Raw genomic sequence first — 142,313 nt, 5'->3', positions numbered from 1 at the left:
AGAAATCATTAGGAACAGACTGCACAGGACCTTTGGGCACTGTGAGAATGAACTCGTAGGAGGTGATATGGCTTGACACAAAGTGAAGTCAGCCGTCATTCTGTACTGTAAATGTCAGTATGGATGTGGCGGACGGTACTGTACTATTTAAAACTGAATGTCTTTTATTAGATTAGATACAATACAGAAAACCTATAATACCTTTTTTAGTTGGAGGTAAAGATTATAGCTAAAAGAAAAGACATTGTTCATGTCATCTGCAATATTAACTGAGTAATGGATTGTAATAAAATATCTAATAAAAGCAGGCAGTAGAAAAACATTTACCACAGAAGGATATAATATGGCTGCTGTCTGCATGCACAAATTTCCTCGTTACTGCCTCCTCCATAATTTGTTTCACCTAAAGGAGAGAAGTTCACCGTCAGATACGTCTTAATCAGTCTGACACAGTTACATAAGGTGATAAAGACAAAACAAGAAGCACAGAAGCGAGTGATGTTAGAAAAAGTAATGATGAAGCAGCAGTATGGCAACATAAGACATTTCCTACAAGCAGGTTATAGCATCCTGCTGATGTACGCTGCCAAAACTACCAAAACTATAGCCTCATCTTCTGCAGTTTACAAAGCCATTGCAAGTGCTGTACTACATCCAACGTGCACTTCACACTTCAAATGATTTTGCATGTAAAGCACATGCAATTTCTGATCTCCTCAATTTGTCTGATTTATTGTAAGCAGTAAAAGCAAACCTTCAAGTTTTTGTTTACATTTTCTAGTGATTCCAAAAGGAATTGTTTCTTGAGGTTTTCTACTTGCATTCCTAAACACATTCATCCATCCATCTACTTTTTTTTTTAGCTTATCCAATTAAGGGTTGCAAGTAGCCTGTCTCATGTGTTGTAGGTTGAGAGGCTCTGTGCACCCTGTACACCCTGGACAGGTCGCCAATCGGTCTAAATAATCTAAATATATCTAAATAATACGTAAATATGTAAATAAATTCACTAACAATTTATTAACACACTATACCAAACTGCAAAGTTTGCAATAAGCACACTTTTACAATATAGCTACAATCAAAGCAGCAGATAAAAAAATTTACATTTTTACCCCATTGTATGAGTCAATTTCCAACTTCCCTGTATTATATGTTTCCAATAATCAACCTAGTAATAGCACTGTATAAAGTAAACACCCACACCTTAAAGCTATGTTTGTGTCATAAACAGTGATCTACAAGCAAAATGAGAGAAAAGCTTCAGTGACATCATCTGGGGTTATTCGGTCAAGCTCGACAAAGCCACAGACATTACTGTAAAACTGTGTTTTCAGTTCAAATAACACTTATATACTGTCCTTGAAAAAAAAAATCAATGTTGCTCTCCATTTCACTTTAATAAATGTCATATTTTTGAACAAGCTTGTTGTCATAGCTGCAATTATGATCAGGTTAAAAAAAAAGAAGAAAGAAACTGAGATGAGCATGATCATGACTACACTTTTTGAGCGCGGCATTTTCTCTGAATGTTTATTGTTTGGTCGTGATCCACAAAGTAGTCACGTCTGCTGCTAAGAAACGTATCATTAAGCAATAAAATGCACTAAATTTAAACTGATGCTCAGTGCCCTAGACACATTCTCCCATGAAATTAGATGAAAATCACTTCCATGCTTAAATATGATTGTGCTGGAATTCTGCTGAATGTTCACAATTCAGGGGTTATTTATTGCTGCTGCAACCAGACCTCACGACTGTCCAGTCCTTCTCCTTCACATGAGTAAACAACATGAAAGGCACGCTTTGTATTAATTACCCATCTATATAAAGCAAAGTGAAACATTAAAATGCAGTTTTGCTTTTGTTTTTCTTAGATTTATATATCACAGCTAAGCCACTCCTTACTGCAGGATCCTGTATCAGTGCCTTAGGTTTTTGAGAGGCAATGAGTCACAGGTGAGGGGGAGAACACACACAGAGTGGGTCTAGAAGTACCCTGCTTGAGTAAAAGCTTCATATTTCTTTGCCTGCATGAGGAATCGTGGAGTCACTGTCCAGTTTATAAGGGTGGTGCATTGTGCCGCTTTCTCTGACTGATTTGCAAATACATTTAAACATATTTATGCTGTCATAACCTATATTATGGCAGCAAGAGAAGCTACTGCAAAAGCACCTATTAAAAACGCCAAATTAAGCAGATGGTTGGGTCACACCTTTAAATTCTGACTAACAGGGCGGTGGGTTGAAAAGAATATGCCAGAAAACAGGCTTAAACAATCTCTGCGTGGCTTCCTGATTGTGGTGGGTTTCTTCCACAATATAAAACCATCAACATCATCAGTATTATCGTCATCATTACCATCACCACCGTCGTCATCACCATCTTACGCCAGTCCACCAGCAGACCGGTATCCTGCACAGCCCCACCGGCAGCCTAATTGCGTCTAATCACATTATGTAAAATAAACCGTCAGTTTTATCATAAACAGGCCTACGGTGGAGTCAGCCCTGATGAACGATAACCACACACACACACTCACTCACACACACACACACACACACACACACACACACACACACACACACACACACACACACACACACACACACACACACACACTGAGCATATAGCGCCCGTAAACATAAAATGTGATGCGCGCAAATGAAATAAAATGCACCAACCTCCTTCTTCACATTGCGCAGCAGTTTCTGGCGCGTCTCGGCCTCTGCCACGGGAGAAAACATAATGAGTTATGCTGATCAGATGCTGTTTAGGAAATTGATGGTGATGCGCTCACGAAAGAGGGAAATAGCGGCGTCGGTACCTCCCATCGCTCCTGACAGGGTGCAGCGGCTGACACGCACAGCTTTCTGGACGGTCTTGACGGTGATTTAGGCAAGGCTGCTTTACAGGGAGAGTCAGTCCGGGATGTACGAGGTGTTCTTAACGACTACATCAAACCTATCTGCTACCTCACGGTGAACCACCACCCCTTTAAAGTCACAGTACCCTGTGCGTTCAATGTACACAACGACAGTCTCCTCCCCCCCCCCCCCCCCCCCGAGGGAAAAAAAATGCAAGGTGCACTCACAGTCAAAAATGTATCTGTAAAAAAATACAATAACAAACTTTTCCTAGAATGTTCATTGGCCGATTATTATTCATTCAGGTAATGAATGGGTTGTGGGGAAATGTATCTTTTCAATCTTTTCTTTCCCCTTGCATTGTACATAATGATCAAGGAAATGATCAATAAGAATGTGCCATCCCATGATATGCAATACCGTGTTTCCAGTGTTAATTATATTTACTTGCTAAACGTTATTTGTTCTTACATATCATTTCTTGATGACGTTTGATTTGTGATTTGTACTGCCTAGGTTTGCAGTACAAATCACACCTCCCAGAGTTGTTAACATTTTCTAGAGAATAATATAGACATACAGAAATGTAAATACAGAATACATATATGGCACAAAAAGTACGGAAATTAAGGAAATTTGTGTTTGTTTGTTTTTTTTTATTTCTTGGATGGAAAGCCTGACTTTGTCCGCTTAAATGGTGCCATAACTGTAAAGGTAAATGCATTTTTGGGTTGAGCACCAGAGTTATGTATGTATGTATGTATGTATGTATGTATGTATGGATAGATAGATAGATAGATAGATAGATAGATAGATAGATAGATAGATAGATAGATAGATAGATAGATAGATAGATAGATAGATAGATAGATAGATAGATAGATAGATAGATAGATAGATAGATAGATAGATAGATAGATAGATAGATAGATAGATAGATAGATAGATAGATAGATAGATAGATAGATAGATAGATGAAAAGGCCAAGTATGCTGCTTGTGGATGGCCACTTTTGGATCTTGGTGCTTGTACCTTTTGCTTTGATAACAGCTGTGCACACTGTTGGCATTCGTCCACTGGCCTGTCAGGTGGAGTTTTCCCAGCAGTTTTGGGAGTTCTCACATATGTTGAGTTCCAGCTGACTTCTTTTTTTTTCACTCTGTAGTCTAGCTCATCCTATCTCAAAGGGGCTTAAGTCATGTGATTGTTCACACCACCAACACCATGATCTCACTAAACACAAACCAAGCATGCTGCCGTAGGCCCTGGTCTGGATGGGCCTGGGCTCCCTTGCCTTGGTGGGTACCAGAGGACGGGGGTGCCTACTGGGGTCAGTGGGGGAGCTGACCCCAGTAGGCACCCCCATCCCCAGCTACCTCCAGCACCCTGGTGACACACACCTGGGTGCAGGGGAGACATCCCCCCCCCCGTCCCCCCCCCGTCGTGTCCCCCCCCCCCCCCCCCGTCCCCCCCCGTCCCCTTCTGGCCACCTGTGCCTCAATTTTATCTCACAACTTAGACATCCACATTACTTACACTCTCATAACACACACATATATATAGGGCCTTGAGGGTGGGCACGGTCTGTGTATTCAAACCTACCTCTGGCGCCGGTGCCCACCTCTCAATTTTAAATCCATGTAGACATTGAGGGTTCTCGGGAGGGGCCGTGCTAACACCTGCTGCTCTCTGGCAGCAGCACCATGCTCTCCCTTGTTTTAAATGCACTTTAGAGCAACACGCAGCAACACTACACATGAGCGGGAGGAGGGAGGTATGGGGTCTTCACACACCCCCGTTCTCTACTAGCCATCGGGGCGGGGGGGCTAGGAGGAGATGTTGGCTGTCCGATTGGCCTCCCTGCTGCTGCGGAGCCTGGGACGGTGTGCTTGCCTCCACCCCGGGGGAAGGGTAACATCTCTTGGGTCTGAGTGCCGTTTCCCCCTCTGGGGGCGAGGGTACCTGGACCCGGGGTATAGAGTATGTTTGGGGAGTGTGATTATGTGTACATGTCCATTTATGTCAATCCTTACGTTGGGTGAGTGCTGAGTGTTTGTATATGTGTGCATGAGGGTGGGAATGCATGTTTGTGTCTGTGTGTGCCTGTTTGTCTGTGTCTATATGTCAGGTCGGGTCTTAGACTCCACCTCTCTGGGAACTCCCAGGCCCTCCAAAGTGTGGAGGCCTATCTCCCCTCACCACACTCCCTGCCGGTGACTGATGCCCTCAGGGGTCGGTGCATTGGTGGTTCTTGGTGTCCGGGGCTGGGCACTCAGGTATGTACCAGCTCACTCCCGGTGGCTAATTGGCGGGGCCTGGTGCCTGTTGCTCGGTCAGGCCTCTTCCGGGGCGCGGGGGGCCCTTGGGCCTCCGGCCTCTGGGCCTGCGGCTCGGCTCACTCTGGCACAGCTGGCTGCCGGCAGAGCCGGCGGGCACGCCGGTGCAGCCCCCTCTAGCTTCTGCTCGGTGGCTACTGGGTGACCCCTCGTCTGGGGATCCTCAGCCCTTCCCATGAGGGTGGCACGGATGCCCCTCCGGTGGTCCTCCTTGGGCTCTCGCACTCTGGAGCTTCTGGATGTCTGGGGCCTGGATCTCCTCCATGCCTGCTTCATGCCCTGGGGGACAGGGCTATGGCTCTCTACATCCTCTTGCAGACCATTACATGGGGAAACCATTTGAATACAAGTGCGCTGATCCACACAGGTGTGCACACGGGTGTTCACTGTTCGTAGATCGTAAATTACACCTTTCTTGGCTGCTACTTCAAAGCACATTGTGCGCAATTCTGACGGCTAAAGAACCAAATGGGACAGGCAAAAAAAAAAAAAAAAAAAAAAACACAAACCAAGCAGCCATGTACTGCTTCTGATTTGGAAACATCTTAGGCAGCACAAGAACAGAACAGCACAGTATACATACAATGTCACATTTGGACTCATCAGGACAAAGCACAGATTCTAGCTGGTCTGATGTCCATTCCTTGTGTCAGGTTGAAGAAGATAAGATAAGAGATAAGATAAGATAAAACTTTGTTAATCCCTCGGGTGGGTTCCTCTGGGAAATTCGGTTTCCAAAAGCACAGCACCGACAGAAGTTACAGTTACAGAATATTATATATATATATATACACACACACACACACACACACATATATAAATACAGAGACATATATAAATAAAATATACGATGGGGATAAATAGAATAAATAGGAATAAAATAAAAATACAAGTGAATTGCACATTTCAAGTATTGAGGTCTATTGTACCATTGACTATTAACAAAAGTATTGCACAAACGGTATTGCACAGCGAGGTGAAGAGGTGAAGAACTCTCAATAGTGATTTCTTTAGCATTCAACCAAGCCCTATACTTCCTCAAAATGATGTTGAGATGTGCCTATTGTGGCTATTTGAAATAAAGTGGGCTGTGGGCTCTGAGCAGAGGAAAGCCATTTCTCTTCTGTTTACTGTGCTCTAATGTAATCCTCTGCAACAGATGTTTTAGTTTGAAGTTTTAGAGAATGAATGCATTTTATTCTATAATCTTTTTTGATGATATGCAAAATGTAGTGGCTTTGAGGGTGCCAGATCTATGTACTGGAGTAAAAAAAAAGTTTAATCTAAAAGGAGATGCCAGAAGTAAACAAACAATTAAAAGTGACATAAAGTTCTCTCAATAAATACAGTATAAAATCCAATTTTCAAATGCTTATTTCATTTATTAAGGGAAAAGGGTTTTCAAAACAACCCGACCCTATGTGTAAAAGCAGTTGCCACCAAACCTAATAACTAGCAGTCAAACATGTGCAAAGGTAATTAGACTTTCACATCACTGAGGAGGAATTGTGTCTCACTCTTCTTTGCAGAATTGCTTTAATGGAGCCACACTGAAGATTTTTCTAGGATAAATGGCCTGTTTGGTGTTATGCCAAAGCATCTCAATTTGTTACTTTTGAGATCTTTTAGCCTACTTTGCCAGACAGTTTCTAATTAATTGAGTTCTTGATTCAGCAGGTCTGGCAGTAATCAGACCTGGGTGCCTGATTGATTTCTTAAAAAAAAAAAAGAAGAAGAAAAAAGTCCACCTATATTTGGATATTTTTTTCCTCTTAAATAAAACCACCACCACCAAAAGTGGATTTTGTGTCTTGATGATCTGAAAGATGTATACGTGACAAGAATGCAAGTAAATAAATAAATACAATTAATCAATTAAACAAATCTGCACTGTACATTGTATTTATTTTATTCATACCGAACAGTGAATTTCCACTTTTGTTAATTTCAGTGGCAGGCCAGGGTGGCTTTTATTGTGTCCAGTGTGACAATTTTCCTTTATCGCGTTAGTCTCCTGATGGTGGTGCTTTCTGCACTCTGTAGGGCCTTTAGAAGCCACTGAAGGAAACAAGGAAGGAAGCAGCCTATGAGGCGCGGAGGAGGCTGTGTGAGTGTTGGAATGGGTCACGGCTTTGTTCAACAGTAGGAGGGGAGGGCTGACGGCTACAGTCGCTAAAAGTGTAAAATACAATCAGCCGGGCGAACTATCCTGTCATATCTCTGTGTAGCTGTGTTGCAACGTAACTTCCAGATATTTGTTTCTCCTGGACTCGAAGGATTTCGTCTAAGGGATGTCAAAGCGAGTGCGAAGCAGAGAGGTCTGCGCTGATTGCAGTGCTCCGGGTACGATGCCAGACAAGCTAGCTGTAACGTTAGCTATCCAGCTAACCAGCTAGCCCCCACTATAAGTTATCGGAGCGTCTTGTTAGCTTGGCTAGTTACTGCGACTGTACTAACAATTAGCAATTAGCTGAATTACTAATTGTAGCGGTTGTATTTTTTCTTGTGGAAACGTTAGGTGTTTTTTTTCTTCCTCTTTTTTCCCCCTTTTTTTGAAGGCGTGCCTGTGTAATCACATTAACCTGTCTTATTCTGAACTAGTTGCTTGACTGTATTGGTTGTCGGGTTACAGTAAGGTTAGTGGTGCGTTAAAGGCAGTATTATTTAATTTCTTAAATAAGACTGCTCAGAAGACAGCGCTAACTTGCTGATAATCAGTAATGCCGCACAGTGGGTGTTAATGCTTGTGAAAACGTTTCTTGATTATGTCAAAGATTTGAGGGTGGGATACACCTTACCTAAAGCAGTCATGTCTTACTGCAAGTCAGCGAATATCTTCGTCTGGTTAGAGGGAGTTGCTGCTCTGGGTTAAGGCTGTCTGTTACGTTGTTCATCAAATATTAGACTCATGGGATAAAAAGCACTGTATCTGTATCGTAGAACCTCGCTGGGCCTCTGTTAACAGGGGTGTGCTGATCTGCGATGAGTGCTGCAGCATCCATCGAGGTCTTGGGAGACACAGCTCTCAAGTCCGACATCTGACTCATTCTCCGTGGCCACACTCACAGCTGCAGGTGGGGAAGCGGGGACACGATCTCCATAAATCAAACGCAAAGATGCAAATGAGTACAGTCTGTTCTCCATAATGCAATATGTAAATATATAAGAGGACCATGTATGACTAGGAATCCCCAAAGTATTTTCTGCCTGTTCTAAAAATGTTAATGTGCTTTCTTGTTTCAGATGGTTCAAACACTGTATGGCAATGGAGCTAATTCCATATGGGAGCACAGTCTTCTGGATCCTTCCTCTTCAGTGAGTGGGAAACGCAAAGCCAACCCACAGGACAGAGTGCAGTAAGTTTTATTTTTAAAAATATGTCATTGCTGGTTTTTGGTACACTTGATTGCACTTTGATATTAAATTGTATTGACAAAATTGATTTTCTTTGCTAAGGTCAGTAAACATGCCTAATCAGCCCGCTCTACCATGAACGTCACTCACAGATAGTCAGTCTTAACTTACTTGGAGAACTTGCTTGATCAGCTGACAAGCACGTTTGAAAATAAATATATCTGCAGTGCGGTCTAGCTGATCAGCTACATGATCATGCAAGAAACTGAATTTTAGAAGAGTACCTCCTTTAAAGGTAATGCTTTTTGTGAGGAGTTTTTCCCATCCTTTAGAAGTCATAGTACAACAAAAACAAAATCTGCGAAGCAAAGAGATTTGATGTACTAAAGCCTGTTATAAACACCATGTCAGTCTGCTGTGTAGCTTGGGGAGTAAAGATAAACAGTCAGCCACATGTAATCACAGCAGTGCTGTGTCTGACCCGCACACTTGGAGCAAGCACTTTCATAACTTCTTCCCAAATGCAATTTCTGAGATGGACGCTATCTTATAAGGTTTCCACCACAAGCACTTTCCCCGAGAAACATTTTAAGGATCTTGGGTGCTCAGCAGTTTAAACTGGAAACAGGCTAAATTTAGTTCCTTAAGGTGTAGTTTGAAATGTTTAGTTCCAGGTGTTTTAAAACCACTGGAACTGTGGGGGAATTCTGCTGGGACCAATGCTGCTTAGTGGTTAATTACAGACAATTCAACTGCTTTAAATTCTGTTCAACTTCATTCACACCATATGGATTTATTCTGATTGCTGGACGTTGTTTTTGGGATTAATAAATTTAGGGTATTTTTACTATAACTATTCTTTTCTATTTGCGTAAATATTTTGTATTAAAACGAGCAACGACAGAGTTTGGATGTGACCTAAATTGCACCCCTAAGATTCTTGGCTTACGTGAAAGCCAGACGAATCTAGCGTTGTGGCGGTATGGTGGTTTACATGACCGATACGTTTCTCTGCCATTAATGTAATGCTGCACATACAAATCTGCAGTCCATTGTTTAATGTCCAGTTTAAGTGTTCGCTTCTCGTCAGTGTTTGTCTTAATCATAAACAAAGATAAACAGTGATGTGCTCACTTGAAAACTTGTAATTAATGTCCACATTTTGAGATTGTGAGAGTCTATTGTTGTTTCCAGTCCTAATAAGACAGAGTTCATCAAGGCAAAATATCAGATGCTGGCGTATGTACATCGGATGCCTTGTCGGGAGGATGACAGTGTGACTGCAAAAGACCTCAGCAAGGTGACAATTTACTCTGTTGTTTCATTTAAACGTTCCTCTTGTAACACTATTAGACGTTCAAAAAAAAGAGGATCTTTGAGACTTTATTGTAATACAGCAAGTGTTTGATTTTAATGTTGATATCTGACCAGTTCCTGCACAATCCAGTGATGAGTTTCCTCAAACTTAACCTGGGCTACTAATATTATGTAGCCCCTCCCCAATGTCACCAAACAGGGCATGGACATGGGGGTATCCTGTGGAGGAAGTTGTCCTCCTGTGGATTGTGAGGGATTGTCGGGTGGGGTCTGTGTAGGTCAAACCTATTCTAGTGCATCCTGTGGATGATTGATTGGATTAGGTTCTGGGGAATGGCAGGCAGAAGGCAAATGAGTGGACTATAAAGCAACATTAATGGCTTAGGGGACTATGTGATTAAAATCAGAGTTTTCTGTGTCCATGTTTTTTACCTGGATTATTAACCATGGTAACTTATGCTGAACACCTAACCTGGTCGGGAACAAGGTATGTTCTGAGTCTTAATTTAAAATCATCTGAAAGTGCCACATTTTCAGTGATTCTTTTATTTACAGTATGTTTTAAGTCTTATGTAGATTCTGTGCTGGTGGCATACTTTTTATATGTGCAGCTTGTTAAGCCATAACTTACTGAATGAAGTGCTAACTCTGACTGTGCGTCACATTGTCCTGGGAATGTGCATGTATTGATTTGTTGATGCAGAAAATGTTTTAATGTTGTTCTACTTGATTGTAATCTGCGGGAATTCAGCAACTAGAACACAGAACACACACCAAGAACACCTGTTCAGTTGATAAAATAAATTTCACTTGTCCATGTCGCCTTTACTAGGCTGTGGGATGGTAAGATTTCTTGTTAAAATGTATCCAGATTAAAGCACAGAGCGTACTCGGCAATAAAAAAACAAAACATTAAATTGAATTAAAATGTTTATATTATCACTCTGTACTAAATTGCTAGATTAATACTTTTTTTCCTGCATTAATTTGCAATAGTGTTGCATTTTACTTTTGCAGTTTTTATGTCCTTTATAGACTTTTAATTACCCTTTTTATATGACCTTTAAAAGCCACTTTTTATGTGACCGTGAACAGAACCTGAAGCAGATACTCTGCTTAAAAGAGGAAGCTGGTAACCACCACTGTGATAGCCGTTATCTTCAACTGGGGTTTGAATGGTTTTTCAGACGCTCAGCCAAAAAAAGTCTGGCTGTGTTGAACTTTCTTTGTAGAATGGCGTTCGTTAAATGTCTTGGGTTGCTGCTGTCCTTGGGCTGTTCCTGAAATTTTTTATAGTGTGCAGGGACTGTTGTGCTGTCGTGGAGGCACCTTGTATGGCAATGCGGCTGGTCGTTATGTGTATATGTATATCTCAACAGAGTACTGCATTAAAAAGAAATAACCTGTCACCAAAGTTATAAGAAGGCCTAAAGCCGACACAGTGTCTTCATAATCAGCTGTAACGGATTTTAAACAAGGTTCTTGTTAAATGTCTTTCAGCAACTTCATTCCAGTGTCCGTACTGGGAACCTGGAGACCTGCCTTAGACTCTTATCTTTAGGAGCTCAGGCTAACTTCTTTCATCCAGTAAGTTTGGGGGAATAAGCAGAAAGTTGATTTGGAAGTGGGCATGATAATACTAATGATTAACCACTGTTTTTTTTTCCCCTTCAAATTTTAGGAGAAGGGAAACACCCCACTACACATAGCAGCAAAAGCAGGTCAAATATTACAAGCGGAGCTATTGGCAGTTTATGGAGCTGATCCTGGAGCGCTGGACTCGAGTGGGAAGACCCCCATTGATTATGCAAGGTAATGTATAGCCTGTATTTTTATTTTAACATAATTAATGTTCTGATAAAAGGTTTGGGGTTTTTTTTTTTTTTGTTTTTTTAGGTGAGAGCAGTCGAAATGTTATATTGACACTTGATGATGTTAATACCACAAGATAAATTTAGAAGTTTCACTTTTAAGTGGCATTCTGCTTTCACGCATTTAAGTGGATCATATGTTGTAGTCAAGCGAATTCAGGAGCCTTGTTCATTTTCTGTATGTTGGGAAAATGACTTCAGGCATATGTCTTGTATAGAAAACGCAGCAAGCTGCGAAACAGTATTTGACGCTGTAAAGTTGGAATTCCTATGTGCAATGGTAGTGCAGCTGCAAGCATCACCTTAAGAGATGCAGTCCAGCTCATTAGTGGCTGTGATACAGGAAATGATGCACAAGATGCAGATGTAAAAATACACAGGAAAAAAAAAATAGCTGTGCTCTTGCTTTACATGTTGTATCTTGTGGAAATGTTAGCCGGATACTAAAAACAGCAAGTGACAGGAAGTAGCCAGCAATACACAGCAGAAAAGGACAAAAACAGCTAAGCTGGAAATGGAGGGGAGGGGGAAATATTGTCACCCGCTGAACTGGCTAAAATATTTAACATGCCTTTTACAATGCTAGACAAAAAGTGGCTTTATGTCCGAGTTTGACTAATTCAATGAAACGAGCAAGGCAGAAGAGAAAGGAGGAATTCAGTTGTGCAGGGAGCTGATGACTCAGCTTGGTTAGTTTATAGTAAGTTTCAATTGAGCTCAAGTAAAAAAAAAAAAAAACTTGTCCGTGTGGACCTTGATATTTGTCTTCAGTCTCATCCACTCTGTTATCATTTCCTCAGCCAGATCAAACTGGAATCTAACCAAAATCTACATTTGATTTTTAAATATAATTATTGATGTGTAAACTGAAAGCGAAGACAACAGATAAGACTATGGAAGCTTGTTTCCACCACTGGGGAAAAAAATATTTAGGATTTAAGAGATAAGATAGAACTTTATTAATCCCTCGGGTGGGTTCCTCTGGGAAATTCGATTTCCAAAAAAAGCACAGCAACGACCGAAGTTACAGTTACAGAATTGTTTTTTATATACATACATACATACATACATACATACATACATACATACATACAGAGACAAATATAAATAAAATATACAAAGGGGATAAATAGAATAAATAGGAATAAAAAATAAAATTTATTATTATTTATTAACTTGAAGCTATCAAATAATAACCTGTAATTTTGACTTTCAGACGGCAAAAAAAAAAGTGGCAGAAAGAGGCTTCCATAAAAGACAGGGTCATTTAAGTTGGGACTTAAAGGGGACTTTAGTCATTTGCAGTGCAAAAGATACTGGAAGGTTTTAGACTTCTATTTACAAATGGTCCTCAGCAAGATTAAAAGTGTCAGGGTGCATTAAAATGGAATGCAGTCAGCACATATTGAGAAAATCTCACTTTTTAAGACTCATCTTCACTCAGAAATACTCACACTAACTCCAACATAATAGTGTGGTGTGAGGCATTTTTACATTAGTTTAACAGATTACAACATGTTGTTGTTATTCCCTGATCAATGATTACTACAGTAACACTGCCTTAATAGTTCAGTGCAGACTAACTGGCAGACAATCTGATGGCTGTCAAAGAGCTTACAGGTTTTAGTTGAAGGAGATTTATCAATGACTCTACTATTACACTGATGACTGATTAGCATAACAGTTACGTTTACATAGTGTAAGAAGACAAGATAACGCATAGATGAGATGATAAGACTTAATGTGCTCTGCTGTGTGGTTTGATATTGTCTGTATGAATGAGGAAATTAAATAGTGTGTCTGACTGCTGGTTCAAGCGTGGGAGGTGAAAAGTCACAGAAAATCTCAGTTTGTTGAGGAAAGCCTGCCAATGAGCAAGTTACTTTCAGAGAGTCTGTTACTCTGGTAACTCACTCAGTTTAAGGTAACGCTCCTTATTGAGCTTTTACTGAACCCGTCCCCACAGCCTGCAGAAACCAACAAGCAGAACCTGTTATTTGTGATGGTTTTCATCAAATTGAATGTTGTAGTGCTGTAATAAATATTTTTTTGTTGTGAAACAAAATTATTTTGAAAATCACTCCAAATAGTGGAATAGTATGGGAGTACATTATTTAAAATATGATGCTGACATTGTAAGGCATTGTAAGGTACCTGAGATATTTTTAGCTGTAGTTCTTTAGCATATTTCTGAAACTTGACCTTTTTGTTCCGTACCTCTGCAGACAAGCTGGGCATCAGGAGCTGGCAGAGAGACTAGTGGAGATCCAGTATGAACTCACTGACCGGCTAACATTTTACCTTTGTGGACGAAGACCAGGTAAATGCAGTAAATCAGTCAACCACAGCTGCAGCTTTGCATTAGAGGAATGTATTCAATAGCTTTAAAATGGCTTTCAATCATTTTTATGCAAAAAAATGAGTTCAACAACACAAACTGTTAAAAAATAACTGAAAAAAAAAGTGTTTTCTGGAGTCCTATATTTAAAATATTTTGTGCAAACACAGTACTTAATATTTAAGTACTCGATACAAAATTGGAAAGATAAAACAAATGACAATAAGATTAAATCATATATGATTTAAAAAATAAAACAGATTACATACATATCACCAACTTTATAAATCACCACTTCCAACTTTGTGCTATCCTCACCACACTAGTGGGTCAGTCCCTGCCAAAAAAACCCCAAGAACTTTTGATTGTGAAAATATTTGAAACGTTATCTCTTCATTGTTGTGCTACAGATCACAGAAATGGGCAACACTTCATCATTCCTCAGATGGCAGACAGGTAAATGTTAAAGCTTTTAATTTGAAAAACTTGATCTGGTAATGAGTTAACGTATATCAACGGAAACTCACATTAACCATCTTATTTTCTTGTGCTGCATTGGATGGATAAGAAATAAGTAAGTTTCTCATTTTTGCCACGAGCCACTGTTCTTGTGAGTGTGGAGCCGTTTCCTGCAGGATAAATAAACTTTGTTAATTTCTCCATTTAAAGCAGCCTGGATTTGTCAGAGTTTGCAAAAGCTGCAAAGAAGAAGCTGCAGTCGGTAAGACGTTTTTACATGGGATTTGTTTCCTGTGACATTTACAGTGTAGCCTCTTCTTCATCTGCTGTTTATTCTTTAGGAAACAGAAGTGCTAATTCTGCTTACTTTGCCGTAGCTAAGCAACCATCAGTTTGAAGAGCTGGCCATGGATGTTTATGATGAAGTCGACAGAAGAGAAACGGATGCAGGTTGAATTACAAGAACTGTTTTAAAAAAAATAATTTTTTAAAAATCACACCGTCTATAAACCTCTTTTACATTTTATTTAAACATTATGTGCGTCTTGCTTTTTTCAGTGTGGCTGGCCACTCAGAACCACAGCACGCTGGTAACAGACACCACAGTTGTGCCTTTTCTGCCTGTCAATCCTGAGTACTCATCTACCAGAAACCAGGCAAGTGCTGTCACCTTATGTCCTCATGTTATAACTTCACTTCTTTGTGTGCGACTAGTAGATTTGGTAATTGGTTTGGTTTTAATCTATTTGCTTTCTCAGGGTCGTCAGAAATTGGCAAGGTTTAGTGCTCACGAATTTGCCACACTGGTCATCGATATTCTAACAGATGCTAAGCGACGGCAGTGGGGTAATTCCTGTGAAAGTCCCAAAGGTAGGACATGATTATTTTCCACTTGTAGCACATGTTAAATTCCCCTGCTAATCTGCTTTTGTTTTTTGGGCTATATTAAGTTTGTAAATGTCCTGCTTAGAACATTTTCAAAAACCGCAAGCAGTGGGGGGGAACCTAAATTTGTTGGCCTATAATAAGATGCAGAAAGTGTTTTCTTTGTAGTTCAATGTGGAGCGAAATATAGACAACGCTACGGTACACAGGCAACAAAGTTTCAACCATGTGTGAAAAGGGGCTTAATAATGTCCTGCATGCTGCAACTCACAGACAAGAAAAATTGTAGGAGGTCACTATAAAGAATGCTGGGTGTTGGATTCAATCAATAAAAAGGGATTGAAACAGCTGCCCGTAGCCAGCACTGCTGTTTGATCCCTAGTCCTTTGATCTTTGGCTCTGCTTTCAGATAATGTGGAGCTGATCCTTCAGGGAATAGACGGTCACCACAACAGTGAGGGCCAAGATAATGACCAGCCAGATTACGACAGTGTGGCATCAGATGAAGATCCGGTCCAAGAGGCAACATGTGGAGACAGCTGCAATGATGGAAGGACCAAGGTTAATGTCTCTTGAAGCCTGTTATTCCATTGCTTACTGTAGGCTTTACTTGTAATACAGATCAAATGAATCCCATCTTATGTCCGTATGCATGTTTCACTGCAGAGCTCAGAGTCTTCTGATCTGTCTGATGGACCAATCACAGTGCAAGAATTTATGGAGGTGAAGAGCGCCCTCACTGCATCAGAAGCCAAAATACAACAGCTTCTGAAAGTCAACTGTCACCTTAGTGAAGAGCTACGTTTGATGCAGAGCAAGGTTAGTTAAGACGCAAAAGTCGAGGTCACTTTATGTATCACATTGTCTCTGGTGTTTCTTGTTCTGGTTCTAAATTGCATAATAATGTTGCTATTTAAACATAACATCCTGAAATTGTGTTTAACATGTAATGTTAGTATAACCCAACTCAGGGTTTATAGATGAGATGTATCACTGTCTTTACCCTAAAATGCTTTCTTAACTCTACACAGTCTTAAATGGTTTGTGTGTGTGTGTGTGTGTATGTATAGATAGAATCATACATTATTCAAAATGAAAAACAAAAGAAATGCTGGGTTTTTTTGTTTTGTTTTTTTATTTTGTCTTCAAGACTGAGGTAACTGTAAATTTTGTAAATTTGAGCTTTGTGACTTGGCATGTTATCATAGCAGCCATCAGAACATGGGTACACCGTGGTCATAAAGTCATGGACATGGTTAACAACGATACTCAGGTAGCTATGGTGTTTAAATGATGGTCATTTGGTACTAAAGGGTCCGAAGTGTGCAGAGAAAATAGCTCCCACAACATTTCACCACCACCACCTGCCTGAACAGTTGTTCTTCGAATCGTTCATACCAAATTCTGACCCTATCATCCAAATGTCACAGCAGAAATTGAGACTCATCACAGGTCACAGGTCAATTTTCTCTTGTCCAGTTTAGGTGAGCCTGTGCAAGTTACCTGCTCTAAGCTCACAGGAGTTATGTATGGTGTGGTCTTCTGCTGCTGTAGCCCATCTGCTTCAAGATTCCACCTGTTGTTCTTCTTCTGCACACGCTGGTTATAATAAGTGGTTCTTTGAGTTAATGTTGACTTCCTGTTAGGCTGGCTGATTAGATATTTTGTGTTAATAAGCAGTTAGATGTAACTGAAAATCATTTAAGGAAGTCATGCTGTTGTTTTTTTGTGAACAGAGAAAATGGCTACAATGTGTCTGGATGCATTAAGATTCCTGTGACAAGGATAGCAGATTTCAAATTGCAAAGCAGTATTTTATGTTATAGATGTTTGTGATGTAAACTCAAATCCTATGTCAGATCTTAAAAGGCAACCCACAGAGGACATTTTGCTCCATAGCATAAATCTGCAATGATTATTTAGGAACCACCTAAATGCAGAAAAATAACTGGAGTTAGCTTTTTCCATTACACAAATGTCAGCAAGTTAGGTTCCTGACTTGTAGACCCACAACCCACAACTGTCTAATTTATACTATTTATTTCAGGCATGCCACATCACTCACTTCCTCATATCTTGGTATTTTGAAAGTCCCTCTTTTCCCCGGTGGTATTCAAACATGCACATTTTTACAGTTCTACGTGCTTTTGGGAAATAATCGTGTTTACTATTCCCTTCCCTTCTCTCTGGTAGAAAAGTAGCAGAGCCGAACAAAAAGCCTGTGGATGTAGAGACTGAAGTGCAACAAAATCAGTCAACAAAGGCTTTTTTTTTTTTGTTGTTGTTGTTGTTGTTGTTAGAGAAAATATATACATTCAAGTTCTTACAATACTGATGATAATAGGGAAAAACTGTTTCTCTATAACTGCATTTTCTAATGTAATTTGTGTTATATGTTACATCAGTCATTGTTGCACTCAGAAACATAAACTAAAGCAAAGGACAAAATTGTAGACAACCCAGTTTTTGTGCGGTCTGTACCCCTTGTGCTTCATCAGAATCCCAGGTTTATTTTATTGATGCCTCTCAACTTTACCTTGGGTATGTCTCATAGTTTTAAATATTGACTTGATGTGCTTACTTTTGCATAGTAATACCTACTTTTTGTTTCTTGAAGCTGTTGTTTTTTCAGAGTGTAAGCACTGTTTGTGTAAATAAGGGCAACCCCCTCTGTGGCACTTTATCAGGGGGTGTTGCACTTCAAGATCTGTGGTGTTTTTTTGTTCTTGTTTGTTTGTTTTTTCAACATACATTGTCAGCATTTCATTTGTCAAGGAAGCAAGCCTTTTGTTGTTTGAAGGACCTTGAGCAGAAACAAGAACAAAACAGAGATGAAGATAAGTTGAACCTTATCCGAATAGCTTCCCACCTGGAGGCCTAGCTGTAATCTACTCTATTATTGGTGCCGCGCCCGGCTTTTGTGTGGAGATCAGCTCACAGTTAAGAGTCAAATTGAAAGATGTTTTTGTTCTCTACAGCTGAATTCCCTGCAGACTGAAAACACAACACTGCGATGGCAAACCCCCAGCGGACAGCAACAACCCCAGGGCCTCTTTGGTCGACAGCAACCTCGCGGAGGCCGCGCCAGGTCCATGTATGAGACGGGCTCTACTCCAAGGCAGTACCCCCACCGAGTTGACACAGCTCGGCATGACGATGGAGTCATTTTACAACCCTTCCCTACCAATGTAAGCACAGGAGTACCACTGTTTTCATTCTTAATTTACCAAAGTGGTGATGCCTGGCTTGGGGCTGGTGTTGTTGTTTTTTTTTATATTCATTCATTCATTCATTCATTGCATCTCAATAGAGTATGCTCAACTTGGTTTGACCCCTTTCTAGATTGGTAGGGGTCCTTTGGGGACGGCTGCTTCCTCCCTTCCTACCTTCCCCTCTTCCCTCTCCTGGTCGTGGGATGAGAGATCTCGAAGGGTTAAGTACTGAAAATTCCCGCGGCTCAGAGGCAGCCCCAGGGGACGGTGAAAACTGTCCTCTTTGACCCCACAGTCTTCTCTCCTGACCTGTGTCTATAAACTGCCTTTTCTCAGCATCTCCTGCCTGCATGCATGCACTGCAGTGCCTCTGCTACAGTTCAGTTTCTGAGCACCCCAGCTTCTCATTGTCAAAAGTGCTGACATGTTGCATCAGAGATGGCTGCTTGAATAATCCGACAGCTGAATCCAGTATATGTGAAAGATGTATAACGGATCACCACATTGTGCTTTTTAGGGATAACTTTCTGATAAAACAGAGGACAGTTGACATCTTCGCGTCTACTAATCGCATCCTGGGCAGTGCAGCTGTGCTCCGCCACATGAACTGATTGTATCGTTTCTGCCTTTTTTTCTCTTCACAGTGAGATGTCTTAATAATAATGAGATCACAGGTTTGATTTTAGAATTGCATGTTTCTAATTTCTGTGCGGCCACATTTGCTGCTGTGATAACTTATCTAACTAATCACATACAGTATATACTGTGTTTGATTGACTGTTGTCCTCTGACATTCCTACAGGGCTGTAGTCTGGAAGGACAGAGTACAGTGCTGGAGAATGACTATGACACTACACCCAATCACTCTGAAATGGAGGAGAGTGGGTAAGATCTTCTTCTGTTAACTGTTGATTTTAAAGACTAAAACACCATTTTCTCTGTATAGGTTTAAAATGAAGGCCACTTTGATCACAAATACAGGGAGTGCAGAATTATTAGGCAAGTTGTATTTTTGAGGACTAATTTTATTATTGAACAACAACCATGTTCTCAATGAACCCAAAAAACTCATTAATATCAAAGCTAAATGTTTTTGGAAGTAGTTTTTAGTTTGTTTTTAGTTTTAGCTATTTTAGGGGGATATCTGTGTGTGCAGGTGACTATTACTGTGCATAATTATTAGGCAACTTAACAAAAAACAAATATATACCCATTTCAATTATTTATTTTTACCAGTGAAACCAATATAACATCTCCACATTCACAAATATACATTTCTGACATTCAAAAACAAAACAAAAACAAATCAGCGACCAATATAGCCACCTTTCTTTGCAAGGACACTCAAAAGCCTGCCATCCATGGATTCTGTCAGTGTTTTGATCTGTTCACCATCAACATTGCGTGCAGCAGCAACCACAGCCTCCCAGACACTGTTCAGAGAGGTGTACTGTTTTCCCTCCTTGTAAATCTCACATTTGATGATGGACCACAGGTTCTCAATGGGGTTCAGATCAGGTGAACAAGGAAGCCATGTCATTAGTTTTTCTTCTTTTATACCCTTTCTTGCCAGCCACGCTGTGGAGTACTTGGACGCGTGTGATGGAGCATAACAAGTTATGGAAAAAAAAAAGTATAAGCCTTTCCCCCTGTTTCTTGTCTCGAGACATGACAGTATTGATGGAGCCAAAGCTTACAAAGTTAAAGGTCACAGGAATGGAGAACGGGAAGCCAGATGTGGATTAGTTTTGACAGGTGTTTAGGAAAAAAAAACTGCTTTGAGCCATTCAGCCTGCCTGCACGGTTCAATGAAATAATATACAGTTCCCAAAAATATTTTGACATATAAACCAAATTCTAACATTTATGAATTTAGATAAGATTAACCTTATTTTAAAGAAAAAATAGGAGTGAATCTAATTAAGTAAGGGTATACTACTTGTTAAGAAATGTTCTAGTCTCTTGAGAGGCAGCTGAGGACCGCCACAACAGCGACCCGGTCAGCCTGCCCAATGGAAAATGGGAGATTAGGAGCAACTGAACTTTCAAAATAAGAGCAAGGGGATTTTCCACTAATAAAGCCACTGCATTATTCCCACCAATTATGAAAAAATGGCATTAAATTGCAGGATGTGTAGTACCAGTCAAAAGCTTCACCGTTCAAGCGAAGTCTGTCGGGAAACACTGCACCCACCTACTGGCTTCACTACAGATCAGTTATTTAGAATATTGTCCTCTGTAATTTATCGTCCTTTAGCTTTTAGAAGCCTGACCCTGACTTTAGCCTGAAGTCAACCAGTTTCTGTAAAAAGCTGTTTCTTTCAAAGTAGAGTTTTTCTTTTATCCAAACTCCACCCAACAGGTACTTTTGAGGTCAACTCTCTGTGTGATACTTTTTGTTTTCATCTTGATTTCATTATCCTCTTCAAAAGATCCACCTTTGTTGTATAATTCATTGTTTGGTGGGTTCTTTAAGTAACACTCTTGTAAGAAGATCAGTTGTCAGTTCTCTGTTTTTATTTGTAGCAGCCCTCTTGCTGCCTCTGAAGCAGCCCACCAGCAGGAGGAGGGCGAGGAGGATGCCACCCTGCCTTGCACAGAGGACGTCATCTGTAAGACGGAGCAGATCACTAAGAACATCCAGGAGCTTCTGAGAGCTGCCCAGGAGACCAAACATGAAAGGTATTGAGCAGTTATATGAATAACATGTAATGTGATATTTATACAAAATGAGCCAAGTTATATTTCAAAAACATCTGAAATTTCTAGCTATTCAAAATAAAATCTTTTCACCCGATGCACTGTGAACCTCAGTTTTTCCACCGTCTGGCTCAGATTCCGTGCTTGTATTTCTGTCATTCTGCCTGATATGTTTAAGAGCTGACTTTGCCCAGGTGCTTTTAGGTCAGTGGTTTTTTTTAAAGTTGTGTATAGGGCCTTGGCCTGGATGATGCCAGCTTGCATCCTAAGGAACTAAAAGTCTCCTTATTTTCACCTGAGTTGCAGAGTGAATACAGTTACTCACATATTGGTGATAACCAAGCAGCACTCTGATTTCCAGCCCTGTTTAGGATCCCTCTGTGTGAGTCTAAGGAGTGTGGGTCTTAGGTCTGTCAATGCACCTAACAGGAAACAAACAGCACATGATCTTATTTTCCCCTGTGGTTTGCCAAGTCCACAGTAGTTACTTGTTTATTAATAATTTCTTTATTATTTTTACTGTAGGTTTTTTTTTTTTTTTTTAACTGTTCCACACTGCTACCCGTTTTCCTTTTTGTAGGTTATTGCTTACATTGTCCCCCTTTTTCTTTTGTGTAAATATCTTGAGATTAACAATGTTTCCCATCTAGCTCCAGGGATATGAGCAGCTACATGGTTAAATGCTGCTGAACTTCCGTGTCGCTTCTAGAAACACTAGCTGGTACTAAAATAATAGTTCATATTTTATTAATGAACTAGAGCCATTGTCTCTCTGGGATGGGAAGTTGTAAATAAGAACGGTGGAAAGTATAACGCACAACAGCCGTGTGAACCAGCACGATTCTGCTCGACTAAACTGGCATACAACCTCTCAACTGAAGCAGTGTGTAAACAAACAAGGACAGGCTGCTGGTGCTAGCATGTTAGCACTGCCTACGTTAGTCATGTGGGTGCACAACAATCAGACTGTACATGTGTGTACACATTTGAGTGACATAAAAAAATTTGATTCGATTATTGAAAAATGTGTTTCATTCAAATGGCTTTAAAAGATAAATTACATACATCGACTGTTTCGGTCTGTTCACATTTTTAAGACGTGCTGCTGATCAAGGCAGCAGATTTTAAAATAGTGTTAAATAAATGTCCTTCGTGGTGTGGCCCTGCCCAGAAATGCCATTCACTGCTTTCATAGAACAGAAAGGTGCCAAGTATTGTTTTTAAATGATCGCTTATTCTTTATTTATTTACTGTACAACTTTGAAAACAGTTGCATGAAATCCTAAATAGCCAAACACTATTACACCCCGTTGCTCTTTTTGATCGTTTTGAGAAAGGTTTGTGGAAAAAAATTTCACCCATTCATCCTTCTTGTCTCCTCCTACTGCAGCTTTCTGCCTTGCTCTGAAAAAATCTGCATGGCTGTGACAGAGATGGCTGCCCTGTTTCCCAAGGTAAGATGAGCAGCTCAGTGTCCAATGGAACAATTTGCTTTGTCTGACAACAGCTGAAGGCAGTTGTTTCCACACATGAACTCCTGAAAATGTCAGGAGAATAAGGTTGGGACATTGTCAGAAGCGGCACTTTATCAAACGTAGCACGCAACAGGATATAATCTTTATTAAGCCAAATACTCTTTGAGGGTGTTGCTTGAGTGAAACTCGCTATATTCTCACATCAGACGGACTTTGTAATAGAGACCCAACAGAGTAAAGAGTGCTTAATGTCTGATCGAACCAGATCTGACATTTTGTTCTCATAGCTTGGCTGGATGTGTGAAAGCAGCTTAAAATTATTTGTCCAGATAGGTGGCACCTGCTTGTTACATAGCTTGTATTGGATCTTGTTTTACCATCTCAATATTTACCTTGTTGTAGTCTCATAGAAATCCAGTGCCTGCCTAGCACATAAAGTGATTACGAACGCTTTCATGTCCTCGCCTTATCAAATCTCCTTCCCTCCTCCCTTCAGAGGCCGTCCTCAGAGACAGTGCGAGGGTCTCTGTGTCTGCTGACTTCAAGCGCTAGCCGGCTCCACAGAGAGTGCCAGAAGGCTGCAGAACACAACCTCAGCCCGTCAGACATCCAGCTGGTCACTCAGCAGGTCATTCAGTGCGCCTATGACATAGCCAAAGCTGCCAAACAACTTGTTACTGTGACAACCAAAGAAAACAACAACTAATTAAACTCCAAAGACACTCCCAATGCGCCAAACATACAGCATATAAATGATGTTAATCAATGGTTTCCCTTCCCCCCCCATATTAATCAGTGTAAGCTTTTGTGTACATTCCTAGAGGTGGAGAAAAAAATATAACATGCAAAATCATAGCTCAATCAAAAGCTTTATTTATTTTGTTTTTATACCATGGTAATAAAAAGTGTGTATATATACAGGGGGGGGGGGGAAATACTTGTTCTTTACCTCACAGATTGAATCTATTCAGTTTCCAGAAGTGCAGTGTTGCCTGTGTATATAAAAGCAATTAGAACAAACAGTTTTGCATTATCCGTTTCCTTCTAGAGGACACCATCAGTCATTAGCTGTGCTCACTGAGGTCCGCTTTCTGGTACTCATAGACGATCATGTCTTACCTAGCAGCAATGATCAGAACAGATGAGCTACTCCAATCACAATGTTTGTTTTTCTTTAAGAGGCAGTTACAGTGTTCATTGTTCTTGAATCATTGTGGTGTTGCTTGCTTAAAGTTCAATTGTTTGTTCAGTAAGCCAACTGTGATTATAAAAGCAGCTTCAGTGTATCGAGCACCGTGTGAGTGTCCAGACTTTCAGCCCATCCAGCAACTCCAGCAGTTTCAGTCCATCTGCGGGTTGAAACAATGTTTATAAGTAAAGTATCAATAGTTTTTTGGGGTTTTTTCTTTTTCTTTTTTGAGTTATAATGTTACAGCCATACTTAAGATGGTGTGTGTGCGTGTGCGTGTGTGCGTGTGCGTGCGTGTGTGTGCGTGTGTGAGCGTTGGCCTCAGTGGCCTGTGTGAAATCCATTTTGAATCAATTTTACTAGCGTTATGCAAATATGTGAGATGTATGTATCCATGTAATTCTTTATCAGAATAATCCAAATGCTATTCTATTTATAAACTGTATGTCATACCTCTAAGAAAATATCAATGTTTATTTTCATAAGCTTTGGTTTAACACGATGCTCGGCGCAGGCTAACGTTTTTGTTCTGAGGTCTGGGACGTCTCAGCCGGCAGTTAGTTATAGGAAACGTGTGGTCTGTTTATTTTAGTGTGGTGTTTTAACTCCAGTATTTTAGACGCTTCATGTGGTCGAGTATGTACCGCCTACGGCTTAGAGCCAATGATAATGTAATTGTACCCTCAGTTCTAGAATAGTTGTTGTAGAACACGGGTCTAATGTGACACTCACTGTGAGCCAGATGTGTTTGAACCAGGGGTGGAAGGAAAACTGGAATACGCTGCACGACAAGTGGACGGCAGGGTTGTGCTCTTATTGCAGGGTCCTTACTGTGCAATTTAAAGTGTAATGTAATTGGTGCTAGATAAAGAAAAAAGCAGATTAATTTATCACTGCTCAATTTCCTTAAAGAGGACTACCTGTTAGAATGCGTTAAAGAAAATCTAAAGCGCCTGTTTAACTGTAACCACAGCAGTATGAACATGCACGTTCATTTCTATCTAAAACTGCTTTCTTAGGTGGCTGGGTGAGGATTAAAAAGACATTTAGAAGTATCCTTAAAACGTCTTCAGTGCACATGAGTATACTGTTCACTTCTGGTTAGTTGCTTAAGTCTTCTTAGGTGTGTTTTTGACAGAATATTAAACTATTTGTCTAAGTCTGCATACTGGTTTTTTGTTTTGTTTTTTTTGTTTTAACAGTACGTGTCCGTTTTTCTACATTATAAAGAACTGAAACCCATCAGCAAAACTGTTCTCTGGTCTTACACTTTAAGAAATAAATGCATAATTAAAGAAGCACTGACGGCTCATTATCCAGACTCATTTCCAGAAAATGTGCCAGTTTTAGTAAGGACTGTAAAAGTGGGGAATGTTATTCCATTAAACTGTTATTTAATGGGATACTAAATATTTAAAAAAAAAAGTTTTCGTATTACTTAGTGTAGCTTGGCAGGCCACGAATGATATCAGTGTTAGAAATAAAGCTTTAAAACGTATAAAAAATACTGTTAAAAGTTTGAATTTTTTTGCCTTCCTGGACTCAATTGGACCCTTTGGTGGGCTGGGCTGGCCTCTGTACCCTATGTTGTAAACCTTTGTCTTAAAGGAAGGCTAGGTTTTACTGAATAGCATGGTCTGATCTTACCTGGTCTGGTAGTAGAGCATTATGTAAAGGTGGTTACAGCAAACCTACGAAGGCTGTCTTAGAAAATAAATACCACTGCCATTCATCTCCTAAAAACCAGCCATAGTACCTCTGTGAACAAAATGTAACGCAAAGCAATTTAAGTAGCATATAAATACTTTTTAGACTGCCATTTTTTTAAAAGCACATAAACTACTGACTTTATAATGTTATAATGCACGTATTCAGTTACTTCCACCCTGGAGTCAAAACCGTCATTTAACTCCCTGTAACTTGGAGCCTGCCCTATCTGTGGTTCAAATCAATCCCTGCCTTAGGTATAATAAAGTCATTCATACCTCATCTTTTCTCCTCGTCTTATTTGTGTGTGTGTTGTGGACATACCGCGTGTTTTCACCAGGCTCGTGAATTATTTCCCACCTGTTGGTGAAGAGCGAAAGTGGCCGGTTGCGCTTCCCCACCCATCATAAGAACATAGTTCCGGGTTTTTCTCAGCCGAGAGCTGCTCGCTGCCGTTGCTCTTCTCCAAGCTCGCCAAGCTCATAAGGAAGGATCATGTCGCTTTTAATGGAAAATCAGTTCTGTGAACTGCCCCCTGACAAGGCGATCGACACGAAGACATTCCTGGACACCGTCTCTCATATCCCTGCGTTTTTTGGTGAGTGCAACTCCATCTGAAGTCATACAAAAACACGTAAGGTGACTTTGCGAGTTCCCTCGCGTCGCTACGGTGTCAGCCTTCGTACTTGGCTGAATTTTTTTTTTTTTTTTAAATTTTACGTCGTCTGACCACCTGAGCTTGGTTTTCACGTCGGGACGTGGTTATTTCACTTCAGAAATTGAGGTGTCGGGTCACGGGGACCATGTCAACCAGCTGCGGCCGTTTGGCCTATAGAGAAACTCTTTGTTGACTCTGTGAACAGAGCACACATTGCCCTCATTGTGACTTAACTGAAACTGTGCATTCACGGCATTTTTTTTTTTTTTTTTAGCTCTCTCTTTGTAAACAGCTGATTGGCATTCATCCCCTCCTCTGAGCCGGGGACATGTCAACTCATTCATATTTTATTGGCCCTGCTCTCAAATGTCTCGTTTCTTTTCCAGACTGCTTAGGATCAAAAGTGTTTTCAATCATCAAATCAGACATTAACGGCAATATAACGGTAAGATGCAGGCGGGCATATCTATTTGTGTTACTGTAAGCGATTTAAATTAGAGATAGGTTCAGCTCCGACATGCAAACTGAACTCAAATGTGCATTTTCAGAAAATTAGAGCGGTATATGTCACTAATCCCGCAAAGTACACCACCCTGGAGGACATTGTGGTGGCAGAGCGAGAGGCTCATGGAGCAGAGTGGCCTAAAATTGGAGCAACGTTAGCTCTGATGTGGCTGAAGAGGTAAGGACCTCCTGAACTCAAAGTTGTGTCATACTGTCTGTTCAACTTTCGTCTAGTGAAATGAAAGCCTTTATGTACTCCGTTTCTCCTGCAGGGGTCTCCGTTTCATCCAGATTCTGCTCCAGAGTTTGGCAGACGGGGACAGAGATGAGAACAACCCCAACCTCATTCGGGTTAATATCACAAAAGCCTATGAGCAGGCACTGAAGCGATACCACGGCTGGATTGTTCAAAAGATTTTTAATGTGAGTAACATGTGGAAGAAATTCATTGTTTCTTGTTGTGACACAACACAGACCACCCCAACCTCACCCAGACTGATAAGAATCGAGAACTGGTTTCAGATTGTGCAGTCCACTGCAATCGCCTCATGCTGGCGTGTTTTTCTCTACACTGCATAAAAATGCTTTCAGATTCATTACAACTGCGTTTCACTTTGAAGCGTTGTAACCTTAGGTGCCTCACCTTATGAGGCTGCACAGCATTTTTGTCTCTTGAGCCCATCCCTATGTTGTAGTCCCACATTTTGCAAGTGTCCCAAATCTTGTCGCCAGCATGACATCAAGAGGGAAAAATTGCAGTTAAGCTGTGGAGGTGATGGAACCTACCACAAAAAAAAGGAAATGCAGTTGGGGAAACTACGTCTAACAGAGGATGTTAGCAACTATGAGAATATGGCTGAAGTCTCATGTAACATTTTTAACTTATTGGTATAAGAAGGGATGTCAAATTCAGTCTACATTGTGGGCCACATACAGCCCTTTGTGATTTACATGCTTAATCCATGAGATGTTTTGATATGAGGGAAAAGAAGAACAATTTCAATAGGAAGTCTCAATTTTTCTACGTGATGGAGAATTGCTGCTGTAGTACATGACAGACGTCTGTCAGCATGACACCCTGGGCTCAAATTTTAATAAATAAATGTGTAGAATTACAGAAAAAGTTCAGTTAGCTCATTGCCCAGACTGCTCTGTAATTATAAACCTGAGAATCGACAGAAAATTACCTTGTTTTGTTTTTATTGTAGACCCACAGTAAAATCATACATTTCCATAGTAGATAGTGTAACCTTCTGTCATTTCATTGTATCTATTACTTAATTACTTTTGCATAACATGAATGGCCATGGTAGAGGTCTTTATCATTAGGAAAATCTGTCAAACTGAGTTAAAGTTTAAAATCCACGCCCTCATTTACATTTCCAAAGCCGTCCAATGTGCCCTTGTTCACAAGCGGTCTCTAAACTGGGTGGGATCGTACGTATGTTTTAACAAAATGCCTCAGTTTTTTAAATGATAAAGAATTGAAAAATCCATCTGCAAAGCTTTTGGGGCGTACACTGAAAGAAATAAATGCATAATTTAAAAAAAAGCACTGACAGGTGGTGAATTGGACTTTGCACTGCAATTTAAAAAAACAAAAAAAACAACTTTAGGTAATTTCTGACCTCCATGCCTTATGTTTGACACCCCTGGTATAGGTGATACAGTAGAAGTACAGGGAACACAGAAGTATACAAATATTAGATCAACTTTCCACTTCCTCTAACCTCCTTTGGCTTTTTATTGCATGTACTTTGCAAGGTAGTTAAGAAAGTGGCATTCAAATAAAATACAGCTGTTGCCAAACCCGTAACCTACAAACCTTTGAGTGTTTATTTAGTTTGGCAATGTCAAAATGCGTGTAATGTGTCCCACACAAACACTCTTTGCCCCACAAGTTGTTGTTACACTGTGGTCACCTTACTTGCAGCCCCCCCCCCCTCTATGCTGTTCTGACATTGTGTGGAGATTCAGATAAAATGGGTGCATGGGTCTATTCTTCTACACAGAAAATTGATTAGGGATCAATAAAGGATAAACAATGAGACTCATAAGCAGGCTCAATAATGGCATTTGTGCCAACATAATCTTATCAATATTGTCTCCTGAGCTGATAAGGCTTTTGGTCCTGGGTTAATAGATTACATCAAAAGACAATCCACAGCAAAGCACTTTCATTACATGCTATATAATGTTGCATACATACACCCATCTTCATAGTTTTCATTAAAATCCATTTAACCTTTCAGTAAAACCAGCTTCTCCATCTTTTTTCGTTTTTGTTTCATAGGCTGCGTTACTTGCAGCTCCCTACAGATCAAACTTTCTGAAGGCTCTGTCGAAAGGAGAGGAAGTGAAAGAGGAGGACTGTCTGGCAAACATGCGTCAGTTCCTGGTTAATTACACAGCCACTATAGATGCCATCTACGAGATGTACACAAATCTAAATGCCGAGCTGGACTACACCGTTTGATGTCCCGGCACATGGCTGGACCGGACGCGCAGGAGTATCCTGCATCACTCTCAGGTTTCACAGACGTCCAGTTGTTTTTATTAGGACTGGGTTTTTTTTTTTGTTTTTTTTTGTTTTTTTTGTGTGTCCCTTCTTGGGTGGTATTTATTACTTTGATGATGCAGTAATCATTACTAGCACTGTGAATTTGCTCTCAAGATGATGCCTTAATAAAATGCAGTTTAAAGTCTTTTTTTTGTTTGTTGTTGTTATTTTATTTCAACTTACTACTGCAGCTTTTTATTTTAATTTTTGGCTGGGTTACTCCTTTAACAGACTTCTTCACCTTTAACTTTAGTTCCCGTCCATGTCTTACATTCAAATGTTCTCCACCTCCATCCATGAGCCTGGGAAATTATGTTTTACCATCCCATATTATTAGGTTTTTAAATTTAGGGATTTCAGAGTGCCTTGGTGTCACTGAACGAATGTTTTGAAAATATTAAATATAATAGAATATTAAATATATATATTCTCATCTATAAGTTCAACTGTAAAGAAAAGCTAGTAGAAGATTTTTTTTCTTTTTAAATCCCTCTAAGGGCTTGGAGTTTGTGCTGTTATTGTTCAGCAGTAGGGTGTGACATGTGTAAGCTTTGTTTGCATTGTTGTGTTACCTGTTGTGTGAACCTGTAGTTCTAATTACGTGTCAACTGCTTTAAAACTTTTTTTTTTTGTCTGAAGCTGTTTTTCATTATGTCATACAGCCAAGTCATGTTCATGTGTTGACTCATTTATTCATCAGAGGCGTGTTTTCTAACTGAATACTTTATATGGTGTTTGTTTTAGAAGAATCATCTGTGATCATATTTCTTAAAACTGACTCAAAATTAAATTCAGTTCAAGAATCTTACACTAGGTGGCGATATCTGCTTGCTTTCCCCCATCTCCTCCTTGAGCGTGGCTGTGTACAACTACAGCAAGCAAAACTGATTAAAAAATGGTTAAATGCTGCATGTAATAAATAAAGCCGTAGTTTGGGAAAACGGCTTTGTGAAAGAGCTCTTAGTGGCTTTAAAGTTGACTTTTAGTCAGTTTATTTATTTATTTATTTTTTTATACAGAAGTAAATCAGAGAGGATTCACTTCCTCGTGCATCCTAATCCTCCAAATCAACCATCCTCTTCCTCTCCTTAGTCTAACTTATCTGAAGTGTTTCCCAGAGGCCAGAGTGGCTCTGGTTCCTCTCCCAGAGGAGCCCAGCCTGAGTTAATCGTCTCCGAGCGAGAGAAGCACGTCTGTAATCCTGTCGGTTTATCAGCAGCACTGCCTGATAGGATGGAAAAGCTCCAAGTAAAGACAGGACACAACAGACTAAAGACCGGAAATAATTTATGACAGCGATTCAATGACAAAGCCACTGACCTTTTACCGCTGACATATTTGTTATGCGCAATGAGGTCATCATTTGAATACTGCAGTTTTATTCCTAACAGGGCGCCTAATGTCATTATTCACACCATCTAGGTTATTTGTTTTATAATGGCCTGCTTAAAGTGGCTGTGCATTTCGTGTCTGGATCGCAGCTAGAAGCGTCCAATTTAGGAGGACAAATGAACCAAAATAAGGAGCGCAGGCAGGCACATCATCGGACATTAGCAATCCAATAGCTGGGGGAACGGCCAGCCTATTTCTCAATAATGTGAACAACAATATTCACGTGAATATGTCTTCAAGGAGGCATGTATTTTTCATATCAAAATGTAATATCTGCAGGAACAGGCCTGCACATTTTCACTTACGTATTTTGAAGTATTCATTGGCTTCTGCCTCAAGCATGAGCCATCCATCTGGACTAACATCATTCAGTGATAACAAAATTAGCGCTTTCGGCTTGCATCATTTATAAAGGAGCCAGTCCAATCTTTTCCAGCTAAGGATTGACTTACATCATATAATAAAACTGAAATCTTTGGGTGAAAAGATGGATCTTAATGGAACGAGGTAAAAAAAAAAAAAATAAAATAAGAAGAGAGCGACTCGCCTTGTGCTTAAGCTTTAAATCCCTTTGCAATAAAGCCAGAAAAAAAATCTTGTCTTCCTACAACTGCTTTATCATTCGTGAATATAATAAAGACTGCAAGTTTGCCAGATAATGGCTATTAATAGGTAATAAGACAGTACTCGCTGGGTTTAGAAAATTTAATTTACTTGACAATCCTTATTAAGAAGAAGCAAAAAAGGGTGAGGGATTAGGGTCGTACATTGCAAAATGTAGTTATTTCATCAACATAATTCATGGAGAGCGCTCACATATTCATATATAATAATTGCACTTTATAAGAGAGACAGTTTGCCATATAAATCAAGGGAGAGGGGGGTGGGGACATAAATAAATTGGATTACAGAACCAGTGCAGACACACAAAGAACTACTCAGTCACACATCTCAAACCATCGCAGATAATATAGCCCTACAAAGAAGACACTGTAAATGATTCAGGCGGCCTGCTCTTCTACGTAGCACTTCCGTTATACACACAGCGTCGTGAGAACAGTGTCGGGACTTTATGTCATTCAAGGAAAAATGTTCACACAAGCTTCTGAAATTCAAAAACAGTTTAAAAAAATACAACCAAGGGCATATCTTGCTTGGCCTGAATGCCACAGTGTTGATTTGGACATGCAACAGTCCTTAAAAGCCGAGCTGAGCGTGACTAGGTTAAATCAGTATAGGCGTTTAAATTACACAAGTTTCTCTGTGACTGTAACAAAAAAGTATGTTGGTTAGATGTATATATATTCACATTTGAATGGTGAAAGTATTTCCCCATGCAGCATCTAGGAGAGTTGCATCGTACTGAGAAAGCTGGGGCAGTGCGTATGTCCGATAAAGGAAAGCCAGGAGAAGGAAACCAAAACACAAATCCACAAGAAATCAACAGACAACCAAGAAGATTGGTTAAAAGTGATTTTTGAGGAGAATTCTTGCTCTCAAATAACTAATAAGAAAAAACCCCATAAAACAAATACAGTATATTCACAAAAAGGCTTACCAGAGATCATTAACCGGATTCAAGTAAAAGTTTTCAGAAGGTTACCGATGATTTTGTGATGTAAAAATGCAAATAAGTGCTCGGCATCACGTGAACGACAGTAATCATGTCCAATGGCCATTTAAAGATATAAAAATACAACGTGGAAAGTCCATAGAATAAACCTGTATTTTAAAGTCATGATTATCATTTTACCCTTTTTTCTTTTCCAGGCTTGTGAGACAAAGCCTTCTACAAATAAAGTACATGCACAAACAAAAAGGCATGTCTCTCGCTCACAGACACCTCTGCGGTCTATAAAAGATGTGTCGCTTCCCTGTCCTGCCGTCTTATCTGTAGACGGGGAGCTGGATGTGGGCTTGCTGTTGGTGCTCCATGAGCGGAGGCATCCCCATGGCTTCGTACCCACGGCCCAGCATGCGCTCTTTGATGCAGGGAGGGTGGATCTCACTGATGAGGCACTCCAGAGACTGCAGGCTGCTGCTAAGCACTGCAGCGTGGCACAGGCTAGAACTAGACAGCCCACAACAGAGGTTTTGGTCTGTGCTGTAGGCCTGGGTATGAGGAGGGGGAGGGGGAAGAGGAAGAGGAGGGTGAAGCTGTGCCTGGTGATGTTGTGGGTTGTGGTGGTTGTGAAGATGGGGATGGGGATGGGAGAGACCCACATCTCTAGGCCTGGCTGCACATGTACCCGTTGTCAGCACCTGATAGGGATAACAGTCACTGTTAGGGGTAGCCATGACGCTGTCCCACAGAGGAGCGAAGTACTGTCCGACAGACACCTCCCCCTGTACGCTGGCGCTGACTCGCTCCTGCCCGACGCCCACTCTGCCAGGATGCGGCCTATACGGCAGCTGTGAGGAGCGGGCCAAAGGGAGGCAAGTTTCAGGAGAAAGGCCAACCCCAGCTTCTGCTGCTCTGTGGCCCTGAGCACTGCTACTCACACCGTACATCCTCACTGCTCCCTGCTGATAGGGCTGCTGCTGTTGCATTTGAGCTTTGTGCTGCCACACAGTGTAGTCTCCTTTGTCCAAGTATCCAGCTTTGGCTCTGTCTGCGCTCTGTGTCGGTAGCACCGCTCCCGCGAAAGCCAGACTGCTCTGGGGAGGCACTCCCAGGACAAAGTCTGAGTCTGAATGCGCCACCGCAGCCACGGCCTGCAGCGAGGGGCTGGCTCGGGCCTCTCCCCCCAGCTGCGGCGCCTGGCTGTGAGGAACTCTGCTCATCTGCCTCATCAAGCTTTGAACCTCTGCCAGCTCAGACTGGGGGGGCAGGCTCTGATCTCCAGAGGCTATTCCAACGCTAGAACAAAGTGTCTCGATCGGTGCATCGGGCGGCTTGCATGAGTTTACGCGATAGGCTTTATGCCCATTTCTGACGGTGTAGACATTATTCAAAGGATTATTATATGGTGCCACAGAAGCCTGGCTGTTTACATGTTTAGTCCTTCTGCCCTCTGAGGTTTTCACCACACCTTTGACCACCACAGAGGCTTTGACAATGGCCAACAAGCCTTGGTAGCCTCCCGAGTACGGATGCGAATAGGGGCTGTAGCGTTGACCAGTGGTGTCCAAGCCGTTTACTGTTTTGCTGAGCTGTTTGTGTTGCGGCACCCGCACATCCGACGGGAAGATTTTGATGGACAGTGGGCTGTTGGCAGTTTTCTGCGCAAAAGCATCCAACTCTGCAGGAGAGGGGTACCGAGAAATCATGGAGGACGGCTCCCCTGAGAAGAAAGCAGAAGACAGAAACGGTGATTAGCTCAGAAAATGAGCCCCTTGTGTCTTTCTTTTTTCCTCTTTTTCCCTCTTAAAATCTCAAACCGGTTTTATTACACACCTCCAGGATTTTTTTTTAACTTAGGCTCAGTTCAACTCACAATTAGTTCATTCTGGGAAAAGAAGAAACAGGAAAAAGCAAAGGGTCTAATTTCAAAGTAGTACAAAATCTATAAAAACAGCAGCTAGCACTAAATGCAGGATGATCCTGATACAGGAAACTCTGACAAATAAGCATACCTTTTTTTAATTTTTGCTTTTTAAAAATGTGATCAAAAGGAATCTTGGTTATTGGAGCACACCTTAGCAGAAGCAGAAGCCTCATCTAATAAGGAGTACCTAAGCAATTTGCCAACATAATTACTCAAGTATCACCACGTCCTGCCTGTGCAATGCCGTTCCACTTTATGCCTTCGTAAACTTGGACCTAATCTATGCAAAAGCCTGCAGCCTAAACTGTGAAGGAAAACTTGACGCAGATGGACAAAGAAAAAAATCGTCGAGGGCACAGATGATTGAATTGTGTGCGAGAAAGCAGACGGGACAAACTAAGATTGGATTTAAACACTATTATTCAGGCAATTTCATGGCTGCTTAACTCCTAGTGACTAAGGTGGGGAAAAGGCACCCCATTTAAAAACAATAAATCACCGTGTAGAAATTACCACCACCTTTCGGAGTGACACTTTTATGGAATTTCTGACATAAAAAGAAAAGCTGCTGAAATTAACCCAGATCGCAGCGTAAGTCGGAGGAAATCACAGCAGGCAAAAGAACAAAGCTGTAATCTGCAATAAAGAGTGAAAAGGGAAAAAGCCCCCGAAAAAAACCCTCAACAAAAAAAAAACAAAAAAACAAAACACTTCATTTCATTTTCAATAACAAATCCAATTCCAGCTATGCAGGGGAGCGCTCGCTCGTCGTTCCCATTTGAAATTGATTTGGGAGTTCATTTCATTTCAGGCCTACAGTGAGCCTCCCGACTGTGAAAATGAGTCAATCTACAAGATCCATCTCATGAAAGAAATAAATTGGGTGTTTAAAATGGAGGAAAGAGGCAAGGTGGAGTGTTCAATCCATCCAACAATCTCCCAGCGGAGCAGAAGGAGCAGGCACCACAGTGCCAGGAGCATGAATGAATTCTGGGGAGAAATAAAACAAAAGCAAAAACACTGCTTATTATGTATCGCGGTGCAGCGCTGCTATAGAAAACAATGACAGCTGGGATGTTGGAGAGGTGTTTGTATTGTATACAACATCAAGATGGGAGCTATCCCTTCTCTGGTTTCCCATAATACTGCTCACGGGGGGGGAATTGGGGGGGGGGGGGGGGTATCGAGGAAAAAGCAGCTGCAATAACAATTTCTGGCAAATGTATAAAAAAAAATAAGATAAATATTCATGACTACAAAGCATAAGAAGAAGAGGATCACGTCCACCTGAAAGGAGCTTTAGATGATTAGATGCGATGACACATTTAAAAGCGTAATAACCGCTTGCATCACCACAGCACAAAAATCCCCCCCCCCCCCTCTTTTTTTTGTTCCCCGCCTTTGATAACGGCGCTCAGTTAAGCAAAGATGGATGATTTAGCAAAACAAATCAAAGACAGACATTTTAGCCGTTTCTGGTTGAGTAAAATGTCAGTGCTAAGCCCCAGCATGCTGTGATTGGCTTGCTGTTCCACAAACACTTCAAACACTCTGAATGCTAACACGTCTTCACGGGGTGTCTGATATTGTTAGTCCAGAGATTACAGCCCTGTCAGAGCTATGGAGACACAACACAGCTGCACTTCCCACTGCGGCTGCCTTAATGTTGCCACTATGGAAAGCCTCATTTGCAAATAGGCACTCTGCATTCACATATTTATCATCTGAGGACCACTACTGTGTGACACAGGCATAAAAAAGGATCAGTTTAGACTTCAAAAAACGAAACAAAAAAAACCCCAACCGCTGGATAATGTGAAGTTACAAGTGTGATCAAAAACAGCATGAGCGGCATTACATTTGCTCGAAATTGCAACCACAGGTACTTGTTTCAATCTTGAAGGCTTTACCTCCAGTCGGCAGCGTTTGATGGCAGTGAAGTGAGCGCCACGCGGGTTGGCTTCCCCCAAAGCGTGTGTTAGCTGTAATGAAAGTAACGCAGTAACTCTTTCCTTGCAAAACACATAAGCTTTCCTACGAGCACACCCCAACCAAATTAAAAAGTGCAGTTCATCAGTTGCAGTGTGAAAGCTGACGTTTTCTCTCCAGTTGCCAATTAGACAATAGCCTACTGTGCCGGCTGCCACCTTATCCAAATACTCAACATATGCATATTATTAGAGTGAAAACCGTCGGCCTGCAGAAAGCGCTGCCTCCACTGCGATCCGCAGATAGGAAAAGGTCATTTGCACACTCCGAGATTAGGTTTGAACTTTACTGTGAAAAGTTACAAGGCAAAGCAGACTGTGTACCTCGCAGTACGTGCTCCTTTCCTCCTTTAGTTTGAAAACAAGCAAACAAAAAGTAAATAAAATACAATAAAAACGAAGCCAGCTTTTAATTCCGATTCATTTGCATCCAGTGTTAAGCCACAGGGATTGTATTCAGAGCATTTCAACTGCAGCACATGAGCATACGAGGCAGGAAAACCTCATTATTTTCATTCTGCAGATAAGAATGCGCGAGATAAAACTGCTGCACACTTTTAACCCAACAATGAGTTCATCTACTCTAATCTTTCCCTGCTGCAATTATGGGATCATGCACGCTGATCTTACAGTAAGTTTGTATTAATGCAGGCTTATATTTTTAGCACATTCATTGTCAGTTTTTACGCTATAAGCAATATTATACAGGCGTGTACTGTAGGAAGACTGGAGCCATTTTCCCGCATGAACTCTGAGTGTCGCTAGGGTCAAGTCGGTACACTGTGTGCCACTGCCCTTTATCACATTTAGCACACAGCAGGGGACAGTATCCTTCAGACAGGCTCAGTACTGGAAATTCTCAGCTTGGATTAAGTGAGAGTGACACACATAATGACCGCTCTCTTGCTGTGAGTTCAGTGGACAGCTACATGCACTTTTCACAGGTTAAAGGGCGTCTAACGCTCTAAAACTCCAACAGATAATGCCATGAGTCCAGATCATGTCGATAAACAGCTTGAAAGTAAAGCGTACATTGTCGTTCACAGCTTATTTGAGTGGATCCAGTGCGGAGGGGTGGGGTTAATTTCTCAAGACGTCAATCTCATAGGTCACAAGGCTTTTAAGATAGGAAGAGATCAGATAGCACTGAAAAGGATATGAAGCAGAAGCATCTGAGAAGAAAACAGTTTTCCCTTGAAGTGGGCGCTCAGTGAGGGTGACAACCACTGCTCAGCTGTGAAGGATTATGAGCAAAAGAGGATTCAAAATGAGGCCGGGGGGGAGGGGATCGCTTGTCTATTTAATTTGAAACCAGATTTTTAAAACCATCTTTTTACCTTTTTTCTCCAAAGTGTACATTGCTTTACTGTGAAAAGGCACAGTGGTATAAAATAAAGACAGAAGTGAAGAAGTGAAAACAAATACGAGGCTGTTCGCATGACAACAAGGAAATGGCAGCTATGTGCTGTGAGGTAAGACATGGCAGAGAGATAATTAGCAGTCTGACCTTAAGCACTTAATCACCCTGAACCTGCAGACAGCACGCTGTTTCTCTCCTCAGCCCTGACAGCGAGCAGCAGCAGAAGTAGAAGCAGCTCAGAAAATACCATCAGCCACTTTTCTGCAAGCAGTCTTGACCAAAGCCATCACGCAGTGCTTAAACAAGCTTTGACCTTTTAGCATTTCCACCGCTTGCTTTTTAGACGGGACTGATTGAATCGAGCTTGTTTATGTGAGGCACGCTGGACTGTGATGTGCGGTGCTGCTAAAAACCATGATGATACATTTAGTGGCTCCTCCGGTCGGGATTTGGCGTTTTCTTTTGGTTGAAAGGGGTTCGGCACATTTAACACGCCAGTTTCAATGGGTGCTGTTATGGCACCCACTGAAACTGGCACACTTTCACAGGAAACAACTAATCCTGATTTCCTGCTTCCACGCAGGGGACATGCTTGGAAAGAAAGAGCTCAGGGTGAGGGGCAATCATAAACGCTCAATCACCACTATGCCTGATTGTGCGGGTGTGTGTGTGTGTGTGTAGCTTCAGGACAGAGATTTCATTAATATTAGCATAAAAATAATCTGGAGGGATAAACCATTTTTAATCATACAGTGTTATGTCGATGTATACATACGTATGGGTCTTTCATAACCTTTTTCCACCCACACGCAATCCCACTCGACGCTTTCTGCCACTTTAAAACAGGCTAATCTTTTTCCCGTGGTCACACTTGAAGCCATTTCCCCCAGATTAGAGCAGGGACCTCATTGTTTTGGAGCACTTTGAGTTAATCACTAATTTATGGGCAAAACAAGCCCCAGAGGCAGGGCTGAAACAGGAGTTGGACAGGCTCATTGAGTTTCCAAAACCACGGCTTCCAACCATTTCATGCCCAGAGGGAGGAACATAAGGAAACAATTACAATGGTTGCTAGATACGATTCCCAAATGAGATAAAACTAAAATAAATAAAAAAAATTCCATTTCATTGTTATTATCCATACATGTTGGCAGAACTGCCAGACCAAAAAAACTAAACAAAAAACCCCCCACAGGCCTTTGATGTTAGGCTAAAGACTTATCTTGAACACTTTTGTGTGATAACATGTTTACGAGTGTCAAATCCTCAGCAGGAACATGGCACTGAGAACTGGCAGTTAATTACAGAACAGCGCTTCTCAGCAGGCATAAATACTTGTTTACCACACCAATAATCCTGATATTTAAAATACCTTAATAACTAGGGACGAAGCTCAGAAATTCAAGAACGCTTTTAAAAGCCATCCCTCTGTTACCATGACAACCTCCTCCGTGCACTCACTTGGCCCAGTAAGTCCAGTCATTAGAACCATGTAATTAATTGCTCCTGCCTTCATTCATCTGTTTAAGACGAGCCTCTGCAATCGACTATCTGCCTGTTAGAGCAAACGGAAGATAACTTTATGGCTTTTATTTATCTTTTTGGTATTTTATTTTACATTATTTACATGATTAGAACCCAATTATATCCTGGTGTGATTGATTATTTCAGTTAATTCCCAGCTTCCAATTTTATTATAAAGCAGACCTACGCCATGCTTTTATTGTGACTCAGAGTAGCTGCGTGATTCAAAGTTCAAGAAAACTCATTTGTCTTGTAGCTCCATTCATCTTCTGTGTATAAGCAGTAATAATATCAGCAATATAGTACTGTACAGAAGTCGTGATTCATCCCTCATGTCTTTATATTTCATAAAAGTGTAATTTTTCAAGGGAAATGTGAAATAAGTGCAACAGTTTATTGAAATACATTCAAACATGCTTGACGGTCAGTAATACTCGGAATGACCACCTTTATTCTTCGGCACAGCCTGAACTCTCTTATTCGGCTTTCTTGTCATTTCTTTAAGCCGTCTTCGGGAATAGTTCTCCGGGCTCAGTTGAAGGACAATCAAAGCTTATCTTTGGATGTTAGTTTCCTTTTGTTCTGTTCTCTGTCAAGATGATCCTACACTGCTTTTTCCCCCCTATCCTGACATGCTTTTAGTAGCAAAGTGCCTTAAGATACAATTTAAAACTGGTTCTTTGCCAAGCTGGGGTTTTTTTGTACACGCAACACTGGTTTTTCCTTTGATTTAGGCTCCTTTTTATGCTTAAATGATTCATAGGTAACTGTTAAGTGGCTTAACAGCATATAAAAACTGAAAATGATCAGATACAAATACTGGACTCAAAACAACTGAGAAAGCAGCCAATGTCTAAAGTAAAAATTTTAAAAGACCTTCAGAAAGCCTGGAGAACTATTGCTGAACGCCACTTCAGGAAAATATAAAGAAATGAGAATCGGCTAAAGACTTTTAGCCGATTCTCATTTAGAGGATTAGAGGATCCTCAGGAGGTCCTTTTGTCCCTCTGTGGGGGGATACTCCCACTAGGTTTATATCTGGGACTTTCCACCATTTGACCTTAGAACTGAAGAAGCTTCTCGGATGAGAGGTGAAACGTCTTCAAGTAACTTAAAGAAGTCCAGACGCTTTTCTTTGCAAGCTCCTTTGACTACGATGACCTGGATGACTGAGAACCTTCACAGGCTAAAGACTTTTGCACACTACTGTATCTCTTTAAGGATCCCCTCTCTAAAAGCCCATTTCCTACTTATTGGCTTTTGCAAATAGAACCCTATACTTTTCAATCTCAGGCTCTTGCTGTGCTTGAGATGAGCATATAAAGACATATGTACAGAGTCGACATCAAGTCAACACAAGAATAGAAAAAAAAAACATTTGAAATTAAGCATTTAGAGCAGCCTGAAGTCTTAGCTTTAGGTTCATAGTGATTATGTGTACTTTATTTTTTGAAACTGTGAATAATCAAAGCATACATAAGGAAATGCATAACGGCTCAGCTTTACACACACTGACTGAACTCAGTTTAAAGTTGGAGTGATTAATAAAGAGGGCATTAAAAAGATTCACAATAAAGTTTTAAAGTTGTTCTAAAGTCACCGGCAGAGTTATTTCAGGTGCCCCCAGTTCAAGAAAAGACACCCCATTCATTTTCCCTACAGATAATCTTTGGGGACTCAAAGCTGGCTCACCTCTACTGTAGTTAGAGTTGATTCACTGTCTCAAAAACTAACAACAGTGCAGAGACGTTTTAACTCCAACTGCAATGGCGAAAGAGAAAACGCTGCCTGTGATTTGCTTCTTCTTCTTCACAGCGGTAGCGGCTAAAGCTTTTATTGTAGTGTTTAAAGCCACTCGCCATGCCCAACAGAGCTTCAGATTTGAGTGCTAATTCTCTGCGCTTCACATCGCAGCGAGGCACAGGAAAACACTGACACCGTATGCTCTTAAATCTCACTCACACTAACCTCTCTATTCACAGGCTTCTTTGGTAAACACAAAAATAAAAACACTCAGACACTCATTCGCCTCATTTTCACGAGCCTCGCTCTTTCCACGTCAGTGCTCCCTGGATGAAGGCTAGGTACTCAAAGAACAGAGTAACCTCAGGGTTTAACACTTGGTTATGTGTGCTCGAGGAGGCTCTGGCCAAATACTTCCTTGCACCAGTGTCATTCCTCATTTGTTTCTATGCCGCTTGGGCAAAGTTTCCCCCTCTCAAAGGCGGGCCGAGTGCAGGCCGGCAGCGTGGGAAAAAAAGCATTTCCAGCCCCGGCTTTCAAGCTGAGATAACAGCGAACATCACAGCTCTCAATTACTCTCATCACATAATTCCTAACAGTCGTTTCTCAGAAATCTTTCGCGTTGGTTTGCGTGGCCGGGAGCTCTAATGGCCCCGCACCTTCCATTTATCGATGGCTAAAAATGAAAATGGCTTTCAAAAGCACAGCAGTGGCTTAATACTGCCCCCTTTTAACTTGATCCAACGACTCATTTAAGGAAGAAGCCCAGACCACACAGACTGAGCTCCCATCAGTAGTTTATTCCCTGTGGCTGCGCTTGAAATGTCAGGCCACAGCTGGAGGGTGCTGCACCACGCACAGTGCAGTGCATAAAACTGAAGGGGGGTAGAGGGGGGTGGGTGGAGGCCCTGCAGGTAAACAGGATGAGAAAATGCATCCCTGTTTCTGCCTGAGGCAAACCAGGCCCTTCTGTTCCAACATTTAGCAGACAAGCGCTCCACTGATTCCCAATTAATATTTAATAACAGAAAAGACAAAGGGGTATTTCACCTGGGGAAATGAGGGATGAGTAGATGGAGCTTAAGAGGGAATGAATTTTTAGCATTTCAAATTTGAATATGGTTGGATACACACTGCTTGGCTACAAGTAAATAAGGAAGACATAATAATTAACTGCGCAGTCTGCGACACCACAGATTTCACTTATTTTGGCTGATTGGAGCTTGTATTGTAACTGTATACAATGCACTTAATTGACATGCCCCCCCCCCCATGCTGTTAGTCTCGTTTCACTTTTTATGGTACTTTTAACTGCCTGGAGTTTGGTGACCTCATTAGACTCACAGCATGACTCTATAGAAGGTCAACCTGAGGAAATCTAATTATCAGAAATAAATGAGAACGAGACGCACGAGAGTGCACAAGATCATGCAAACAAAGAAAACCGGGAACATAATCAGTCAGATAAGCTAAGAGACAACTGGGAAACACTCACTGGCCATTTAATTAGGTACACTTGCTAGTACTGTGTTGGACCCAGAAATGCCTTAACTCTTCAAGGCATGGGTTTAAGAAGGTGCTGGAAACATTCCCAGAGATTTTGGTCCATATTGACATGACAGCATCACACAGTTTCTGCAGAAGTGTCTGGCTGCACGTCCATGGCGCAAATCTCCCATTCAGCCACATGCAAATGTGCTCTACTGGATTCGGATCTGGTGACTGCGGAGACCATTTGAGGACTGTCAGCTTAGTGTCAGTTCAAGAAACCAGTCTGAGATGATTTGATGGGTTATCCTGCTGGAAGCAACCATCAGAAAATGGGCAAACTGTGTTATAAAGGGTTTGACGGTCAGCAACGATATTCAGCTACGGTGTGATGCTTAAACAATGCTCAGTTGGTAATCAGAGTGAAGTCCCCCCCCCCCACCTTAAATCAAACAAAAGTGGTGTCAAACAGGGAGGGGGGGCAACTTCACTCCAATCAGTGTGCCAAGAAATTACCGCCTACAACATTACAGCACCACCAGCAGCCCGAACCACTGATACAAGCCATCCATCCTTTCATGTTATTTACATTAGACTCTGACCTTACCATCTGAATGTCACAGCAAAATCAAGACTCATCAGACCAGTGCAGTTTCTGTAGCCTCAATTTCCTGTTTTTAATCAACAGAAGTGCATGAAGTGGTGTTTAGCTGCTGTAGCCCATCTGCTTCAAACTTTCATGTGTTGTGCATTCAGAGATGCTCTTCTGTAAACCTTGGCTATTTTATTTATGGTTACCCTCCTGTCAGCTCGAAGCAGCCTGGCTGTTCTCTTCTAACCTCTAAGATCAACAAAATATATTTTCACCCAGAAAACTGCAGCACACCATTTAATTTCCTCTTCTGGACCATCCTCTGTAAACCCCAGAGATGGCTGTGTGGGAAAATCCCAGCAGATCAGCAGTTTCTGAAATACATCAGACCAACAACTATATATTAAAAGTCACTTAAATCACCTTTCTACCTATTCTGATGCTCGGTTTGAACTTCAGCAGGTCATCTTGACCAAGTTGCTGCGATGCGATTACCTGATTTGATATTTGCAGTTGAACAGGTGTATCTAAGAAAGTGGGCGGGTGATGAGAAACAGACAACAGAGCAGAAGTAGGCTTTGCAGGTAGGATGAACCAGTGGAAGCGAGTTGGACAACTACACAAAGAGCATGAAAGCAGAGTAAACTACATAAAGAAAATAATAATCATCTCATTTAATCAGTTAATTGAAAGAAATCTAATCATAAATTCCACTCCCATAGATTCAACACTCAACCTTACAGCACATGCCGTGCAATCATTCAAAATGAAGGTCAAACAACACCCACACACGAAGCACCTTCTGCACAGTGTGAGCATCATTAGTAACCCTGTATGGGCGATTTGAGTCACTCTGTAATTTCACTTTGTCCACTCTGACCTGCATGCATTTGCACTGCATGAGCACGCTGATTACAAGCTTTTACAATTAGCAGACATTATCATCAAGTAGCCCATTACTTTAATTCAAAATGCTCCACAGTACCTGGAATCTCAGCGAGCGCTGCTGAAAACAACCACGTGTGATCTTTACGAGCACTTTGAGCCAACAAGGTCAAGTAGAACGTGACGTTTTTTTTTTTTTTTACTCCCAGTGTGTCGTGAAAAACAGATACTTTATGACAAAATGTCTTAAATGTGTTCGATAGGACTCACCTTTGTGGGTGCATGACTGCAGCGGTGGTACCGGCAGCAGCAATGGCGGCGGCGGAACATCGAGGCTTTTGGGTGTGCAGGCCAAATGCTGCGACGAGAAGTTTTGCCGTCTCTGGATACAGGCCAGCATGATAGTTCACTAGGGCTGCGCACAGCCTGGGTAAACCTGCTAGAACAAGACAACAACAAAAAGAAATCAGATGATTTTACACTTTGGTTAACACTTAACACCTGATAGACAAAACCACACAGACATAAGTTTTAGAGACTGTACAGTTAACTAAACGCTAACTCGCCTCTGTCCACAATGAAAATGTTAATGTGGGGATGTTTAGCAGGTATACTAACATCTGCTAATTAAGGCATCAAAGTACAGTCAAGATCAGAAGGAATGTCATTAAAATAACCATCTACCATCAATATTTCTTTGAATAACCACTGTTAACTTCACAGTCCCTTTAGACTTTACAGGAGACTGAATCAGCCAATTGGATGACTCTGGAAAATGTGAAGGGTGGCATCAATTTTTAACTTTTAACTATATTTTCATAAGTTTTACAGCTTTTCCTACTAATACAAACCTTCCCAATGGTCATTCATAAGTATTAGATTTCTGTAATTTTACACATTTATTACATACAATTTAAGACTAAAGAGTTGTGCTGACAGATATCTTTCATTTACTCCACCAGCATGCAGAAGAACTGACACGCGCTGTTGAAATTGCACTAATTTTTCTTATATTAAAATATCTCAGGGATTAAATGTCTAGTTACATTTCTGTACACCGACAGATGAGGGAGTTTCACCGGTCGGGCCAACAGAAGATCAAAGTAGTTCTATGTGGCCCGCGATGTAAAATAAGTTTGACGTCCCTGCTTTAGAGCACTGGTTCTCAAACTGTGGAGCACAGAGCCACTGCTGCCAGAGCCTTGAAGTCCAGGGGTAAATTGTAAAGACAAATAACAAAACATCTTTATTTAACTAAAATTCTACTTGGATTCTTTGCTGATTGATAAAAAGTGCGGCATGTGACCCTTTTTTTCAACATCTGAAGCAAGGCATACCAGAAAAAGTTTGAGAACCACTGCTCTAGAGGGTTAAAATCACATTCACCCAGAAGATGTTGAGAAATATCCGTAGTTACTGAAAAATCACACCTGCTCAACATAAAGATTTAGCCTCTGACCACCAACAGCTATCTGTTCCAAAATTCAAGCTAATCTTCAAAATAGATATATGTATTTTTTAAAGCAGGTGGCTGCCTTATTTGTGCCTGCGGAGCTAAATGTAATCACTGGGTTTCCTTCTCTAGGGAAGATGAACAGTTGTGTGTAGTTTTGTGGCATCCCATCTATCAAATAGATGGGCTAATTATTCCTTCGATTATCCACAGTGATTTTTTTAACTTCAAATTAAAAGCATCAGGCACTGCTGATGGAAGCAAACTGCAAAGCTTCCTCGTGGACATTAAAATCCAATAGGCGTGTTCTTTGTAAAGCGCAGATCTAAATTTCTGCAACCACTCAGATCCTTTTACCATATTAAAATTCAGCTGCCCCTCGATGAAATGCAGAGACTGTAAATTTAAGAAAGTAATATAATTTAATGATGACTCCATCTCCTTCCTCTGCTTAGTTGTTATGATGGCTCCTTCCCGTTATCAACCTTGCTTTCTGCCTGTTGTGATCACAGATCATTTACAACCCCTCCTGTAGCCTCGGGCCGCGTGTTTCAATTTCTAACCGGCTCTGAGACCTTGGTTTCTTGTTCTATAAATTTATGACCGTATTGATCAGCAGAAAAAGCCAAAAGCAGCTCGCTCCCTAAAATAGGCTGCGCTGTTTGCAGTGTTAAGTACTGTCAGAGGAAATGAGAGCCTGTGTCTGAACAAGACTCGCCAAAGCCACAGCCACAGCTGTGCTGATTGAAGCAATCACTCTAAAAAGAGCGAGCTGCGCTTTGAGGAAATATTTCAGCGATAATCGCATTTGACATTCTGTTTGATTATCTGAAAGAGTCAGCAACTCTGAATGCCAGCGTTGCAAAACTAAGAAAAAAGAAACCTCAGGCTATCGTGCTGTATTTGTATCAGGTAGCCCATCTCGAAGACAGACAACTGCTGTCAGTTCAAAATGCCGCAGAACTATTGGTATACTAGTTAATCAATCTGGTGATTACAAATTGAAACACTGTATTTTTCTTAGATGTGCAGTAGTCCCCAAAATGGCTACTTACGAGCCTGCAGCATGTAGCTTTCAGATTGCCCTTTTTTTTTTTTACTTTTAAGGTTCTTCTGGATTTTTGTTTTGATTTCTGCCTCAGGGTCTGGAGGGCAGCTAAAGCAAGTCAACCACATAACAGCATGTTCAGCAATGGGCTGCAGAAACATGATTACCTTCGCCTCAAAAGGAAGAAGACGGAGTGGATCTTGTGTTACTCAGGTGCCAAAAAGAAAAAAAGATTCCCCCACTCCCTTCCTCCACCCAACATCTGTCCCTCGGTGACAAGCTCACTTCAAACTGCTCAGCGCAACCTGCCTCATCTGAACACACACATCTGAAGAGCTAAAAGCCTCGGTATGCCTGGATTCCATTTTGAAAATAATAGCAATTTCACAACAACCCCTCCATTACTACACATTTGTCAAGAGGGAAATACTGAAAAGGCAGAAGGAACACAAGAGAGAAAATGCACGTCTGGAGAAATCCCTTCACAAGCAGAAAATGAGACATGAATTTGGAATACCTTCCATTACTCCCATAATTTGCAGCTGGAAGAAAATGCATCAAGCAGGGCGCTATATTTCAAAGAGAGGGCAGCAAGGACTTGACAAAAAAAGTCACTGAGAGCACAAACTTAAATCTTAAAAATAGTCTGATTATCCACGAAATAGAAGAGAAATGAAAGTAATGTCAGAATGCATGATATTATCTCAAGCCCTCAAGCAATTTCATCCTTTTTATACAGACACAGTTTTGCTCGATGAATCTTTTTTATGCTTTGCACTTTCTTATGATATATCCTTCCTTTGTATTTTGCTTCCAATGAGCGAGTCTGGTATTTTTTATTTAAGAAGTCTTTAGGACTTGTTCTTTGGACACTGTCTGCTTTTTAGTCTTTGCTTCTGACCATCTGCAGAGTAACATTGCTTTCTTGTTCATTAAGCCACTTCAGAATGACCTTTGAATTATTCGAGCACAAAAAAAGGCACTTAACTCAAAGGATGAACCAGTGTTGTTTTTACACTTCACAGGCAACTTAGCAAAGAACCAATTTTAAACTCTTTTGTTAGGTGCTTTCTTATTAGCAGCCTGTTAGTTGAATCTACAAAAATGATAACACATAAAATAAATAGTATTTTTGCATATCTACAGCAGATGAACAGCATCTGAAAGTCATTAAGAAATAGGTAAAAGATCCTGCAAAGACCTGACACAGGACCTGAGAGATACATCTGACCCGACAGTTGATCCAGCTACTGTTCACCAAAGCCTCATCAGAAACGTTCTCAGTGGAAGGATGGCTGTCAAGAAGCCATTCTTAAAGGGAAACAGGGAGAAACAGCTGAAGTATGCCAAATTACACAAAACGTGGAGTGAAAATCAGTGACATCAGATCTTATAGACTGATCTGTCCAAATTTTTAATTTTTAGTTCAAACTGACACTGGGGATGCCAGAAGAAATCTACAGCCCTCTGCAAAACAAGGTGGAGGCTCTATCATGGTTCAGGCTGCAATTCAGCCACTCACGGCCAGAGCTCGTGTCAAAACTGATGGAATTATGAACAAAGAAAATTACTTTCAAATATAATTCCAACATGCAGTACCATTTAGAAAGCATCTGATTGGCAGCAGCTTCATTTTTAAGCAATGACAATGATCTCAAACACTGCCACTGCATAGAAAAAAGCAGTGTGAAATCATCTTTACACTGAACGCAACAAAAGGCAGCCAACAGCCAACAAGAGATATGAATGTGCTTCAAGAAGCCTGGAGAACTATTCCTCAAAGAAATGACAAGAAAGCTTGCCTAAGAGAGTTCAGGCTGTGTGAAGAATAAAGGAGGTCGTACTATTACATACATACTATTATATTGACTTTTAAGCTGTTTTTTCCTGCACGTATTTCCCATTTTCCTAGAAAAATATAAAGAAATGAGGTGTGAATTAAGCAATATGTGCGACTGTCTGCTCCATAATCTACAGTATTTATGCATTCAGATATAAGCTACTCGAGCGTTTAGGTCTTCTGACTCTCAGGCGACATCCATGCAAGTGATAAGCAATGTCGTGTGGCCCACTGAGGACCTGACAGGGAGATAAAGGCCTTGTTTTTGCAGCCCATCTAATTGTCCCCCATGGTGCTCTGATAAGGATATGTTGGCGGACAAAGTCGTTTTTCAAGCCTTTCCCCTTTGTCCCTGTCATACTGTAAAATGCTTCATATTATAATGTGACGTCTGTCAGCACAAGGCATTTTGGGAGATGATGAGGTGAGGTGAACTTCAGTATGGTTGTTTAATTTAACAGACAGTTTGCAGATGATTCAAACTGAATTATTCAGGCATCTTGTTATTCTTGAGATGACTACACCAAAGCAGCACCATTTATATCCTGACAATTCACCGATTATAAATTCATTCCCTGAGATAATAAGGTTTCGTATGCATGATAACCTAGACAATGCTACTGCATTATAAAACACATAAAAAGGCTTGTGTTCTTGCTTTACCTGTTTGGATGTATAAAGCAGCTGCACAAGAACATCCATCAACGGAGGAAAAAGCCCTAAATTATACACAGGCTCAGACAAGAGCATCTGCCTGACCTTCTGGAGTCTTTTATGACTTTGCACAGCATTAAGGGTCAGAGCTGAGATAGAGGCAAATTGCACAAAGAGCCTCCTTCTCAACTAATGTCAAATGCACAAATACACCATGCACGCTGGCTCCACGCACACACTCACGCTGCCACATTTACACTCACACCTCCCTAACCGAACCATCTCAGCTACCGTTAGCAGTTCTCAGGATCTTCTGTAAATAATTAGATGATAATGAAAAAGACGAGCACCCTTTTCACTCTGCCAGTGGATTAGCACGGGTGCTATGCTAATACCTTTCCTTCTACTCAGAAACTGCAGGCAAGCAAAAGGCAAGCAAAAGGCAAAGAGAGAGAACAAAAACCCAGAAAAGAAGGTTAAATGAGAATCAATAAATGACTAACAAAGAGCAATTAGTTATTACAAAAGAGAAAAAGCAGTGTCTCACTTTGAATAAAAATGACAAGGTCCATGAATAACAATCCACTTATTGTATAATTAATTGTATATTATGTATGGCTTTCAGAGGCACTGCAGGAACCTGTCTAAGTAATGGAGACCAGACAAACCTCACATAGAGACAGAATTAGACAGCAGTGTTGCTGCAGCTGCTGAATTCACGCACACACGCACACACACACACGCACACACACACACGCACACACACACGCGCACACACACACACACAGATCATCCGTCCCCAATCCCTTCATACATTTTTAATAGAATCTATTACTTCTGGATTAACCGATAAGAGCTGGCCTGGTTAAATTCTATAATAGTTTACATAATTGGTATCAGAATAGCATACAAAAGAGAGCCATACTTCTCTTTTCACATTTAGTGTAGAGAAAGCAAAAAATAAATAAATAAAGGAGAAAGGAAACAAAGGTTCATGCGCGGGATAGCCAAACAACCCGAAGTCACTCTGCTTTAGTAGCAAGAACACTTTGGGCCTGCGGCTGATAACAATGAGCCTCATTAGCACCAAGATTAGTTCCTGTAAAAGGCTTTACAACAGTGTAAGAACGCATTTCCTACAACTTATTTATGCAAGCACAAACTTTATGCAATTTATCATGTATAATATTGCGGCAGATGAGCATTCGGTTGGATGTAACTTATGCAGCATTATTAGCCAGGTCAATAAGTCACTGGGAAAATATGATTAATATTAAAATGTGAGCTATAAAGATGTTTACAGCCTTTACCCATTCACGTATCTGCAGTTATTTTTCCAGTCCTGGAGGTTGCTGTGTGCCCTCTACTTTCTTATGTAAATCACTTTTTCCTTCTAAACACAGACTTTTTTTTTTGCAAATCCCACAATCATACAATTCAAATGACCAAATTTTAACCCTCCCTTTATCTAATAGCGACAACATTTTTTGAGCACAAGTTGACATTTCTAACTTCCAGAGATGTGTCTGACTGATACAAGATTTTTAAGATAGATACCAAATACTGATATGTCTCTTCTTTACTTTTAAAATATTTTATATAACAGGCATGACAATACCAATAGATTGACCAGCTAATATTAAATAGCTAACACTGGCCCACGGCCAAATTGCAGAATCCTGAATTGAAATCTATGGAAGAGTTCTGCAACAGCAAAGATGGTGGTAGAAGTATAATTTACAGGGTAAAAAAAACAAACAGTTAATTCAACTTTTTAAAACTACATTTCAGGGAAAAGCAATCAAACTTTTCAAGCTTTGTTTTTCAGATTTCACTGGGTGATTTTTATGTGTAGTTTGTATTTATGTCCTGGGACCAGTGAAACTGCTGGTCAACAAATGACCAGACCTAGTCCACGGTAGGCTCGAGGTTCTTGAAGGACTTTGATATAGAAACAGATGATCTGTGAGGGTCACCGTTTTTCTCAAACAATTAATCATTTACTTTTCTGTTAATATAGGTCATTTCTGTCTGTATTTAATCTACACGACACAACCTATACACATGTAGAATTTTGCTTTTATGCTCAGCTTTCATTTGTGCAAGCATGAAATGCTAGTATTAGGGAAAAAAGGTAAAAAGAAAAAAAAGAAGTCTAAATACTAAATTAACTATTTGGAAAACAGTAATTCTGACATTTTATACATAAAGATGTGAAGCACAAATTCAGCCACGAATCTAAACCTTTTTAAACAGCCTTTTTTTTTGAGCAGGAAGCCTTGGGCTGACCCAAAATGGTCTATGTGCATACACAGTGCCAAGGTAAAAGAAACACACTGCACACTGGGTAAAGACTGGCCAATGCCAAAGCAGCATTAGAGGCTAAACAGAGCTTTATCTTATCTTTATCCCAGTATGCACACTTGAGACACACTGTCAAAGAGCTATGGGTATGCAGCCCGGCCTTTAGAAAACCCTGACTTCAAAGATAACAGATCGTGAATGAGAGTGAGCTGTAGGTTTTGTGGAGAGATAAGCTATTTTGTCAGTAGATGAAGACTATTATTTTAACATGACATCTGTTTGCCAAACCGTGGACAGGCAGGATTGTTTTTAGTCTTCCAATTCCATGACAAAAAAGATAAAAATGAGTTTATGTTAGACAAACAATCTTCTCCCAAGTCCTGTCTCCTGGCTTCTTAGTTTACTGCTAAATTGTAAAGGGTCACTGATTCCTTCAAGCCATTAAAATTTCGGGGCAAACAAACAACTCATTAAAAACTGTGGAGAAAATGCTGCCTGTATGGTTCTTATGCGGGAGATGAACCTAATGAGAAGCTTTCTGCCATGCATCACAGAAACATTAAAATGCTCTATGAGAAAAGAGTCTTTGATCTTTGGTTCAGCTTATAAAGACATCATCTCACCGCCTTTCTTTAGCCTTTCTTTTCAGACTAAATGATGACGCATCAGTTCAAATTTGGCTTTACATTAATCAAAAATAATTACCAAGTAGCAGTATGTAGACAAAACAATAACAACCTTAGGAGGGCTGGTTCCCTCCTCCCTAACCTCAGGAGGCCCAGTCCTTAACCTTCAACCCACAGCCCACGTCTCACTAAGCCTTCATCCTGTTAGAATTAAAAGACCAATTAGACAAATTTCAAAAGATGACAGGCTGCTCATAATTACACCTGACATCTCCTAGCAGATAAAGAGCTGATTACAAAGGGTGCACAGGAGAAATTGCTAAGCAACAAAACCACTGACATTATCCCAGTGAAATGGACAAGTTGAGTGCACAGAAGACAGATGACAAACCAAATGAAAAAAAATGAAATAGCACCGAGTAAAGTGCCGGACCAGCATGTGCCACCAAACAGCCTCGGTGCACTTTGGCATTGATTCTTCCTATTCTTCCAAGTCTGATGGTTGTGCAAAGTACTTACAGTCCATAACGTCCCACAGGTATTTCAGTGCTTTGAAGTCAGGCGACTGGTAAGGCTGTAAAATAGTTTCTGGATCAGAAGCCAGTCTGGAAATTGGTTAAATCTGAACTCCTTCTAATAACCAGCAGGGGGCGACTCTTCTGATAGTAGACAGCAATTAATGTGCAGCCTACAAAAAAATCGCCCCAATTTTCACTTCATTTATGGCTTCAGTAAGCACTTTTCTTATGCGTTTATCACCCCAGCCATTACTTTAAGTCTTACTGGATACAACACAGTGTTCAATTTGTAAAGCATGGGCTTATTTTGAGTAGAAAAGACAATAAAGACAGGGCATTGTAGGGTGTGGCTACTTTTTACTGGAAACACAAAGAAGAGGACAAAAATCCCATCCACATCACAACGGGGCCACTGGATCCCTTTACTGTAGAGGAGAAGGGATCAGGTTTTGTTTGTCACCCATCCATATATTTTCCAAGTCATCTGCTTCATGTTATCATTCCACATCCATGGACTGATACACCACAGAAAATTCGCTGTACCCTGAAAAGTCAGTCAATGGATGACATAGCAGAAAAAAAGGACATGACCTTAATTAGTCCTTGCACTTGCCTGAGTAATAATCTTTCAAGAAAAGGTCATTCTCCTAGCGAGCAGCTCCTTCCATTCAGTAATTCGGTAGGCCTGGAGATTGAGCCAGCCTGAGGAAATTTCACAATAAATCAGAGCTCAGCTTCGCTCCTGAGAAAGCAAAGGGAAGCAGGCAGCCAAATGACAAATCCCTTTTCCCTCACAGAGCTGGAATTACTGCTGGGGTGTGAGATGTGAGATCAGAGGGAAACCCCCATGGGGGTTACCTGCACACTGACTGCTCCTGATACAATGCAAATTAAAAGCCTCTCGAGCAAGTTCGGACTCGGTCAACACATACTTCAAACACGCAAACACCATGTGAACACGTAATTACAGCTAGTTAGCTGAAAGTAAGATTTTCAAACTGAAGCTTTCAGAGAGAAAAGAAAAGCGATGGAAATGAGCAGGCGGCAATATTTTCAATACACTCTGACATTATAATAAATCAAAGGCCAGAAAGTCATAATTTAAATATGTTTATAGGAAAGCCATAAGGAAGAAAAACGACCTAGAAAAGCCTATTAAACTAAACCCAGGGGAGTTGGCATATATTTCTCTTTTGCTCTGGAAACAGCCAGAAGAAAAAGAAGATGATAATAAAACACCAAATTGCTGGCTTTTCTTCTCTGCCTCTGGTGCTAAGCTGTGACATCCCATCTCTCTGGGTAATAAAGGATCTGGCCCAAGCAGGAAAAGCATGCAGGGTAGAATTTCACACCTGGCCAATAATCTTTAGGAACTCCGCTGCGGCTAACCTTCAACCTCGGCTGCCACCGGTGCAGTGAGGTGCGATGATCCCACCTCCGGCTTCTAGACAATAGAAATGGAAACCTTCTGAGGCAGCCATGAATGACCGATAATATACTTCAAAGCACTTCCCATATCCACTGAGATGCTGACATATAAAGCGCCTTTCAAAGCCTTCATCCCATTCATGGATGTGCCGACTGATATTTACTTACACCATAACGCCTCTATAGGAAAAAAAGACTAAAAATTTAAAAATGTTTTGTGTCTTGAAATAAAATAAAAATCACGTGCCTCCTATATTTTCTACAATTACTCGTTAAATACATGTTGGAGCTAGTAAATACTATATATTATTGTTTAAGACGAAAACAAATGAGCGACCTCCGCTCTGATGAATGCACACTGGCCAATAGATATGATACACAGCTATAATGATATACAGTAAGGGCGAGACGCTCCTATCCTATTAGTGCGCACTGGGCATCTTTCACCAATTCAGCGCTGTCAACCTAAAATCAATGCTGGCATTACACGCTGAAGCGCCCGTACGAACCTTATTTCCTTTCTCACTCCGTTATTGTTAAATACTACACACACACACACACACACACACACACACACACACACACACACACACACACACACACACACACACACACACATAATTAGAGTAGAGGCAGTCTGACTGGCACAAATGCATGGCAAACTAAATTACTGAAAAAAACTAAAAAACAAACATTTCACAGGAGTCCCCACAGAGGAGATGAAACATTATTATAGAGGAAAAAGGGGAAACGTGATCGATGTCTTACAGAGTTTTGTCTTATCATAAGGCTTGTTTATCTTTGGTTCGCCACGGCTGATTGGTTGTTCTCCTGCTCGGAAGGCGTATTTCCTCTGCAAAAGCAATCTCGCCACAGAATTCGCGATGAGCGCCTGAAACCCCGGGAGGAATATCCATTGATAAAGCTGGCTCCGTTAACTGCACTTCCTCGACATATTCGCCGCTGGTGTGGGAGATAATTTCACCGATTAGGTTTTCCTTGCCATCGCTTGCGTATCATGTCAGCAAGCCTAACCGAGCCGTGTGAACCACGGAGAGTGATGTCGGAATGAAAATGAGTCCTCTGCACTGTTGAAACCGGCTCCGGGCCAATCAATCAAAGCTTCATTTGAATATTCCCACGGCTCGGCCAATCGTGCGCGAGAGAGGGCGGCCGCTGTCGCGATCCCAAACCAGTCAAAGGAAGCACGTTCCCGTTTAGCGGAAAGATTTAAAGGGGAAGAGCGTCCCGTGTGTTGGCCCAGAACAAATGTAAGTTTTCGGTCTTTACACAAGCACATCTGATCGATCAAGAGAGCTACACACCATGATTCCAGACGGGTTTTTTCTGCAGCTTATCCAGTTAGCAGTGCTTAATCAACCCTTTATTAGATTAGGTGTTCAGGAGGAGAACTGCAAGTAGGTGTCCTCTGTCCAAAAGCTATATATTATACACCTAGATTGTTATTCACGGGTCATCTATATGGTGGTGGTTTAGAAACTAACAACCTGCAGCTATCACTAGGGTTTACAGAGAATAGTCTGAAAAAGAGAAACTATCCTGTGGTATTCCTATGTGGCAGTTCTCTGGATGAAAATGCCTTTTGACATTACAAGTCAAAGAAAAGACTGATTCAAGCTGGTAGGAAGGCAATAATAACTCAAACATCCACTTGTTACAACCACGGCATATGCAAAAGACCAGCGCTGAAATCACAATGCATCAAACCTTGAAGGAGAAGACCACACGGGGTGCCACTCCTGTCAGTAGAAGACCGGTAAAATGTTGCATGGTCTCAATTTCTGCCGTAACATTTAGATGGAAGGGGCAGAATTTGACGTGGACAACATGAAAGCATGAATCCATCCTGCTTTGAATTAATAGTTCAAGCTGCTGTTGGTGGTGTAATAGTGTGGGGGATACTTTCCTGACACACTTTATGCTCCTTGGTATCATCTGGGCATCATTTAAAAGTCACAGGTGAAACAACCCTATGGTAGGCACTATTTTGTACTTACCAACATGTTGTACTGGAGCAAATACAGCATCTCACATTCTCTCTCCGTGTCCCTCTCTCTCTCTCTCTCTCTCTCACACACACACACACACACACACACACACACACACACACACACACACACACACACACACACACACACACACACACACACACACACACACACACACACTATTTTCTTCAGCTAGACTATCACAAACCCAGAACACATTCAGCCTTGCTAAAGTAACATGAAGACAACTGTAATGTATCTGTGAGTGTATAATGAGCTTATTATTACAAAGTCATTGTGCTGTCATTATTGTTGTTAGTTTGTAAAGCTATTGTAGGCTATTTGAATAAGACGAAACTACTTTATGGTGTAGGGGATTTTCTAATGAATGCATCTGAATGCATCTTTTATACATCTGAAACTGTTCGGTAACTTTAAGGCAAACAGAAAATACCCTTTACTTAACACTGTCAGGTAATGACTGAGAGACAACAGATACACTGTAAAATATGGGAGAATATCACAAACTGTAGCCTTTAAAAAAGTCAGGACTCATCAGTTCAGAGATAAAAGCCTGTTTTCAACATAAGCTCATGACAATCTACAACACATCAAAGAAGGCGAATTTAAAATGCACAGGAATACATTTCCAATGCAAATAATCAGATTAATGTACCTGAAGCATTAGCAAACTAATTTTACTACTATTGCTACTACTACTACAACAAAGGTTGAGACAACTACAGCTGAGTTGTCTCAGGAGCTTGGACAGAAAAGCGTCTGGACTCTCACAGCTGAGTTATTTTGCATTTTCACTGGGACTGTCTGGACTGATGGCTCATATTTTTTTAACTGTTAGTGAGGAGGAATTTACTTTTTGTTTTGTTTTTGTTTTTTTTAATACCAGTTGTATTTGTCAGTGTAAGAAGATTTTAGTTCGCTATGACTGCTGGATCGGAAACGTTGAAAGGTAGCACTTGAGTGGTGCATTCTTCTCCTAAAATGCTGCCAATAGCTACATTTAAAAAGCTGGGATTAACACAGTTTACTGCGCTGAATGGAGCCATCGTTATTGCAGTAATTCAACACCAGCAGAACTGTAAGTTTATTTGAAACCAGTTAATCTAGATCTTGAAATGCAAATATAGATGTTGTAGGAAGTGGAATAACAGTGTGTGCCAGACTGTGTTTCTGCTTTATGTTATACATTTTGCTCCCTGAGGTACACATTTAAAATTAGAGCATTTATCAGTATAATAGCCTTGTGTCTTGTTACCCTTAAGGACATGAGGTATATGACATATTCAGATAGAAATGACAATCAATGCTTGACTACTCACCCAGCCTAAATCTAATCATAGTGCCCAGTGGCTGCCACAATGAACATGCTGTAAGTCTAATGACATGACTGCATGAGGTGATTGCATTATAGAGGGGAGGTAAATGTACCTGTGCATTTTTATGTGTCTATGCAAGTGTGCTTGTTTGAAGTATCTAGAGATTGTGTCAAACAATATAAGCCTTTTACAGTGATATAACATAGTAGGAAATGTACATGTGTAAGGGATTAAAGTAGGAGTTTAATATTATTTAGCTGTCTCACTTTCAGGGCCTTGGAATTGCACATCATGGCTCAGTGTCACTTTTTCACTGCTCACTGCAACATACAGGAAGGAGGGATTTTAAATGTTTTTATTACCACGTCTTTTTTGTAATGTGGCGAGGAAAATGTCAGGAGTGTTTCACCGTAAGTGTCTCTGATGAGTGAACAAGGCATTTTAAAGAAACAGTTATAGGCTTGGCTACCCCCCATGATGCAACGAGTACCTCTTCTCCTGTGAATTATAGACCACATCTGCATGTCATTAAAAATGTTCCTCTTTCTTCCATAGTCTGTGCTTTGTCCTTGTCTCTTTATGTTCTCTTCTGTTAAAGGGAATTCTTTCCCAGTGTTACCTGGAGCTTGCTCAAATAAGGTTGTCTAATTGTTGGGGGTCATCTCTCTAATACTGAAAGGTCTTTTGCTTGTAATATAAATCACCTTAAGACCCCTGTTGCTTTGAATTGGTGCCATAATGCATTAAAAATCAAATTGTTTTTTTTCTGCTGTTCACCAGAGTATAAAGAGATTGTTGTTTGATTTGGGGTTATAGCAAGTAACACTGAATTAAAGACTAAACTAGCACACCCACACAAGAAAAAAAAGAATAAAGTTAAACAAAAATTGTGCACATTAAAGTCATTATCTTGGCACATTACATGTATACTTCAGAGGATATTTAAAGTTGTTCCAAAACTACAATATTTTTGTTGAAGCTAGCAAAGAACAAGAAGCAATGCAATGAGCATTCCTGTGATCTTAACTTTCTAGCTTTCATGTCTTAAGTGTTAATGTTTTGGTCATGCTTTAAATTAGTCCTTTGTGTATCTACAGTCCTCTCCTTCCCTTTTCCTTTGTTAGATCCTGCTAATGAATCCTCTCAGTTGTTTTTCATGTGTCAATCTCCTCATTCTGGAATTCTGCTTTTTGTACTTTTCTACGTTTACAATTTTGGTTGGCTGGATAGATGGATGGATGGAGCTGTCAGTAAAGGCAATTGTTGGTTTACTTCACGTCATGTTTTTCACCTCATTGTCTGCATCCCACCTGCAAGGGCTCAGAGCCCCCACAAGTGGTGCCTGTCGCAAGCAGTAATCTAGGTGATGATTAAGTTATCATTTTGAAACATACCATCTGTTGGTGGGCTACAGGTAGATGCCTTCGTCCATTTTTCCAGGTTTAAAGTCATTATTATCCCATGCTAGGCTATAACCAGAAACTGAAGAAATGGTACACCAGATTATAATAGTATCAATATCTAATGGATCAGGTGTTTCCTCTCTCAGCTTTTTAATATTTGCAGAGTACATGTGTCTTAGTCTTAGTTCAGGAATAAGTTAAGATGATTCAGTGTCGACCCATGCTGGGTTGGCTTTAGGGAGAAGAAATACATTATAGTCTGCAGCTGTGCAGCCCAATAGTACCACTGAAAAACAATGTAATTTGCCAGGTATAGCAATGTTAGTTGTAGCCTGTTTCATCTATCATTTCACAATAAAATTGTCACACAAATGCCAAAAATGTAGTAAAGGAGGAAAATGGCAAGAGCAAAGATTTGGACCAGGTACAACAATTTTGGAGGGGTATTAATTTCAGGTACTATTAATCTTTCTTCTAATTTATAAGCTCAAAGGTAGGATCATAACTTTTTTCAATAATTTTACAAATGCTAAACAGGTAAATATGTTTAAATATGGAAACGTAAGCAACGGAGCTGCCCCTTTTATTTGTTTAACAAAATGAAAGAAAATTTAGAAAAATGAAAATAATCTGGAAGTTGTAATTATACATCAAGAATACCTCGAACAGCATCTTCAAATGGAGCTATGCAATGTGTGCATCTGACCAGTCTTAACAGCAAAGATATTCGTGTGTGTACCAGAAATATTCTTGTGTGCCACAGCAACATAACAATGGGTTCTGTGGTTAGTTTAAACAATAAGGGTGGCAAAGCTACTAAGCTACTAATATTAAATGCTGAAATAACATTGTTATTCAGAGCATCAAGCAGGGCTATCTACAGTATCCTTTTCTACATCTACTGAGAGTAAAGTTCTATCTTCTCCATCTGTTGTATTCGTGCAGTACGTTATATTAAGAGGCTTGAAAGGCTTGCCTCTTTTAAACAGATGCATTTTGATCGGAGTCAGTAATGCCTACAAGAACACACTCTAATCTTTGTGCACAAGCTGGCAATATGAATCTACAATGTCACGAACATTTCAAATTCTTTTCTTTTCCATTCATTTTCTTATTTGCTTATCAAATATGGGGTCATGGAGGGTGCTGGAGCCTATCCTAGTTGTCCCGGGATTGCATCTTGTACAGTTCACCAGTATATTGCATGGATAACAGAGCACTTACACCTGTGGCCAATTTAGAATAACCAACCCGAGAACATCCAGATTTCACAGAGATGCCAAGCAAGTTGGTGGATTCAAATCGAGGACCTTCTTTTTGTGAATCATCAATGCTAACCACTGCAGAAGCGTGCCACTGCTTGTCACCATGACAAGCATTACACTTTCATGTATACAAGCCCAGGAACGATTTTGAAGACTACTTGAGGAAAACTTTAGCAACTATTTAGAGACATTGTTGTTTTGTAACTTGTTGTAACTGTAGTGTGAACATACAATATATTAACTAAGTGGCTGTTGGGTACAGTCATACTTTTATATTATTACCACCACCAAATCCTGTCACATTTGACCTCTGATCTCTTCTTCAAGGTCAGTAGACTGAAACTGAAAGTCAAAGAGATAATAATGCTATACAGAGCTATTTAAAACGGTTTCTTTATACATTTGTTTGTATTAACAACATTTATAATATATGACACCCCATCCTATATGAGTCAACAGTTTCCGAATGTCTTTGATTGCTGCCAGTAACTTCTAATGGCCTCTAAAGACTACAGAAAGTCACTGCAACTGGCCAAGAAATAGTCCTGATCTTAAGCTCCAGTAAAACCACAGCTTGTTATATTTACACATCCATTTATCTGAAAATGAGATCTAACGTTAATAAAGGCTACCCAATTTCCTTGTATGCGTTTCCAGCAAGCTTTAAGGAACTGACTTTCTGCAAGTATTTTACCCAATATGTCAAAGTCTGCCATGATCCAACACAGAGTTTTCAGTGTTTTCATTTCCAGAAGTCGAATAAGATGCCAAAGACCATTCTAGATATAAATTTGTCAATACTTAACACACTCCTGCACTCAGCACTGTATACACTAATCAATCAATTGAAATCATATTCACTGCAAATTAAAGCCTTTCTAAACATGCCATTTGTTATTTCCTAAGAAAGATATACACCATGACCAAGATTTAGAGAAGACATACTCTGACCTGCTGTTACGGCAGGAATATTGAATTGTTTCTTGAGAGCTGCCGGAGTGTCATTTTTCAGTATGAATGAGGCCTGCAGATGGGAAATGAGGTTACCATGCCAACTGATGTCCCTGTTTTGAGCAGTGAATTTATAGATGGGAAATAGTTTTCTAGTTAATCACAGGCCGCTAAATTGAAAATCCACTTTTAGTTCGTGCTAAAGACGCAAACGATGTTCCTCTGTAGCTAAACATGGGATCCTGATCCTGAAGTTGGCCCCATAACTGCTTGCAAAAGGATCATCCAGAAATCCTAACCCATTATCCACCACCAGCGTGCTTTCTTAAGAGAGCATAAGTATAGAGTAGATGTACATTACTCTATTCATGAACCATTTTCTATAATCTAGCAGTCTGGATATAGTGTATATTTGCCTACTTTATAAGAGCCTTTGACAGATTTAAAAAACACTCTACTAAACATTGTTGGAGGCAAAGCACATCTCCATATGGCCTCCACCAGTAAGATAGAGCACCACGAAACGTTTACTAATGGCTCAAAGAATTTATCCAGCTGCCAAACTCCAACAGATCCCAACTCAATCAAGTATTCATGAGAAGGACACACCCTTCCCAACCCTTACCTAACTCAAGCCTAAGACCGATGTCTGATGTGACTCTAAAACCTAAAAGCAGAAAACGAGAGTCAAAATATGTGACTCCCGGCAAGAGCAAGAAGAGAAAGATGTTTCAGAGACAGTGGTAACTCAGTGAAAAAGTACAGCAGTTTTGAAAAGTACATTTTATTGTCAGGTGTTGTTGTTTGCCCACTAAAGCTATCCTTAAGCTCACTAAGTAAATGACAGAAGTAGTCTGCCCACCTCCATTAGCAAACCACAGCATCAAAGCTTTGCTACAGGTTTGCACTGCGCTGAGATTTTATGTAACAGGAAGTTTCCTGCACTGTTTACTGTTGCTGTCATTACTTGTTCTTATCCTTTTCATGGTTACACTCTTTGTTTACTACTGTCTACTGCTGAATTCATCCAGGAGGGGGTTACAAGCTGGTGGACTCCTTGTGCCAGTCCCGAACACAGATAAATGGGAGGGTTAAAACCGGTGTCAAATCAAATACGTGGATCCATCCGCAGGGGTGACCTGCTGGGAAATAAGGCAGCATCTAAAAGGACCTTTAAACTGTTGAATTCTTCCAAAAGACAAACATTTCCTGCCGCAGTAAACATAGCTGAGTGGTTAGCTGCTAGATTTCTTCTCTGAAGTAAGTCTGTGCAACAAAAACAGTGTACCAGTCTTGCTCGAGAAAGTCAGCGCAATGGATTAATTTAGACACATGACTATTTTGGTTTATTTGCACCATAGTCAAAGTCTATTTTGGTAAAATTAGCCCCTGGTGAAAGACACCCACAGAGATCCTGTGTCAATGCCCAAACTGGTCAGAGTCAAGATACAGAAGAGATCTGCACATTATTAATATTGTGGATGATCACTTAAATCTATCTTACCAGAATATTCTTGAGTTATCCCAAGACTGGATGCATTATGAACCGTTTCACTGAATAATGACTCATGTCAGGACTAAAGATGAATTAATATGAATTTAATTACACAGACTCCCCTTTAATATCTTTAAAAAAAAAAACCTAATTGTTCCTGATGGAAATTTTGTTTTGTTTTGTTCTACCTTCATTTATCCTTTTCTATTTACTGCTAAAATTATCACTGTCATTGTAGTTAGAATGATTTCTTTTCTTTTGATTTAATCCAGATCACCCAGTCTGACCAATGAAATTGACTGGTTTCTGTATAGGCAATAGGGAAGTGTGACATTAACCCCATAAAGGATTGTATACTGATGTTGTATTTTTATGTGTTGGCGCCAAGATAATGATGATGTTAAGAACTACTTGGGACAAAAATATACAAATATGTATCTATGTACAGTATTCTAATGTTTGTAACCATACAGACATCTGCTGAAATCACAGCATCTAAACTAAAGAGGCTGGATAGCATCAATCATGTACATCACTGTTCTCTGTACACTCATCCCTCTATGTCCACATACTTTCCCATTGGTTGTTTTTTATATACCACAGAATCAGAATAAGGAAAAATAAGTTTTTAAATATGTTGCCCCTTTTTCTATGGAAGGAGAAGTGGTTTGTCTGAGGGAGTTTATGCCTGTTTTAAAGGAGGAAAACAGTTATGTTATAATGTATGCTTTTGTTGTTTTGTTCACTTTCTTATAAAATTAACAAATAAAGCTGTCATGTGTGCCAGTTGTATTTGTTTATTTAGTTATATTTATTAAAATCTCTGCTGCCTTCTCACTTTAAATAAAGCGTTTCAGTCTGGGTGAGATTTTTACCTGATTAAATAAACAGACATACAATTATTAAAGGCATGAAACTGCAAGCACACCCCAAACAAAAAGGCCTTATTGAAGAATAAACAGAAAGACTAAAGTGAAACCTTATAGGTGGTTAGATTTTATCTTTACACTGTGATCTCATAGGGATGAGACTATAATATGGTAGGCTTGCTCCATGATGAACTGGCTAAAATAGAACTGCTTTTGGTTAGTTTGTTGAACCGATTCTGTTTTGGCCATGTCATCGTGTCATTTTAGGATGTCAAGCTCTTCCTCTTAAGACACTCATCATCATAGCAGAATGAGCCTGGCAGTGACAGTAATAAAGAGCTCCATCTGTGCCTGGCAGGCAGAGGCAAATGAACTAATTAAGGTCTGGTGAAGTCTCCTCTTTCACCTACTGGCAATGGCAGCCATCATCCACGCCGTGATGAAAAGGAGAGAGTGCAAGGGTAATTAAATACCAGCGGGGGCCGCGGGGCAAACCTAATAACTCTCTGTAACAAGCCAATAAGAGACTTATTGCTTAAGGGCTTGCACAACCCAAAGCACGTTAATAGTGAAGATGATCACTTACCGCACATAAACATTCAGATGGGTTGTTGTTCCTGAGAGAAAATTGACCTTGTCGAAGATATCTGCAGCAGCGAAGGGACAAAGTACAAAAGGCCTTTTATGCTTCTGTTTATTTGCCACAGTGCTCACGTTGACTCGAGTCAAGCTCCTCATGTTAACTCAAAAATGCTTTTCTGTGCTCAGAAGAATTCATTCTTATTGCAGCAGGTCGCCATCTGCTGGCATTAGAATGCTTTTACAGCCATGTTCTGTTTTTTTTTTGTATCCTGCATATAGCATATAACACTCATTGTATTTGTGCATTTGGAGCAATGCACTGATGTTTAAAGAAAAAGTGCAATTATTGTCAGTACTGTTAGTGTTATTTCTCACTGAATTGGGTGGGGAGCATTTTAATATGGCACTGTCAATATAAAAAGTCCATTCCTTAAATTTTATGCCAAACCAATTCACAACCGGCCTTGTTTATTGCTCTCATACCCATCCCTAGTGCCCATTAGTCCTTTCCCCCGTCACCTAATATGCACAAACACAACCAAAAAGCAAGGAAACAAAAGAAAAAACATTCTTTTGTTTTCAGTTTTGATATTGCAGGTACTAGACATTTCAAATGTCAAGTAGGACATAGATTTATTCTAATTTTGTATTTTTCCATATTTTCAGGTTTTGTACATAGTTTAATTTCAGTATTGGCCAGAGTCAATTTTGCCATTTCACTTTATTAATTCATTTGTAATATTCTTCAATTCAGTTCAATTCAATTCAATTTTATATAACAGCAATCACCGGAAATGTTATTTATATTGTAAGGTAAAGAGCCTACACCGAGTATATCAGATGGACAGCTTAGGTTGAGCAGTTTGGAGAGAAAGTCATGAGGCAAGGTTAAGATGGTCTGGTCTTGTTTTATGTCAGCTAATTAAGACGCATTTTTACTCTTTTTAGTTTAGGTTGACTTCACTGTAATAACTTTGGAAGTTAACCCCTTTTGTTTGTTTGTTTTTTAAGCATTATTCCGCACGACAGAACGGTAACAAAATGTCCCTCCAATGTTCAGGCTGCAGTGTTTTAGTATTGAAAAAAATACAACATTTGGCATAAAGAGCCAGAAAGTCATATAAACGTCATGACGAATGGAAGAGAGGAAATTTACAATATGTTCAGCTTCCAGGGGAGACATGAAGCTGTATATCTTTCACGAGCAAAATAACAGCTGTGAGGATTTGGGACTCACAGAGTTAAAAACATGGAGGGAGCGGAGAGCGTCTGCCACAGCTGCCGTCACGTTCCTACGGCAACGCGCTGAAGCTTCCTCCCGGAGGATCATGGGAAGCAATTCTGGCTACTGAAGCGGAGGGAGTTTCGAAATATTTCGTGATTATATACGGTATAAATTCCAAATAGGTAAGTTATAATAAAATTCTCAGCATCGCTTAGTCTGAAGATAACCAGTGAATATAGCCAATGTACTTCAAATACTCAGGTTAGGCTTCTTAGGGACTTTGTCTCTGCGCACTAAACAGAACCAGCTAGGCTGCTAACGCTATTCTTTTCATGTTAATCATACCGTTACCTACAGTAATGTTTCTTCCCCGTCTTTGTTGTTGTTGCTGTTGGTTTTAAGCAAAGTTAATTTTAGCTCACAATATAATGAATACATTTGCAGTGAGCACGTTATTTATCGTATCGTATCTCAGGGAGATTTACGACTACGTCTGGAAAAATACACTGTCTGTGTTGCCGTTACAGTTTCCTGAATGCACAGTCACAAGGAAGCACTGATGCTGTCTTTCAAACATGGAGCTGAAGTTGGAAGTTGTTCTGTCATCCAGCATCAAACGGAAGAAACCATGGCCGCGCTTCTGCTGGCTCGGGCAGGTGAGGGGAATTCATTTTTACGAAAATACATTTCTATAGACATACAAAATATGATTACAAGCAGGTGTCATGGCTCTTCAGGAGAAGGAATCTGTGTTTCTGTTGGATGACAAGAGGATCAGTGAAATTAACATGGTGTCTGGTCGTACCAAGAAGAGAACTCCTAAACTCCATCCTTTGCTCAACAATGTTGTGACAATGGCTTCATCGCAAAACGGTGAGCTTAGTATGTCAACTCGAAGCAAAGTAATGTATTTAGCTCTGAATATTGGCTAAGAAATTTATCTTGTTCTTGGTTTTTGTTCCAGGTATGTGGCTTTGTGGTCTTTTGGTCTCTGGAGAAGTGTTTCTGTGGAACCGGGATAAAGATTTGCTGAAGACTGCTGCAGGAGTCCCAGAAATAGTTCAGATAATTACTTCTTTTCAGGGTATGTGTGTATTTTATAAAGACACCTAGAGGCAAAATAGTTTGATTTGTGTAGTATTTGAAAGTTTTCAATAAATTGAATAAATCAGTTGTGGGACCTTTATATGCATCACTTTAAATATCTTGTCTATACTGAACAAAGTATTGTTTTAACTTTGGCATATTTCCTTTTAATTTATCATTGCACTGCATGAATATCTTAGTTTTACTTATCCTAACTGTTCTAATTCAATTCAATTCAATTTTATTTATATGGCGCCAAATCACAACAAAAGTCGCCTATGAGCGAGCACTTTGGCGACAGTGGGAACGAAAAACTCCCTTTTAACAGGAAGAAACCTCCGGCAGAACCAGGCTCAGGGAGGGGCGGCCATCTGCTGCGACCGGTTGGGGTGAGAGAAGGAAGACAGGATAAAAGACATGCTGTGGAAGAGAGACAGAGGTTAATAACAGATATGATTCAATGCAGAGAGGTCTGTTAATACATAGTGAGTGAGAAAGGTGACTGGAAAGGAAAAACTCAGTGCATCATGGGAATCCCCCGGCAGCCTACGTCAATTGCAGCATAACTAAGGGAGGATTCAGGGTCACCTGGTCCAGCCCTAACTATATGCTTTAGCAAAAAGGAAAGTTTTAAGCCTAATCTTGAAAGTAGAGATAGTGTCTGTCTCCCGAATCCAAACTGGAAGCTGGTTCCACAGAAGAGGGGCCTGAAAACTGAAGGCTCTCCCTCCCATTCTACTTTTAAATACTCTAGGAACAACAAGTAGGCCTGCAGAGCGAGAGCGAAGTGCTCTAATAGGGTGATATGGTACTACAAGGTCATTAAGATAAGATGGGGCCTGATTATTTAAGACCTTGTATGTGAGGAGCAGGATTTTGAATTCAATTCTGGATTTAACAGGAAGCCAATGAAGGGAAGCCAAAACAGGAGAGATATGCTCTCTCTGTCCCTGTCAGTACTCTTGCTGCAGCATTTTGGATTAGCTGAAGGCTTTTCAGTGAGTTTTTTGGACATCCTGATAATAATGAATTACAGTAGTCCAGCCTGGAAGTAATAAATGCATGAACTAGTTTTTCAGCGTCACTCTGAGACAGGATATTTCTAACTTTAATGTTTAATGTAAACAGAATTGGTCCTAGCACTGAACCCTGTGGAACTCCATAATTAACCTCAGTGTGTGAAGAGGACTCTCCATTTACATGCACAAATTGGAGTCTATTAGATAGATATGATACAAACCACTGCAGTGCAGTACCTGTAATACCTACAGCATGTTCTAATCGCTCTAATAGGATATTATGGTCAACAGTATCGAATGCTGCACTAAGGTCTAGCAGGACAAGCACAGAGATGAGTCCACTGTCAGAGGCCATAAGAAGATCATTTGTAACCTTCACTAAAGCTGTTTCTGTTCTAGGCACCTAACTTATTTTAATTAATTATTCTATTTGTATAGATTATACACACACACACACACACACACACACACACACATACATATGTAGTGAACATCTGTAACAAAATTATCCGATCCGATATTTTCACAGGGAATTCCTCAAGGCTGTCCCTCCAGGTTTCCTGTGATGGGACACGTGTGCTATTGGTGGCCATAACTGGGCAAGTTTTCCTGTGGGAATGTATAGACGTGAAGGATTTGACAGGATTGCGAGATGGTCCAGTCAAAGGACACTGGGCTCTGATAAAGTCCCTAGAAGACACCATCCTGCCTTCTTCCCAAGACAAAGAAGCATCCCAGCACACAATTTTTGTCAAGACAGAGGTCTGGTTTCTAAACAGAATCCATATTTGTGCCATATTTAAATCAACAAAAGCATTTTAAAGACCTTCTCATCATTTCTTATTGTCTAGAGATCTTATATGTTTTTTTGTCATCCAAACTACCTCAGGTTATGGGTGATAGCTGCTTATCTGCCTTTGTTTTCACATCTGGGAAGAAGCTTGTTATCACTTGCCTTAAGATTAAATGGAAAGAAGGTCACATGAAATCAGGGTGAGTGAACACATTGCTGTAACAGTAAGACTCTCCTTGAGTAAATATAATTCGAAACATTTACATAGTAAATTTAAATAGTAAACATATAGAACTAAAAGGACTATTTTTTTCTTTTTAGTTTTGTGGGATACAGGATACAGTGGGCCACTAAGACATATCCCATGTCTCGTCTCACTCCACCATGCCAACCAGTCAAGTCCAGAGGGGCTTTGGTGCCAGCCTTCTCACCAGACGGCCGACTGTTAGCCATTGTTCTGAACCAGAGGAAACCTAAGGTGAGCATGTAGCTTCTTTCTTTTTTCACATCTACATTTTTTAGGTCCATTGATCAGTAGAAACATAAATCAAAACGTGTGTTGCCTGTTGGAATTTAGGCTACACAGGTCCTCTTTGTGAGCATGCAGAATTTTGTCTCGATATCAAGTGGCCTCGGAGGATGTGGAAGTAAGAAAATGGAGATCCCCTCCAAATACATAAGGTCAGTGTGTACAAGTAAAAATGATTTGCACTGTGCGACAGTCATCCAGTTAAATTTGCGAGAAAACTTCTATTTAACAGTCACTGCTAGATTGTACAGTATTTACAAGAAATAAACAGCATTGCATGATCCTTTCCCAGCATCCCAGGAAGAGAAATCAACTATATATATACAAATGTGTCAAAATTGCCAAGAAGTGCAATCACGACTGCCACTACTACTAAATGGTGTGATGTATCACACAAGGCTCTCTGTGGTTGAAAGTATTTTGGGATCTCTGTTGGAATGATTCTTATCTCATCCCTGAGTCTGCTCCCATGTGAGGTTTTCTCATGTTAAAATAGCATTATTTGTCATCTCTAAGTGTTTATGAAACGGGAGTTTATTTATAACATTATGTAGCCTTCACCATAATATGTAAAGTCACTTGTTAGGGATGATTTGGTCCTATATATGTAAAAATTAGCTGAAACTAATTGCATTTCTTCTCTTTCAGGTCCTATTGGGTGGGCAGTGTCAGCTGGTCCCCTGGAGGCCTTTTCTTCGCATGTGTTTTGAAGCGAGGCTCTCTTCTTATGCTGGCTCGCCTTGGGGGTCTGCTCACTTTAACAAGCTCTGGTTGCAATGTCGACTTTGGACCCGCACACTTCCTACCCCTGCACCCTCTCGTCACTTACCGGTATACTTTATTTAAAGGCTGTCGTGCTTGTCACTTACTACTCCATTTGAAAAGTTGTTGATTGGTTTGAGCATATGTTCCCTTTCTTTATTTTGTTCTAATTTCTGTGCTGATCTTATGTTTCTCTATGAAGTCCACCCATGTCTACAAGGAATGGGGAAGCCTCTTTGTCCAGCTCCAGTTTGTCTGTGCGGGACGTGATGAGACAGCGGTATTCTGTGACCTGGCATCCACGACTGTTGTATCTCATTGTGTCTGATGGTTACATGGCCACAGTGATGAGGGTGTTAGACAGGCCTTCTCCTGCCCTGTTACTAAAAACACTTCTGAAGGACACAAGAAAAGATCTTGAGAAGACCAGCCGAATGCTGGATGAATCACAGGTAATTAGCCCAGGACTTTTAGAAAATTATTAGTACTCTAAGCATTACAATTTACGTATATTTGTTATTTCTAGAGTCATGTAAAAACATGGTTGGACTCGGTATCCTGCTTGAATCTGGACCTCAGCCTGGATGTATTTAGTCCCACTAGTACATGTCGACCCAAGACCACAGGCTCTTTCATTTCAGCAGCCACAAATGGATCCACTTTGCCTCAATTTCTGCTGGACCAGCAGACACTGGGTGGCACAAAGGAGCTTCTTGAAAACATACAAGTCAGTCACATATTATTAGAGAGAAATTTCTTGTTTTAGTCTGGGTAACACTGATTTATTATGTGTCCTGACTGTTTTAATCTGCTGTTTGTGTGTGTGGCTTCCTAGGCCGTCTTTGAAGATGACTCTGATCTAGATGGACTTCCTGCCGGTTCTCATGTGGAGGATGGTGGTCGTTTGGAGTTTGCATCAATGTTTGACACGATCCATGCCCTAGAGACACACGCTGACACCTCATTTGTTACTGGCCAAGATTATGAAACTGATTCTGTTGAACTGGAGAGGGAGACTCTTCTTCACCGTAAACTTGGGAAGATCCAGAGTAGATTGTTGACTGCGTGGGCCTTTGGCATCTCTCTTGGAAATGCAGTGGAACACAGAGCTCCTCTGCTGAGGCACACCCTGCACTTTTTGGTTCGATTTGCTGCTTTACTCCATTTGGTACCCAACTCTGTCATCCATACAGGAAGAATGAATACCTCGCCATTTACTTGGCTCTCACAGCTCATCAAGACCCTTATTTCTTTCCTTTCCTGGGATACTGTTCACTCAAATGGGCCCAACTGCTTAGGGCTGATGGTGGAGTTTACGAAACAGATAATATGCCTTATTCTAAACCCTCATCCTGACTTCAAACACATGAGCCAATGCCTGGTATCATCTGAAAGTCTATCCAGAGTCATGCTTATATTGCAGCTTATCTCTGATTCTCTTGACCACACTTACTGCTTGCAGCAAGAATCTGACTGGCCCTCTATTGAGAAGCAATCTGCTTCACATCCACCACAGCTCTCCTCTTCAGATATATATCATGTGCCTCAGTTACAGGATGAGAAAGAGGAGAAATCAATATTTGTACCTCAAGCTCAACCTGCTCCTCAGCGACCGTCCAGCAGGTTGGAACAGACTTTTTCTCTACATAAGTAGTTATAAGCAAAGCTTAGCTTTAGCCACTAAATTTCATGTCGTCCACTGAATATAAGGCTTTATCAAAGTCTTACAGAATTTGATTTTGTTGTTTTTTGTTTGGGGCAGATTGTTGGGAGTGTGGCAGCTGGTGTACAGGGTCACCCAGCAGTATAAAGAAGAACTAAAAAGATTTAAAGGCTATGATGGCTGGGATGAGGAAGATCAGCATTTGTCTGTCATCATGTCCCAGATTCAGACAGCACTGCAGGGTATTGGAGAAAGACTAGAAGAGGGCCCCGCACTGCTGAGTTATCCAGGTATGGAGCAGGATGGATAACTACAGTATTTTTTCAAACGTAACTCTGATGCCAGATACAGAAAGTGAAAAACCCAAAAGTTTTTTTTGTTTTTTTTTTTACCAAATATTACCAAATATAACAGTTACACTTTATGTATTAAAAGACAAAATAAGCACACAGAAATAGTGCATCTTGTGTGGGTGTTGTTTAACTAAAAGTTTGTCCTTTGTTGCACTAGGTGAACATCTTTTCCTGTGTGGCTTATACCCGGAAAGTGCCGATGTGTGGCGGTTACAGATTTGTCAAGAGAGTGACAAAAGTAAGAACAAGTATATTTCAGGTTTTACATTAGGGCACCAGACTGCATAGTCGCAGTCAGTTTAAAATAGTCATTATATGCCTCTCTTGTTAGGTTGTGATCGTAGTGTCTTTCAGCAGACACGGCTTTGTCTGGCTCTCCTGTATAGTCTGCTATCACAGTACCAACTAAAAGAAGCCCAGCAGCTGGGGGACCACATGTCTCAGCTGATACTGTACAGGGCTCGACAGGAGAAGGACAGCGTGACCTCCAAAACCTCATCTTTGAGTAAGTTTCGAGAATCAAGATGTTAAGTAATTAAAGCCATTGTTGGAAACTTTCTAATAAATCCTTTGCAGTTAGGCTTGTTTGTTTTTAACAGGGATAGTGTTCATTATTTAACAATGGAAATGTGATATTTGGAGGCAAAAGATCAGTTCACTACATTAGATGCAAGCAATTACAACAGATGGTTTTAAACAACAGATGACCCAGAAGAGACATTATTTGATAAACAGACCAAAGGAAATTGAGGAAAAACAAGGCAGGAACTATATGTGATAGCAGGTCTTATTACATTTAACAAAGTTTTAGGGCAGTAGTGTACTTTTTTGTTCTTGATGTGATCTATCACACAGTTACTGCAGATTGTTCTGTGACCATATTCTGCTGCATGCAGTACATCATTTTATATTACCTCACGCTTTAAAGCATGCAGGGTGCACATAAAAAGAGTCATTAGCATGAAATACTTTGATTCGACATTCACATACATCTCTCTGTCTACAAGACCAGGCTTTAAAAGCTGCTTTAAAGCAGAGTTTACTGTCTGCTTTTATGTCTCATAGATAGGCAGTAGGTTACAGTCTCTCAGAATAACTTTAAAAAGCACAATTTGACCACAGTGGAAATCAAATGTGTTTATATGAGTTCTATATGAAAACCAGCTGCCAGCTGGAGAAGTAGAAGGGTGGCAAGACAGGAAAATTGAACACATTTTCAGACTGTTTCTCTATAAAGACATTGATAGTGTTACTGTACACATGAAGTGTCATGAAAACTTTATTTTCATACAATTCTGAGGGGAGTATTAATGTCAGATAATAGTGGGAAAACTGACTTCATCTGACTATCTGACATATAGTTTAGACAAACCATAATTCTAATTTACTGGTTATATGCAGAAATCAAGTAACCAAATCACTGTAAATAGAAGATGTTATTTATTATCTCTGCCTTTACACCCTTCAGTAGATTCTCTTCCTTGCCCATGGCTCCCGATGGACCTTCACAATGACGCTGCCTTTGCGGTGGTTCAGACACTGGGGAGATTCATGGCCTCTTACTTCACCAACCAGCCACTCTTCGTCCTGCCCGCTCACAATGTCGTAGTTCTGCCTCCACTACATCTACCTCATGGTGTGTTGACAACTTACTCATCAGTTAAAAATTTATTAGGATTTATTCATAGCATGTATTGTTGTATCATGTAATATGTCTTTCCTCAGCCCCTAGTGTTGAGCGTGTGGTGTCGTTGTGCCAAGAGGAGGTGGCTCGTGCAGTTCGACAGCAGCATCTTTCGGAAGTATGGACAGTGGACTATGCTCAGGACCTGCTCCTGATAGGGGGTCTACTTCCTGAGTCTGTTTGGTTAGCTTATCATCTGGGGGACTGGAAAACAGCAGTGTCTCTGAGCCTGGCGTACACCAGTTACTGCACCAACCATTTTGACTTCACTCGGTCAGTTTGAAAACGTATAACAAACAGGCTGATGTTTTTAGAATATCGTATATTAAACTGCATAAACAGAAGAGGGTGGATGGATGGACTTCAATATTTGTGAATTTTTTTTCCCCCTGTGACATGTTTTATGACAGGCTCAGGAGGAGAGAGCTCCACCTGCCAGCAGTTTTAGAACCAGAAAGCATTTTTCAGGCGGAGTTGGAGTCTTTTCTGGGCAACAAGACTGCCTCCCAAGATTGCATTGATAAAGATGCTGACAAGAGCTTATCAGGTTAGTGAGACCTGACTTCTATGAGGTGATCCCAGTGCACATGAAACCTTTTAACCTTGCTGTCTGTGCTATTGTTTTGTCTTTGCGTGGTTGTTTTTTAAGATCCTTTGGAAGGAGAAGACTGGGACTTGTTACAGATCTCCATACAGGAGATTCTGAAAGCTTCAGTCATTGCAGGACTGAATGTTTTATCTTCACCCTTGTCTACCTTGCTGGACAAAGCCAAAGACCTGTGTTCTTCCCTACCTACCTTGGTGCCCAGTGGACTGTATCTTCCCTCCCCACCTCTGTACTGTCCACAGCCTTCTCCCAACACACAGGTGCATTAATAGAAGATCAGTGTTTACATATGGTACATTCACAGGATAATTGTCTGCTAAATGTTGTGCGTGTGTCTCATGATTAGGATCAAATAGGGACAGAGGGGCAGTTTGCAGAAATCACATGTCGACACAAAGTCTCTATGGATCTTCAAAGATTAGTGTTGCTCCTAAGATCTGGCCGGTGTTGCCGTTCTGCTGCTCAGTGGTACATCAGCTCTCTGCGCCGTGCCAGACACCTGCTACACAAGGTATTTCTTCGCTTAAGGAAGGGCTTAAAAAAGAAGTGGGATATTCTAGTTTGAATGAATGATTTAGATTAATTAAAAAAACAACAACTAAATTTCTTGTTTACAATTTTGTATTACGAGTGTGTTCTAAAAGACACATGAAAATGCTTTTTGTCTCACTGCCTACCCTTTTCTTTTTTTAATAGATCTTCATTGGTCCGCTATGCATATGGACAAAATAATGTGGTCGATCATGTCCTGTGGAATAGGTGGTGGTAAACATTTTTCTGTCTTTAATCAGATCAAGAAGAAGTATTCTCATCGATCCGCTGCTGAGGAGGAAAAGGCTTTCCCGGATGGATTGATGAAGTTCATCACTCGTAGTGGTTTTTTCAGAAGGGGGCCGAATAATGATGGTCACCTGGACTCTGACATCATTCAGACTATTAGTAAGATGCTGCTTACTGTAAATTGTGGATATAATTGGTGATGATCTAGTTTCAGGTTACTTGTATTAACCATATTTCTGCTATGAAGTTGTTTTCAGGGAGCTGTGTGCTCTATGCTGGATGCTTCATGTCAGAGACCAGCTCTCAATATGTTGCAGGAGGTATCAGGCTGCCAGAGAGCATGTTACAGATGAAAAGGTACACTTTTTTTGAGTGTGAATGTGCAATTTATTCTCTATTCTTTAGCCACTGATGCCTTCTAAATGCTCTGGTATATTTATGCTCCTCAGTTTTCTGGAGATTCTGAAGTGAATTCTGCCTGTGTTGATGCTCTCCTTTGGGCCTGTCGACTTCTGCCTTTCTCACGCTTCCTTAGTGCTGATGAAATTCTTCAAGACATACTGCTCAGCCTCATGTCTGAACTACCTCCTGTGTCTCTGGTGACAATCCCTTGTCTAATTATACATGGTATCTTATGATGAAAGACACTCTAGTGACTACATTTTTCATTCTTTGGTTTGTCTTCTTTTTTCTTAGGTTGCAGACACACTTGTAAAAGCCTTCCCAGAGGAGAAAGAGTCTGTCAGAGTCCCTTTGAGAGAAAAGTATAACTCGCTGTTGGAGAGGCTGAGGCAGTGCAATGTGCTTGGTACAGACCCCACTTTTTGTTTGCAAGTTGCTTTGAAGTGCTGTGCAACACTTAAAGAAATTAATAGCTTTTGGCTTTAATCCTTCTTTTAGCATTTTAAATGCATAGAAGGCAGTGAAAGCCTTCATCTTATATTTTAAAAGGCCAGATGTGATGCCTATATAATAATTTATTATGGTCTTTAAAACAAGTCATAATAGTAGTGTTTGAGCTTTGATTTCTGTTGAAAACACGTGATAACTGGATGCTGATTCTCTGTGTAATATCTGATTCCTAGATGGGAAAAAAGAAGAAGGCAACGAGCTCATGGTGATTCTCATTCAAGACAAACACAGGCAAAGAAGGAAACATCTGGCACGACTAGAAAGGCACTTGGCTCCCCCTGTGCTCAATCTGTGGGAGAAAGAGGATGAAGAGGAGGATGATCAGGAACATGGGATGGCCATGTTAGGGCAGCTGTCATTGGGTACAAGTCTGAGTACCAGCACCATAACTGACTGTGGTTTCCCATCAATGCGAATTGATGGAGACACAACAGATGATACATCTGGGGCAGTCTCTCCTGAACAGTATTCTAGAGCTATGACCGGGTAGGCAGTGTGAAATACTATCACTGCCATTATTCTGTGGTGTTGTGTGTCTTATTTGTATCTTATTTTGCGTTATGTGATTGTTTCAGAGTCAAAAGAAAGGAGAAAGAAAGAGAAAATGAAAAGAAGACTGCTGTTAAGATTGAAAGCGTAATTCAAGAGGAGAGTAACCAAGGCAGTGCCAAGAAAATAAGGGAGCCCTCCCCACCAGTGGTTGGGACCTGGGAGTTTGAGCTGGAGGATGAGGAGTACTTGAGTTTCCTGGAGCTCTTCCTCAGCTACGTGCTAGAGAAGGATAGTACCGATGGTGGGGACTCGAGCAGTGAACTACCTTTGTTTAAGGGCTACTGCTCTGAGCTGAGGAAGAAGGAGTTGCATTCTCTCACCTTTGACGTGCTCACCACCATACATCGTCGTCAAAGAGATGGGCTCAATCCAGCAAGAAAACACCCAGGCCATGATCCACCTGTATTCAGAGCTGGTTATTGCTACAGACCTGTAAAACATGGCACAACACCTGAACTGCAAACTTCCTCTGTCTGGAATGAAACCCCCATAACCAGGTCTAACCCTTCTGCCAGTTCTCATCCTGGACTGAGAATAGGGCGGCAAAAAGGTTTGTTTGGCCTCCGACAGCAAAGCAGTGTGCCTTTAGACCAAAGAGTGATGGGAGGGCTGTCTGGTAGTGAAAGTAGGCCTATTCAAAATGCTTCAACCACTGCACAGCCATCAGATAACATATTTAGTCCTTCAGTGTCTGTGGAAGCTGTAACTGAATTGCAGCAGGGCTTGGATACTCAATTGGAATCTAAGTTTCCAGAACTCGGCAGGCTGCTGGAGTGGATGGTTCGCTGGGCTGACAAAAGGGCGCTAATGGGGCATCATGGTAGAGTAAAGAAAGATAAAGCAGGAAAAGTTGGACGAACAGCAGATGAAGGTGTAGTGATTCGTGTCAAAGCCTCAGCACCTGCCATCCTTACTTCCCTCAGTTTGCTAGAGCGCAGGTACACCGCTCAACTTGGGATGGACTGCTTTAGCGCCCACTTCCGAGTCCCAGAAATGGAATGGACAGTAGCCCCTGTGCTGCAGTCTGAGGTGGAAAGTAAGCTAGAAAGAGAGAGCAGTGTTGACACAGGCTACCCCGGATCAGCTAACACTCCTGTCACTGGTCTAGATCACAATCTACAGCAAGGAGAACTATCCATGTGAGTGCCCAATATTTTATTTACAGTCATAAATTTCTATATTAAACAAACTGGACTGACACACATTCAGAGGATGTCTTTATCGAGCCAGTCTGTACTTGCCAGTCAGTTTATTTTGGATTATAGGTGGCCAAATGAAATCTACTCTTTTATAGATAAGTCTTGATCAGTTTATAAAACTGGGTTGTGTTTAGTTAGTGCCTCCTGTCCTACTTTTTCCTACATGTTGCTGTTCTGTTGGTCCTCTGTGCCATTTAGCTGCCTCTCCAATGAGTCGTTCTTATTTTCTTCCTTGCAGTGGTTCTCATATAGATGAACCAGAAGAGCTGAAGAGTCACCAGAGTCCTCTCCCTGCTGTCCAGAATCAGCTGACTTTTGATGCGCCACACAGACCGTCAAGTCCAATACAGCCATCTCTCGATGACTTAGATGTTACACCTGAAAAAGACTGTATGACGCTATGTTATACTGCAACATGAAGGCTGCCATAACACAGTTTTTTGTTAGTTTGTTTTTTAAAGAGAAAATACTAATGGATTTATATTATATTTCTAGGCAAACACAGTGACAGTGAGGGCTTGGATGTGTTGTCTTCTGGTTCCAGTGGAAAAAGCTGCACACCCAACATGGTTAGTATCCTCTGTTAACATTCCCAGTATTCATCTCTATCATCGTGACTGTCAAAGACAATATGATTGTTGTTTTTTTCGTTTTCAGAGTTTAAAGCTTGCAGACCTAGACTGCTCAGAAAAAACTGACAATATATCCAGTTCCACCTCTGTGTAAGTTATTATACCTATATATAATGGTGACACTGTTTTCTCAGAGGAGAACATTTAATTTGTTCAGTAATGCATGTTTCTCAGACATTTCTAAAATTTAAAAAAAATCTCTGCAAATCTAAGCATGCAAAATTATTGGTGAAATTTCCTGTACAGTCATGCTGGAAGCGTACAAGAACCTCCACACCCAGAGCCTCCTGCACCTTCCATTATACAGTCTGAGGCTACAGTCCAGGCAGAAACTTCTGATTCAGCTGGCATGCCACCCCCCAAACCATCTGTAGCTCCTTCAAACTTTCATCCACAAAGCTCCACAGCTAGTGGAGCCACTGCATATTCTCCAAACTCCAATCAGCCATCAACCACCCACATTCCACCAATGAGAGAACGTCTGGGTGAAGACTTATTCAGGCTGGTTCAGGTAAAAATGGGACCAACCAAAAGGGAAGGATTGGATTCAAAAGATTAACGCTGAACTGAGCGTATTTGTCCTTTCATTGCAGCATATCAACTACATGAGTCTGAGAGAGGTTTTGGGAGTTACATTTGCCAACCTACAACTTGCCCAGCAGAGTGCTTCTTTGACCCACCCAGACATGAACTCCTCAGACCCTAATGTGCCATCATCTTCCACTACCAGGTTCGTTCCTGAGCCAAGCACCTTACCCAATCAAGCTACCGTCTCTGTGCCACATCCAGTACAGACATATTCAGGATCCAAGAATACCCAGTTCATTCACACCCATACATGCCGACCTCCAGACCAGCCTGCCAATCAACAGACACAGACAAAAGCTCTGCTGTCTAGTACAACCAGTGTAAATTTTCAGGTAAGATAAGATAAGATAAACCAATATATTTATTTATCCTAAAAACAGAGAAATTCCTTAATTTTAGAAAAATGTTAACAGATTGCTTTTCTGTGTGAATAATGCTTGCAACACAGTAAAACCAAGTTTGAAATAAGTCCTTGTTTCTTCAGGAAATGCAGCCACTGTCCGTCCAGGCGAACTCGGCAGACGTTCAGCTGTTTGAGAGCAGGAAGTTAATCCCCTCCTCCGAGGGCCTTCTCACCACTACAGACACTGTTCACAGCACTCCTGTGTTGCAGCCTTGTAATGGTAGCAGCCAAAATGACTCTGTTCCACAGGTTTTGGGCCTGAAGTTACCCCAGCAGAATGCCCCGCAGTGTTATCCGGCCCAAAACCCCCAAGCATTGCACACTTTAAATCCTGCAACCTCAAAATTTGATCAGAAAAAGTTTAAGCACAGTGACCAAACCACCTTAAAGAAAGCAGACAGGTCTTCAGTTCCAAAAAGACAGCTGAATTTTAATCCTCCACACAATCCTACTCCCAGAAACTCTCAAAATCAGATTTGGCCATCGGAGCAGTCCAGAGGTCAAGAGTTCTCCCTACTCCTTCCCGCTTTTCCAGCTCACACACCTGCAGCACTGCAGGGCCTTCGCCTTCTGCACGTACAGTCTGTTTCTCAAAGCAACATCACCTTCCCCAGATTGCCTTCTTCTCCCAGACATCCTCCTTTGATTGCAGCTCCAATTAGAGAAGCACCTGCGATCAAGCTTCTGCATATTAAATCTGAACCAAAAATGGTAAGCAGTGCTTCCCAAACGTCCTGATTTTCACATTTGGTACCGCTGTATCTTGTGTTATAGCTTATTGATGGATGCCTGTCCCACAGGAGTTACCCTTGGCCACTGCTTCAACCCATGTAACTCGTCTCTTTTCCATGGAGGATTTGACTAACTTAGTGAAGAGAAACCCGAATGCTGAAGAGGCTCGGCTGCAGTTACTTAGAGTAGACCCATCTGCTGAAACAACTAGAAGAGACCCCACTTCTTCCACCTCTATCTCCAACAACAGGCAAACACATAATAGTTCTATATTAAGTGGTTTCCCCCCTTTTTGGTCACTATTTTACTTATATATCATTTTGTGTCATTTCTAGGCTGAAGAGGAGAGAGGGGAAGGCGAGAAAAACTGAGGTCACATTCAGACCAAATGACTCCATCATTCCTACACATGAGGTAGAATGATATTAATTCCAAAAAGTTTTTTGTGCTTAATAGATATTAAGTTACAACACACTCATCATATGTTTGCTTCATTATTATGTTTTTACGTATGTTTATATATTTAGCCAGCTGAACTTCCTGTGAGTGAAGAGCCTGCAGCTGCCAAAGAGATTATCCCCGAACAGGATATTCCCATTCTTCCTGGTTGGTCTTAAATGCACAACACTTGATATTTACAGCGACATTGCATGCTTACTGTATGTTAGTAGGTTTTGGCACTGTTGAGTTTCCAGTTTCAGAGTATTAAAGCACCACTGTAGATGCCAGGAGCCACAAAATGTATGCTTTCTTTTTGAAATCGCGGAGAAGTAATACTGTTTTAAAAATCTCTTCTGAACTAGCAATAATTATTCAGACTCTTTAAAACTTTCCTCAGAAATAAGAACAAGGAGATAAGGACATTCTTGATGAGACAATATCATATATTATGTCCCATTTGCAGTTCTATTGATCTGCTTCTTGTTAACTCCTAGAATCTTTTGACTCTTCACTGACTGGTCAGAGATTATTGGACAGAGTTATGTCCACTTCAGCTGAGCTCCATGCCTTTGCTTCCGCATGTAAACGGCCCCCAGAGTGCCATGATGCTTCCACCAACACAGATCCAGGTGAGTTAAAGTTAAAGTGTTGATGCAATGGTTTTACATGGTTGTAAAGTTACTACACAGCTTACATTTATTTGTAGTTGAATGAAATTTCTTTAACAGCCTGACTGTTTTTATTCATAAGAAATAATTAGCATAAACAGTTAAAGAAAAACTTGAATTATAGCTAAAAATCTTAGCATTTATTCTTCTTCTTTCAGGTTATACTCCCAAGCTTGTGGATAAAGCTGTATCTGTCCAGGCTGGCAGCCCTAAATGTAAGTCTCTTTGAATTTGCAGGGTCAGTGATAACAGTCTGATTATTTATTTATTATATGATACAACTGAGAATATCTGTGGGTGTGTATGTTTGTGTTCTCCACCTAGCACAAAATTCTGGGGATTTCCGGGTGTGCAGTGAAGTCACTATTCAGAACACCAAGGAGCCAAGACAGGAGGAAGAGAAAGTTATGGTAAGATCCTTGGAATACATGCTGGATTCACCAAATAAAGGAGCATTACAATTTTTAGCTACAGTAAATTGTGCTTTTGGATTGTACAGCTATATTTGAATACAACAGTATATTGTTTAACCTGCTGTTTTATGTCAAAATAGCTGCTGTGAAAAAAGGGTCTGTTATTACCTGGATGCACTGAATATATTTAGCATAGATGCTCTTTTAACGCCTGTAAATAAAAGTATGCAGGTCTTTTCATGCAGTAACTATAATGTATTAAGTTCATATGATTTATGCACACTTTTACCCCTTTTATTATATTTCATCAGGAGGTTGCTTAAAGTATCTTTTTTGTTTGTTTGTTTGTTTTTTCAGGATGTGGGCAGCCGCCAGTTCATAAGTGTCTTAGATATAGAGGAAAGGAGGCACCGTCAGGATCTTCCATTCATCCACCCTTCTTCACCTACATCTGCTCAGCTTCATGTTCTTGCAACCTCTGTTATCAGGGGTGATGATGTCGGTGCCGTTCCGCAACTGTCATTCACAATTCCAGAGAATCTCCTGAAACCCACGACTCAACCAGGTCTTTATAAGTTTTATAGAGTTCCGTCTACTGAAAATTGTTGTGCCGCTGTTAAAGCACACCACTGCTATTCTTCCAAATATCTTTGTATACTTTAGATATTCCCGAGGAGTCCCCTTCAGTCAGCCACATTGAACCCAGCAGGGTTTCCGAGAGAAACACTCCACTAAACAGTGAGACGGTTGATTTGTCTGACTCTGAGATCCTTCAGGCTATAAAGACCCAGAGCTCTGAACCACCCAGTGTCTCCTCTTCAACTCCTATAGTCAGGTTCTCCTCTTGCCTCTCAGAGCTGGATTCCAAGTTGGCTGCTCTACAGAACATTGCAGATCATTTGGAGAAGGACTTCTCAAACTCCGGGATGGTAGAAAATGTTTTGTACTTATACTACTTGTATTTTTAATGTCACCAAAGTTTACAAATTGAATTCTACAGCTGACATGCTTATGTTATAGGTAATTTCTTGGTTATTCTGTTGTGTCTTCATGTAGCTGGTTAACACTATTGAAAAGCTCAAGCCAGAGAAGGTCCCTTATGTGAGGACGACCACAGCAGTGAAGAAAACTGTCAGACTCACTGTCCCTAAGAAAGGTGCTTCCTAAAATGTATTCATCTGTAGTGAAATCATCTGCATTTTTAGTTCATCTCAAAAAATTTGTTACAGTATATAATGAAAGCGTTATTTTTGTAATATATTTCAAATATAAGATATTACATTGTGCGTCACTGTTTTTGTTCAAATGCTGATTTCAGTTATATATTGTCTAACAGCATGGGCACCTGATGTGGACATTTTACCTGAACTGAGTGAATCCCAAGAAGATGATGAAAATCAAGAAGAGGAGTTTGTGTTTGATTCCAGTCCTGAAAGAACAACTTCTTTTCATTATTCCACTTCTCCGCACTGTCACAGAGCTGGTCTGTCCCACCTAAACAGCCCACCAAGTAATCGCGCAATTAATTTAAAAAAACATCACTAATGACAACAAATATATTTAACAGCAGGCTGATTTATAATAACACTTACTAGCTGTCACTCTTGTTGTTTGTTTCTATGTTTCTGTCTCACCAAAATGAGCTGAACTTGGGTATAATAATGTTTATTTTTCTCTAATAGAGGACTACTGTACCATTTGACCTGATTGTGAATCTGTCTTTATAGATGGAGGACATACTGTACTAGCATACGTGGTTATTTAAGTCATAATTCTTGTATGTTTTATCTACAGGAATGGAAGCTCAGTTAAATGAAACATTCAGGATATCTCACGTGTAAGTTGAAGTTGGTATACTGATCTTATAACTTATCATTTCTGCTGTTGATTTGCTCGCCTTTTTTCCCATTTCTCTTGAATATTAAAATATTCTGCCCTCTACCTGTCAATGTCTAGATCAGCAGATGAGAATCTGGGTCAGACTGAGCTATCCGATACAGCAGAAATCTTAGACGAGTTGATAAGAGAAGGCTATTTATCTCAGACTGACTTGGATTTGTCCACCTCACAGACTCCACACCGTAGCAGGTATAGTGACTACTAAAAATGAGTGCTGCTCAAATGGTGACTTAAACAAGTGTGATTTTTCTCTGAGCTGTTAAATATGTCCCACAGCAGGCAGGACCAACTGCAGAGTAGCTCCATGTCGCAGAATCATGCAGAGGATGAGAGAAGAGAGCTGAGGATGTGGATGAGAAGAGGACAGAGGGAAAGACTGGCTGCTTATCAAAAACACAGAGAGACCCTGAGAGAGAGGGAGCACAAACCTTTCTCTTCTTCAGCAGCAGTGGTGAGATTCAGTCGCCTTTTCATTAGGGTTTCTATCACATGCTGTGTATTTGAAATATCCCATTCACTTTGTTACTTTTTTGTTCTCTTCAGTATTCAGCAACCAAAAATAGAACGACCAGTTCGAGAAGCAGAGAGAAGAAAGAAAAGTATGTATTTTATTTACTTAATCGTTGTCTTAAAGAAATGCGTCTGCCTGTGCAAAACTATTTCTCTTGATTTATTAGGGCCCTGCTTCTTGAGCAGTACAACAAGAGGACCCATGAAGCTTTTTCTTTGGTCAGTGACTTTCTTGCCTCTCCTGCATCCACATTAAGCTCGTCAAGGCCTGAAGGACCTCAGGTGGCCTCCGCCACACACTCTTCCTTTGCTCCTCCCTCAGGCAGCACTCACAGGTATCGTCTGTGACAGTAATTCGACCGGGAACCAGACTCATTAAAGAATAATAAGAATGTTGAACACATTCCTTGTAAACTTTTTTTTAAAGATTATATACAGTGACGAGGAAAACTATGTGAACCCATGGACTTTATTTTCTGAAGGTCCAAGGCCCAAGTAGAATAAGGCTGCTTCTGTTATGATGCCATGAATTTATCATCATACGAGTGCATTAATAGTTCATCTATAGAAGTGCACCAAGGTTGTTCTCTCATTTGCTTCTGTGTCTTTGTGCCAGGATGTTGAGGTCAGGGCTGTCGACTACCTCTGTCGTATATTCAGAGACACTTTGTTGAAAACAAACTCTTGTGTTTCAGCTATAAGCAGTCACCAGCATTAAAGCTGAAATGCATTTGTCATCCTCATCCAGAAATAATAGTTGGTGTAATTATCGGTGAGAGCTGCTATTCTAGTTGTTTTGACATTTATTAAGAGCTGAGCGCACAGTTACCTTTTGTGGCCTTTTTTCTAGTTACAGAATGAATTCAGAACTTTTGCAGAGTATCCAAGACGTGTACCTACAGAGACGGTGTATTAAAAAATAAACAAAAAAAGAATTGAGGCTTTATACAGTAATGGAGTTGATTTCTCTGTCCTAGAGTTTACAGTGATATCAATAATAAAAGAAGTCTGAAACCCCAGTCAGGACAAACCCCAGCCAGCCTTCGCCAACAGTTTGCTGAAGTGCAGGTACGGCCTTCTGACGATTACCACAGGAGACTGGGACTACACCGACCAGGTACTGTAATGAAATATATTGGTATTAAAGTAAATGGATGCTTAAACTGTAAAAAAGAAAAATGTTTAGGTTGTGCGATTAATTTTTATTTATTTGTTTATTTATTTGTTTCAGCGACCTTTTTGCCAAAGGACCGCTTGTCTCAAGTGACTAAACGTGGTATGCTCAAGAGCCCAAGTAAACTTCCTGCAGCGAGCCACAGTAAGGAACAGCATGATTGGTACCAGAGAAAGACGGAAGTGAACAGAAGTTCTTCAGAAGGAACTGCAGTAAGAACAGGGATCCTGAGGGAGCAGACAAGGCCGAAAGAGCGAGAAGAGATGGAGCAATCAGGGTTTGATAGGCTGCAGGAGGAGTTGCAGTCTAACATAGTAAGAACCTCACTTTTTGCCACCTATTTTCCAGATGCTGTAGATGGAAAATCAACTCTGAGTCACTCTTATGATCACTCAGTGCTTGAATTAAAAACTGTAATTGCTAATTAGTTTAAGCAAACCAAACAGCAATTTTAATGTTTCTGTGTACAGTGGGGCAAAAAAGTATTTAGTCAGCCACCGATTGTGCAAGTTCCCCCACCTAAAATGATGACAGAGGTCAGTAATTTGCACCAGAGGTACACTTCAACTGTGAGAGACAGAATGTGAAAAAAAAAAATCCATGAATCCACATGGTAGGATTTGTAAAGAATTTATTCGTAAATCAGGGTGGAAAATAAGTATTTGGTCAATAACAAAAATACAACTCAATACTTTGTAACATAACCTTTGTTGGCAATAACAGAGGTCAAACGTTTACTATAGGTCTTTACCAGGTTTGCACACACAGTAGCTGGTATTTTGGCCCATTCCTCCATGCAGATCTTCTCGAGAGCAGTGATGTTTTGGGGCTGTCGCCGAGCAACACGGACTTTCAACTCCCGCCACAGATTTTCTATGGGGTTGAGGTCTGGAGACTGGCTAGGCCACTCCAGGACTTTCAAATGCTTCTTACGGAGCCACTCCTTTGTTGCCCGGGCTGTGTGTTTTGGATCATTGTCATGTTGGAAGACCCAGCCTCGTTTCATCTTCAAAGTTCTCACTGATGGAAGGAGGTTTTGGCTCAAAATCTCACGATACATGGCCCCATTCATTCTGTCCTTAACACGGATCAGTCGTCCTGTCCCCTTGGCAGAAAAACAGCCCCATAGCATGATGTTTCCACCCCCATGCTTCACAGTAGGTATGGTGTTCTTGGGATGCAACTCAGTATTCTTCTTCCTCCAAACACGACGAGTTGAGTTTATACCAAAAAGTTCTACTTTGGTTTCATCTGACCACATGACATTCTCCCAATCCTCTGCTGTATCATCCATGTGCTCTCTGGCAAACTTCAGACGGGCCTGGACATGCACTGGCTTCAGCAGCGGAACACGTCTGGCACTGCGGGATTTGATTCCCTGCCGTTGTAGTGTGTTACTGATGGTGACCTTTGTTACTTTGGTCCCAGCTCTCTGCAGGTCATTCACCAGGTCCCCCCGTGTGGTTCTGGGATCTTTGCTCACCGTTCTCATGATCATTTTGACCCCACGGGATGAGATCTTGCGTGGAGCCCCAGATCGAGGGAGATTATCAGTGGTCTTGTATGTCTTCCATTTTCTGATGATTGCTCCCACAGTTGATTTTTTCACACCAAGCTGCTTGCCTATTGTAGATTCACTCTTCCCAGTCTGGTGCAGGTCTACAATACTTTTCCTGGTGTCCTTCGAAAGCTCTTTGGTCTTGGCCATGGCGGAGTTTGGAGTCTGACTGTTTGAGGCTGTGGACAGGTGTCTTTTATACAGATGATGAGTTCAAACAGGTGCCATTCATACAGGTAACGAGTGGGGGACAGAAAAGCTTCTTACAGAAGACGTTACAGGTCTGTGAGAGCCAGAGATTTTCCTTGTTTGAGGTGACCAAATACTTATTTTCCACCCTGATTTACGAATAAATTCTTTACAAATCCTACCATGTGAATTCATGGATTTTTTTTTCACATTCTGTCTCTCACAGTTGAAGTGTACCTCTGGTGCAAATTACTGACCTCTGTCATCATTTTAAGTGGGGGAACGTGCACAATTGGTGGCTGACTAAATACTTTTTTGCCCCACTGTAACTAAAGGGAAAACAGATGATGTGGTTTTGTGTTAAAATGTATTTTTAATTGAATATTTTCTCAGGCTTTGGCAGGGCTTTTGGAGGAGCATGGTGATGCTTCCAGATCAGAGATGGACTGGCTGGATAATCTCTCTGAGAGTGGAAGCAGCAACCTGAGCAAAATAGACTGGGAAGCTATTGAGAGGATGGCGGCTGGAGAGGAAGTCTGAGTGTCTCCAGGAAAGCAAAAATGGTCCACGTAGATACTTAAATAGCTTAAAATATTGCTGGAAAAATGAAATGTGCTGTATTTGTATGTACCTATTACATATACTGTAAATCCAAAGTGTTTTAAACTGATGAAAATAATAAATAAATAATAATAATAAAACAATAAATTACATATGATGTAATCAGTTTTGTAGCGTAATAGGCTTGTCATTTTTGTGTATGTGTAAAACTTTCTACATTTGTACTTTTTTGTACATACTTCACTTCCTTAATAATAAATATTTTGAGGCAGTTCTTCTCTCCTTTGCTCAACTTCCATTTCTAATGTTATGTTCATGTCTGCGATCCTCTGTAATTCAACCATTTTGAAGGGTTTTTGAACGGCCTGTTTAAGCTGAAGCATCTCAGTCTGATTTGATTCCAGACATTTTTTGTTTGAGGTGGACTTGCTATGTGTTTCGGATCACTGTCCAGCATAACCCAAGTGAGCATGAGCTTCAGGCTATGAATAATGGCCAGACATTCTCCTTCATGTCTCCTAATTACAGCTTCGTCCAGGCCCTGAAGCAGCTTTTTATGAATGGTGTGGGTTTTTTTTTATTTCAGATGCAACAGGACTTAAATCTTCAAAAAGTTCAGCTTTTGTCTCATTAGTCCACAGAATATTTTCCCAAAAGTGTTGGGCATTATCAACATAGGTTTTTTAAATTTTTTTTAAAGCAAATGTGAGATGAGCCTTTAACAAGCGGTGACTTTCTTCTCCTAAAGCTTATTTTACAATGGATCCACAAAAATGCACCCTAAATAAATCCAGTGTTTGCAATGAATTCGAACATTAGAAGAATTGTGAGCTCCTCTGTTTCATCGATGCTTTGTTCTGAGATAAATATTATTACTTTATATGTTATTGGCTTGGACAACTTATTGGTTTATCAAAACAAGGTCATACCGAAGCACACCAGCAGCGGCGCTGCGAGCCGCACAGCAGACGTACAACGAGAACGTCCGGAGGTCAAAGGTAACGTTCGTATTTGAAAACATGGATTCCAAAAGAGGAGATGAAGGTAGGAACTTTTTGCCTTTGTCTATCTGTAAGCCGGACACTATGTTAATTTTAAACATGAATGACCACTTACAATAAACTCTGTCCTGAGTTCTTAGTGAAATTAATTTAGTAACACAACATGTGAAGAAATGGACAACGTTGCTCTTTTTGTTAGCTTATTTGTTAGCTTAACTAATGTTTTCTATAATGTGAGATCTGTTTCCCATAGCATAATTTGAAACGCCGAGTTGTTGTCAACGTTCACACATTTATTTACCCCCATTTTATCCCTTTTGATCTTATCCTTATTACCCTTTAAAAGGGGAAAAACGAACAGCTACTGCTAGTTGTAAATCTTTTTGTGTAAGCTGGAATGAGGACAGCATACGTATTTTCATATTGTATTGCATTTGAAGTGGATTAAACACACTTATCGGAAGCCTACATATAAATCCCGGAATGAATTCCATGCCAATATGGAAATTGGTTGTTGTGTCGGTATCAGTATTTCTTGTACATGATTATTTGCTTGCTAGCTTTCACAGCCCCATAGTCCGTAGTTTATGTAGTTATGTCCCAATTTACATAAAATAATTGTACCTTAACCAGTCTTTAATAATGGGACAGATTTTAAGGGATATTGGCATATGAACTGACATTGTTTACATGTCTTACATCATGATAAATGAAAAGGGAAAGGATGGGGTTATTGATTGAAATACTGTACATTACTGGAACATTCAGAGTAGACATAGGAGGATACCTCTGTTCATCCGTGTGTACGCTGCTAGTGTGGAGTATTAAACAAAGCATAAACAATAGAGTTAGAGATGCTCTCTCAACATATATGTCTTTCATAGCCATATAATGGTTGATGCACTATATGGATAAAACCACTGGGTTACCTGGACATTACACCTACAGGAACAGTGGCTCAGGAGTTAGTTGTGGAGTCTACTAATTGGGAGGTCTGTGTAACCCCAGTATTTTTCCTGGTCTGCCTAATCTCACTGAAACACGTGATGTTGAAGCTGTTCTTTGCTCTACAGAGGAAAACAGAAACCCTCCCAAATTGAATTACTTTTCATTTTTAAGCATTCTGAAGCGATCTGAAAAGGAAATTGTCACTATGGAGTCTAACACTGTAAACAAGGCACTGACCTCTTTTACAGCAACAGGCAAGACGAGTGACGATGGAGACATTGCATCTGTCATGGGATTCTCTGGGTTTGGTATGTGTAGTCCAGCACACTTGTCAGAAAATATAAACGTAAAAAAAGTATTCTCTGATAAAGTGACAATTTGAGTTGTTGCAGTCATACATCGAGTTTTATTTTTATCTTCCAGGTAAGAAAGCACGCACATTTGATCTTGATGCCATTTTTGAGCAGACCCGGCGAACAGCCATCGAGAGGAGTCAGCGTGTGATAGGTAAGTGTTTCATCACTGGCAATGTGATAACCCTGCTTAGGAGTCATGATGAGTTTAATTGCATTTGGAATCATTGCGTCCTTAGAGGAGCGGCAGAAGGAGATAGAAATGGAGGAGGAGGGGGAGAGCTCCAAGTCAGTCAAACCGTCAGTCCAGAGTCAGAGAGGAAAAGCTGCTTCTTCCAGGTAGGGAGGCATTTATGAGGTTTTATCCTTAACTGACTGTTACATCTGTTCTGGCTTCCAATTTGTCTACTTAAGTGTACAATATGTTTTGCTTTGTCTGACAAAGCTCATTTATTTATTTTTTATCATTTTTAGAGTCCAGAAGAGCGACAGCAGCAGTGACAGTGGCTCAGATTCTGATTCAGACTCAGAGCTTATCGGGCCACCGGTGCCTCCTCAGCATGCAGCTCAGCAGGGCGATGATGATGATGATGAGCACGTAGGGCCACCTCTTCCACCAGGTTACACAGGCAGCACGGCTCACAGTGATGATGACGATGATGAAGAAGGAGAGGCACAAGATGACGACGATGATGTATGTCTGAATTATACAATCTCTTAGTAGGCTGTGAATTACAGCATACTACATATATCTGATTACACTTAGTCTGTCTAAAGTGTTGACTTTCTTCTTGCTCATTAAGAAAACAAGATTTTCTCAGTAAATGTTGGGCCATGGTGGTATGTTAGTAGTCTATAAGTGTTATACAGCGCTTTGCAGATCCATGTTGTAGCTGTGTACTGTGAGTTACCCTTCTTTGTGCATGCGCTCTGCATTATTTAGCTTGCCATGAATTATCCAAGAGTTAAAAACTATGAAGATGTTGATTTTTTTTAAGCTGCTCTTCCTCTTTGGTGTGAACTCTGCTCTTGTTTCTCTTCCTGTACAAGATAACTTTTCAGCCAATCAGCTCTCTCCTTATACGTGGCACAATTGCCACTAGGCTATGAGCTGCTGAATTTTTGGATTTCCGCGTTGGTTACATTCCCTTAACCTCGTCTCTGTGTCGCTAAAAGAACTATTTTATTATCATTGCAGGGTAATAAAAGTAAATAAAAATAAACAATGAATAGCTATTTGAACGGTGAAATAGCATGCACAGTTACAGGACCCAGATACTGAAGAATGGAATGGACTGGCTTTTTCCACAGTGCTTTTACATTGATACTGACCACTCAAAGCTCTTTTCACTATGAGCCAATTTATAGTGTGATTTTCCTACTGTGACAGATCACAATCTCGACATATAAAACCAACATTGTGTTCTGTGTTTGAGGTTTTAAAAAAAAAATCCAACCACAAGATGGCAGCAGGAGAAAAGATTAACATTGTTAGTTTTGCACTGTACACGATAAAAGGTGAACTTTTTGCCTATTTTCTTAGTTGTGCTTTTTTCATTTGTTTTCTTTACATTACCAAAAGGACAATGACACCTAAAATATCTGAATTTTTAATTAGAAGGATTTTTAGAATGTGTGTATTGCTTTTTACAGGAAAGTACTATCTACACAATATGTCAGATTCCAACCATTCACAAATATGACTTCTGTCGTTAAATGTCTTAGACTCACAACCTGTTAATGTAAAAATATCATACATATTGCTGCACTTTGATCAATTGACATAATATAGACTTGTGTTGTTTTGCCTTTTCCTCACGTTCATGTCAACTTTCTGTCCCAGAATCCAGTGAAAAAAATTCCAGACACTCATGAGATCACGCTGCAGCATGGCACTAAAACGGTAAGGCTTTCGCCTCTAACACCCAGCCAGTAATTAGAGCTGGTGACAACTCTATTCTCAGTTGACATTGAATAAAATTCTATTTTTATCACAAGCTTGTAAACAGTACAACTTTTGCTTATATTACGCACACACACACAAACATCTGGTTTCGGAGGCCTCTCATTGGATTTTCAGTTAACATTTATCTCACTGATTTTAGCCAAAAGAGCAGCTGTGAGGCTGTTACTTTTCTGCTTTTGTTTAGTCTGGTATCCAGATCTAGCACTTTTTCAGTTTTTAAACAGTTTAGTTCTAAATTATTGAAGAATAAACTTAAAATATTTGGGTTGTATTTATTTCTGTGCCTTTTAACAAAGCCAACATGACTGTATTGTTAAAGATTTCTAGTGTTATAACTAGTAATCAGCAGCGGCTTGCTTTCTGAGTTGTACAGGCTCATAAGTTGTCTCTTGGTTTTCAAACTGCTTCCTCAGGTGTCGGCTCTTGGCTTGGACCCCTCTGGAGCCCGCCTGGTGTCTGGTGGATATGATTATGATGTTCGATTCTGGGATTTTGCTGGGATGGACCAGGCTCTGCAGGCCTTCAGATCTCTGCAGCCTTGCGAGTGGTACTGAGAACAGCAACACACCTCCTTGACACGTGTTCAATAATTAATTTCATGTAAACATCCACTACACTGACTGCATTTCCATGTGCCAGAGTGTATACACTTTCACAAACACACACACACACACATCACCAAACCTCATGCTAACTCTGCGACATCCTCTGTTTTCATGCAAAATGAGCCTTTTGAGAACAGATGGTTAAGATATGTGTCTGTTTGTGTGTTTGCATGTGTGTTTACTCCGTGTTTAACTAAAGCCATCATCAAAGATCAAATTCTTTTTTGCTTTTGGGAAGCAGTGGGCTGAGCTGGAGCAGGTTTCCCCTTATTAACGCTACATTTAATTTGATTACAGTGTGATCTAGGAGTCTGTTTGGTTTACTAACAAGCCGGGCTTCATATAGAAAGTTGTTGAAGCTTCCTCGGCCTGGGAACTGGATGAATCTGAGGGCTCATGTTTCATTTGCTCTGACAGAAAGCAGCTGATCTCACATTCAAACAGATTTCCACCTGGTCTTGCCCTTGCTCGACCAATCAGAAGCGGTTATCTAAAACGGAGTGGGTTATTTTTAGTGAATACTGTAGTATGTTTACATTTTTCCAGTGCTGATTGCTACCTCTCGCTTCGCTTTGCTCTAACTGTTTGTAGGGTTTGCCCTTTGATAATGCTCCAAGCAGAACTGAGAGGTTCCAGACTAATAAGCATTTGCACATTAACCTCGCAATGTCAGCACCCTGCCCCTATTTTTAAAACATCAGTTTTTATCAGTGGATAATTTTCTCTGTGAAAGCTTTGTTTTTTTATGCTTTAAAAACACTTTATTAGAAATATTCTGCTGTTGTTATAGTTGGGTGTCTTTGTTTATTGTTGTAGGCCAGTCATACAAATAATCAGGTACATCAGATGTTGAGATGTTTTGGTCGTATAGTTGCAATTATCTGGTGTTTATTTGTGCCTGAAAAAGTGAAGAATTAAAAGCTTATATAACAATGTTTTAGTGAAGCAGTCTTTGTTGTGCTGTTTTTGTGTCTCCTCAGCCATCAGATCAAGGCCCTGCAGTACAGCATCACCGGTGATGTCATGTTGGTGGTTTCGGGCAATGCACAGGCCAAGGTGTTGGACCGTGATGGCTTCAGTGTCATGGAGTGTGTGAAAGGAGACCAGTACATTGTGGATATGGCTAACACAAAGGTATGCCAAACTGCTGACTGTCAGTTTCTACAATAAAATCTAACGAAACAATAACAATGCGCTCTAAGAGGATCAGACGAGTGGCAATGAAGCCAAGAACACACAAGTTTACTAGAAATGTCAGTAATAATCGCTCACTGCAGTCAAACGCCACACGTTATGCCAAAAAGTAACTCCATTGTTACAGTTTCCACATCTGCTTTAATCTGAGTCATGAAAAATTTGTTCTTCAGAAAATATAAATAAAAAGAAAGTGCTCTGTAAATGACATAAAACAGGTGCTCATCAGTACGGCGAAACAACTCAACAAGTGCAAGTCTAACCAAGAGATTTCCTGAGGCACTCTCTTGGTTAGAATTATAAAAATATTTAATAGACATGATAAAATTATAAAATAGTTGGAGCAAGCGACCTACATGTATCCACTAAAAAGTCTTCATCACTCCCCGATAATGAAGAAAAACAACTCCCTGTCTGTTGTTTTATCGCATTTTGTAAGCATGCAGAATCACTGTGTCAGTCTGGTTATTATTATAGATGTTTACGATACATTTTGCTATCATTTCACTGCCCCCTTGATTTTCTCTTTGAAGCCAGATTGTAATACTGCAGATGTGACTGATCATCTAACAGCCCATATTTTCTACTCCAACTTCCAACTTTTGTGATGCCGAAGTATTCTGAGATTTCAGCATTTATCTCGGAGAGTAAAATCACACCTAATCATAGTAAAATCTTATTAAAAAAATATGGTACAAGTTGTAATACTCTAGAATGTTGCAGGTATTCGTGTTTTCATTTCTATAGCAACTGCGGTCTACCCAGGATTCGCTGCTAATTCCAAACATGCAGCGGACGATCTGTTCTTCTGCGCTGTGGGTTGACCCTGCCAGTGCATAATGGTAGCAATGTGTAGTTGGTTTTGTTTTTGTATGTGGGGATAACGATGTGTGTGCTGTGTGAGAAGCCAGCGGCACTCAGGAAGAGAGGAACACATGCTTTCGGGACTGTCGCGGTTCATTTCTTGCATATACCTGAATCTACAAAGAAGGATCCTAATTGAGTGTCCATGTTTGGATTTTATTGTGTTTAAGAAAGGCCATATTGGTAGTCAATGAGCATCTGTGCCTGCTGCACTGCATTTAGACATGGTTTATACCACCCATATGAATTACTTGAAGTGAAGGCCCATTGATCGCAAATAGTGTTTTCCTTGATGTCCTACATTCTTGTCCTGCACGGTCACATCTGGTGCTGATGGGGGAGTTTGGTTCAGTGAAAATGCGTTTTGGACGGGTGACGGTGTCCCAGTCAATTAGCTGTGTCTTATGTGATAATTAAGTCCTTGCTTTTATTCTGTCTCTGTTGACAAAAACTAATTTCCTTCCTAACTAACCCCACTGTGTGCAGAGATTTGTCACACGCAGGCCTGCACTGTATGTACATGCAGTATGATCACATGGTATTGCTTCTGTCTCCCTGAATATGTATTGCTGTCAGTGATACTTCTCTGAATAAATACTATAGACAAGACAAATTTCCATCAGCAGGTGAAAATAATTTTCGTACTAGTTCCAATTTTTGCACAAACTATTCTTCTTATTCTTTCAGTATTCCCAAATGTAAACGCTAACACAGACACTTTTCTGGCCTAAGGAAATTGTGATAATAAAAAACTGGGCTTGCCCATCCGTTCTTGTCTGTTTGTCATTATAATTCTTTGCGCTTACTTTTGTTATCGATATCTGCTGTTTTTTAGTCTTTCGCAAGTTGTTGTTGTGAACCTGAGAAGCATAATGCAGTTACTGGAGAAGAGTAATTTTCCATTGCTTTCTGATGATTACACCAGAATTAGGAAAAAATGTTTCATTAAATTAAAAGAATTGCATTTTTCTTTTCTAATTTAAGGAGAAACCTTAAAGTCCTAAGAGATGCGTTCATTTACTTGGCAACTGGATTGTGCGTAATTATTCAGCTCCCTGAGTCGATACTTTGACTGGCCCTTTTGCTGCAATTACAGCTGCCAGTCTTTTAGGGTATGTCTCTACCAGCTTTGCACATAGAGACTGAAATCCTTGCCCATTCTTCTTTGCAAAACAGCTCCAGCTCAGTCAGATTAGATGGACAGCGTTTGTGAACAGCAGTTTTCAGATCTTGCCACAGAAATTCGATTGGATTTAGATCTGGACTTTGACTGGCCCGTTGAAAACATGGATATGTTTTGTTTTAAACCATTCCATTGTTGCCCTGGCTTTATGTTTAGGGTCGTTGTCCTGCTGGAAGGTGAACCTCCGCCCCAGTCTCAAGTCTTTTGCAGATTCCAAGAGGTTTTCTTCCAAGATTGCCCTGTATTTGGCTCCATCCATCTTCCCATCAACTCTGACCAGCTTCCCTGTCCCTGCTGAAGAGAAGCACCCCCAGAGCATGATGCTGCCACCACCATATTTGACAGTGGGGATGGTGTGTTCAGAGCAGCTGTTTGTACTGACATTAGATTACACACGTGCACTCTATTTAGTCATTAGCACTCGTCAGGCAATGTCTATGGGCAACTGACTGCACTCAGACCAAAGGGGGCTGAATAATTACACACACCCCACTTTGCAGTTATTTATTTGTAAAAAATGTTTGGAATCATGTATGATTTTCGTTCCACTTCTCACGTGTACACCGCTTTGTATTGGTCTTTCACGTGGAATTCCAATAAAATTGATTCCTGTTTGTGGCTGTAATGTGACAAAATGTGGGAAAGTTCAAGGGGGCCGAATACTTCTGCAAGCCACTGTAGATGAGTTTGAGATTATTGTCCTAACTCTCAATGCCAGTGGTAAGTTCTTCTCCAGTTACCTGCTTGAAAATATTACCTTACCCATACTTGAGTAACCACAGACCCTACGCCTTGCAGGTGAGAGCTTCTTGCATGACACTAAGGTATCCCATTAAACCCTGTGAAAAAGCAGATTTTTTTTCCTTTACATGAAAAGTTGTCTTTTACTTCTGGGATGACATTTGCGCTAATTTAAAAAAAAAAAAAAAAGACATTGTTTTCAGTGATGCATTATGCTTTGAACACTTGGAGAAGGATGAATCTGATTTTTTTAAAGGAAGCTAGTGCCTTTTTCACACTCATGCAAAGCTGTTTTGAAGGTTGCTGTTTTTGCACAGAGGAGGGAATTAGTGAGGGGCTTCACGGACCATTTGTACTTTCCTGATCATATAGCGAGTGCATATTTTACCATGAAATTTAACAGCTTAGCAATTTGTAGTTCTTTTTAGTCATAAAACAGCAGGTCATATGCAATTATTCTTAATCAGTTATTAATATGGTGTGTTGTTAAAGTATTTGACAGTGAACAGACAGGCCCTCTTCCTGATCCACACATACCAATGCCATTTGGTCAGCTTCTGCTCATGCAAGGCTCTGCTTCTTGAGCATCCTGTCAAATAGCAGTATGTCTTGTCTGAAGCCCCTTCGCAGCACACTGAAGTGTTCCACTCTGACCTGGCAGCCAGAGAGGCCTCTCTCTGGGTTATACTGCTTTGAAGTTATTTGTTATGAGTAATTCTCCACATGACTCTCCAGCAGAGGAAATGTGTAGAAGTTACAAAGAGCAAAGAGCTCACTGTTCCAGGGCCTCTGAGTTCACTAGCACAGTTGTAAAGTGAGACTTATGTCGAGGAAATCCGAACGTTAATGTAAAGTCAATGTATTACAGTGTAACCTAATTAAGGATATGGATAAAGGACTCACATTTGTAATGCACAGTGCTGGAAAATTCACCATCGGATTAATTATCTGGTGACCTTTTGTGTTGCAAGTTTTGCCAAAATGGAAAAACAACAGCTGTCTTTACTCTTTATTTGTACGCACGATTACGAAATATGTCTTAATCTCCTTTCAAGTTTCTAACAGCACATGCTAGCTACTATTTCTGTGGCTTGCCCTTGAATATAAAGTGTTTAAAAACTGCTGTGAAGAAAAGGAAACTCAATATCTGCTGTGCACTGGATCCAAAATAAATAAAGCCACTGGAAGCCAGCCACAGGATATTGGGTCATTTTAGTGCTTGTTAAAAGTGTGCATTTGTTTATTTTCACTTTATGCTCTTTTTTTTCTCAGGGCCACACAGCTATGCTTAATTGTGGGTGCTGGCATCCCAAGATTAAAGAAGAGTTCATGACCTGCTCCAATGATGGGTAAGTTTTAACCAAGCATTGTAAGCTTTGAGTTAAAGGCAGAAGCCTCCACGCCCCCGTTGTCTTTCTCGTGCTGTTACATTGCACATGTTGTGCATCCAGTTGTTAAGCTTCACAGTGAGCCGTCTTGATTTTCAGGGAGGAGAAAACAGAAATGGCTTTTAGATGGGCCTAATCTCTTTGTGACTCACCAAGCATGTGTATTTTGTATAGTGAGTTTTGATCTTGGCTGATTTTATCTCTTTAAATGAAAACAAGCCTCTGGTCTTTCTAAACAATAACTGGTTACTTTCCTGTACACTTCATTTACAGGCATAACAAGGAGTCTCTGTTTTACAAACCAGCGTGTGCCATTTATAGTAATAATCATTGAGAAAGTCCCCCAGGACATTGAAGAGTATGCAGTCAGTGAGAAATACCCTTTCTCATCTTCAGAGCACTGCTGATAGCACAGTGACACCCATCATACATAGGCCACACCTCTTTGATACAAAATTAATGTCCAGCATTATATTTAGTAATTCTTACTGTCGGATTTTCAAAGTAATGCTCTCACCGAACAGACTTTTCTTCGCTCTCATCCCCTCCGTCACCAGCAGGGAGTCCTCTAATCCAGACTATGCCTCTGAAGATTGTAGCATGGCCTCATAGCTGTGTGTTTGCACATGGCATATTTATACTGGATGTTGTCCAAATGGAGCCCTTTATTTGTATGCAGTGATTTAGACCAGATCAACCGCTGTCATACACAGATATTTATATTGTTTGCTTCAGACCGCAGAGTTTTAACAGTCAGCGACATCCTTAAATCAGCACTAAACCTGTAGAAGCTGTAATTCTTTGTCCTGTGTATAGGTGTGCGGGAACATTTGTAAGGCAAAGAGTATGACTAAGCTACAGCACATTGATGAGTCTAAGAGAGTGTGACAGACAGCAGTAGAGACACCTAGGGCTATCATCATTAAGGAGAAACAAGGGCCCGACTTTGCGGGCAGCCCGCAGCCCAGTGTTTACCAGTGTTACTGCTCCCCCAGATGTGGAGGTTGGTTTAATTAGCTCTCATTGAGGCTCTGGAAATCCTCCCCTGGCACGTTAGCATTGGGTGTTTCTCCTGGCCAGCTAACAGGAGAGCAGCAGAGAGGAGCGCACAGGGAGCCATTCATAGGCAGAGGGGCTGCATGCGGGAGAGGTTCACAGCAGCAGACCCAGTCGGTGTGGCAAGCTGAGTCTCAGAGATGTGGCAAAGACAGAAAAGGGGGGGGGGGGTGGCTATGTTGATTTACAGGTGGAGGAGGTTGTTCCTGGTTACATTTTCCCACCTTATTGTGTTGGTAATGTGCTTTGCAACTTGGTGCAGAATTTCACTTTATTGGTGGACACACTGTCCCTGAACCTACAATGTTTTCAATCAAAAATTCCTTTTTGTTGCTTTGGAGCAAACTGCATGTTACTACAAGTCCTAAACAGATAACTTTAAGCACACAAGGTTTGCAGAAGAATGCTTAAAATTGCGATATGTGTGATAAGTTGCTTAAACTACAGTTGCCACAATAAGGTAAATATTAATAATATATATTTGTGGGGTTTTTTGCTTGACTCAGGCTATAATAATTTGGAAGGCTGTCCCTTCATATTAGTTCCTTTCGTTTGCTCACTTTTAATTTATGTGGGTTTACTCAGTGATTTACAACATCACAGATGGTTTGTCGAGGATCTAACTGTCTATGGATCTTTCTACATTAATGAGACTGTTCTGTTGCCATGAAGGTGTGAAACACACAGTACCATCACTGAAACCTTATAGACAACTATGCTTTTCATCATGGATTATTAATGCTTCAGTTATTAAGGACAGTCTTCCTCCTTTTCTTTGTCTCACCATCCACTCCATTCACTTTAGTGAATAAGTATGGATTCTGCACAGGGGCCAGGCGGTAGTCAGTGGACGTCTTGAGAATGGGCCAGCAGTTGGCCAGTAGTATGAGAGGCTGTCAGCTGCTGTCTGTCTGCTTCAATATTAGACCAACATCCAGGCTTTTCCAGGTCTTTCTGCCTAGTTAGAGGCTCTTTGTTGTGTTTACTTGAATAGGTTATTAAGCATGATCACTGGACCGCCCAGCTTCTTAATTAAAGATCCCCCAGTAGTGTGGAATCTCATTCATTAAGGGCTACCTCCCAGCGCCTTGAATGATTTCATTAACCCATACTTTTTTTTCCCCTCCTGGGAGGAAGTGGATGAGAGGGAAGTACTGATAATATAGCAGCAGGGTGTTCTCAGAAACTGTGGCTTGAATAGGGCTTCAGTAGAACTGTGCGAACCGAGTCAGTCAGTGAAAAGTGTTGCGCTGTGTGTGTCAACATTTCACATTCTTCTGTCATTCTGTTTGAGAGCGTGCAGTTGTAAAATGAAACAGTGTTTTCCAACAGTATTCATGTTTGATCCTAAGGAACAAACCGCACAAGTATGAAGCAACTTTAACTGCGTCTGAGTCTTTGGTGAATGTTTGAAAGCCACAGATTTTATTTCCAAGAAAGTGAAAGCAATACTTGCTGGGTTAACTCTCAGTGGAAGTATTTCTTTGGCAGGGCTGATCTTGAAGTAGTAAAAAAGTTAAAATATAGCTCTGACTTGGTGTATATTAGGAGCTTTTTTAAAAACTTCTAATGCACCAAATCTTTAACACTTAACTAACCACATGGCATAAAACAGTTTACCAAGTATAACACTGGAAAGATTTGTGTTGTTGTTTTGAAGGATAGGACATTGGTGATTCTTGGCTTTACGTACGTAGTTTTATAGTGCCTAGGAGAAGGTTAAAAATCCATGTTATGTTCCTTTTTTTGCGACTGAAATTTCAGCCAGTGGAGCACAGAGGACAGGACAAATGGCGACGTTCTAATTGGGCCCACATGTTACTTCTGTCGAGTCTTGAAGCACACTTGAGCATGTGTACACACAAATACACACAATTTGAGGAATGTTTCCAGGAGGTTTGAATGCCAGGGATTCCCTTCGCGCTGGCCTGCTGTCAGGGCTGCAGCTGGACTTGGATGTGTAGCTGTATACAAGGAGACCCAGAGGACAACATGGCAGGGCCTTTTACTGCTGACAAATTGTTTGTCTTTGTCATGTGCTCAAACTAAACATTTGATTTGAAATGTGTCATACTAGAGAGCATCGACAAACACAAAGTCACATAAAGCAGATTTGTGATTTAACGCATGGATAAATTGTGGTAGTAATTCATCTTGTTTTGCGAGAATGGTACTTTTGTGTAAGGCCGTACTTCTGTCTCTCCCTCTCTCTGCTTTTGTCTGCTGTGAGCGCTAATTGATCATCTCTAGCACTCGGATCTTGACGAATTAGCAAGTCAGTTGCTTATCAGTGCCCTTGGTAATAGTTTACTTTCAATTTTAAAGGAAAGGAGAGTTAAATGGATGACATATGAGGAATGACTCCTCAAAGTGTGGGTGAGCATGTTGGGGCAATTCACTGAACTGGATGGGTTCATCCACAGTCCAGCACATCTCCAACTCTTTCCCACCTTTTTTTTTTTTTGCCTGTCCCGTTTGGATCTTTAGCCTTCAGAATTGTTGTCTGAAGGCCAAGAAAGATGCCAAGTGGATTTACTTTACCAAGTGGATCATCATGGCCTTTCTATATTGGTCCATTTGATTGACCTTTATTATAATTATGTATTTATTTTATTTTCGCTTTTTAAAGACGGGACAGACATGACTGGGGGATAGGACAGGGAGAAAGAATGAAAGAAAGAGAGGGAGGGAAAGAAAAATAGAGGGGAGAAGAGATGGTGAGAAAGGGGGGAAGGAAAAAAAGAAAAACAAACAAAACACCTGGATCACCTGTATGGAGATAAAAAAAAAAAACCAGAAGAGAAAACACTAGCTAACAATAGATACTTTTTTAGTTTCACCTGTTGAGAATGAAAAAAGTAAACAAGCAGAAGAAAACGAGAGCAATACAATAAACAACATCATGATGATATATGGGAATATAACAGTAAATACTAAATATTAAACATTATTGTGCAGCACGTAAGATCGACAGCACACAGTGTGCTTTGTGGTAGGAGCCAAAAAGGGTGTCGTTTGTGTGTGTGAGCACCCGTGTGTACACCTGTGAGCATGAACGCGCTTGTTTTTAAAAGGTTCCTTCATGTAATGATCTGCTAGCTAACTCTTTCCCACCTTACATTGCAAGTGTTCCATATTCTGCCCACGAATGCACATACCATAGCTTTAAGGAGTGCATTAATCCTTTTTGTTCAATTTATAGCCATGGCTGAATTTTTGACTGACAGTAGCCTCTAGTTTTTTACTGTGAGAGCTGTGAAATACAGTGTTTGTTTCTTTTGTCAGCGAACTGGGTCGCAACTTATCACACCTTTGCTTGATTAAATCTGAAAACCTGCCTTGACTCAAGCTCAAGAGATATTTTTCTAGGCATTTTGCCTTTTGTAGTGTATGGTCTCACCCGCCTTGCTACTGAGCAGAAACAATGTTGTGAAAATGTTGTGAAGTTTTGTGAATGAGTCTGTCACTGTACCCACAGCCCATCTGTGCCACAATGGCCACAATCTTCCTCCTTTTGATTCATTGCTTGGGTACAATTGTGTGCATGCCTCCTAAATCCCTCTGTTATCTTCTTTAGCTGTGATGGAAGATTGAGCATCTTCCCTCCTAATCCTCCTTTCTCATAACAGAGCCCCAGTTAGTCAGTCAACCAGGAAACAGGCAATTCAGTCTATCACTGGAATTCGACCAATAAACAACCTTAAACAAGACGAACGCTCTTCTTTTCCGTCTCTCTTCTTCATCCCGTAATCTGGAAAGGTGATCCTAGCAGCCGTCACCCCCACTGGGCCTATAACCTGATGTACAGATAAAACCCGAGGCCTAGGGAGCTGTCACTCCTCAGTTGATGTGTCAACGACTGTGCTACCTTGTAAAGTGCACATGCATGACTGAGGTTGAATGGGTCTCATTTTATTGCATTCACCCCTCTGCCTGTGAAGCGTTTGTGCAAGAAAAGGGGGCTGCTGATTGAAAGGAAAACAGGCCTTTGAGAAATGGGAAATGACAATGTTATTACCTGCTAATGTTTTTTGTTCATGCTGTGTATCATTTTTTAATATATACCTGTTATCCCCTTCCCCCAACCATCCATTTTGGGTTATTTAGACCAAAATACTGAATTTTGCTCTACAAGGGCCCAATATCCACTTACAAGGACATTATACTGCTACTGTTCTATCAAAATTTTAAACGGATATACTCATATGTGGCTCTTATTTTTCTTAAAAACAAAAATAAGGTAAAAAAAAAATCTGGTAATTTTTTGTTTTTACATTCATTGGGCCCCAATATGCCCAAATATCAAAGAGAAATTAAAAATGCATGCAGTGGAAGAGTTCGGGTCTTAGGAGGTTAAAACTAAAATGAACCCCTTTAGATAGCCCTCAGTTTCCCACAAGCATCTTACTCCCGACAAGTGACTGTGTGCAGTCTTTCCCCATCACTTACGCTCTGCTCAGCACTGGTGGGCTCCAGCCTCTCTGCTCTATCCCTCTGACAGCCAGCAATGCCATGTTTTGGAAAGAGTTTCTTATGATAAATACCATTCCAGGTTTTGTGTGGTACATGAAAGGTCATGTTGTCTTTGTTGGCTTGACACTCGCCCACAGTCTCCTGTAAACAGAATTGAGATGTCTGTGTGAGGCAGCAGGTGGACCAATATGTCACTGAGTTTGTGGCTATCGCTCTTTATCCCTCACTCACACACATACACATGGAAATCTGCTGTGTAAACAGCTTACTGTACAGTGCAGAAGCCTCCAGTTTGCATTGGAAAATATGATTTTATACATGTGGCCTTTGCACTTTTTTCCCAGCAGGATTTTTTCTTTTCTGTGATTTAACAGCTTTCATGTTATGTGGATTTAAACACAACTATGCATCAGAGTTTTATTTGACCCTTGCAGGTTTTCACTCAAACCATATGTCTTCAGCTGGCATTTGTATCACATTGTTAGACTTATCCAAACACAGTTGAGTGTGTGTGTCTGTGATTTTGTAGCCGGCCACAGTGGAATCCTTCCCTGGCTGTTAGTAGCAGCCCTGCCTGTATGTTTATACTCCCCTGCTGACCCCGTGACCCAGAGGTCAAGATACCCACTAAAGCAGGCAGTGGGTTCACAGACACATTTGGATGAACCGTGTCTGTCACGAATGTTGGTGGGAGCATGTGAGGTGCTGGCATGTCAATGTGTACTAACACCCTTCCAATAAATAAATGTGGGAGGTGAAGTCTGTCTCATCACTGGTGGGCACCTGAGTTAGTGCTGTTATCATTTTTTTGCCATCTTTGCTTTATCAGTCTGAGATGATGCAGAGCTAGATTAAGGAGAAAGGCAGATAAAAGCATCATTTAAACTCTATATTTATTTGCAATGTACAAAAATGTAAGTATTAAAACTGCATTTTTGTTGCATTTTTTTTAGATGAATGCTCATTCTGAATTTTAAGCTAGCAACATTTGTCATTATGCAGTTTTAGTGGATAAATCAATCAATAAATAGGTTTATCCTCTGTATGACAGCATATGTAGCTTCAAAGCATGAATAGATCGTACAGCATTAATGGTGCCTTCGCAGAAAGTTTCAAGCTCATTTTTGGTTTCGATCCAGGAAAGAACTGTAAAGTGTTACACAGACTGACCTGTATCCATGAGGGCTTATTGTTTTACTCTCATTTTATGATGTTTTGGAATGAAATCTCTCATTTGTATTTTACGACGGGTCTGCATTCAAACCCCCACTCTCAGTGCTCCAGGTTGTGTAATGTGTTCAGCAGATGTAGGAAAGAGAATCAGGACTTCATGGACGCTTCAGACGTACCTGTCAGACTGATCTACTGTTTTGCTCTTCGCAAAACTTCTCACCCTGCGTCACAGAGCTGCCTGACCTAAAGTTTCACGAAATGACGGGGGACACCGTATCGCCACAGTTCTGATTTATTATGGTGGATGCAGGTGTTAAAGAACAAATATGTTGTGAGAGACGGACGTTTTTTGAGTGATTCATGACAACCGGGTTAGGATAAATGAAATGATCTGTCTGTTCACAGCACTGTGCGCACATGGGACCTCAATTCAGAGAAGAAGCACAAGTCTGTGTTCAAGCCTCGCTCCTTCCAGGGTAAGAAGGTCATCCCCACATGCTGCACCTACAGCCGCGACGGGAAGCTCATCGCAGCGGGCTGCCAAGATGGCACCATCCAGATCTGGGACAGAAACCTCAGTGTGAGTTTTAAAACACAAACGCATGCCAGCCGCCGGCAATGTGCAGTGGATTGTAAACATTGGATGTCTGTTTTCTTATGGGCTCAAGTACAGAGTCATGAGACTCAGGTCACAGGCCAGAGAGGTCAGAGGTCGGCAAATCGCTAAGCCCAAAGAATTTAAAATGCTTTTGTCTAAACTGGAAGTAGCCCAGTCTGAAGTATTGATGTGATCAAATATTTGATCTGATGTTGATACTGGGGGAAAGCCAGCACATGTTATGACCCCCCTAGAGCCTCTCCCCTAGCATGGCTTGAAAGAGCTACTTATGTAACAGAATTAACTGATGGTTAATGATTGAGGTGAGTTACATGAAAGTTGCTGGGAGGCCCAATCACAATTTCCCCCTGCACATTTTCCATTTAATTAGGTAATTAGGAAATTAAGTGATCAAAGTGTACATTCCTTTCCTCAAGATTCACATCGTTGAGGTAATAGTTGATCTTGGCTTCTGGCAAGCAGTGCACTCACTTATTTGGCTCTTTTCATTTGAGTTATTTGACAAATCAACACTGTTGATAGAAATGACTTCCATTCAGGGTTGAGAAAGCATGACGTCCATCAGATCTTTTGGGTGACTCGAAAGTTTTTTTCACTGATTCTTACTCCGTAACACATTCTTCAATGTCTTCTTACTAATTTGCTTCATCTTTTCTCCTTCATGACTGTCGCAGTGATGTGATGTCATTGCCTGGGCTCCAAATGCTGCTGTTTCCTGTTTATTGGCGACAAGGCATATCTGACAGTTTATTGTTCTTCTCATTAGTCACACAAAACATTTACCCCCATGAATGGATGGCAAGATGAGAAAGGGAAAAAGAGTTTAGTGGACCTACAGCAATCAATTTAGCAGGCATCATTGCATTCTGGGAGATTATAGGCTGATATTTTGTCATCAGAGAGTCCTTAAACGCTGAAAACGTAGATTTTAGGATTGAACATAAAATTGAATAAGGATTATTCATTATGCTTCTATTAAACATATACACTGCTTAATAGAAGCCAGTTTAAGGACAGTTTTTGACTATTTGTCAGTATAAGTCTAATTTTAACTATCTGAAGAATAATAAGTTATTTTTCAGTACATTTGTTCTCTAATTCTTTTTGTTCCACTTCATATCCTTTCATCTGTTCAGCTCTATCTGTGGTCAGGGGTGAATGCTTTTGTTATTTTGTGTGAGAACAGAAATAGTAATAGTAAGCTGTAGTGAGTGAGTTGGAACAGACTCATTGGGCATAAAAGCTTATCCAGATTAGGGAAATGGGAAGTAGTCGTCATGTTAATTAATCCAACAACCGGCTTCATAATCAAATACAGTGTAGTTTGTATGATTTTTTTTTTTTTGTGTGGCTCTAACGGCTTTCCTATTGTAAGTCTTTGCTTCTATGAACCCCACTTTATATAGACTCCCTTCTCTGCTCCAGTCACCCATCATCCCACCCCTGTGCTGCTCACAGCAGCATGCTTTTTGCAATTGGGTTAAAGCTCTCAAAATTTATTACCCCTCCTTCTCCAAGCTAAATATTTACCCTGCGTCCCATAGCAGCTTACAATAGTCATGGCTGTTTCCTGACCACTGGAGCCTGTCCTCTCTGAATGGCTCAAGAATTTAGTTGGTGCCCTCTGCCCTAATCAGCAACCTGTGCTGCTGACTCGAATTTAGCCACAAGCCTAAAAAGGAGTTGACCTCCCGATGCTTTTATTGCTGCTCCCTCCCCCCGCTTTTAAATGAGGCCTATCTGCTGTTGTATTGCCACTATTACTCATGGCAAGAATATGCAGGCAGATCAATCATGATCAATCTCATACATGACCTTGATCTATGGCTCAGTCTGAAGAGAAGCTATTGAGAGTGACACATCGCGCTCTTGAACCCTGACATGAGTTGATTGATCCTGCGATGGGAGTCAAGTAGGTCTCGTTCGGTGCACTGCCACAGAGGGTGATTGCATGTTCATTCCCTGACCAAAGGGGTCGGTGCCAGGATTGCAAGACTGCATTTAAATGGTTGCCAGGTAATGTGCACTTTGTGATACTGGGTGCATTGATGGTCCAGGTTTTTTGCTCCAAAACATTACCACAGAGACCTGAGGAATGTTATGGCGTCATAGGTGAACTTACATGCTTCCAGACTTCAAAGTGGGACCCCAAAAGAGGTGGTTTTGAAAAACTACACAGTGCAGAGTATTACGGTTAGGTGGTGAATCAGATATGCAAGCAAAAAGAAAAAAAATCTGCCACACTTTCAAGCTTTTGAATAAGAGCAATCAGTAAGTGTTAAGCTGGTCCTGCTGTGTCTTACTTTGATCTTATATTACTCTTGATATAAAAGTAATTAAGAGTCCAGACTCAATTTCATTCCATTAATCACTCTTATAACACTGCTTTTTCTGTCTAGAAGTGGATTTCGGTTTGGTAAGTGCAGGAGTTGAACATAGCTGAAATTAGTTTTCCACTTGATCTGAAATAGAGATATTAATTGAAAAGAAAGATATTCAGAGGTAGTTCATTATTGACTTCATTATTACATGTGTGAGAACATTGACTTACTTAATGATTAGTAAGTCAAGGTTTTTGTCTTGCCAGAGACATCAAATATACCGATGAGATCCTCAAACTAGGAAAAGACCTTTAAAAATTCATAGCATAGATCAGGTTTTTGTTTGGGAAGTTAAACAAGCAGCATTAATCTTGACAACAGATTTTGAGGTTGTTTTAGTCATAGTTTGTTTTTTTATTAAAATGCCATTTAGTTTTATTCATAATTTAAGCATCTGAATTGTTTCATTTTATTAGACTAAATGTCATAAGATTACAGTAGACTAAATCTAAAGTTGATTCAGTTGACCAAAATATAGAGTGTAAACTTTTTTTTTTTTACCTGTGAGACCTGCTTCGTGTGAAATGTGTCCCTATGTCCACCCGTCTCTTCCTCCAAAGCGTTAACATTTTGCTGAGTTTTCATTAGAAACAAGGAGTACAGTAAATAGTTGTACCGTTTCCTGGGGACAGATTAAATGTGCTCATCTAACCTTACCATAGAAGGACATCACTTCTGATTGGATCACTTCCAGATGCGTCCCACCTTTCTACACAATTTAATTAGTTTCGATTGGATCTCGTCTCTCCAGCATGCCTCTCGTTTTTGCTCGTTGATGAAAGTGTTAACACCTTTCATCAGCTTTTTTTAACTTGTGCATTAGCTTTTGTTTAGTTATCGTCTTGCTTTCACCAGGAAAAAAAATTGTCATTAATAAAACTGTGATGAAAAGTATTGGTCAACGAAATTAGCACTGATTACAAGGGAAGCTATTAAAATGCCACTGAATAGCTTACTGCCATGAACCTCTCAGTGCAGGGTCCTCTAGAAGTTTGATTAACGCACCTTCAGAACATAGTATTTTCACTGTAAAGTAGTAAATCCAGTGGGTGCTCAAAGATAAATTAGGAAAGGCGATCAGAACCTCTTAAAGTCAACTCATGTTTCTAAATGATCTAGGATTTGACAACACGTGAGAGCATCTAAAAATGAATAAATCCACCAAGCACTCTAGAGACATCATAATCATAAACATTTATGACATCTTAGTCATATCTTAGTCCCGTCATTTTGACTTGCTCATTGTTTTTCTCATTGCCACACACTTTGATTCTCTGTCTGACTATGCTGTATATGGGACTTCTCATAGGCGGTGTATCGACGATTAGACATGTCTGAAAAGTGAAACCACTGTGGTAGCGCCTTAAACCTGCATTCTTTCTAATACCCAGCAGGAGGCAACTCTTCTAACTGAAAAAAAGAAATCCCCATTATAGAGAAGCCTATAGCTTATTTTGTTCTCTGAATTTATGACCCTAGTGTCACTCGCTTTTAGATTACTGTCAGATCCACCCGTTGCTCATCACGTAAGTTTTCAAAACATCAAGACTATCTCTGTCTTATACATACAGTCTAGGTCCACTAAAAGATGTTAGAGAAGTGGAAAGCAATGCCAACGCTTTCATTGTTGTGTCCTTTTTTGACCTTGAAGGGACTTGGAAGAAAAGAGAAGCATGTGCAAAATATTCCTGCCATCTATAGCCTTTTGTAACTGAGACATAGAGGAATACAGTTACTTTACCATAGCGAACATTTGGATTATCTAGAACCTCTTCGCCACCACCACTTGTTGATTTCCATGAAAGATCAGAGCAGCTGTTAGGACTGTGGTTTGGCCACTCGATCCTCAGGGAGTAACAGAGGTCAGAATGAGATGTGAAACTAACTGAACACTGTTCATCAAGTCTTTCAGGTGTGCTGTTGTAAAAGTATGAAAGGAGCTGAGATAAAGAGCCCTGCAGTATTTATGTAATGCTCTGATAGCGTGATTTGGAACAGTTGGCGCTGCGGTAGATTGTTATCATAGTCTGCTCAGGATGAAACCCAATGCTGTGTTCCTTCAGCTATGTATCAGCTCGTGCTGCCGAATGTGTGCGCGCATACGTGCATGCATATATGGAAGACTTTCATAATTTACTGGATGCTGTTTATAAAAATACGCACATTAGCTTTCTGAAAAAAATCTTAATCATTTAGCTTCGTGCCTGCTGGCTGGAGAAGAGGCTACAGCTTACAGAGGATGTCACAAGGCACGAGTGAAGTTTCAAACAGTGTACGAGAATCTGGTTTCACAGGCCGGCTGTGTAGATTAGCACAGGAAGCAAACGCAATGGCATCTGCTAATGCCAGCCAACATCAGGACAGTAAATAAATACTCAAGCTTTCACAACAGCAGTATATGATCTAGAAATAGCTGACGGGGGTGTATGTTTGCAGTATGCATCTAGAACAACCACAAACTACGTATTAAAGGTGCTGCTTTCCCCCAGTTTCTGTATAAACTATTTATGAAAAAAAAAACCTCTGTCTTATATTTACACCCATTTAGCATCTTTTTCTCAGTTTTTTCCTTTTCATTTTTTGATAATTTACTCCAGATTCAGGCAAGGGTTTTCCTATCTGCTGTCTGGTTGTTTGTTTGGATGACAAAAGGAAGTGCTGAAACGTATTTTCAGTTCAAAGAAAACACACAGACAAAAGTATAATGTAACAAAAGGACATGAAAGGGGTCAAAACACAGCATGTGCTTACAGCAGATGGTGTTCATCTTAGAAAGAAAGATGTCAGATGAAAAGAAGAAGAAAAACCACATCGCGGAGTGATTCATCACAGGTTGAACAAGTACTCATAACTTTTCTTATTAGTCGAGCTGACGAAAACTGCGGCTGTGCATTTTGAGGTCACGGAACAGGTTGATTCAGATGGGAAAAAAGCACATCTGTGCAGTTCTTTCGTGGAGTTATGTAAAGAAGATTTCATCACCTTCCCCTCGCTGAATATTTATGTTGTAATATTTACATGTTTGATGCCATTTGTTCTCACCCTGAGACTGCACCGCTTATGCACATTTTCCTGCAAACCCCTAAAAGGAGCCTCAGTTCATATCTGCTCCGCTGGCTAATTTCATGGTGTGCAACTGAGCAACATGCTAAGACAAGATAATTACAAGAAAACGGTTCATGAGCAAAAGCCTCCTGTTCACAGTGTCCTGACTCCACCCAGTTGGTGGTTACCATCCATAGAATGGGTGCAGAGTTACATGAATGCATGTTTGGATACGCCCCTATTGCCCATTTGCAAAGCTCAGTAGTCACAATGGTCATTGCAAGTGATTGCAGGATTAAAATGGGGTCTTCCAAGGGCTACGCATATTATATGTTATGTTTTATCTGCTACTTATTAGCACTGAAATAGCTTGCATAAGATTAAAAAAAATCCAGTTTCTGTATTAAATTGACCTCTTGGCTTCGCACTTTCCACCAAGTCAATTTTGGTGCAGTAAAAAATGAATAGGCAGATATTTGTAAGATAATTGTGGAGAAAAATGGAAATAAGTCAGAGGCAATCTATGAGTAAAATGATGATGGGGAGCAGAAAATTATTCCAGGAGAGACTACAGAGACTAAATGGCCGAGGCCTGAAGAAGTGTAATCCACGTTATCTACAGTCCAAGGTAACAGTGTTATCTGTCTCGTGCAAGTTAATAACTTCCCTCCACTTACTTTGGAAGTGAAGTATGGCCTCGTTTCCTTCTGTTATCGCCAGGGCACATCACTCATTCACCTCACGCTCCACTCTCTCCTGCAGTTTTTGCCAGCTTTTCTCTATATTTCTGCCTTATCTGTCTTCCACACTGTGTGCTTCAAATTCCTTATCCGTCTCTTTTTTTTGGTCTAAAGCCTGCGTTTCTGCAATTCTCTTTCCACTGATTTATTTGCATTCCGTTTGGGATTAATGAAAGTGGAGCTATATAAACCAAGGTTATGTTTGTTTGAGTGTTAGCAAGCCTACTTCCCAGACTGTTGCTTCATCAGCGCCTATTAATGATCGATCTTTGAAATCTGACTGTTCTCAGGTAAAAGGCGCTGGGAAGTAAACGGGAGGAAGCAGAGAGAAGGGATGGTTACTAGGGGCAAGCATTCTGGATATCCCCATGAGCTCTTGGATTGCCTAGTTGATTGATTTGGAAAATTATTAGATGAATCAGCAATGGGAAAAAAACATCTCTAGACGAAAATCTACAATTCTGTTAATCTCTTGCTCTTTTTGCACTCAGGAAGTGCATGAAAAGGTACAGGCGTGTTGGGAACCACTATTTATACAGGGTAGACGTTTGAATTGGCTGGGAATCGTCAGGAATAATCGTTTAAATCTTATTATCTGTCTTTACCCTGCAGACTACAAAGATAAGTCCATTCACTCTGTCTTTTCTCACCTCTATACCATGACCTTGAATGAAATGCCATTTAGCCTTCTTAGCTTTCACTGATACATGCTAGTCATCACAGCCAAGATGAGTAGGATCACGTTCTCATTCTGTATATAGCAACATCCCAAGGAAATGTTCACAAGGGCAGAACTTTACTCACAATTTAGTGAAAACGCTGCCTCAAGGTTGTAATTTGCGATGTGCAATTTACCCCTATGTTTTCATTGCAGCTGCTTTTGCCCTGTAGCCTGTTGGGATGCAACTGTACCAGCTCTGTTTTAGAATTGCACATACCCATTTAGCAAAATAACAGTTATTTTCAAAAGTCAACTAATATGCTGATTCAGTAAAAACAAAAATCAAACCCAAAAAAAGTATTCAGTTTACATTCACACGGGACAAAAGAAATCTTCACATTTGAGCATAAAGTACAGTTTCTAAATTCCTGCCAAATAAAAATGATTGACATTTTTCTGTCTTAAACTGGAAAATGATATGACAGGAGGCAGAGGCTATCCCTGTTGCCTCACAGCAAGAAGGTCCTGGGTTTGACTCCAGTCTGAAGTGGACTTTCCCGTGTGGATCTCTTTATGTCTCTGTGGGTTTTCTCCCACAGTCCAAAGACATACATGGGATTAGGTTAATTGATGAGTCTAAACTGACCGCAGGTGTGAACATGGGTGTGATTGGTTGCCTGTCTGTGTGTGACAGATTGACAACCTGTCCAGGGTGTACCCGGCTTCTTACCCAATGGAAAATTATGACTGAATAACAGTTATTATGCTAGTCAGCACTGAGGTATTTAATGATAATGGGTAAAATCGAGGGCAATTACGCTTAAGTTAGAACTATGATAATAAACTTTTTCATTTTAAATGCTTAGTCTTATGCCAACCAGTTACTGGAATCAGCTGTGCATATGTAGACCTTGTTTTCCATTAGCTTGAAACTATAACTGTGTGTCATGAGCATTTCATGGAAGTGTGTAATCACTGGCGGTGGCAGAGATGAAGCAGGCTGATCATCCCAGTCTCTTACTGACTAGGATGAGGTGGAGTTGAGGCGGGATGCACAAAGGGCAGAATGACATAAGCGCAATGGCATTTAAAGCACATGTAACAGAGTCTGATTGGCTCGCAGAAGGCAGGCAAGAAAATGATTGGGCCAAAGTGATGACTGCAGAGCTGAGATTGATATAAACAGTTGATTAGCCCGAGCACCCAGGAATACTGGAACCAAACTGAACATAGATCTCTCTTACTGAACATAAGCTTCTTAAAATGATAAGGATTTAAAAAAAAAATATTATGGCAAAGCATCAACGTGTAAGTAGAAATTAAGGGCTCAGAAACAGAACCTTGTGAAAATCCATATATTAGTGGCACCAGTTCAGTTCAGTTCAGTTTCAGTTTTATTTGTCATATGCAAGTTAGCACAGGGTCAACATTGGAATGAAATGTGTTTGACGAGCAGCAGTCACTCAGCAGCACCAGAGCCCATTAATATTTCACAATTTCTGTGCCAAATTATTTCCTCAAATAATAATAATTAAAAATTGAACAGAACATATATTATTAAATTAATACTTAATAGCCACACTTTGAAGAGTATGAAAAATAATCTTGTCCACTCCACTAGCTGCTACTGTCATCTATGCTTGTTGCACATGTTGTCGAGAAGTGGAATTGTTGATATTGTGCATTGCTAGTTGTTGTTACTGGGTGCCGATTGTGGCAAACCACTCATTCAAAGATGGCTAATATACCAAAGAGTGACCCCTGGCAGTGATGGTGTGTCTTTCGCCTGTTGCAGGCTACTAAACTGTGTGCAGTAAGAGTATTAGAATACCATTTCAGGTAGGAAAAAATCAAAATACCATCTGTCAGGCAGGGACTTAAAAACTTGCCAAGATAAATGTCTGTGGTCTTGCTGAAAAGAGTGGAGAGTGTGGTGTCTTGTTGGTATTTCATAGGCTCTAAGAGGGCTTTATAGTTAAATATATAATTTGGTGCTCATAGTGCAAATGGGAACCGTGTGTTGTTTGGAAAACACAGGGAATGAAAAGGTCTTTTTGTTACTACAGCAAGACTAAAATGTCTTGCTACTGAAGCAGAGCAGTGGCAGTTCCATGCAGTGGTTTATCAAGAGGTTGTAATAACTCTTTTTAACACTGATGATTAATATTGACCGAAAAAACGTTGTGTTTATGGAAAAACTACTTATCAAGACTTATCGCATTTTTTTTCTAGCTGTCGCTTTGTCTGTGATGTTTATGTGATAAATATTAACATGTTTAACATTTTTGTCCAGTTCTTTCTATTTGTGTCACTTGCAAAACAAACAGAAGCGAACTGGGATCTTTAGATAGGATCTGTATCATGCAGTTGTAATATACATCATTATGAAACCATAAACCTGCACCATGGCTTGTAGAAAGTGATGTCGCTAATGCGTCGATTTCTCTTTTTCCGTCTTTCTAGGTTCATACAAAGTTCCACTGTCGGCAAGCCCACACCCCAGGATCGGACACCTCGTGCCTCAGCTTTTCTTATGATGGCACGATGCTTGCTTCACGTGGAGGTAAAAAAAACAGAACATTAAATAAAGTTTTTAAAAAAGCCTTACCCTTATCTGCCAAGCTTAACAGCCACAATTTGAAGTTCTGGTCATCAGTACCCAAGCTAAGAGGGTCTGTTTTAAGGTCAAAGATCACTGTTGGGAAGCAGTGGCTTTTCAGTCTGAGTATACAAATAAGCATGGATCATTAACAGCAATACCCTGCAGACTTAGCTTGGTATGTAATCTGGAGAAGAGATGTCTAGCACAAAGGTAAACTGGAATAACTCTGCATAGGAGACCTCCGCTTCACATTATTCTGTAATGTAAATGAAAAATAACTCATACAGCCTTGTTCTATGTTAAGGAGGATGCGCTGCACTATAGTAAAGTAAATAACCTTCAGGAAAGTTTTGTCTGTGGTGACTCACAATTTACAGTTTGCCTTTTGTCCCCAACTGTTATTTTTTTCCCCCCCTAGGCGATGACACTCTCAAGATGTGGGATATACGCAACTTCAGGAAGCCAGTGAATGGAGTTAGTGGTCTGACCAACTACTTTTCCATGTGAGAGTCTTAACTGTCATCTTAATTATAATCTGCCTGTTTGTTGCTGTAAGTGCTTACATATGCATTATTACCCAATAATGCATGTCTGTAACTTTCCCTGTTAGGACCGACTGCTGTTTTAGCCCAGATGACAAGCTTCTGGTGACGGGGACGTCGGTGAAGAAAGATGAAGGAAATGGGAAGCTTGTTTTCTTTGACCGCATTTCGTTTCAGAGGGTCTACGAAATAGATGTCACCAACGCAGTAAGTTCTGCCTCAAATCCCCAACAACCACAGCAACAAGATGTTTTCCAGCTCGTTGATGTGATATGTTAGTTACAAACAAAACGGTGACCTTGAACACATAACGAGCAGTGGAAAAGATGATGAATACACAATGACACATAATGAAATCAATATGACAGTCATTCCTTCTCAACATAAGTGGTTTGCGCTCAAGCAAAACTGAAGCATTTAAAATGTTTTGAAAACACAACAGCAGTAGTCTAAGGACTCATTTAAAGATCTGTTTAGCCCAATGCATTCCACTGCTTTTTTACGATTTCAGCTTGAAATGTGCGTTGCAGAATTTGAGCTAAACTCAATAAACAACTCTACAAAACTGCCTTAAATTATCATTTGAGCTAAAGAATGACTTTCTGCAGATAAAGAAATGTGGGTTTGGTTTTTTCTTTTTCTCTATCTAATAAGTAGCACAGTTGTCTGGCAGTGACTAGACATTTTCCTCTGTAAATCACTGTGTGAGCAGAATTCAACTGTAAACAAAGTATAATATAGCATCATTGAGGTAAGAAAAAAAATCAGAGCTCTATGAGCTGAGTTTTGAAGGAGAATAAAGGCAAGTTAAAGGTAAAAGTGGGGCAATGTGACCTTTCCTTACTGCAATATTCCCACAAACCTATTGGCAGGACAGCTATTGACACTTTTATGCGCACTGCCTTTGAGTTATATTTGAAATTTAATTATCTAAAAACACAATCCACACGTCCCATTCCCACATACAGAGTACTCTGTCAGACACATGAGCATGCTCTGTACTTTTACACTAATCCCGCTTTCTCAGAAATCCATTTGGTGTGGGCAACCAGCCATAGGTGCTGAAATGATTTGCAGAGGTGCTTTCGACAGTAGAAAGCACTTTTTTTGCTGCTTCCTGCTCCTCCGCCTCTTTCTCTCAATCTTCAAACCCTTTTCAGAGATTTAATGGTGTCTATCTATAGACATAACATTGAGTCCTGACTGAAACTAATGCTTTCTAACTCAGTTTCCTCGGCTGAGGCATGCTCCTTCCACATAGGCCATTGAATGAACAAGAAGGAGAGGGGAAAGAGAAAAGACTGTGTGTGTGTGTGTGTGTGTGTGTGTGTGTGTGTGTGTGTGTGTGTGTGTGTGTGTGTGTGTGTGTGTGTGTGTGTGTGTGTGTGTGTGTGTGTGTGTGTGTGTCCTCCAACCCTGCCAGCCAGCTGCTGTTATCTTGCAAAACTTGGCACAGCATTCACACTAAGTGCACACCCCACTGCTCAGCTGCACTAACTGACGGGAGTGGAAAAATGGTCCGTTTTTTAATTAAACCTGAAATTAAACATTATTCATTCCTGTTTTATAATTGCAATTTAGCTGTCTTAAATAAAATGACTGAGTTTAAATCTAAGCTTTCAGGTGTCCATACACTTGGTAACTTTTGTCATATTGCCCATGTTGTCGACACAAAATGAATTCTCTGATTTCTCTGTTGGTTACAATGTTGCCAAAAAAGAACAGCTTGTTTTAACATCGTGGTACCCCCTCACTGTCAACTGATTGACACACCAATACCATGAAGTGTATGTACCAAGATACCTACCAAGTTTTTCGTTATTGTTTATGAAATTCAAAGCCACATTTCTTCTCTGCGTGAGTGGTCTTGCTTTTTTAAAAGTCTTCTGCTCTCTAAATAGCTAGGGCTTTTGATTGGTGACAGTTAGAAGACGACACTCCACAAACCTGACAGGACTAAACACTGACGCGTACACTTGACCTCTGAGTGTAATGATAATGCTGTCATTCAGAAACGGTGGCATTATTAATCTGCAAACACCATAATCCACATATTTTATGTGTAGTTCTCAGTCATTTAGACAAAGCAGTTAAAGTTGTCTTTTATTTAAGTATTTGAAAAGCCTCACAAACACTTACACACTTGTGGTTATAACATTTGCTCTCACTTTAACTATAGGTAGCATTAAAACAAAAGACCTCAGATTCTTTGGGTCAAAGAGTCTGTGCAGAACTTAACAGCCTCCTCCTCCTTTGCATCACTCTGTGGACGTTTGTCTTCTCTTTCCCTTTACTGAAGAGGGTAAACATTTGGAAGTGATTTTTCCATTGGCCTTTCACTTGCTCCACCATCTGCCATTCGAAGAACCTCTGGAAGTGTCAGCTCAGTTTCACTTAAAGGATGGCAAAATACCTCTTCCTGTCTTTTGACACTGTGAGCCGTACAGAAATCCAGTAGATTTCCCACAAAATCCAGCCTAATGCGGCAGAAAAAAAGATTTTAGATTAAGGAATGATGCAGGCTGCAAGTCGTCTTGGCAGTGCTTTTATTTGTGTTAATTGTACTAAATTCCCAAAATTTACAACCCCATTTGCAAAATAGTTTGGACACACTGTGAAATGTAAATGAAAACAGAATGCAATGATACAATCCACCAAAGCCCTATTTTTAAACCAGATAATGGCAACATATCAAATAGTTGCCTAATTTTATTACACTTTTTATTTTTATACCAGCTGCATGTTTCAAAAAAGTCTTAAATAAAGCAAAATAAGAATGAAAGTTGTTTAATGCTAGAACAGCAAAACAGCATTCAGTTAAAAGGGGCTCTGATTTTACAAGTAAAGAATTTTTCTGTGGGATGGTTTGAGTAGATTTCAATGGATGTCACATTAGAAACATGGCATGGCTTTTTAACAGAAGTCACGGCACGGGCTCGGGGTGCTTATCATTGAAAAAAGTCTGTCACTGTCTCCACAAATGTGAGTTCAATTTCTACCACACAGACAAAAACCTTAAATGAACAAAAACCAGCAATCCTGTTGTCTTCTTTGGGTCTGACTACTTTGACTGATGTGTTTTCCCTCCAAAAGGAACTTAATCCTGATATGGATTCTGTCTCAATCTGATTTATTTGCTTTTATATGTCCTAAAACCTCTCAGTTTGTTGGCCCACAGGGACACAGAAATAAAGTAAGAAACAAAGAAATGTTTGTGTTTAAGAATCAGAACTTCTTCTAAAACATGATTTAAAAGCGTGGTTGGTTGCAGGAGGAATGATTTATAGACTGTCTAGCTTAGACCATTTTTTTCCTGTGTTGAGTTGATAAACTTCTTCACCCCACAACACAGCAGTTCAAGTATAAATCGGTCACCCACACCTGCTCGTATCAGTACGTTAATTCGATTTTCTAAAGTAATTTTGATGTGTGAATTTAGTTTTGTGCAGCAGATCAGTTATCTCCAGCATGCACTCGGTGAACCTGATGAATGTGCTATTTACTATGTTTACATCAGCCGTCAGCTCTCGGATGGCTCCAGAATTTAAGTGCAGTCTTTATAAAGTGGCGTACCAAGCAGGCGAGTGAAAGGAAGGGCCACCAATCATTTCTAACTAAACAGTCTACATAACCTCAGACCTGGATTCTGGGGTGCGCTCAGGAGCAGAGGCTGTTTCAGGCTTGTTTGGTAAATATTTCAGACACGCTTAAGCTTATCTTAGTCCATCAGATGGGTCAGAAACCAGGTGAGATCCTGTTTACTAAAAAAGCATCAAGCTTTGGCTGCATTTCAAATGGAGGCTGAACCCTGCAGCACTTATGCACTTTCTGTAAATCTGTGTGTGTGTGCATACTTCTGTGTGCCGATTGTCATTTTATCTATATATGCACATTTGATCCCAACTACATATGTGCACCATAAATACTTTATATAATGACATTTCCTGCTGTGGGAAAATCCATCTGAGGACGTTTGCTGTATGGAACCTTTTTCTTCTGTTATGTCTCTACTGTTGCTGTGTAGTAAATAATATTAATCATGTTTTGATACGTCACTCAAATCACAAATTTAATTCACGTTATTCACGCGGTATTGGCCATATATTATTGATACTCCACAAGCAGAATCACAATGGCAAAGTGCAGACCTCAAGGCCAGTAGTCCACTTTCCAATGATACCTGAGATTGTAAACACAATGATGATGATTGGTTGTGCTTCCATCCATCTATTTCCTGCAACTTAGCTGGACGCAACAGTCTAATGCTGCCATTCTACTAGTAAAAGCAGTGCTTGGTCACTGTGGCACAGCCAAAATTATTGTATCTGTGTGCTGTCTGTGACAACTTCGTGAAAATCGCAAATATGTCTGCTGCAACTCTGTCGTCTACATTCACATTAAACTGAAATCTACACTGGCTATTTGCATTCAAAGTCCAGCCAGAACCTCAGAGAGTACAATTGTAAATTCAGAAACTCCTCAATAAATGGTAATGTACTTGCAGTTTAATTGCAGAATGACATAGGCACCCGGTAACGTTTTTATATAGGAATATGACCAGAATACAACCAGTTGATTTTAGTCCCTTATTGGAAAGAGACTCATCACAGAGTTGTTGAGCTCATCAACACAGACTACCCAAGGCTGCAATGTTCTGGCACTCTGTGTTTACAAGTTATGCAGATCTTCACCAGTTTGTCTGAAAGTGAGTGCCGTCAGTCCAAGTTGGACTGCATTTGCTTGGAGACAGGTTGCGTCCTATCAGGTGCCCTGTGCATTCACCTTGCAGTCCAAAGTGGTCACCCAAAGACTGAAGATGCTGCAACATCAAACTCTGGGCAAACACAGATTTTTTTTGCCCTCTAGTCTAAAGAAGGTTGCTGTCTTATCTCTGCTTTAGTGTGAGTGAGCCATAAGCATAGTTAATATAGACCTCAGTCTCCCTAGGCAACGTGGCTGGGGAGACTCTAGCAACTTAATGGTGACATTGAGGTGTTTCCAAGCTAGCAGAAAGATGAAATCTCTTCAGCATACCCAGAACATTCACAGATGCCCAAACCAATCTCTCCTGGCTTTATTCAGTGTGGAGTATTGGCTGCTCTGCCTTACACCTCTTCTAAATGACTGAGCTCCTAAAAGATAATGTGAGGAATGGTCTAGCATATTTGGGTAAAGATTGGAAAAAATTAGAGATTTTGGTAGAAACTTTAAATTTTGTTGCAAAGTCTAATATAGCAAGAATTAGACATTAAATGGTGCTTTGAATTCTGCTTGATCAGTGCTTCATTTCTGGAAATCGAGCACCTTTTAAAGTAAGATGCATAAATGCATCTCCAAACCTCCAGCGCTGAATAACTGTACAGTGTTTAAAGTGCAGATACCAACATTTAATTTTCTTCTTTCCTTTAGCTACAAAAACAAAACCTCTGAAGTGAGCTGTTCTTCTTTTACAGCTCACTGAAAGTCAGCGGTTCTCTTTACCATACCTTTAAAGGGGACTTTTGACACTTACCTGTGTCCTGTGTTTTCTCTTACCAAGCGTACCTTGGAAGTCAGCACAGAGTTCCAGTCAGGTAGTTTGTGCTATTTGTAGACTTCTTGGAGCGTAGCCCTCTTAATGTGTAGCGGAGTTGCTTAAACTAGCATTCTTCTCTCTTTTTTCCTTCTGCTGCGTTCATTTAACCATTATAACTCAGTCTTTCAGAAGCAGTGCACATTTGGATCCACTCACCAGCAGCCAAACAAGAACTACAACTGACTGTTATGTCTCATTAGTGCCTTATTTCATAATCGGCATATATATTGGCCAAGTGGCTGTTGTTATGTTTATCCATAGTCAGTCTTCGTTATTTTAATCTGATGGAACGTAGAAGCATGTTACTGAAGAACTGACTGATTAAAGTTTCCTCTCTCATAATGTGATGTAATTTTGTGGACTTGAAGTGTAAACAGGGGTTCCTGGAGTATAAACATGCTTCTCTGAATATCTGGAAAGCAGTCTGGACTGGACTGAGCTGTGCTTGGCTGTGGGTTTTTCGGTGGGTGCAGCTGGGATTGGCTCCGCTGACCTAGGTCGTTTTAGGCTGCTCAGGTTTTTATGTTAGATTTGCTCCACTGTTAACACAGTTATTTTCAGAGGTATCAAAAAGCAAATTTTGCTTGGTTGTTGTTGTTTTTTTAACTTGACTAGGTAGCTGTTCTGGCCTCTTTGTCACTCATCCTGTTGCATTGGCTTTTCTGAGTGCGTGCTTTGACAGGACCTGTGAAGTGAATGTCTGCATTTCTCTGCATGACTGTCTTTTGTTGCTTTAGCAACTTTGATAGGCCAATTAATTACACATTTAAACTGAAACAAATCCACAGTTTGTGAAATTATAATTCATGCACGCTGGTATGTGTTGGGACACGCATCTATCCCAGACCAAATAGTTTCAGTGCTGGATGAGTGTGTGTGAGACTAGGTGAATGAGCCAGTGTATGTATTGCACATGCATTTGTATTGGAATTATTAACTCAAATTATGCATGTCCCATTGTAAGAAAAGAGTATGCGAGGCGTGTGTTCGGCACGTTCTGTTTCTAGCATTTTTCTAGATCCTCCAATTAATTACAGCTGGCTCATCTGGTTGAGCAGATTAACCCTCGTCTGTCTCATGAGTGACACACCACTGAGCTACTGGCTTGATGGTGCAAATATGTATGAGGCGTGAGTAAAACGAAGCCTGGTTGTGTGATTTTAATTTACCGAAAGCATAGATAGTCTTAATTGTGTGTTTGGAAAATGGGTCAGCGTAAAGCAATTTTATTCTTTCATGCTGTGAAAGAATATCTTGGTTTATAGAACACTTGTAGACTCTATAGTTTTCATATCAAAGAGCTAGGCGTGTTTTCCTCTATGTACATTTATGTACAAGTCCTCCCCTGTCTGTTCTTTTGTGTGCATGTACGTGCTTGTGTATGGATGATCACATGTGTGCTATTGAGACGCCGTCCTCTGGTATCCTGGTGGGAAGCTGAACAGCTGGGCGTTAAGCAGCTTTCACTCTCACAGAATCCCAGGACATCCCAGTCATAGTCCTACCTACCCCCATCCAACGCTTCTGTCCCAGACCCCATCAGATTGCCTTCTCTGTTCCATATAAAGACGTACTAAATGTCTGTACAACTACAGGACATACAGACCACAAGCTTATCCACAGATAAAGTGTGTGTTAACAATAGCCCAGAATTAACCACTGAAGGCTGTGATGATCTAATAACGTGTGCAAAGAAAGCAGAGACAACTGCAGGGGGTTTCGAGTTCTCTGCTGTAACTTGCATATCACAGAATGAACAGAGTCTTCGTCATTATGACTACATTTCTTACTCTGCCCCTGTTTTGTCTGTATTTTTCTTTCTCTCTCTCAGACACACACACACAACCAAACCTCTGGATAAATGTGGTCACATTTGCGTATTGGCACTGGGCCATCTGTCACACACAGACTGAGGGATCCAGGCCTCATCCCAACAACCAAATATAGTCAACTAGAGCAGCAGAGCACGCTGGGACTGATCCCCTCTGCATCACAACCAACCTGGGTCGCACACACTCACAATACTCAGGACAATAAAATAGGATTGTTACCTTTGTTGGCTGAGGAGCAAAAATGTGCCTGTAAATCTGGCACCTAAACTGATGCAGACCTCTGTTTGAAAGTATAACCTCCTCACACATACAGCCTTGGGTAACTGTAGAAAAGTGCTTAAGTGACTTATTTTGTTTTTGTCTCTTTTTGCTTGTATTTCAGAGTGTTGTCCGCTGCCTGTGGCACCCCAAACTTAACCAGATAATGGTGGGAACTGGAAATGGGCTGGTTAAGGTGTATTATGACCCCGTTAAAAGTCACAGGTATGTTCGGTTTAGACCTTTTACAGATAAATCTCTCACTTTTGCCTTATCTGAAGTATGTTGTGAAATTCTCAGATGAGACTTATTTAAATAACAAGTAATTCTGATATTTCTAACCATAAATCTGGAGCGCACAGGATCATAAACGTATTCTATGAAATATTTTTAAATAGCACCATGTATAACTCTTTCCAGGGGGGCTAAGCTGTGCGTAGTGAAGAGTAAGCGCAAAGAGAAACATGCAGAGGCTCTTACACAAGACTACATCATCACACGTAAGTTTCTCCACACACAAGTGTAGAAAACAGATTTTCCAAATAATAATGTGTGTGTTATTAATTTTCACCATCCATCCATGTGCTTCTGCTTGTCCAATTCTGGGTCATAGTTGGGCTGGAGTCTATCCCATCCAGGGTGCACCTTGGATGGGCTTGTCCACTCACCTTTTTAATGCAAATCATAAATGTTCATCGGCCACTTTATTAAGTACTGGGTGGGTACTGAGTTGAATTCTTCGTGACATATATTCAACAAGGTGTTGGAAGCATTTCTCAGAGATGTTGGTCCATATTGGCATGGCAGCATCACACAGTGGCTGCAGATTTATCAGCTGCACGTGGACGATGTGAATCTCCCGTTGCATCACATTCTAAAGGTGCTCTGTTGAACTGAGATATGAAGACTGTGGAGGCCATTTGAGTGCAGTGAACTCACATGTTCAAGAAACAATCTGAGCTGATTTGAGGTTTGTGACACACCGTGTTATCTGGCTGGAAGCAGCCAGCAGATGATGGGTACACTGTGGTCATAAAAGGATCGACATAGTCAGCAAAAATACTGAGGTAGGGTGTTGCATTTAAACGATGCACAATCGTGACTAAGGGACCTAAACTTTTCCAAGGTAATATCCCCCTTACCATTGTACCACCACCAGCCTGAGCCTTTGATACCTGGCAGGATGGATCCATGCTTTCTTGTTGGTTAAATCAAATTCTAAGTCGGCTATCTGAATTTAAGAGCATAAATTAAGACTCATCAGACCAGCAACATTTCTCCAATACTCTGTTGTCTAATTGTGATGAGCCTTTGTGCATTGTGGCCTCGGTTTCCTAGCTGGCAGAGCTCACACTGTGGTCTTGTACTGCTTCAAGGCTCGATTGTGTGTTCAGGGATGCTCTTCTGTATACCTTGGTTGTAAGAAGTGCTTATTGGGGTTATTGTTTCCTTCCTATCAGCTTGAAGTGGTCTGATCAGTCTCTTCCACCTCTGACATCAACAAAGCATTTTCACCCAGAGAACTGGAGCTCACTCAATTTTTTTTTCTTTTTTTCAGACCATTATCTGTAAACCCTAGAAATCGTAGTGTGAAAAAATATAGTAGATCAGTAGTTTCTGAAATACTCAGCTGATTGGATATTTGCATTAATGAGCAGTTGAGGAGATGTAAGTAGCGAAGTGGCCAGTGAGTTTATACCGCTTTTATCATGTCACCCTCAAGTCACAGACGATCTGCTAATCTGCTTCATACAGTAAGGTAGTGGGATTTAAACAGGACAAAAGAAGTATCACCAAAACAATGCCAACCATCTTCGAAATGTGACGTGACAAGCAGAGCATGTTTCTTTTCAGACAGAGAGAACTAAAATGCCAGTCCTGGTTTACATCCGCTCTGGCTTCTCTTTCTGTCTCCCTCTCAGACACACACGCATACACAAATATTCAGACACGCTTTATCTCATGACGGGTGGAGGCTTTGTGAGGAATTAGTGAGTGTTCAGGGTGTTCATTAGCAGATGGAGTTGGGTGTGGAGTATTGAATATAAAGCCGGAGGGGCACTGTGCCACGCGATGGCCATGTGGTCTTCGGTTATGCAGGATCACGCTAGGGACAACCTCCTCTCCCACCCCCGCTGGCGTGATCTGCTGCTGGTCTAACCACACACACAAACACTACCTGTCATGCTGTCATATCACCAACACACGAGGTTGTCATCTGTTGGGTGCGTGCCTCTCACTCCTGTGGCCCCAGACTGAAGTCATAGACCTAGAGGACTGTGACAGCTGCCGACTCGGCGTCGCTGATTGGCTTCTAGGACCCCATTCAAATGCCATTTATTGTTTGGGCTACCTTTTCAAATGCATCATGTGATTTCATTGCCATGCCAACAGGGTGTGAAGTAGACAGGCATTTGACTGCCAAAAGTGGTGAGTGACGCACTTGATGCCCTGGCATTGGAAAATTAGAAGGCACAGGAAGCAAGTGATGGCCCATTGAGAAAAGCGAGGGAATCTGTTAACAGTAACCTTTTTGCTTAATGTAGCATGGCGCAGAAGAATTAACACTGATGGGACGCCTGAATGGAAAATCACTTTATCTAACTCTTTACTAGAGTGTCACCTTGTAACCCCTGAGGATAAGAGCAGCATACACACTTTCTAACACAAACTGGCTTGTTCACACACACACACAGACACACACACACACACACACACACACACACACACACACACACACACACACACCACACACTTTTCAGGGCACCAGTTCACTCATGCACTCATGAGTTTAAGTACTGGAGGCCCTTGTTGTGATGGTGTGCACAAAGGTGTGAAAAGCAGTAGAGTGATTGTCTGAATTGAAACTTGTATTGAATATGCTGGTGTGCATTACAGCAGAAGAAGAACACAATAGGTGGGACGCTGCTGGGGGTCACCTGGGGCCTTGTTTATGAAATATAAGTGGTCAAAATTCTTGAGGGTCGTCCTTGTAGATAATGTTCAATTTCAGAAGGAAGCGCACCAAACCAAATAAAATAAACAATTATAGCCTGAGTACTTTTTGGAATAGGAGGTTGTTTTGTTGCACAATGCAGTCATCTAGCTCGTTGCTTGAGATTTGTGAAGCCTCTATATGGACTTGTACATGACTAATGATGTCAGACATTTGTATTTAGCTCAAAAATCAAGCGTGCTGTAAGTCAGTAAAGTTGAACATGTGGTCACCATCTGTGCACCTGGTGTCCTTCTAAGTCTATTTGTTCACCATAAATCCCCACAAATCTATCCAAAAATGTATTTAAATGCAGCTAGTGACATATTTGCACACTGTGTTCTCCATATCTGTGAAGATATTTGACAAACTCTGGTGATTGTTTTATCAGTTAATATAGGCGACATGAAAAACCTGTATATTCAACATTATTTTTGAGGAACGTGATGCATCCTGGCTCAGAGAACAGCTGATATGCTGGTTTGGCGATAAAGTAGATTTTAGATCTAAGGAAATAATTTGTGTACAAGTGCCTGTTTTTGCATGTACGCTGTGTATCTAATGCCAACAGTGCAGTAGGTGAAATCATGAAATGTGTTCATTTTCTTTCTGTTTCTATTTCTGTCTGTACTTTTTAAGGACAATTTCCTCGGTGCCTTGACTACTTATTTGTGTGGCAGTGTTGTGTTGGTCTTAGTTACCTAAGCAACTGATTGTCCTTGTTTACTCTGTGCGTCTCCAGCTCATGCCTTACCCATGTTCAGAGAGGCCCGACAGCGCAGTACACGCAAACAGCTGGAGAAGGACAGACTTGATCCAAAGAAATCCCACAAACCCGAGCCTCCGGTGTCTGGACCAGGTAACATGCTCTTTTCTTCTTCTTTTTTTCTTTTTTGTTGTTGTTGTTCCCTTTTTTTAAAATTAGTAATGCAAAAACCAAAAAGTTAAGTGAACAAGAAGAAAACGAAAGGACCAAAGGTGATATGAAAAGTGATGTTAAACAAGATTAGATTAATCAGGTTTGGCTGCAATTCAGCAGCTGTTTTTGTTTTGGATGTGAGTCATGTTCATAACTGGACACCTACAAGATTTGGTGCAAGGCAGATGTGCAAACCCGTAATTGTTGGTATTGTTGCTTGGTATTATGCAATCCAGCTGATGTCGAGCTGTAACAGTCTCTCAGAGATTTACTCTTGCCTCATATTTTTTAAAGACGCCTTTTAACACACTTCTACAAAATACTACACCTAAAAATAATAATAGGTACCGTTGTGAGCTGTGTTTCAATATGGCAAAGGGCCAGACAGTGTTTCCTGTATCACAGTATCCAGCTGGCTCACCGTCTCTTCACTACCACTGTTTTTTCACTTAATCCCTCAGCACAATGTCTTTGCAACAATATAATGGTTCCACAGTGGGGATTTTTTTTTTAGGTTCAAAAGACATGTTTAAGCCATTTGGAAGTTTAGGCCAATCACAACAGGTCTACCTTAAGCTGCACATGAGGCCAATCAAATGTTTTGGATTCAAGGAAATAATTGTTTTTCAATATATACCAAATAGTGTATGAGTCGTTTAACTCTTATAGAGGCTTATAAATAGTAAACACAAACTTTGCTTAAAGATAACAAATAGAAAGAAAAAAAATTAAAAATTTAAAAAATATATATATATATATGCGTGTGTGTGTGTGTGTGTGTGTGTGTGTGTGTGTGTGTGTGTGTGTGTGTGTGTGTGTGTGTGTGTATGTATGTATGTATGTGTGTGTGTAAAATAAATGAAACAAATAAAAGTGTCAATGAGGTTGAGAAAAAGACACAAGTCTAAACTGAACAGTCTGCGAATGAAAAAAGAAGATCCACTTCATGAAAAGGTGGGATGTTTGATAGCAGGTCCTGGGTTTTTAGATTACAGACGAACTTTATATTGTTTGTTTTTTGTGAAAAATGACTTTGGATGACTGCAAGGTAACGTTTGGTGGTTGGCCGGATGCTTACAAGCAATGGAAAGAGGTGCCTCTCAATCCCCAAACAAACCTATGGCCCAGCTTCAGCAGGAAATCCCTACATGTTTTAAGTATGCGTGCATGTGTGTGTATCATATCCTTGATCCTTTAAGTTGTCCTCTCTGGAAAGCAGGAAGTTTCCCCCCCCAAAAGTTCCATTAAGTGCAGTCAAATCCAGCCAACTGCATACGGATGCTGCAGCAAAGAGCCGAGCTTGTATGCGCTGCTTTGTGGAGGGACTAAAAATTAAATATGTGACAACCCGATAATTGAAGAAAGCGTAATGTTCCCATTATGTTTTAAAGTAGTAAGAGAGTCACATCTATATTTTTAAACAGCCATCTGGAACATCCTCTCTCTTAAAGCCTCATGTCACAAACTAGATTTTCTTAAACCTGAAAACAAAGCTAAGTGGAGGTTTGGAAGTCTGCTTTCCTCCCAGATCACATGAATTTAAGTATCGAGAAAGGTTACGCGTTTTTTCCCACTGATGCCAAAAAATTAATTACCTAACCCACAAATTTCATCACTTTCCAACATCTCATTTTGTACTATAGATTAATATGTAGTACATCAATATGAGTAAATAAATCTCACACGTCTGGGATTTTCCTGTGACGCCGTGTGAAGTCGCCAAAGTTTCAAAAATGTAAAATCCCGGTTTTCAGAACTTCAGCTCATTAGCTAGTTAAGAGGTCTAATATCCACTGGTGAGAAAAGGACACTCATCATAGCCTTACATCTGCTGTTTGCCCATTATGATGATCAGCTCATGTTCCTGTCTATTAAGGTGGGGTTAAGTGAATGAGGCCCCAGTAACACGGGCCTAGAGACCGCTCCGCAACCATCCGGGAACGATTGGCAGCAACCTCTTTGTGAACGCTTTGGTTGAGGTGGATTGCTGTGTTTGCACGGACATGCTGATTTACTGCCAACTATTCAAAGTAACACTTTACTGATGTTTAGGATTCGCTGAACTCTTAGAAGATGCACAGTTTCAGTAATTTACATGTAGTTTTGTATGTTCATGAGTCTCAGCTGGATCTAATCCACTAAATGTGTGCACTGACAGGCCGAGGAGGCAGAGTCGCAGCTCACGGTGGCACGTTGTCGTCATTCATTGTGAAGAACATCGCATTAGATAAAACGGACGACAGTAACCCGCGAGAGGCCATCCTGCGTCATGCCAAGGAAGCATCAGAGAACCCTTATTGGATTGCTCCAGCATACACAGAGTAAGAGAAAAATGCATGAATAATTCACACACTGTGTCCATGTGATGGTTCCCGTCCTGCTCACCCACCCACCCTCTCTCATTATCAGACAGTGTAAGATGAGTGTGTCTGCTTTTTAGTACTGCGAGGTGTCACATAGGTAGGTTTCTTCTTACCGGTGTGACACATAAATGTTTAAAAAGCTGTACTGTTTCACGCACTCGAAACTGCAGAGCAGAGAGCAACAGACAGTTTTAGATCACTATCAGGATCCGACAGCTATGTAAGCGTGGAACAAATCTGAGCCAAATCAAACAGTCTGTCTTTCAGACTGCAGGCAAACAAGCTCGAGTTAAATTTAGTATCCTTGTGATACACAGTGTAGTAGGTAAATCAGATGAAGTACGTTAGCCTGGCTGCTCACACAGTGGGCTACTTTTCACCGTTACAGCTCTCTGGGGGTTTAAACATTCAGTTAATGCTTAGAGGTGTTGCAAGCAGCTATAGATTTTTTGTTGCAATTATGCATGTTTATTTGAAAGGTGCAAAAACAAGCACTCAGAGTGAAGAGCTTTTGCATTAAAATACACAACAACAAAGAAAAAAATGACTCAATAGTATGCACACACCATAGCTCAGTGTAACTTAAAGCACATTGTTTAAAACAAAATGGGAATAATCAGAAATCTGACAGCATTTAATGGAATTATGTCTCATAAATCTGATGTTTGTTTTAGGAGAAAATCTACCTGGTCCCAACATCACCAGACATTCGTGTGTATTTTTTAAATCTGATGATCACCTTCAAATAAACTTTTATTTTCATTCTTGTCAGAGTGTTCTTTGGTCTAAGAATTTTAGATTATTCTCTGAGGTAAACTGCAAAAACCCTCCAACTGTGTGTATTTATCTTCACACACCTGCGTAGTTTGGATGCTACTTAATAAAGCTGCCGTGTTGGCCGTGATAAACTTGTCTTAGGGTAGCACAACGACATGCCAGTGCCTTTTTTTTATGGCGGTCTGCGAAGATAGTTGTACATTTTGTGCATGAATGTTTCAGTTTTTTGGACATTTTTTGCACGACTTTACCTTCATTTCTTAGAACACCGAAGAAATTTTACTAAAAAGTCACAAAGGCTGACGTTCCAGGTACTCAACGAGCCAAAGTCGTCACAGGAGGTTTTTTTTGTTTTTTTATTTTTTATTTTTAACTCACGTGCGCTGACACGATCAGTTAGTCATTTATCATAATCATAAACTTGCAGAGACTCTGGCCAACAGATCACAGGAGTGACAGTTGCTAAATAGACTCATTCAAGTCATTCAAAACATTTCAGGTTAGTTTAATGTTTTGGTGTTGAAAAATTTTTAATCTGGAAAGTTTCAGTTTACGGCCTAAATTTCAGTAAGCCATGTTTATTCTATATAGAGTAAAACTTTACTCCAGTGCACTAGAAATGTAACTTTCTCCATTACTTCTCATTTGCTCTGCTGATTTTCTTTGTTCGTACGTTTCATTGTTTTGCTCTGAAGACTTTTAAAGAAGCAGGTAAATCATTCCTCTTTGTTAATCCCTTTAGGACCCAGCCAGAGCCCGTGTTTGCAGAGGAATCAGAGGATGAGGAGCCCGACCAGGAGCCAGAATGGAAGAAACGCAAAATCTGAGAGACTTCAGTGTCAGTTCATTTTATACAGGACAGCTGACACGGTGGGCAATTAGTCGCAAGACAGAATTATTGTTGAGTACTCAGCAAAGGAGCATCAATTATGTTCCTAAATTGTACAGTATCTGTCCCCCTGACAACGCTGTGAAGCCTTTATGTGTATATATGTGCACTCTTCTGTGTTAAGGGGAAACCCATAAATCAGAAAGGATTTTATCATAAATATCATTTTCTTTAGGCTTATGGTCCTCTCACTGCAATTCATAAACTTCATAAACAGTGGAAAAACTTGGCTTTTTACGTCTGTTTAGATTGTATGTACTTTATTTTCATCGCTCCCATTGTCCTCTCACCCCACATCTCCAGCGTTTGCTAATGCCTCGTAAATCGGCTCCAGATTTTGCGGTCTAGAGCTGTTTGTCATTACGAAGAACAGTTTGCCACTTTGTACAAAGTAAATTACTAAGAAGTACAAAAAAAAAATCCATCCAAATTTACTTTGAGACGTTTTAAAGGCTTTAATGTTTCTACAGATGTACTTTTTTGGTGGGTTGCGACAAAACTTTATCAAATCATCTGTTTATTTTAATTAAATTTTTTTTTTACACCCACCTAACGCCTTAATAAAAGACTTGCATCCAAATGTCAAATTGTATATTTTATCCAAAGTGAAATGGTTTTAAGAGCTGATTAAAGGGAGATCTTTGCCAGATACCTTTTCTGTGCGGCTGTGGATGTAAAATACACAGCACACAGTCTTATGCTTTAAAATCAAAAAAACCCCAAACATGTTTTGCCTTGTTTCTTACAAATAACATAATTGCAAGTACAGCAATGTTTATTATGTAAACCATCGTTATGTTGAAAAGGTAAATTTCAGCAGTATCCAACCACATGTTAAACGCAGTATATGGAAGTTTACTCGGTATGCATCCCACGTACACATTTCATTTCCAGCGCTGAGCTGAGTCTTTCTCAAACAGCTGTTCTCAAGCTGAATGATGAACTTCCACAGTCGGATTCCTTAATTTCATTGTTTTTCACAGAGGTCCTGTTTCCCTGTGCATTCATACCTTTTTCTTTTCTTTAGCAATCCTTTGATTGACCTGGGTAGTGTCTAAAATCCTTCAACTGACAGAGAAAAACCACAACATACAGAGTTAATGAAAGCCACGTTTGTGTTCTGTGTACTGTGCATCTCTCTGGAATGCATCGCCTGCCTACAACGCACTGGCTCTCAAATGTATCTAGTTTGTAACAAGATTAGCCTGCATAATGACAAACAGGAGCCCCGCAATACGTGACCTGTCCACGGTGTGCCCCGCCTCGCAACCTATGGCAGCTGGGACAGACTTAAGCCCCGACCTCTAAGACCCTGAATTGGATAATAAAATGAATGAGTGAATGTCAAAAACTGTAAACTAATACTACACCTTTTTTTAAAATCCAGATCTGGCTTTTGGTTCATCTTTTTACCAAGTGGCTTAGAAAGGGCTATATATGTAGAGCAATGTGTCCTAACTAAAATTATAAGAAGACAAATAAAATGTCTCTGTGTCCTGGCAAGCATCCTGTGGCCATGAAATGAAACTGAAGAACCAGAAGAAGAAACATGGATGGACTGAAACAGTGAGTGATGTATTTAAAAGCATCTAGAGAGGATACTGGCTTCGTGGGAAGAGGCTGACGTCAAGCTCTTCAGTAGCAGAGTCCTCAGTCAGCAGCGGGAGGTGGGGAGTGATTGCAGTTTGATTCAAGTGGGACGGTTGATCAGTCCGTCACTGTGTGAAAAAGCGTCTGGCACGCGAAAAGGAGAAGCTCTGTGTAGGCCTAAAGGTAGAACCTTTTATAGGCCTATAAAAGACTAAGCTCACTCTCAAATTCAAACATTTTTTTTTAAATTACAGTACCATTAGTGAATATCTGGGGGGATGAATCTCTATTTATATTCCTGGTCAATTTCACAGATCTCGTTTTCATTTGAGCATCTTTCTGCTCAAGCAATGAGACTGAAGACAACCTCTTTTCTGCACTTAGAGGTAAAGAGGTGACCTTCAGGTTTGTTAAACAGCAACTAACCAGTTGTCCATTTAGGTTCACAGTAACCAGGCCGAACAAAGGGATTAGAAGGTGCCATCAGGTATACATTGCGTGCACTCCTTGCGTCTGTGTCATGACTCACTATCTGTACCTCTGCCACCTTCTCATCGCCATTTACATATCTTCTCTGCACAGTGGAAACAGACTCGAGGAGCTTGATATACAGTCGGTGGCACTTTTCTGCTGGCTTTTGTTTACTGTACGACTCCCGGGCTCCCGTTCAAGAATTCAGAGCAGAAGGGGGATGCCACACTGCGGAGGCCATCTCTCAAACCATCCTCGCATTTCTCCCCATTTAACCCAAATTTTTCACCCTCAATTTTGCTTGATGCCTGTGTAAACATTACCCTGCAAATTAGAACCATCTGGCACCGGTGGATCATTGTCGTACATGGCACAATACCAGGAGACATTTTCATTTAATAGAAACAAGTTTAATTCTGTAAAAAGTTATAAAATGAATATTGTACAAAAATAAAGTTTGCCCAGAGCTTTGGTTCTGTAACACACAACAAGTGAGACGACATGACAGTTTGTTTTTTCTTTTCCACAGAGGTGATAGCGGAGTGATAACAAATGTAGTCCTTTTCATCTTTACACTTTTGCATCAAAACCGGGGTACTAATCACCGATGAGACGAGTGCTGCAGTTCACACTCTTTAATGTATGGTGTGGAAGAGTAGCGAGGTGCTCTGGAGGCTTCTGGGAAGCCTCCACATTCCCATCTGGGAAGGCTTATGCACGAATCAGTTGTTAAAGGGGAAGATGATCCAACTGATGAGGTATGCTGTGATAAAAGCTAGACTTTTTTTCCCTGTCTGTGTAGTATTTGGCCTAAATTCAGCTTGATGCATTGGATTTGTTCTGTGTGGGGGGATTACACAGTAAAGCTGGCCTGCTTGCTGATGGGTGGGCACAGATACCTTGGTCCCTAATCCGTGTTAACATCAAGACCTACTCGAGGGCTCTCTTTGTTCCACTTAAAACTACCCCCTTAACAGGGCACACAAACGCGCTTTTTAAAGAGTCTCCTTTCCTTAATGTATATTTCTTCCTAAACTTTGGGGACAGGTGGCTGGACGGGTACACCGAAAAGCCCACTGAGCCTACCAATCATTTACTCAGTAATTCCAAAACATACTCCTTTGTTGAGTCCTTTGAGATATTCATATCAGTTGTGTGATGACATCCACTACAGCAGCTAGATCTTCCTTAAACTGCCTTTGCCGGTGGGGATATTTGGTTAAGACTCATGTTAGAGGATCACTTTCAAATCCCCTTTGAGGATAAAAAAAAAAAAAAGACCTGTCTGTCACAGCTCAGACAGAAACACGGCCAGCCCCGTGAACTTTAAGCCTACTGGGACGGTTATCGCTGCAAAGCCTTTTGCTCAGATTTGGTGCGAGGCCAGGGCGAGGTTTCAGGTAACGCGTGCTGACAGGCAGAAATAGCAGCTTCTGTACTGTGTGACTCAAAGGATGGATCGTCAAAGGCACCTGCAGATCCTTGCGAGACCACACCGCTCTCGTGTCGACTGCAGATTGAAATTAAAAGTCATTATGGCTTATGGCTGGAGTGACGCCGAGTCTGTCCTGGATTGTTGATTTTAAAAAAACAACACACACACACTTTATAAACAAACAGCAGCAAAGAATTATTTGCTTCCGCGTAAACATAGTGTTCTTAAAGGATGCTTTGAATGGGAGGCTGTACCCGGGTGACGTTTTCTCCCTGTCTTAGTGTGGTCACATTAGCGATAACGAGGTGAACTACTCAAAATGCAACAACAGATCAGCTCTATTTAAAAAAAAGAAATCTTCTATTGGTCCCCTCCTCTGCTTCTCTATCTTTCCTTAACGGCTAACAATGATCATTTGGATCTGCTTGAGAAAGCCTGGAATCTAAGTGACATAAATAAGCTTTGGGATCGTGGGAGTGTTTTAACAGGTCTGAGTCAGCTTGCATGGTTTTACTTGAGAAAATGCTCTACTTTGGCATTATCCAGGACAAACAAAGCTTTAAATAAATAAAAAAAAAAGACACTTTTTTTAATAAAATGGATTGAAATAAATAACAATAAGTTAATTCCATCTTAATAAATATACCTCTGACACACGTATATACTATATGTATGCATATAGGTTGGGTTTTATGTAGATGTGTTGCACAAAAAAAGAAGAAAAAAAGTCTTTGCTTAACTCCGATGGGGTTCCTTGGCTCTGAATGTAAATGCCAACATCCAGGCTGGAAGTGTTTCGATTGCAACTGAAGCTCGTCAAATCTCTGGATTCATCTACAGTCTAAAGAGCCAGCTGTGGAAAAAACAAAACAACTGATGTTTCTTCTACTCTCACCCTTTTTAGATAGCACAGTTGGCAAATCTGAAAGTGTAACAGTATTTAATCTTCTGCAAACTGGTGCACACCTGATACATTTTGTTTTGCACGTGTTTGAACAGTCGAGTATGGGATAAACGCACAGTTTCCTTTCAAGCGGCTGTTCCAGTGTCTTTCAGGCGGTCTCAGTACGCCTACCTGCTCCTCCTCTGATGACTACTGACAAAAACAACAACAACAAAAAGGAGACAAACACTCCCAATTTGACCTTGTGTACACATGTCCCTCTCCAGCGTGAGCTTGTAAAGGATATCCTTAGTCTGCTACATGCCGCTCATGTGACTTCTTTAAACACACCCACACTTCCGGGCAGAATGCTTCTTCAGCGTGTGATACACCACATTGTCGTCCAGAAAAGACAGGTCGTCGTCAAACGCGATCGGCCGGCAGCAGGTGCGAGAGGGTGTATCCTTGTCCAGCTTTTTGTTGTGCGTGAGGTTGTTCAGGATCTTGTCGTAGTTGGTCTCTGCCTCAATACAGGGGCCGCTACAGTACCGGAAGATCAGCTCCTCTTTAGTCTGGTAGCCCAGCCCCAAATCCGTCACATTGAGGTGGACTTCCTTTAGCAAGCACCCCCGCGTCTGCACAGATATACTCTCTTTCTCCTTCCCTTTCTCACCTCGTCCTCTTTTGCCATTTCTACTCCCCCCTCGGCCCCTATTACGCCTCCTGTCACCGTGTCCTCTCCCCTCCTCTCTCGCGCCTCCTGTGTTTGCCGCTCCTCTCTTTCTCTGCTCCTTCTTTCCCCTGGAACCGCCGCTGGTTTCCGAAGATCTCCGCAGTCTGCCAATGGTAGCCTCAATAAAATCCATTACGTCATCAAACTGATCTGGATAGGGACCTCCAATGTCATCTGGAAGAAACAGAAGGGAGAGATCTGCTTATAAAGCTGCTTTTATAAAGCTCATATCCAGGCTCCCGCTGACACTAAACAGTTTTCTGACATGTCAGCTCTACGATCATCAACTATATTGTAATTAATAATTTACTGTTTTGAAAGACTGCATGAGCAGATAAGATAAAATTTGATAGATCGTTGTGGGAATAGGAACACATCAACCACAGTGATAGTACATGACATTTAAAACATTGCACAACTAACAAAAAGACACACACACACAGACATGCGCACATTTACTGTAAGTAAGACATTATCTTACTTACAATCTCATCATTTTAGAATGAGACAGTCCAATCCAAACTTTGCCTGCTGGCACCTCCAAAAAGGTGCTTGCCAAGAAACTGTTCAGGCATTAGTCCTAAATAGTAATAGACATATGAAAATAGTATCTCTATTGTCATCTAACTATGTGCAGGAAGCACAATATTCGAATTTTCAGATGTGAAAAAATAACACTATCCGAATGTAGACTGTTTTTTTAGACAATGCACAGAAATACTGGCATATGTGCTGCTCAGACGCTCAAGAAGAAGTCTTGAGTGGAGGAATGCAGAGCAGTCCAGTCCAGAGCAGCTCAGACGTAGGTTTACAGGTGCCCTGTTTTAACCTCTTCCATGATGGCTGCTGTGTGATGAGTTGGAAGCTGAAGGTCAGAGGTTGTTGTCAATTTCATTTTCAGTTCTTTTTCAGTCAGAGATGGGAGGAAAAAAATATAGGCATGCAAGGGCAGACTTGACCTCAGATAAATAATGCGGTTACCCCGCTGCCATGCAACCCTGAGTCGTTAAAGGTTAACTCTACAGCTTAAGTTAATCCAGCAGGCTTTCACACAGGAACCGACTGTATTGATACAGTAGGCACAGGCCAATTACACCACCTAGAGAGATGCATTTAAATCTCGGACGGATGTAATTTTAGAACGCCTAGACTTCAAAGGCCGAATAAGAGGAAATCATATGCTTTGACTCATTCAGATGAGGCAGATTGCAGTCTGCTCAAAACTGAAAACATGCACCAGCACAGCTCTCTGCCATCTGCTGCGAGGAGTGATGAGGACTGACTGAAAGGCTTGGATGCTGCACTGTTACATGTTGATTCTATTACAGAGTAACGTCTCTCCTGGTTGAGTGCCTGCAGCTCCAGAAACAGTGAAGTGTGCATAAAGATAATGAAGACATATTGCTCTCAAATGAAGAGCTCAAGTCAGCGTGGGTGTGTCACCAAGAGGTCAGGCCGGCGGCGTGTGATGTCTGGCAGGTAGTGTGGTGTGTAACAGCCTTTAAACTGCAGTATCTCCTATCGCTCCTCTTTTACCTATTTGTCTGGCAGAGCGCAGGCCATCTGATCTGCCTGAGCTTCAGAGCCTGTTGAGCCACAAATCTAATATATCAGGTGAGCTAGGGCCAATCTGTTTAGACACACCTACCCTTTGATTTAGACAAACCCCAGCATCTCAGATGACAGGCAGGGTGGCTACAGTTTACACCTGCTAATCGACTAGACTAGCAGCAACAAATGGGGGGATTCGCTGTGCAAACCTTGCCGGAGTTTTACAGAGTTAACAGTTAAGAAGTTTGCTTTTTAAAAATCACTGAACACAACAATAAGATCAGATCTAACCGCTGATTTTCTGGTGTCTGCAGCTTCTAGAACTTAAATGAAAAAGAAACAAGCTTTTTATCTTTACAAACCAAAAAGACCCATTCCCTCTTTGGATCTCGATTGTTGCTTACAGTATCTGAGCATAGTTAATGTACTTGGGTTGCACAGCAGATCAGTGATGTAACCCCGGCCCAAACAAAATGAGGTGGCAGGACAAACTCTTGTCCAAATGTTCCATTCCTTATCTAGTTCTTGGCCGTGTTTCACGTCTGCGTGAAGATGTTACAGTGTCACGTTGATCCAAACAAAATAAATTCCTGCCCACTGTCGCTGTTAAAATGAGCATAAACACAGAACTCTCAGTCGGTGCTTCAAACTTTCCGGTGTTGTCTGTCGAAAATCCTCATGACCTGGCCCCTGTTCTCTAAACCACACCATAATTTCTGAGCTTTGGCAGATGGGTAAAGGTTACGGGTCTCTAAACTGCAGAGAGGCAGAGGTGAATATAAACAAAGGGAGAAGGGGGTAGTGTTGAGAATGACCCCATGTTTGGGACTGGAGCTGTTCACACTCTTATTCTTCCTGCTGGATTGTTTTGACATCCGTATGATGCAACCCAAAGTGCCAATAAAACGCAAATTAAGATCTTCCGTCTGATAACTTGCCTGTCTGACAGCCTTATCAATATGGGACTCTCCACTGTGGGCTCAGCATATTGCCTCGCTTATCACTGCGTGTGCTGTTTCCCAAGTGTAATTAGTCAAGGAAGACCAACATTACATATGCATCAAATCAACAGGGTAATATGCCTGGATTATATAATGGTTAATTGCATATTATTACATTGACATTGCTTTGGACAAACAGTACATCTCTTATGTGACACCCATACAGCCTAATTACAAATTCAAGACAGACTACACATCTTACAAAAACATACTTACACTGATTCTCCTTTGAGATCTCCTGCAGTCGGTGGTCTTCACGCTCAAACGATGGCGCTTCGTCCTCCAAAGAAGGCAAGGGCACAGAATCACTATAGCTGCTGGGGAAATAAGTCCTCTTGGCTGGCTGAGTGTTTTGGTAGAGAGGCCTTGTAGCAACAGAGCTCAGGAGCAACAAACACATGGCCAAAACATCCCATAACTTCATCTTAGACTCAGTTCCTATGAAGAAAGCTGCAAACAAAACAAAACAAGATAATATTTTATTTTAAATCAAAACAAACTGATGGGTATAAAAATGGGCAGAGTGAATATGAGCCTCCTCTAGTTTGTAATGAAGTCAGCAAAGTGTCTGAAACACTACTGTTGTGGCCAGACCTACCCTGACTCATTCTTTATTAATAACTGTGTCATCATGTCAAGCAGCTTTGATCCTCAGTTTTTTTTTCTGTGCATGTGCCGTGAACGTGAATATCAGAGTGAAGCTGCCAGAAAATGTTGATTCACATTTTTTAAAACAAAATAAATGAGCATATTGTGCCGTAAAGGAGCAAGAATCCACAAAAGACCACAAATGAAAGCTAAAAATAACAATGCAGGAATGCGCAAATCTGTGCGTAAAAGTACTGTTTTAAATGCGTGATTAAATAGAAAGCTACTGATGGCAGACTGGTTGTATTTATTCACGCTGCGTTAAAATCAGCCAAGCTCTTACTACTTGTGAGAGACTGGGAGGGTGCGCCTCACAGGAAAAAAAAATGCGCTGCTTAAAGCACGCATCGAAGCATTTTGGCAACGATTGCCTAAATAGTAGTGTGAGTTGGCCAGATGGCGAACCCCAAAGCTTACGTGACTCTGTCTAATGGCATGTTGAGTCTGCAGCAAAACTAAACAGTTATGCATAGATAAATACTGGCTCAGACATACAATACAAAAGTTCTACTGTCTTTATACGTGTGAAAGTCCCGTCGTTCACAGTCACTATTTGTTTTTTATCTAAATGCGCACAGACAATCCGAAACTATAGGCAGTATTTGGTGTGACACTCTGAAATGAGAAAATAAAAAACAGACTTACTTACCTTAAATATGGCCCATGCAGACCTGAAACTAGCTCGGCTTTTAGTGGTAAAAATCCAAACAGAAAACGCCACTCACTTGATGTTCCCAGCTGATTCCGCTGCGTGAATCATTTCAACAACCCCAGCACGAAAATTTCCTTCAAGCGAGTTCAATTTCAGTTTGTGTCCAAGCGGGAGAAAAAAGGCTGCAGTAACGCACCAGCTATGTTTTTCATATTCGGACTCAGCACACCGACCATCCACGCGCCTTTTCACACTTCAGAGTCCAAAGGTAGGTGCTGAACAGAGCGGACCAAGTGCCACTGCGCCTTGGGGGTACAGTTGCTGCCGCTGATTAATTGGATGCTACGTTTCCACGTTGGAAATCCGAGAGAGGGCCACCATCTCCAACTGAAAGGAGTCCAATGAAGACATCAGTGTCTCCAGCACACGAGCACGGCGCTAAAAAGTGCGCAATATGTTTGCCAGAGTGCCCGATCGTGTAGTCCGACTTTTGATATAACAGTCAAGAACCTCTCATATCCAGAAACTGCGTTAAAATGTCACAATCGCCAACATTTTATACAAATCTCGTCAATGTAAACAAGAAGCCCGGCGATATTTATTCTCCATATTCTCCAGGTCAGCTGGTGTCTATGAACCTCGAAGGGTGTCCACACGCATTTTCTTCATATTGGACTGAGGCACGACAGATGTTTGCGCATAACAACGCGCCGGGCGCAGAGAGCAGTTTGGAGAGATTTATAGTTAAGTGCGCTCTGACGTTTGGGGGCAGTTGGTGTCCGCCCCTCTTTTATAGATCCCTGCAAGAGCAAACAGTGGTCCACATATCTCTCCAAACCACCCCTGGAGCCGTGTTTGGAGGAGCGCGGTTTTCAGATGTCTTGGGGATTATGTCACACATCCTGATGTCCCCGGGTTAGATTTCAGTAAGCGGAATGCGATTTAGAGATGTTCTGTTGCGATCCATGTTTCTAACCTGATCTCCTCACTCTGTGCGCCTCGGCGTCAAGTTCCGTCTCACGGCTACAGCACGTCTCAAATGTGAGGTTACTATCTCACTTGTTATTTACTAGAACGAAATTGTAAATACCAGCAGACACTTAGCTCATGCACATATTCGCAATTTCTCGAACTTCAAAACTTGTTACACAGAAATTACATTCACAGGTTAACAAATTGGAGCATTTTGTCATTCAATACGCGGTTTTATATCCAGGTGAGCTCAGGCCAACACCACGCAGACCACAAAGAAAGGACGCTGCACTATTTAAGATATGGCACCCGAGAAAGCCTTTCCATCTCCTCTCATGATTTACAAGCTTCACTTGCCTTTTATCTAACGCAAAACTGAATTCCACCAGTAACCCAGCCCTTCAAGAATTAAAGTAATTTTGTGTTCGTGCGCCAGGAGAGACCCGCTCCAAATGCAGCTAGACACACTTCCAAGAAGCGCTCTGGTTTTAATTTAACACGTGAAATGCTGCTAATGGCTGTTCAACAAAGGGAAGAAAATCTAGCGCTGTCACTTCGAATCCACGCTGACCTGTCTGCTTCTCAGAGGTATTAAGGCTCATATTTGTTTGCTCCTGGTCTGAAACTTCTTGTTGATACATGCTTTCATTCAAGCATTTCTGTGCGCCCTGCCCAATTCTAAAGTGTCTGTATGGTACTGAGCCAAGTCTTCATTGTATGGATTCCTCTCTGTCATGTTCTCGCATGGTTTCATTGTATTAAATGACAGCCGTGAACGGTTCATTTGTCATCATACAATCTTCTCAATTCACATGTTATTTTTGTTTACAGTTTTATAGTGAGTCATATTGGAGCTCTTAATTATTTTATACAAGGGCAAGTCTCTCACGTGTGGTTCTTTAATGTTTTAATGTTACGATCTCTTCAAAAATGGCGTTGTTCTGCGTAAAGGAACACATGGGCCACAAATGAAGAAATTCCAAACATAGTTTAAGACTCCATATTTAAGCTTTATATGCTGGCTGATGCTTATGTTCACATTTGACAATGTAACACAATCACACAAATCTGCTCATCTGTGAAATAAAACTGAATAACATTTTTTTAAGGTCAATGGAAAAATCAGACTGTCAAAAAAATGCCACTGTGATGTTTTCCTGCCTAATTGTTCACACTGATCAAAACAGGAACAAGCAGGTGTAGAAAATGAATGAGAGACAGTCGGTGCTTATGTAAACAGGCTCAAATGTACGGATGTAATGTGAACTTGCTTTGAGCAGATTACAATAAAAGACTGAGTCACCTAAAAGCGGAGCCACTTGCTAGACATGCACGTTCAGTTTAGGGAAGGAAGTTGGGGGAAAAAAACAATTACACTACATATTATCTCATATTTGTTATAAAAGCAATTACTGAATAACATGATTATTAGATTAATTACATGTTTTGATCTTTTTTTTATTTATCTACCACACCCTTACAAATGGCTACTACACTGCCTACAACTACTACAACTACTACTACATGCATGTACAGGGTCCACTTGTACCTTAAAAATTGAGTTGGTCATCCATCCATCCATCCATCCATCCATCCATCCATCCATCCATCCATCCATCCATCCATCCATCCATCCATCCATCCATCCATCCATCCATCCTCTTAACCACTTATCCAATTAAGGGTTGGAGTGGGGGATGCTGGAGCCTATCCCAGCTGTCACAGGTAGTTGGTGTACAGCCTCGACAGGTTGCCAGTCTATCGCAGGGCTAGCACATTAGAGGCGATACACACAGAGTCACCAGTTATCCTAACATGCATGTCTTTGGATTGTGGGAGCAAGCCGAAGTACCCGGAGATACCCCATTCAAGCACAGGGAGAACATGCAAACTCCACACAGTGGGTGGCTGCATGGCCGGCGTCATGGTGCATGGTTAGCACTTGCCCCTCACAGCAGGAAGGTCACAGGCAGCAGAGAATCTTTCTTTGTGAAGTTCGCATTGCATGGAAAAATTATTCAACTGCATTTTTTTTGAGTTGAAACTGACAGAGCAGATTATTCAACCTCTGTGTATAATTTTTATGAGCAATTATTAAGTCCATATTTAATCATTAGATTCGGTCAGTTACGTATGCCTAAAAGGGTTAGAGAGAGAGAGATAGGTCAGGACGACAAAGTCTACTGTCCACAAGCAAAAATATAATATAATAAGATATAATAAGATATAATACCCATCTGTTTGATTACTGGTCAAACAGAACAAGAAATGGTGCAGATGTCATCACATGTAACGGGAAACTGAGATGGAGATTTTATACTGTACACCAAATGATTTATCAACATTGTGTCAGCTAGAAAATATATTTCAACAACATTAAAAATGCTCACTTAGGACATTAAAACCACCAGCTTACAGTCATCATTAAATTAAGTACATTCTCATTTCTAATGTTTCTATATCAGTAGGAAGTACGACACATGCCGTGTAACATCATGTCATTATTTATTTAACAGCAATCAAGCCAAAATGCACAAGCACTGTGTGAAAAATTAAGTAGACCTTTACTACTTCCATAGGAGTGAGGAGGGCAAGTGTCAAGTGTCATCCATGTGCTGCTAATCAAA

General features: G+C 40.7%; 7 protein-coding genes across 19 annotated transcripts in view; 4 read left to right on the top strand and 3 right to left on the bottom strand.

Annotated features, from left to right (window-relative positions):
• Window positions 1-3,019, bottom strand: part of sgsm1b (small G protein signaling modulator 1b) — a 14,461-nt gene extending 11,442 nt beyond the window's left edge. The window contains exons 1-3 of one of the 2 annotated variants that reach the window (XM_026173833.1): window positions 2,829-3,019; window positions 2,686-2,729; window positions 328-403 (exon numbers count right to left, since the gene is read on the bottom strand). In XM_026173833.1, coding sequence (XP_026029618.1) covers window positions 328-403; window positions 2,686-2,729; window positions 2,829-2,835 — 127 coding nt within the window. In that variant the 5' untranslated portion in view covers window positions 2,836-3,019. Of the gene's footprint in view, window positions 1-327; window positions 404-2,685; window positions 2,764-2,828 lie in introns of those variants that run through there. The other variant, XM_026173832.1, reaches the window with a different exon arrangement.
• Window positions 3,020-7,317: 4,298 nt separating this feature from the next.
• git2b (G protein-coupled receptor kinase interacting ArfGAP 2b) lies at window positions 7,318-25,993 on the top strand. Of its 5 annotated transcripts, XM_026173842.1 has the most exons (21): window positions 7,318-7,547; window positions 8,145-8,278; window positions 8,448-8,560; window positions 9,753-9,858; window positions 11,376-11,462; window positions 11,557-11,687; window positions 13,972-14,066; window positions 14,495-14,540; window positions 14,653-14,658; window positions 14,754-14,805; window positions 14,921-14,993; window positions 15,102-15,199; window positions 15,302-15,413; window positions 15,838-15,989; window positions 16,095-16,247; window positions 18,407-18,616; window positions 18,771-18,860; window positions 19,443-19,525; window positions 21,167-21,322; window positions 22,731-22,794; window positions 23,312-25,993. In XM_026173842.1, exons 1-21 carry the CDS (start codon window positions 7,496-7,498, stop codon window positions 23,519-23,521), a joined length of 2,223 nt encoding a protein of 740 aa, XP_026029627.1. In that variant the 5' UTR covers window positions 7,318-7,495; the 3' UTR covers window positions 23,522-25,993. The 5 variants fall into 5 exon arrangements, with proteins under 5 accessions (XP_026029627.1, XP_026029629.1, XP_026029628.1 ...); XM_026173844.1 differs by lacking the exon at window positions 14,653-14,658 and having other exon boundaries at window positions 14,757-14,805; XM_026173843.1 differs by lacking the exon at window positions 14,653-14,658.
• A 69-nt stretch (window positions 25,994-26,062) lies between these two features.
• On the top strand, window positions 26,063-30,241 carry LOC113025754 (glycolipid transfer protein-like). The gene is made up of 5 exons (XM_026173878.1): window positions 26,063-26,309; window positions 26,756-26,814; window positions 26,918-27,051; window positions 27,146-27,296; window positions 29,167-30,241. The coding sequence occupies exons 1-5, from the start codon at window positions 26,207-26,209 to the stop codon at window positions 29,347-29,349; spliced, it is 630 nt and encodes a 209-aa protein (XP_026029663.1). The 5' UTR covers window positions 26,063-26,206; the 3' UTR covers window positions 29,350-30,241.
• A 1,253-nt stretch (window positions 30,242-31,494) lies between these two features.
• LOC113025743 (protein FAM222A-like) lies at window positions 31,495-54,856 on the bottom strand. 2 transcript variants are annotated; one of them, XM_026173857.1, is made up of 3 exons: window positions 54,533-54,856; window positions 44,164-44,332; window positions 31,495-34,109 (listed from the first exon to the last, which is right to left on the bottom strand). In XM_026173857.1, exons 2-3 carry the CDS (start codon window positions 44,291-44,293, stop codon window positions 32,713-32,715), a joined length of 1,527 nt encoding a protein of 508 aa, XP_026029642.1. In that variant the 5' UTR covers window positions 44,294-44,332; window positions 54,533-54,856; the 3' UTR covers window positions 31,495-32,712. The 2 variants fall into 2 exon arrangements, with proteins under 2 accessions (XP_026029642.1, XP_026029644.1); XM_026173859.1 differs by having other exon boundaries at window positions 44,164-44,329.
• Window positions 54,857-64,949: 10,093 nt separating this feature from the next.
• On the top strand, window positions 64,950-86,754 carry cplane1 (ciliogenesis and planar polarity effector 1). Of its 5 annotated transcripts, none has more exons than XM_026173831.1 (51): window positions 64,950-65,082; window positions 65,428-65,556; window positions 65,638-65,773; window positions 65,865-65,984; window positions 67,535-67,767; window positions 67,895-67,998; window positions 68,120-68,276; window positions 68,376-68,479; window positions 68,976-69,158; window positions 69,292-69,541; window positions 69,616-69,816; window positions 69,925-70,712; window positions 70,852-71,042; window positions 71,263-71,343; window positions 71,437-71,610; window positions 72,574-72,741; window positions 72,831-73,062; window positions 73,200-73,336; window positions 73,439-73,656; window positions 73,743-73,907; window positions 74,188-74,335; window positions 74,424-74,533; window positions 74,626-74,775; window positions 74,873-74,984; window positions 75,262-75,574; window positions 75,664-76,779; window positions 77,078-77,229; window positions 77,335-77,408; window positions 77,497-77,561; window positions 77,718-77,982; window positions 78,065-78,391; window positions 78,544-79,173; window positions 79,263-79,444; window positions 79,530-79,608; window positions 79,722-79,800; window positions 80,130-80,264; window positions 80,462-80,518; window positions 80,628-80,713; window positions 81,074-81,281; window positions 81,380-81,454; window positions 81,572-81,645; window positions 81,773-81,872; window positions 82,053-82,226; window positions 82,511-82,553; window positions 82,673-82,804; window positions 82,892-83,066; window positions 83,159-83,214; window positions 83,293-83,460; window positions 84,103-84,242; window positions 84,357-84,613; window positions 86,440-86,754. In XM_026173831.1, exons 2-51 carry the CDS (start codon window positions 65,476-65,478, stop codon window positions 86,584-86,586), a joined length of 9,552 nt encoding a protein of 3,183 aa, XP_026029616.1. In that variant the 5' UTR covers window positions 64,950-65,082; window positions 65,428-65,475; the 3' UTR covers window positions 86,587-86,754. The 5 variants fall into 5 exon arrangements, with proteins under 5 accessions (XP_026029616.1, XP_026029615.1, XP_026029612.1 ...); XM_026173830.1 differs by having other exon boundaries at window positions 81,548-81,645; XM_026173827.1 differs by having other exon boundaries at window positions 72,577-72,741; window positions 81,380-81,645.
• A 792-nt stretch (window positions 86,755-87,546) lies between these two features.
• On the top strand, window positions 87,547-129,987 carry wdr70 (WD repeat domain 70). 2 transcript variants are annotated; one of them, XM_026173847.1, is made up of 18 exons: window positions 87,547-87,651; window positions 88,805-88,864; window positions 88,980-89,063; window positions 89,149-89,248; window positions 89,384-89,603; window positions 90,753-90,812; window positions 91,289-91,422; window positions 92,461-92,614; window positions 96,735-96,811; window positions 103,958-104,132; window positions 113,462-113,561; window positions 114,019-114,103; window positions 114,211-114,349; window positions 121,932-122,032; window positions 122,228-122,307; window positions 125,545-125,661; window positions 127,880-128,042; window positions 129,604-129,987. In XM_026173847.1, the coding sequence occupies exons 1-18, from the start codon at window positions 87,627-87,629 to the stop codon at window positions 129,686-129,688; spliced, it is 1,959 nt and encodes a 652-aa protein (XP_026029632.1). In that variant the 5' UTR covers window positions 87,547-87,626; the 3' UTR covers window positions 129,689-129,987. The 2 variants fall into 2 exon arrangements, with proteins under 2 accessions (XP_026029632.1, XP_026029633.1); XM_026173848.1 differs by lacking the exon at window positions 87,547-87,651 and having other exon boundaries at window positions 88,747-88,864.
• A 78-nt stretch (window positions 129,988-130,065) lies between these two features.
• Window positions 130,066-139,531, bottom strand: gdnfa (glial cell derived neurotrophic factor a). Of its 2 annotated transcripts, none has more exons than XM_026173862.1 (3): window positions 138,712-139,531; window positions 137,631-137,864; window positions 130,066-135,036 (listed from the first exon to the last, which is right to left on the bottom strand). In XM_026173862.1, exons 2-3 carry the CDS (start codon window positions 137,836-137,838, stop codon window positions 134,471-134,473), a joined length of 774 nt encoding a protein of 257 aa, XP_026029647.1. In that variant the 5' UTR covers window positions 137,839-137,864; window positions 138,712-139,531; the 3' UTR covers window positions 130,066-134,470. The 2 variants fall into 2 exon arrangements, with proteins under 2 accessions (XP_026029647.1, XP_026029648.1); XM_026173863.1 differs by having other exon boundaries at window positions 138,788-139,531.
• Window positions 139,532-142,313: the final 2,782 nt, after the last annotated feature.

This window comes from Astatotilapia calliptera, chromosome 7 (genome assembly GCF_900246225.1).
Source record: "Astatotilapia calliptera chromosome 7, fAstCal1.2, whole genome shotgun sequence".
Lineage (NCBI taxonomy): Eukaryota > Metazoa > Chordata > Actinopteri > Cichliformes > Cichlidae > Astatotilapia > Astatotilapia calliptera.
The sequence above is the reverse complement of the archived record's forward strand: the minus strand, read 5'-3'. Positions and strand labels throughout refer to the sequence as shown.

What these genes read in the sequence shown, in the direction of transcription:
- git2b (XM_026173842.1), top strand. Translation starts at nt 7,496, where the DNA reads ATGTCAAAGCGAGTGCGAAGCAGAGAGGTCTGCGCTGATTGCAGTGCT. An exon ending in CTGCAAAAGACCTCAGCAAG is followed by an intron (nt 9,859 to 11,375) that starts GTGACAATTTAC and finishes AATGTCTTTCAG; the next exon opens with CAACTTCATTCCAGTGTCCG. An exon ending in TACGTTTGATGCAGAGCAAG is followed by an intron (nt 16,248 to 18,406) that starts GTTAGTTAAGAC and finishes TGTTCTCTACAG; the next exon opens with CTGAATTCCCTGCAGACTGA.
- LOC113025754 (XM_026173878.1), top strand. Translation starts at nt 26,207, where the DNA reads ATGTCGCTTTTAATGGAAAATCAGTTCTGTGAACTGCCCCCTGACAAG. An exon ending in ACATTAACGGCAATATAACG is followed by an intron (nt 26,815 to 26,917) that starts GTAAGATGCAGG and finishes GTGCATTTTCAG; the next exon opens with AAAATTAGAGCGGTATATGT. An exon ending in TTGTTCAAAAGATTTTTAAT is followed by an intron (nt 27,297 to 29,166) that starts GTGAGTAACATG and finishes TTTGTTTCATAG; the next exon opens with GCTGCGTTACTTGCAGCTCC.
- LOC113025743 (XM_026173857.1), bottom strand. Translation starts at nt 44,293, where the DNA reads ATGCTGGCCTGTATCCAGAGACGGCAAAACTTCTCGTCGCAGCATTTG. An exon ending in GCAGTCATGCACCCACAAAG is followed by an intron (nt 34,110 to 44,163) that starts GTGAGTCCTATC and finishes CTTTCTTCTCAG; the next exon opens with GGGAGCCGTCCTCCATGATT.
- cplane1 (XM_026173826.1), top strand. Translation starts at nt 65,476, where the DNA reads ATGGAGCTGAAGTTGGAAGTTGTTCTGTCATCCAGCATCAAACGGAAG. An exon ending in CAACCAGTGTAAATTTTCAG is followed by an intron (nt 78,392 to 78,543) that starts GTAAGATAAGAT and finishes TTGTTTCTTCAG; the next exon opens with GAAATGCAGCCACTGTCCGT. An exon ending in AGCAGAGAGAAGAAAGAAAA is followed by an intron (nt 83,215 to 83,292) that starts GTATGTATTTTA and finishes TTGATTTATTAG; the next exon opens with GGCCCTGCTTCTTGAGCAGT.
- wdr70 (XM_026173848.1), top strand. Translation starts at nt 88,762, where the DNA reads ATGGAGTCTAACACTGTAAACAAGGCACTGACCTCTTTTACAGCAACA. An exon ending in CATGGGATTCTCTGGGTTTG is followed by an intron (nt 88,865 to 88,979) that starts GTATGTGTAGTC and finishes TTTATCTTCCAG; the next exon opens with GTAAGAAAGCACGCACATTT. An exon ending in TGCAGCATGGCACTAAAACG is followed by an intron (nt 90,813 to 91,288) that starts GTAAGGCTTTCG and finishes CTGCTTCCTCAG; the next exon opens with GTGTCGGCTCTTGGCTTGGA.
- gdnfa (XM_026173862.1), bottom strand. Translation starts at nt 137,838, where the DNA reads ATGAAGTTATGGGATGTTTTGGCCATGTGTTTGTTGCTCCTGAGCTCT. An exon ending in GATCTCAAAGGAGAATCAGT is followed by an intron (nt 135,037 to 137,630) that starts GTAAGTATGTTT and finishes TGTTTCTTCCAG; the next exon opens with ATGACATTGGAGGTCCCTAT.